General features: G+C 36.6%; 4 protein-coding genes across 10 annotated transcripts; 1 reads left to right on the top strand and 3 right to left on the bottom strand.

Moving 5' to 3' along the window:
• Nucleotides 1-5747: 5747 nt before the first annotated feature.
• Nucleotides 5748-12007, bottom strand: LOC114455044 (toll-like receptor 8). The gene is made up of 3 exons (XM_028436048.1): nt 11806-12007; nt 11630-11711; nt 5748-9430 (listed from the first exon to the last, which is right to left on the bottom strand). Exons 2-3 carry the CDS (start codon nt 11630-11632, stop codon nt 6347-6349), a joined length of 3087 nt encoding a protein of 1028 aa, XP_028291849.1. The 5' UTR covers nt 11633-11711; nt 11806-12007; the 3' UTR covers nt 5748-6346.
• A 2717-nt stretch (nt 12008-14724) lies between these two features.
• LOC114455043 (toll-like receptor 7) lies at nt 14725-18987 on the bottom strand. Its single transcript, XM_028436047.1, has 2 exons — nt 18280-18987; nt 14725-18051 (listed from the first exon to the last, which is right to left on the bottom strand). Exons 1-2 carry the CDS (start codon nt 18295-18297, stop codon nt 14911-14913), a joined length of 3159 nt encoding a protein of 1052 aa, XP_028291848.1. The 5' UTR covers nt 18298-18987; the 3' UTR covers nt 14725-14910.
• Nucleotides 18988-19075: 88 nt separating this feature from the next.
• Nucleotides 19076-71241, bottom strand: LOC114455182 (FERM and PDZ domain-containing protein 4-like). Of its 6 annotated transcripts, none has more exons than XM_028436235.1 (17): nt 71062-71241; nt 45215-45331; nt 39444-39604; nt 39057-39177; nt 36670-36715; nt 34194-34298; nt 30666-30773; nt 30181-30312; nt 28702-28821; nt 28452-28588; nt 27780-27906; nt 27539-27628; nt 27277-27459; nt 26027-26159; nt 24973-25938; nt 22318-23508; nt 19076-20769 (listed from the first exon to the last, which is right to left on the bottom strand). In XM_028436235.1, exons 1-17 carry the CDS (start codon nt 71130-71132, stop codon nt 19517-19519), a joined length of 5061 nt encoding a protein of 1686 aa, XP_028292036.1. In that variant the 5' UTR covers nt 71133-71241; the 3' UTR covers nt 19076-19516. The 6 variants fall into 6 exon arrangements, with proteins under 6 accessions (XP_028292036.1, XP_028292037.1, XP_028292038.1 ...); XM_028436236.1 differs by having other exon boundaries at nt 39075-39177; XM_028436237.1 differs by lacking the exon at nt 71062-71241 and adding an exon at nt 65770-65848.
• A 4079-nt stretch (nt 71242-75320) lies between these two features.
• On the top strand, nt 75321-99287 carry LOC114455585 (rho GTPase-activating protein 6). Of its 2 annotated transcripts, none has more exons than XM_028436915.1 (13): nt 75321-75902; nt 89434-89593; nt 90042-90113; nt 91018-91280; nt 91518-91713; nt 91791-91846; nt 92622-92775; nt 92864-93012; nt 95444-95623; nt 96057-96154; nt 96328-96557; nt 98209-98301; nt 98386-99287. In XM_028436915.1, exons 1-13 carry the CDS (start codon nt 75756-75758, stop codon nt 98934-98936), a joined length of 2349 nt encoding a protein of 782 aa, XP_028292716.1. In that variant the 5' UTR covers nt 75321-75755; the 3' UTR covers nt 98937-99287. The 2 variants fall into 2 exon arrangements, with proteins under 2 accessions (XP_028292716.1, XP_028292717.1); XM_028436916.1 differs by having other exon boundaries at nt 75756-75902; nt 98227-98301; nt 98386-98936.
• The last annotated feature ends 8208 nt before the right edge of the window (nt 99288-107495 follow it).

Genomic DNA, 107495 nt, shown 5'->3' with positions numbered 1-107495 from the left:
AACGAGGTTGGATGTAAAATTATCTGTGTTCAAATTAGGGGACGGATCTAGATAAGCATAATGCTTTTTTCCGTCGCCCTTTCCGGCATGAAAAAGGACAAAAAAAAAAAAAACAATGATGTGATTTTGCTCTGAATGTCAAATGAATTTCTGTGAATGCAACCATGTCGGAAATGAACTGAATAAATAAAATAAAATAAATAAAATGATAATAATAGTAATTAAATAAAGTGGTACCACACCAGTTTAAGTGATAGGGAGAAAAATCTATAATTTATCCCTACATGACTAGACAAAGGTCAATGACCTTTGTGACTTCAAAAGACTAAAGGCATTTTCCAGTCTTTTTGAACTATCGGGAGCCACAGAAAAGAGATTTGCCATGAATTCAGACTCAAAATCAAATGTAGGCAATATGCAAAAACATTGTGCAGAGTGATACTGTACAATAAAACAAAAAGCTTCAGTCAATACCATTTAGAATTTTTAAATCCTTTAATGATGTTGACAAAACGTATGCAATGGTGCATTGTGCAAAGTATCCATAAAATTAGGTGACATTAGCAAACGAAAGAGTTGTGTTAATGGGGTTTCCCCCACCACATTTTGTTTTGTTCAGTGATTTGTCTCAAGTCATATATATATATATAATTTACTAACAAGTTATGAATACAGTTGTATGAATCTAAAAGGTAAACTTTATACTATATTCATTAGATCTTTAAAATAATCCATATATTATAATAAGTTTATAGGTTCAGGAAGTTGGTCTTTTGTTTTTTTAATAGACATTTTATTATAATCTTTTTAAAAGTGTATTTATTCTTATTTTTTTATACATATTAAAATATTGTATACACAAGGCAAGTTTTTTCTTCTTCTAACAACCACGTCTCCTTCATATGGCTTCGAAATTAACAATTAGGACAAAATAAGTGATTTTTTGTCGAGCAGTGAATTCAGTGAGTCAATTAGTGTATTTATATTAGCAGACATGATGGTTGAGTGATGTGTTAAAGTAATCACACTTTGGTCACACGGGGAGCCTCCTGAAGCTGCCTCTGCAGTTTTCAACAGACACGCGTAGTTCATAATGACCTCGTCCACTCTGGTGACCACCCCTTGCCGTTCTTTCTCAGTGCTCAGGCCTTCCAACAGAGACAGGCAGGCTTGCATTAGGCAGCAGAGGGTGTGGAAACTGTGTGTCAGAGTGAGTAGCAACTCTTCTGGGCTGCTATACTCTGTGGCCATCTGACTACAGGCGCTGTTCAGCACTTTGGCTTGCAGTATCAGCAGCTGGGCGAACGTCTCCATGTCAGCCTTATTGGCCTCTGGCCTGTCACTTTTAGACAAGTGGCTCCCAGTGGACCGCAACATGCTAATAATCTCTAAGGCATCGTTCCTTGCAACTGCAAACCCTGTGTGAAGGCTGTATGTTTTTCCCTTCATTGAGTTTATAAAAGCTAGTCTTGCTTTTAAGCTCATGTCACTTAGCACTGGAACTATGTGGCTCTGCGTAGCTTTAGCGCTGGCTTTTGAGATAGTGTTTTTCTTGCTTCTGAAAGAAACTGAGCCGTCAGAGACCATAGTATGCAAGGGATGCTGCCCATGTTCATCATCATCTGAAGTGTTTACCCTTCTACGACTGAAGCTTTGACTGAGCGAACCGTGGCACCTCCACATGCCTTCATCCAGCCTAGGTCTTGTTGACTCTGGCAGCAACATCGATGTTCCTCTCACCAGCTGTCTCCTTGACACATTGGAGACAAGTGAACTTTGCAAAAAGCTCTTCGGCAATGATTGAGCCGAGAAAATTTTTTGGACTTTTGGGAAATCTTGAGACTGCAAAGCTTGAGCATTTGTCTTCCTCGTGAGCGTGGCTTTGGTCTTCTCTAGCAGTGCTTCTAAACTCCTGGATCCTGGCATTAACGTGCTCCATCTCCTCTGGGGCATCCGAACCCTGCGTCGCTTCCTGAGGCTGCCAGTTGTAGAGTCAGGTAAAGATCTGCTTGAGGGGAAAGTCTGGGCATGTGGGTTGGGCTCTGGCTTAGCTGGTATTACCCCGCTGTGCTCTGTGCTACTTTGTAATGATGACGGTAACAGGGTTGTGGTGGTGTTCTCATTACAGAGAGCTAAAGGTGACTCTTTCCATGTCTTCTTCAGTTGTGTGCAAGCTACACTAGGGGTAGTAGGAAAAAAAAGAACTGTTAAGCATGACAACACTATCTATGCTAATAGTTTAAAAAGTAACTAAACCCCGAGGTTTTGGCTGACGTGTGTCTAGGCTGAAAATTTGAAATACCGGTATATATTTTTGTTATGATATTAATTTTTAATATATCGCCATACTGGTGTATTTGATAACACAACTTTCGGAACACTACGCTGCGCCGCGTTTCAGGCTGGACCCTTTTCAACGTTGCACTTCTAAATAGGAAGGTAAACAGTAGCGCTCTTGTGTTAGTTACGGAGTAAATCATACGTGTAAATGGATAAGAAAGACACAATTGAAAATTGATTTATTTCAATGGTCCAATTTGTTGCTGGATCATAAGTTGTTTAGCCCATTCGTTTTGTTTTTTTTGTTTTTTCAAGCAAAAAAAAAAAAAAATAAAATAAAAAAAAAGGCTTGAAAGATCCTACACATGCTAGTACTTCCTGAACGTACTAATTGTTTTTAAAAGGAGATTCTAACTAACCTCAGAGTGATTTCACCACCAATCATTAAAAAGAAAAACGTGCACTGATGGCAGAGGATTGCAAACCACTCACCTGTGCTGCTGGACCAATGAGCAGATGCTGGTTTCAGTAGAGCAAGAGCAAAGTAGTGCAACGTTGGTCAATCACACTATAAATACGGCCCACTATGCAAATTTTTATGACGTCACATCCTGGCTGCTCTCGTGCAGGGTTTTAGATTTAACAAAGAAAATGTAATCCTCTATTTTTTTTTAAATACATTGCAATAACGAACCAGAATCCCTTACACATTTATTTTTATTACTGTATTGTTTCCTGGCTCAAATGGAAAATTACTTAAAATGCAGGATTAAGAATATTAAATATCATTGTAAATGTATCACTTTGAACATAAGATAAAAGAAGTTGATTTTTTGAACTGGAATGATGACGGATTTACCCCAATTATTATTATTATTATTATTATTATTATTATTATTATTATTATTATGTAATGTATGATTCTTGCTTGCTTATCCCCTTTCTGTATTTTTGTATAGTGTACACTTGCTGTATTATTTGTATTTTTCCAAATAAAAAAATAAACATTGGTGGATAAAATCCTACATAATAATAATAATAATAATAATAATAATAATAATAATAATAATAATAAAACAACTTTTAGATTTAACAAAATTAAAGTGATAGCCCACGCCTTATCCATAGCAAGTTCAATAAAACACGTCTGAAAAAATGTTTTTGGGACGCAAATAACAAAAAATAAATAAATTAAAAAAATACACAAATGTATAAAAAACTAACCCTAACCGTTGTATTAACTTCCATATCCTTCCTCTTTTCAATAAAATCCGACTTGTTAATAGCTCCACTGCTACACCTAGCGGATAGATGTGGTAGGGCAAGAATTGAATTCAGAAATATTATTATTTTTCTCATTTCTAGCTAAATTGCACCCACAAATTCAAAGTTTTAAAAACAAACCCAATTTTCTTACCTTCCATAAAGATTTTAATCTTTTTTTATGATACTTTGACCACCTCCTAAATATAGCTTAACCTGTTAAAACTGAGCTCTAAATTTGGTTTCTACCCCAGCGCTGTATTAATTCTAAAAAATAAAAAAAGACTATATTTTGTAAAAAATAATATTTGCATATCATAATGTGCGGTTCTGTAAATAATCCGTACATTTAATTTATTTGTAATCCCAATCTTTTTTTTTTTTTTTCTTTTTCAATTTACAATTATATTTTGCTTTCTCGAAGACTACTGGCTGAAATGTAATCCTTTGAATAAATAATTAAATAATGACATTTAATATATATACAATAACACATACTAATATAACGAACAATAAATCGTGATAATATTAGTATGTTTAAATAATAAAAACAAAAAAGCGTTTAGTAGGCCAATGCCTAACTCGTGCATTACCGCCACCTGGTGGTGGGAGGTAAATAAAGCGTTTCGACGACGTCAGTATCTGCGGTGTTTTGAGTTGACAACCTACAATTTAAACTAAGTGTAAGTACTTTTTCGTCCTTTAAGGTTGTGGGATATTGTTTGAAGTGTACTTTAGTTTTCTATATTTACGGTTTGAACCAACACAATACGCTGTCAACGTATTCAGCATATTCAGCTGTCGACCACGAAGGATCCACTAAATAGTCACAGAATCTGATGGTCACGGATTTATGTGCAACACCGGCTTCAAAATGCTCCGGTCTTTTTTTCTTTATTTTAATTTTTTAAGAAACAAGCAAAAATGCTTATATGCATAAATAACATTTAAGCTACCTAATAATACACACAAAAGAAATGCAAGTACATTTCAGTAAAAAAAAAAATAAATTAAAAAAAATTAAAAATAAAATAAATAAATATATATATATAACATGTACTTAATTTTTATATACAACATTTAACAAAAAAAACATAAACACGAATCTACTGCTTCACATAACTCTAAAATTTAATGTGAGATTTTCTTTTTGAAATTAAATAGTGTCATTCATTTTATTTCTTTATCAACATTATTCCACAAATTAATACATCTTTGTTTAACTACTAATCTTGCTTTTGGTAAAATTAACATAAATTGATCTCCTAGGCTGTATGTGCTGGTCTGTCGTGAGAAGTATTTTTGAACACCTTCCGAAAGAGTATTTATTTATTTTTGCGTTGAACATTATCTGTGCAATTTTATAATAATAAACAATATATTTAAATTTCATGAGTTTTGATTGAACAAATACTGGATGTGTGTGGTCATAATATCTTGCTAATGTTTTTTGCAGTAAAGCAACATCATTTCTTATTGTTTTAAAAGTGGTTCCCCAGAGTTCTAGACAGTAGGTCATACAGTATATGGCAGTATCAAAGTACAATACATTGTAAATAAAGAATTGTAATGAAGTAAATCTTTTGTTTTATACAACACACCAATATTTTTGTCTTTGTATCATTTATGTGTTGCCTCCAAGATAATTTCTAGTCAATTATGACTCCCAAGAAACGCTCAATTTGATCTCCATTTCATTCAAGTTTTATTTATTTAAATACCTAATTTTTTGTTCCAAAAACCATAATTTTGTTTTTGCAATCCTAATTGATAATTTGTTCATATCAAATAATGTCATAATGCTTCGGTTGATGACTGTACAACAAATTGATTAATTACATTATATTCAGCTGATTGGTTTGATAACCTAGTAGTTTTTAGAAATTTTTCTTCTTTGCCTATGAAATAGTTTTGGTTTTGGCTATACTAATAATAATAATAATAATAATACTTAAAACTGTACTTTAAAGGTTAGGTATACCACCTCACCTTTATTCTCTCTTGGAGATAAATTACTCAGGCATGTTTTCTGGGTTCTATGTAGTTGACCTGTTACATCTGGACAGCTTTTATTTCATTCATATTTCAGTCCAGACTTCAATCATCACGTATACAAAGTAAATGCAACTTGAATTGGTAGTAGTAATTCAAATGAAAAGAAATGATTCAACATGGCACAAAACATATTTATTTTCGATAGATTAAAAACTGTAATCCAGTAGAGCTTTCGTCATCATTTTTGTCAGCAAAATCCCATATAGACTGAGGAATGTTTGATATATTTGTAAAGCACACTTTAGACCAATAAAAGAACAACAACTGAAAAAACAAAAGCATGCGTGTATCAATGAAACACTGAAGAAAAAAAAATAACAAGATCTAGAATATAATACTATATTCTAACAATATTATTATTCTAATAATATTCTAACATACAAACACTAAAATGATTTTGATCCACTTTGTTCTCATATACAACCCTGGCGAAGCCACACCCACTTCCTTATGTGTTGTAAAAAATTGCGCTGTATTAAACATTGAAGGATTCCAGGCTACTAATATACTATATACAAGTTAAATAAGAAAAAAAAAACTGTTGCTATCACCACATACACTTAGTTACACACCTAAAGATAATTCATTTTTTATTCATAAGCCCTTTAAAAAAAAAAATAATTAAATATATATTCCGTGTTATTCAGTCAGTGTGTATAAAGCAAAAATTCTTACACAATTTCCAAAACACAAAGAACCATTGCAATCATTTTCAGCTTGTTGTGAAAAAGTCAGGGTTTTTGTTACATTACTTGCTGGTGAAGTACCTTTTATAGGTCTTGCTGTACATCACCTGGTTATCTATTTTGACCACATTCTTTAGTTTTTGCCAAAACCACGGCTCTGCAGCTGCCGTTTTTGGCCACTCTATGACGCTTTCCCCGCACAGCCTCCTCCTCAGACGCAGGAAGTGAGAATGCTGCAGGACGGGTTCCAGCATCAGCAGCACAATCACATCCACGTTTTCATCCAGCAGTCTTTGGTGAGCCAGGTACATCGCAAGCTTAAAAATACCAGTCTTAATGTAACCCTCTGTTAACACAAACAAGGTTTTGCGACTGTACTGGATGCTCTGAGCAAGGTTGTCCACAAGCGCGACTCCTGGAGGCCAATCCCTCTCCTCAAGACACAGAGGAAGATGCTTCTCTCCTGCTTCTTCTTCAAGTCTCACTCGCAGATTCCTCAATACCCACTCAGAGACATGTGGATCTCTGGTGTCGTATGTCACAAACAAACTATAGCAACAGTCTTGTGACTTCAGGGATTTGTACCCTTTCAGTCTTGCTTTAACATAATGTATGATGTAGGAAGCATCCCAGTAAAATAAATGGGAAAGTATAGCTGCTAACATGAAAATAATGGTTACAGAAGTTGTGAATAGATATATGAGAAAAGCTTGGCTGTCGTCTACACACTGCTGAATCTCAAAGTATATCAGGGCATTGCCCTTCTGATTTTCTGGTGTGTCACATGTGACCTTGGTGGTCAGCCTAGGTATCTTTATATTACTGCTTTCAAGCCATAAAATAAACTCTAAAGAATCACAAGTGCACTGGAATGGGTTGTTCCACAAAAACAGAGTCTGTAGCTGATTGTCAGATTTTGTCTTAAAAGAGGATTGATTGACGAGTGACAATCTGTTGTAGTTCAGACGAAGAGTTGTAAGACTTTTTGCACCTTCTAGGAATCCATCTTCTAAGTGAAAAATTTTGTTTACACTAAGATCAAGGTAAGTCAGTGTCCTGGGGATGTTTGAGCTAATACCTGCTATATGAGACAGAAAGTTGTAGCTCAGGTCTAAAGTTTGAAGTTGATGGAAGTTGAGCTTTTCCCATTCAAAGCTCTGAAGTAAGTTATGTGCTATACACAGCACAGAGAGGTTTCGAGGCAAATGTTGATATACATTTGCTGGAATTTTTCTTATTGAGTTGTACGATATGTCTAATACAGTCAAATTGACCAGATTGACAAAAAGTTTTTCGTATGTGTGATCATTCTCTTTCCAAAGAGTCCCAAGATAATTATGTGTAAACTGAAGCTCTGCTAAAGAGTTGCTGTACATCTGTTTGGTTGTTAATCGTGAAATGGAGTTGTGACTCATATTAAGCACTCTTAGGACGGGGAGGTTTCTTATAAAATTTAAGTTGTGTGTAATTCCAAAAGCCTTAAAGTAATGTTCATTGTTACTGATGTCCAGTACCTCAAGTTTTTTAAGTTCTTGGAAGGCATGGTCAAAGGCAAAATCAACTCTATTAAACGAAAGGTCCAGATATGTCAGATTAGGCAGTAAGGAAAACTCAGTTCCATTAAGAGCTGCTGAAAATCCATTTCCGGAGAGGTTAAGGCATGCAATATTTCCATAGCCTTCAAACTGTGCAGGAGAAATAAAGAAAATGTTATTTGAGCTGAGAATAAGAACTTTCCCAGAGTCAAAGCACTGTTGTTTTATAAGCCCATGAGTTAAGTAATATGCTTCGTCATGGGATTCCCTAATTGATGGAATAGAAACAGAAAGGTCTGAACTTTGATCGTATCCACTATGTAAATTATTGGTTTTGTTTTGTGGAGTAGGATACAGCCTGTTTTCTGCCAGATATAACATCCTTAAGTGTTTAAATGGCTTGAATACATTTTTATCGGAATGGATAATGAAGTTTGTGCCAAGGTTTATTGAAGAGAAATTTGTTAGCTTGTATAGGGGTGCAAAAGTGTGTCGTCCAATTTTCTGGAAGACCAAAGCCTCCATATGTAGAGTTTCTAAAGATGTAAGATTTGAAAAGTAACTTGATAGATTTACTGTCTCTGGGTATTTCTTAAGCCCATAGTTAAATGATAGATCAATAACTCTTAGATGTTTTAAGAATTGTAGGAACGTAGCCTCTCCAGTAATCACATCCATTAGGAAGTTAAAAGATAACAACAGTTTTTTTAAGTTTTTTAGAGGCTCAAACCAGGACTGGTTTATAAACGTCAGAGAGTTTCCACCAAGGTTCAGTACCTCAAGCTGTGTTAGAAATCGGAATGCATCAGGATGAATGGCCAGAGTCTGGTTTTGACAGCGCACACAGGGAAATGGAGCATTCAGACATCTTGGACAATTACCCTGAATTTCAAGCTTTTTCAAGTTGCACAATTGTGAGAAATCCTCTTTAGATATGTATGGTATCTGATTGGATTCAAGCGATAAATACAAAAGTGATTTGGGAAAAAATTTGGGAACCTCAGTTAAGTTGTTGTAACCTATTTTCAGAGTTTGTAGTTTGTTCATGTTTATGAAACTGTTTTGCTGTACAATAATAGCTTTCCCACATGGATTCCATGAGTAGCAGTTTCTTGCAAAAAAAAGTTCTGTTATATTCCATAACCCAGCAAAGGTACTAATATTTACAGATGTAATCTTGTTACTATATAGCTCAAGAAGGTTTACATTTGCAGGGATATTGGCTGGAATTTTACTCAGGTTATTGCTGCTGAGTCTCAGCACACGCAGACCTTTTAGATTCTCAAAGGCATGCTCGCCAATTTTCAGTTGACTCCTGTTAGTTGCGTGATTGAGATTAAGCTCAACCAGACTGTGGAGGTTTAAAAAGGACTTTCTTGAAATACTCTGAAGATCGTTTCGAGATAAGTCGAGTTTGGTTGCATTTTCAGTTATTTCGCTCGGGACTTTGGACAGATGTCGGCCTTTACAGTCGAAAAAGACCTGAGAAGTGTTGTTTGTGACATCACAAGGGAATCTTCGTGACATCCAGGTAATTTTGCTTGCCGCCACTGGAGCCTCATAGTGGCAGTGCAGACAGAGTAGCAGCATGTGCAGCCAACCAATGACAGTCTGAAACCACAATAGAAAATTAGTTGCTACAGTATATGTTTATGTTATACTTTTTGAAGAGGCGTAATTAATCCATGTACCCTTCGTTCTTGGTTATTCTGTTTTAAAACCAAATCAAAATAACAAATAAACGATTTGGTTATTTTGTTTTACTGACTTAAAACCAAAACAGAAATACAGAAAAATAAAAAAACCAGACAAGCAGCATTTTTCTTTTTAAAATTACATTTTCTGTTTGTGTGATATATTTGGATATTTAAGGTAAAACTATGGACTAGAGCTTCATCTCACCACACAGAAGGGACCCACAGACAGATGGACTTTTACTCTGCTGCGTTTGATAAAAATGATCTTGTAGCATGTTGTCCACCTCACGCTGATGGCAAAAAGGCGTAATTTGTGTGTCAATGACATTTCATTCAAGAGTTATTGATGCTGGAAGTCTGAATCTGTGAGTATCGTACCAACTTCACCAAACAGTGTTACGGTCCAATTAGTATCCAAATAAACTGGTGACTGACTATCAACTGTGAGGCTGGTGTGAGGAGCAATAGATGTTAGAACTTCTACCATTTGACACTTTTGCAAAAACAATTAGATTTTTTTTTAAAACATATGATTTGCATGTTATAATACCACTAGCCACTAACAGCAGCATTCAACACACACACACACACACACACAAGTTGATGACAAGAAACAGGGAGCACCAGTACATTCATTACACCACCTCTGGTTTTTTTTAAATCACATTTCATGTGCATGTTTTATGTAACATCGATTTTTTTTCTTTTGATTTATTTATGGATTAATAACGTTTCAATTAACCAGTTCATCAGTAATGTGGCTTATGCGTTGCTCCATTTTTTGTCTGGGAGCAAATGTCCCACCATTCACCAGTTGATTTGGATACTATTTGGACTGTAACATTGTAACACGCTCTGACAGAATGTGACGTGCCTAAGCTCTCGCTCTAATTTCCCCGTAATTTGTGGATGACCCCACAAAATAATGTATACATAATCAAATCTTAATCAAAAGTTTGCCTTACCCCTACCAATTTTTATCATTCCAGATTTCTAGACATTGTGGAAGTTTTTGTAACAAATGAGTTCATTCTTTGTGAAAAACATTTTATTGCATGCAAATGTCATGTTTGTTGTATCAATTTTCCAAATATTTTAAAGCTATCTCACTTATCAAATAAGACTGTACATGTATTTGATGACACATTTAAGGCAATTTAAACTAAAAAAAAAAAAAAAAAGAATAAAGATGCTGTTGATGTCCCTTCATTCCAGAGCTAGAATGATTTTAGATTACATTTTTATTTAAATAGCTTGTATGGTGTTTTGCACACTTACTTTTCTTTCTCATCATTAGTTATAATAGAGGCAATTTACCATTGATCTGTAGTTGCTCTTGGTTTTTATAACAGTTAGAAAACAAAAAAGTAACACATAGTGTAAAAATGTTTGGTTTAGGTATCACATCTATCCCACGGGTGGCAGTAAGAAACAGCTGACTCATACGGTAGTTCCTTTTTCATAGAATAAAGAAAGTTGGTTAACTGTTTAATAATTTTAAGAGTATAAAAATGTGGTTTTAGGTAAAAACACATCCTTAGTTTTTCTTTTTTCTTTTATTGAACCATTCATCAAAAATGAGGCTATGCTCCACCTCCATTCTTTCTGTGTTGGTTCATTCTACATAAGATACTTTTTCTAGTAAGAGTAGCAAATTCAGGATTGTTCAAATATTTTTAAAAGTCTTGCTTGAAATGTTCCAGTTACCAAAAATTCCCTGGTTAAAGCTGCACATTATTTGCACTACTTCTGTTTCGGTTTATTTCTGTATACGGAACCATTAAACAATATGTCCTGAAAGAAGCTCTGTGCTAAATAGAATCAAAAACGCAGTTGCGTTGAAAGGAAACATTTTGAAGCACATTTTAAATCTGTACAGAGAAGTGTCCTTAAAAAACAATTACATCCATAATAACAGCACTTTAACAAAAGAAAGAAAAACAACATTTGTTCAGGTTGTAATGTAAATAATCTTTTGCCTTTTTGCACAATTGTAAGAGGAAAGCTATAATTACATCATTGGACAACCCAAAGATCATCTTATATTAGATAAATAAACCACAAAACAAAATAAAAATTGAAAAATAAAGGGTAATTAAAAAAAACTACTCACCATAGTTATTTTATTGTACTACTCTCTAGCAGTCCCTGGAGGCCAGCCTTGAAACCTGATGGTTCTTTAGCACTTTGAACAGCTTCAGGTACACATTTTAATAAAGAGAATATCTGTTAACAAAACAAGTTCTCTGTCCATCCTGTAAAATTGAAGATAAGATCAAAACATCTTACATTTTAATCTCGTCCGTAGTTTTCAAACGCTAACATGAAATCTCATGTGACTAAAGGGAAACAAACTGGAATCAGACTGTCTGCGTGTTAGTTGAGTCGATATATGTAGAAATAAAAGAAGAGCACCCTTTTCACTTCTCCTTTTCATGAAACGTTGGTTTGTGGATAACAAAGCGTGATCAGGAAGCAGGGTGCAGAGAGCACCAGATGAAGCGGGAAGGTAGGCAATAAAAAAAAGAAAATAGCACTAAGTAAAAAAAAAAAAGAGAGAGATGACAAAATCAACAAACAAAAAACTCACACAATACCAAAAATAAAGCTATGCAAATGCAACTTTTTGTACTTTATTATTCATTCCTAGTGTTGCTATTGCCCCTCATGGTGACACATATATCAGTAGGATAGATGCAATTATGAAAACACAAAGTCAATGTAAATTATAAGCAACTATCCTCCATTTTTGTTTTACAATATCATAACCATAACAGTGCAAAAGCATGAAGAGGAAGCGCCACTCTGGCTGTGGTAATAAAATAGTGAAACGCCACCCAGTATTTTTAACGTTTTTAATTAAAGGGGACATATCATGCTAAATCCACTTTTTTAGCCCTTAAATGCATTTTGATGTATATTTAGATTGTTTAGAAGCACAGAAAAGTTCAAATTAGTCTCTTCAGGTGCTCCGTTGATATCGTTATATTCTGTTTTGGCCATATTTTTCAATCTGTTTCGATTTTTTGATTCTCTATTACGTTTTTTGAACAATAACGTCAGCGGAACTGCCAAATTAGGACATCGACTCCAGGCCCAACACTTCGAGCAATCCGCCATTTTTATTTCTCGCTTTTATTTTGTAGTCCAAGCTCCAGGATGCAGAAGTTACGAGAGGAGAAATCAAAATGTTTGGTTGTTGGATGTAGTAACCCACACGCTTCATTACAAAGTCTCCCAGCATCAGAACCTTTTCAAAGTGCCTGGTTGAGTTTTATTTTTCACAGAAATGTACCCACATCTATGGGTAAGGTCATTTTTGTGTGCGCGAAGCACTTCAAGGATGACTGCTTCAGCAACCTCCGCCAGTATAAAGAAGGATTTGCCGAAAGACTTTGTCTGATTGAGGGTTCAATTCCTTCTGTCTTTGGAGACGACGAACAGAGCACTTCGGTAAGCTGTAAATAACGCTAAAAAGTGTGATGATAAGACGTCCCTGTCATTGTTTTGTTAGCATTAGAAGTTGGGCGACCGTGGCTCAGGTGGTAGTGGGTCGTCTTCTGATCGAGAGGTTGGGGGTTCGATCCCAGTACCTGACTATGTGTCGAAGTGTCCTTGGGCAAGACACTGAACCCTAAGTTGCTCCCAGTGGTCGACTAGCGCCTTGCATGGCAGTCCTGTCCCACTGGTGTGTGAATGTGAGAGTGATTGGGTGAATGAGCTGATATGTAAAGCGCTTTGAGACTGCTTCAGTGTGGGGATAAAGCGCTATATAAATCTAGTCCATTTACCATTTACCAAGTTGCACCGTCTTCATATGTTAGCGCTGTGTGCTCGTTTTAGATCCTTGATGATATGGCCTACGTGGTTTAATTTAAGTCTAAAGTTTTCATTTGTCATTTCATTTTGCCGTTTTTGTCTCCGAAAAGACTGTATTAAAATGCATTTCGTGACGTTAGCTTGGCGCTAGCGTTAGCTCGGTGCTTGTGTTAGCTCACTTGTTAGGGTTCTGCAGGTTCATCATCTTCATTTTCATCTCCCTCCGCTGGGTCCGACTCTGGCTCAAACATGTAAAGCTGGATGGACAAGTCTTCCGTTGTTGACATTGTGTAAATAACGGGTGAATAAACTTTTTCTGCGCCGCTACATAATCGTATCCCTTCTATCAAACTACAAAAATGGCCGAGCAGGGTGGAGTTGAACCTGGAGAGGGGGCGGGGTTTGAAGTGTCTCATTTGCATTTAAAGAGACCGCACCAAAACGAGTTGCTCTTAGAAGCACATCAGAAAAGGGGTAGAAAAGGGGTCTGGGGAGCTATAATAATGAGGAATTCAGACCCAAGCAGTGCAGTTCCGCTTTATATAGACCACAACTGTATGATTTATATCTAAAAAGGAAGGATTTAAAACCATGATTTGTCCCCTTTAAAGGAAGTTGTTAAAATCACATTTTAGTAAATTATAATCTATTTGCTAATGTCGTCAATACACCGGGAAGTATTTTTCACAGTGTATTAGTTCAGGTGGTGATAATTTTAACTGGAAGTGTGTCTGTTGTGACATAATATTAACTGTTTTTCACTCATAAAAACATTTAATCTTTGCATTTTCAAAAAAAATGTCATGGACTGATCACCAGTTTACACAACCATTTGGCCTCTTTATGCAAACGTCTGCATTTTCGATGGCCAACAGATGTAGGGGATAGATGATGGGACCTATTTAATCTAAAAAAAAGTATTCAGTTCTTTTGAAATATATAAAAGTCTTTTAAAACACTCATGAGCCCAGACCTACAGAGAAACCCAGACATAAACTGACTGAAGAGAGGATTGCTGAAACTAACACTGACCAAGTATACCTCAATTGGAAACCATATAAGAACTAGTTAGGTTTCATTGGATGGATTTCCATATCTATACTTGAAAATATATATTAGGTCCCTATCAAAGACTTGACTGCCGAAAGATAAGTGATTAATCATGTAAGATTTAAGCTGAAGACATGTGAGTGGAGGGAAAGTTATGCTGTTTTTTTAACTGAAAGAACTGAAAGCACAATCAGAACCAACTAAAACTAAACATTCAAGTTCCTCAATTTTCTAACAGATCCTCACCAAAATACATAAATAATAAACAGAACAAGACTATATCTTCAAAGATAAATTAAAAATAAACCCACATATCACCAAGTTGTAACCATTGGCAGCTTTATTTCATATTACACTGGTTGACAATAAAAACATCTAATTGATATGCATAGTAAAATAATTACAAAAATATTTTGTACTCACTATCAATAAAAAAGTCCACACTGTACTTTCCAATATGCAGTCTTTGATAATATTGCAGAAGTTGCAAAAAAGGGAACAAACTTCATCATTGTAATGTTTATGCTACAGTGTCTCTTTGAAAAGGTTGTTGTATTGTTTCTGACCTTCAGTTGCCAACATGCTTCGCAGACTGAACCAAAAGTAAGGCTGAGCCTGAGGGTTTGATGGCCACTCCATCACAGATCGACTATACAGCCTCTTTCGTAGTCTCAGATATTTTGAATTGCAACATGTTTTTTCTAAAAAAATCAGGACAATAACATCATCTTTTTCATCCATTAATCTTTGGTGGGCCATGTAGAAAGCTGTCTTGAACTTTCCTCCTTTAATATATTTGTTGGTGAGAATAAACACTGTCCTCTTGCTCCGATAGATGCTCTGGGAGAGGTTGTCAATCAGGGGACATCCAGGAATCCAGTCTCTTTCCTCAACACAGAGTGTCAGAGGGTGGTCTCCGTGTTTCTCAAGATGAAAGCACATCTCCTTCATCACCCACTCTGACACCGCTTGGTCCTCCTTGTCATAGATGACAAAGGCATCGTAGATAGTACTCTTGGAGGTGAGGTGCCGATAGCCTTTGAGCTTTGCCCTGAAGAAGTAGAAGATGTACCAGATATCCCACAAGAAAAGATGGCTTGAGATGGACATTGTGAGAAAGCTGAGGATGAGGGAAGTCAAAAGGATGTAGAGAATGATTGACAGACCATTGTGCTGACATGCTAGCAAGTCAACTGAGATAACAAGATGACCTCTTTGTGCCCCTGGATTGGCACAGGTAACATCTGTGCCCAGTTTAGGAATAGTCACTGTGGTCTTGTTGAGCCATTTGACAAACCAAGTGGCATTGCATGAACAGTGGAATCTGTTATTGTGCAGAAGCAACATATCCATCTGGTTGACAACGTTGTCAGGAAAGCTGGATTCTTCAACATTCTGAATGTGATTGTAACTAAGATCCAAATATTTCAAATTGAATGCATTCTTTAGGAAATCTGATGTGAGTTTGACAATTTGGTTTTTGTGCAAAATTAGCTTCTTGAGAGATGTGGTGCAGTCCGACAGCATGGGTGGGACAGTGGTTAAGCTGTTGCCACTGAGATCTAGAACTAGTAGTGAATGCAGATAACATAGATTTTTCCATATAAAGGAGTTCAGTTTATTGTTTTTAAGGTAGAGCTCAGACAGCTTGTCTGGCAGACCACTGAACACTTGAGGTTGAATCTCATGAAGGTTGTTACTGGAAATATCGAGGACTGTCAGATTATAAAGTTTTTTGAAATAATTTACATATTTAGTGTTTCCATCTTTCCACAAAATATCCAAACGATTGCCTTTGAACTCCAACTTCTCGAGGGACTGACTCTCTATCTCTGTGTTTGTTGATGCAGAGATTTGGTTGTGGTTGATTAGCAGTACCTTGAGATTTTTTAAATTCCTGGTAAAGTTTAACATATGTGTCAAACCTTCTGATTCAAAGTAATGGTTATTATTACTTATATCTAATATGACCAGATTTTTTAATTCTTCAAAAGCAGTGGAGTAGAGCAGGTCGAGGCGATTTGATGAGAAGTCCAAATACTTTAACTGAGTCAGGTGTGTGAATTCAGAGCCATTCAGACTTTGGCTCATTGCATTTCCAGACAGATTGAGACATCTCAGCTCTTTAAGATTTAAAAATGTTGGATGCAAAAAGAAAATGTTGTTTCTGCTCACATCCAAAGTTTTTCCAAATTGACTGCATTCCTTTTTGACAAGGGATGCAATATCGCCAAGTTCCTTATCTTTATACTTACAACTGCGTGCATATTCATCATATCTAAAATAGTGCATCTCTCTCACTTCATTGTATTGGTACTTATTGGAAGCCGAAAGGGGTGACCAGTTCAAGGGCTCTCTTATAGAATAACCAATTGTACTGTGCCCATCAGAGGGTGAAGATATTTTGTTGTCTGAAAGACTTATTATTTTGAAGCTCTTCAACTCCATCAGCATGCTTAGATTTGCTATTTTAATAAAGTTTGTTCCCAGATCTAGAACTTCCAAGTTAGGAAGGGCTTTTAAGGGATCAATATTGTTGTGTCGTAGCTGCTGAAATACAAACCCCTTCAGTCTGAGAATTTTCAAAGACTTTAGAGAGGAGAAACTCTGGCTCAGTCTCAGTGATTCGGGATACCTTTGAAGTTCATAGTTGAATGAAAGGTCCAATTCTTTTAGTTTTAAAAGAAATTTGGGAAAGTGAGTGAGTCCTAAATCTTTGGCTAAGAAATTTGATGACAGATCAAGAACTCTGAGCTGTTTAGTGTTAGCGAACCATTCTGGTTGGACATGACTTAATGAATTACTATGCAAGCGTAAAGTTTTTAGTTTTTTCAACATGTGAAAAGCTGTCTCATTGATACTAAGTGGTGAGTTGTCTGGGCATGGGGTGCACGGAAAGGGTGCATTGTAACACCGAGGACAATTTCCACTAATGTCTAGAATTTCAAGGTTAGTGAGGTAGTTAAAATCTTTATCATTGACTTTTTGTATGTTGTTATTGTAGAGGTATAGCTCCTTTAAAGATGTTGGTAGCCTGGGTGGAATGAATGACAAATTATTTGACTTGAGTGACAACAACGTTAAATTGTGCAATTGAGAAAAAGCACTCTCTTCTATTGCATAGGACTCGTTGCAAGGGTTGCGATAATAGCAGTTTTGACCAAGATAAAGTATCTCTATATTTCTGATTTCTGAGAGGTTTGCCTCGAATATTTGAAAAATGTGATTCACTTCCAAACTCAGCAGGATCAGATTTTCTGGCAGGCCTTTGGGGATACTCTCCAGTTGATTTCCATCAAGATACAATGCTTGTAGATTTTCAAGTTTGGTGAATGTCTTTTCCTCGATCTTCACACTGTGGGTGCACATGTGGTCCTTGGGACCTATCTTGATGGGCACACAGTTGCACCGCATGTCAATCTCAACCAGGTTTTCCAGACCTTGAAAGGAGCTCGAGTTTAACAATGGAATGTGGTTGATGGTGAGCGTCAGATTGGTTGTTTCTCCTGGGATGCCGGGAGGGATTTTCTTTAGGCCTCTCTCTGTGCAATCCACTATCACCTCGCTGCTATTGGTGATGTTGCTGATGTCACATGGCAGTGTTTTGGGGTAGCTGATGCCAGTTATTGAAAGGCAGAGCCAGCTCACCAGGAGACTGATAGACAACTAGACAAAATCATACATTTGTCTTTTAGTAATATGTGCAGGTGAACAACTAGTAAATCAAATAAATTACATATAAAAATACAATATAATCTTAACTTTAATCACTATGGAAGCACTTAATATTAAGCTTCATTATAGCAATTATGGCATCATCCTCTAAAATCTAAACATGTAATATTACCAAAAACACTTTTATTATTATACCATAAAGTAGAAAATCGTACTCACCAATTGGAAAAACATCATGAAAAAAGAGACGTTTAGTGTCGGCTGTTAACTTCAGCAGAGCACTGAACAAACTGAAGCAGATCAGTCTAAGACATTAAGGGATGAAAGTAACAGGTGCAAGACAAAGTCAACTCTGTATATTTAACCTGTATCACTTCCTCATTGTGAATATTCATACATATGTAACTCTTCAAGCTTGTGTCTGTAATCCCAAAGTAGGTCCAGTATTAAAGGGTATCTCAAATGGTGGCCCAATGACTGCAGGCAGTCCAACATTCACCTGCGATTGGCCCAAAACTTTGACCTATCCGGATTGATGAGAACCATGCTCTTCATGATCATTTAAAGATTAAAAAAGAAGAAAGTTATTATTATTATTATTATTATTATTATTATTATTATTATTATTATTATTATTATTATTATTACCACTACTACTACTACTACTAAAACATATGTCATATGTAAATTGTATAAAGCATCCAGCAATATAATGCGCTTTACTGATTATAATTCCATGTAAATCGTATTTTTAGCTTGAAATTGCGATAGATCATAGTAATGATAATAATAGTAATTAAATAAAGTGGTACCACACCAGTTTAAGTGATAGGGAGAAAAATCCATAATTTATCCCTACATGACTAGACAAAGGTCAATGAACTTTGTGACTTCAAAAGACTAAAGGCATTTTCCAGTCTTTTTGAACTATCGGGAGCCACAAATGTAGGCAATATGCAAAAACATTGTGCAGAGTGATACTGTACAATAAAACAAAAAGCTTCAGTCAAGACCATTTAGAATTTTTAAATCCTTTAATGATGTTGACAAAACGTATGCAATGGTGCATTGTGCAAAGTATCCATAAAATTAGGTGACATTAGCAAACGAAAGAGTTGTGTTATTGGGGTTTCCCCCACCACATTTTGTTTTGTGCAGTGATTTGTCTCAAGTCATATATATATAATTTACTAACAAGTTATGAATACAGTTGTATGAATCTAAAAGGTAAACCTTATACTATATTCATTAGATCTTTAAAATAATCCACATATTATAATAAGTTTATAAGTTCAGGAAGTTGGTCTTTTGTTTTTTTTATAGACATTTTATTATAATCTTTTTAAAAGTGTATTTATTCTTATTTTTTTATACATATTAAAATATTGTATACACAAGGCAAGTTTTTTCTTCTTCTAACAACCACGTCTCCTTCATATGGCTTCGAAATTAACAATTAGGACAAAATAAGTGATTTTTTGTCGAGCAGTGAATTCAGTGAGTCAATTAGTGTATTTATATTAGCAGACATGATGGTAGAGTGATGTGTTAAAGTAATCACACTTTGGTCACACGGGGAGCCTCCTGAAGCTGCCTCTGCAGTTTTCAACAGACACGCGTAGTTCATAATGACCTCGTCCACTCTGGTGACCACCCCTTGCCGTTCTTTCTCAGTGCTCAGGCCTTCCAACAGAGACAGGCAGGCTTGCATTAGGCAGCAGAGGGTGTGGAAACTGTGTGTCAGAGTGAGTAGCAACTCTTCTGGGCTGCTATACTCTGTGGCCATCTGACTACAGGCGCTGTTCAGCACTTTGGCTTGCAGCATCAGCAGCTGGGTGAACGTCTCCATGTCAGCCTTATTGGCCTCTGGCCTGTCACTTTTAGACAAGTGGCTCGCAGTGGACCGCAACATGCTAATAATCTCTAAGGCATCGTTCCTTGCAACTGCAAACCCTGTGTGAAGGCTGTATGTTTTTCCCTTCATTGAGTTTATAAAAGCTAGTCTTGCTTTTAAGCTCATGTCACTTAGCACTGGAACTATGTGGCTCTGCGTAGCTTTAGCGCTGGCTTTTGAGATAGTGTTTTTCTTGCTTCTGAAAGAAACTGAGCCGTCAGAGACCATAGTATGCAAGGGATGCTGCCCATGTTCATCATCATCTGAAGTGTTTACCCTTCTACGACTGAAGCAGTGACTGAGCGATCCGTGGCACCTCCACATGCCTTCATCCAGCCTAGGTCTTGTTGACTCTGGCAGCAACATCGATGTTCCTCTCACCAGCTGTCTCCTTGACACATTGGAGACAAGTGAACTTTGCAAAAAGCTCTTCGGCAATGATTGAGCCGAGAAAATTTTTTGGACTTTTGGGAAATCTTGAGACTGCAAAGCTTGAGCATTTGTCTTCCTCGTGAGCGTGGCTTTGGTCTTCTCTAGCAGTGCTTCTAAACTCCTGGATCCTGGCATTAACGTGCTCCATCTCCTCTGGGGCATCCGAACCCTGCGTCGCTTCCTGAGGCTGCCAGTTGTAGAGTCAGGTAAAGATCTGCTTGAGGGGAAAGTCTGGGCATGTGGGTTGGGCTCTGGCTTAGCTGGTATTACCCCGCTGTGCTCTGTGCTACTTTGTAATGATGACGGTAACAGGGTTGTGGTGGTGTTCTCATTACAGAGAGCTAAAGGTGACTCTTTCCATGTCTTCTTCAGTTGTGTGCAAGCTACACTAGGGGTAGTAGGAAAAAAAAGAACTGTTAAGCATGACAACACTATCTATGCTAATAGTTTAAAAAGTAACTAAACCCCGAGGTTTTGGCTGACGTGTGTCTAGGCTGAAAATTTGAAATACCGGTATATATTTTTGTTATGATATTAATTTTTAATATACCACCATACTGGTGTATTTGATAACACAACTTTCGGAACACTACGCTGCGCCGCGTTTCAGGCTGGACCCTTTTCAACGTTGCACTTCTAAATAGGAAGGTAAACAGTAGCGCTCTTGTGTTAGTTACGGAGTAAATCATACGTGTAAATGGATAAGAAAGACACAATTGAAAGCTCTGAAGCTGCATGTGAGCATGTGCCTGCATGCACATGCCTCTGCTACAGGAGAACAACACTCAAGGACACGAAGGCACGGTTAGCTTAGCATGTCAGCAGCAATACACAAAAAAAGTGAGCAAAGGATCGTTGTTTGTAATTCCTATAAGGCGGAAATAAGTCCTGGTGTATCTGCAAACAAAACGCTACCTTATTCACCATAAGAAACCACCACATCACTGAGTATGCAGCATTTAAAGATAGAAATAAAGCTAATGCTAAAGCTAAGCTAGCGGCAAAGAGCCATTGTGCTGTTTTTTTTTTTTTTTTTTAAACTGTACTCGTCAAAATAAACTTTTCTGATTCTGATTATGATTCTCAACCAATAGAAAATTCTGTGAACACCTGATTATGCATGAAAAAAAAATACCGTCACATACTGTGAAACCGTTAGAATTTAGAAAAATACTGTGATATGCGTTTTTCGTCATACCGCCCAGCCCTAGTCTATACTATAAAATCTCCAACAAACTCTCTATGCTATGTTAACTACCTACTCAATACTCACTATACTTCTTTATTTGCAATTCTCCCAATCCAACCTACTTGCCACCAATTGCAGTCAATAGATGCTAGTCTTCTTAGAAGGGGCGGGGGTACCAAAATGTCACAAACCACCATTCTCCGCCAGTAGCGAAAATTTATTGTAATCACCGGATTTCCACCCATAGAAGGCAGTTCCTCTTCCATTTTTACAACAAAATACGCCAAATTGATATACTTTGACCAAAATGTTAACACTACTCCATACATTTGTTTTCAGTGGAAAAAAAAATGGGTTTGAGGTTTAGTTACCCTTTAAGAAAAAAAAAAGTATATAATAATTAGGATAAACAAATAAATAACCCTGATTTGATTGTAGAAAAAAGTTAAGACCACAACCTCTCTCAGACATAAGCATATACAGTATCTGACTGTAACAACAGTACAATCGTGGAACTAGCATTATCTAAGGGTAGCAAAATATACCACCTCGTATCCATTTGCTTTAAGTGAACCCCAGAGAAACAATTGCTTTTAGTGAACAATTGCTTTAAGTGAACCCCTGGGAATCAAATAGATACCATCTATAGGCCTGGAAGCCATTATGAATAGGTGATAAAACATTTGATATTGATATTTTAATGGAACAATATACAAATTGCTGCAATTTTCTTTAGCGTTACCTGTCGTTTCTTTCATCTTGGGTGTTCGGTGAGGGCCATCCCGACCAATCCCAAAGCCTGGCTCTGCACTCGTGGCTGCATGAATCTTCCTCAACAGAGTGGGGTCTATGGGGTGTCCAGCCTTCCCAGGCCCCTGGGACCCAATAGCTTTCTCTTCTGCCGTTACATAACTCAGCCCTTTGAGTGAAGACTCAGAGAGTACATGCATATTGTCTGCAGCACAATGTGGAGAATCCATTGGCGTGGCACAGCTGCTGCTGCCACTGCCACAGCCGGCATCGATAGAGGAACACTGTGAGCTTTGAAGGGAATGAATGCCTTCACTTTGTATTGATGACATGCGCTTATTCACATGGTATTCATACAAGCATGTGACATCTTGCTCTGTTGATGGAAGCTTCACTGGTTGTAGCTCATGAACCTGCGAAGCAGCGTCACCCTCTGTGTTGACAGGGCCTTTGGATTGCGAAATGAGTTGGCTTTTTTCATCCAAGTCCTGTTTTTCTCCCTTCACTGTCAACCTGTCTGCGTGGGAAGCCTGTGAGTCATTCACACATTCTGGAGTGAGAGTCTCTGCCATTTTGTTGGCAGGCAGTCTTTGCTGCCATTTCTGATGTCTGTCATTGAAGTGAGTGCGCCCAAGATCAAGTTGGTTCATGTAATAGGAGTCTCTCACAGTGAAAGCATTGTACTTTCCAACAAGATGAGGAGGATTGTCCTTAGTGTCCTGAGAAGGTGTGTGCGACCTGATGGAGGACTCACAGGTTTCTTCTTGGCTTCTGCTCTCGGTCTCTCTTTGTTTTCTTCTCTGTTTGCTCATGACAGGACCCATATGCAGCTTAGTGAAATATTCACTAACTGATTTAATTTCCATAGTCTCTGGCTCCATTTCAACACCATCTGGGTGAAATATCTGAGGGGAGTTAACAGCAGGCGATTGCGCATCCTCCTCCTGACTCTCTGCTGGGTTGTAGTGCATTGCCGTGGCTCCACCATCACAAGCTGCACTCACCTCGGACTTGTCCTCATTTGCAACGTGATATCCTTCTGCCATTACTACATGCAGCCTCAGGTGATTTTCTGAATGCCTCTGAGCCGTGGCCAGCTCGGAGCTCTCTGTCATCTCGGAGGAGTTTGTCTCATTGCCAGAATCCGAGGACTCGGGGCTAAATGCTCGTGAAATTTCTACACCTGTGTATCACAGAGAGACAAACGCATCAACAACTTAATCTGATGCACATGAATATATTGCAGAGTTAAACAAGTCGTCTGAGTGAAATGAATTCTTAATTGCAATATAAAATACAGAACAATCAAAGGGTGTAATTATAATAAATAACTACATCAAATCTCATCTAAATGCATTTTAGCATAAATACAAAATTATGCTGTTGGCAAACATTTACAGCTACAAGGGAAAAAAACTAAAGCATAATTTGCTATGTTATTTTTTTTTAATATGTATATTTCCAGTTCATTGTTTTGGTATATAGAGTTCGTAATACTCAGTTTGGCTGTCTTTTATATGCTGTTGAGCTACTGTATTGGCCAAATGTTGCCCACGGGGAATGAATAAAAATATGTATTTGACTACTACTACTCATATAAATCAATCAGGATGAATTCAATTGTTATATACTGTAAATTAGTTAAAAAAAAATCTCTAGAGGAAAATGTTTTTTTTTTTTTTTTTAAAGCATGATGTTGATAAATGCTTAAACATGAGCAGCTTTCTGATATAGCCAATATTCAAAAGTGTAATATCCATAGACCATAAAATTATGTCCCTGAAGGAAAAACCAATTGCATTGAATTGCTCTGGCAGGGAATATTGGCTCTTGGCAGCCACTATTCATATAGTGCTGTGGCTTTTTGATCCTGAGATAGTAAATGTGAGCTTCAATCAAGTAGTTGTAAGTTAATTTTACCCTACTGATGATACAGTATGTTTTACAGTAGTAATCCTGGGATTGCTGGAACTATAACCTTTCCAAAGTGTCTCTGAGATGTTTTCTATCCTTTCTGACGACAGTTGTAAATCCCATAGCAACATATATAATTCAGGACTTCTGATTCTAATCCAAGTGAAAATATGCGTCACCCTAATCCACAGATCAAAAGTCCAAAGAATCAGGTGCGGTATTTCAATGTTTAGTAGTTATCAAATTGATCTCAGTACAAGTGGGAGGGATAAGAAATATAATTTCCTTTAAAAAAAAAAGAAGATAAGTGTGATTTTATTAAACTAAATGCAAGGATATCACATTCACATTACCAGTCTGTAAGTAACAGATAATGCAGTCACTGATATTTGGCACTTCAGTATTTTGACGTACAGTATAATAAATAATAATATTAATAATTTTCAAAATGTTGAACAATCTACATTGTGTTTGACACATCTGCCAAATGATTGACAAAAATTTACTTCTATAAGGTATTTTACAAACAGATGATTAGACAAACAGAAGGATGTAAAATGAATGAAAGTCGTATTCGATAACACAATGTCTTGTATGAATGAAACAATACTCTCAAATGGAAACATAAAACAAAATGGGCTTTATTAGAAAAAAAATACACAACAAATCATAAGTGAATGGCTGAAACATATGTGGTGTTAATGGATGAATGTTACAATAGTATATGGAGGACCTGCACTGCTCTCCGACTGTGCTGGACTTGGTTCCTCAGAAGCAGCGAGAGCTTCAAGAGCCTGTAAGGTGGACACCACTGCATCGTCCAGTGGTTCTCCGGGGTTCTCTGCTCCGTGGGTGGGCACTGAGTCTATGAGGGATACAGGGATATCATTACGAGCCTTCTGGGCCCGAACCCCGGCTCTTTGATTTTCGTCCTCGTCCGAGCTGTCCCTGAAACCTGGAGGAGGAGCAGCGATGGCCATGTTGAGGGAGTGCAACAGTACGTCGTTGTCCTCCTCATCATTACCCTCTGGTGGAGGAGGGAGGGAGGTCAAGTCAATAATATCATCACTGGACCCTGAGAGCGCGAGCAGTGCAGGCTTGTCAATGTTGCTTATTACTAAATCTTCATCACAGCTGACGTCATCCTCATCCTCTGCGTCATCAGTTGTCTCCGCGTAGCAAATATCATGTAAGAGTGGCTCTTCGATGCACTCAGGGGAACCAAAGATTTTGGTTGCGTATGGGTACCCATCTTCCATAACGTCCATCATCTTATAGTCATCCTCGAGATGCCTGTATAATGGACTGTGATTGTCTAGAATCTCTGTGCCTTCGTCCATCAGCCTGTGATATCCCAGATTTTGGGGGTTTACTGAGTCTAGAGGAGGATCCCCAAAAATAAAAGAGACTTTGGCATTCCTGGAGGAGTCCTGAGGCTTGGGCCGAGGGACGTTCAGATAAGTCTGCGTACATGGGATCCGACAGCACTCCGCTCTCTCTGACATGTGAACAGAGTGCTTGGGTTGGTGGAGCTCTGTAATGTATACTGGTTCACAACTACCATAGTCCATGTATTCACACTCCTGGTCTGAATATTCTTGGCTACACCTCTGGTTGTTTCTCTCATCACATCCTTTATGTGGCGTACTGTATGTGCACTCGATTGCCTGGTAGTTCTGCTTTGCTTTTGTGGCAAGGCCTGAAAAAAGAGGATCCCATTATTGAAACCAGTTATTAAAAAACACTCGATTTTGATGAGTCATCTCATGATAACCGCAGACTCCAACCTGTTTCCTTGCTGTTTGTGTTTTTGGCCATATTGAAGATAGACCGTCGAGAGTCCACCAGTAATCTGTAGTAGCCAGCAGTCAAACAGGCCAGATTCATTGCATCTATGGACTCCATCAATAGAGTGATGGGCTAAAAAAAAAGTAGCACAATCAGATGGCAATTAGCACACAATAACAGGGGCAAGAGTTTCTTACAATGTAATTGTAATGAGTTGTTGTTGAAGGTGTAAAACTCTAACCAAAACAATTCAATGCATACAGTACACTGACTGTAGGAAGATCATGTCAGCACATTTAAGGTCATGCTAAGTTTTGTTGTTATAATATTAAGATATATGTTATATTCACATATTATATGAATCTAAGGTGACCAAGACCAAGTCTGTTTTCATTCTATAAATCCATGAAAATCTCTGAGATTTCTGTACATAATGCAATTTTAGGTACTTTAGAAACTTTATTAAATGTCACCTTGTCCATAAGAGCTTACTATGGCTTTACTTGTCTACAACAGCTGCTGACATTATTTGTTTTGTCGTTTTTTGCGTGGATTTGTTGGCAGGTATTAAAGCAACAGTGAGTTTACTTTCAATTCCAAAATAAAAGCATGTTGGAAGCACAAGCACAACCACTTGAGATACTTAATATTATTAGTAAGGATTAAGAATATCCTCAATATTGTTTTCTATGTACTTTATTATTGGCATAGAACATATTTTTGTCTGATAACTCATCTTCTATATCCACTGTAAGCTGTAGGGGGGTGGGAGTCTTACTATCACTAACAGCTGCAAAAACTGCATTAATGATGGTAATATTTTTCTCTTTAAAGTAGGCTTACCATTAAACCCCAGTATTAATGATAAATATGTATGTATTTCTGTCCAGTAGCACCTGAAATTAGGTTTATTATCTTGTTAAAGGGTTAGAATTCATATTTAATTTGGACTTTTCTTGGCTGAAATTAAGCATGTTGAGCAATGATTGTGTCGTTAATGTTAACTACACATTACTTTTAAATTTCTATTCAACAGAGGACGCACTCTTCAAAGTTAATGAAATGATATTATACTATAGTTGATTTTGAGTATTCTCTTTCACTTTCTCATGGCCAAGCCACTGTCGCCACCCTAATAATAATACTAGATGATAATCCAAATTAAAATGGCTTCATGCAGGCTTTCTGTTTGGTGAGGGTTCATCAATATAGTGGAAATGAGTGTTTAAAACATACAAAGGTTATTAACCTTCACATCCAGCACATGTAGTTCCACTCTAACCCTGTTCTCGTCTTCAGTGTACATCTCAATGCGGTTGACATGGCTGAAATCAGCCAGAAGTGCCACTAGGTTTGTTTTAGTGTTAATCACATGACTGATTCCGTATCTGGGGCCCACAAGTAAAGTCACTTCCGTGTGTTTCTCGCCTTGCTGTAAAAAGGAAGAGAGAAACATGACAGTCAGTAAACAGCACGTCACACTACAGTATATGCGACATGTTTCAACTCACCATTAGGATTGATTTGAACACACGTCCTCCATAAAGCCTCAAGTCACTGAGGTACTTCAGATAATGGACTTTTGCCTGGAGTGCAGTTAGCTGCAGAGAGAAAGACACATGAGCTACAATTATTAGGTTTTACTGATACTGCTCACTCCACTATGTCGCAGCCAAAAGCAACATGTGCAACATTGTGGAGAAAAGAGGAAGCCAATGTGATACAAAGGAAGAAAGAGGCAGTCGCTGCTACCTTTTTTCCAGGAGGCACTAGGTTCTGGTTGGTTTTGAGAATGTGAGTGAGAGCCTTTTTGATGTTCTTCTCTTTCATGCTAGACAGCACTGCAGGGGGCAAGAACAACGCCAGACCCCATTCCTTCCTGCGAATAAAGTATTCATTTAGGTTAAAACTGAAAAACCGCAAAGTCATCATTCCTGACCAGTGATTGATTTGCTTCACCCAAAGGAGGCTCTTTGGCCACGTTTACATGGGAGCTTTAATTCCTCTTTAAAGTTAATTCCTTTAAACTGACCTTTTAAACACTTAATTACAAATTTGAATTAAATTTTTCCTCTGTCTTGTAGTTGTTTAATTCTGCTTCAAGTCAATTCCAGTCGTTCTACGCATGCTCGGCTAGTCTCGATGACGCGCGTTGTCGACATTTAGAAATATCGCTTTTATTTTGCAAAAATCTGTAATGGTAACGCAGCTACTGTCTAACCATGAATGTACACAGTAGCCTCTGTTGTGCAGCAGCAGCAGAATGCTAATGAAATGCCATAATTTTTCCACTATTAGCGGTCTTCAGTTATCAGTAGTCATCACTGCGATACTTAGCATTTCAGAAAAAACTAAATGGCTCTGAATTAGGAGGCCTGCAGTTGATTTTATTGAGCAATGTGCTGTGGAATGTAATCTACTTACTCAATGTACTTCAGGGAAACTTTCTGGGACTGCTTGGTATTGATGGTTAGAATATACATTTGCAGGGCAGCCAGGCGAAGAGCGGTGTCATATTTCAGCTCTGACCCAAATCTCTCCAGCACAACATCATTACAGCTCTGAAAGAAGGAGAGAGGAGGAGGAAAGGGTGGGGTTAGACTTCTTTAACTTATCTCATCACAATAGGAAAGTCACTCTGAACTGTTGAATTCCTTTTTCTGTTGATAACCACCTGAACATAGAGATACTCGAAGGCTACTGCATCTCTCCGAAGCAGCTCCACGGGGTCCTTTGGGACAAACGTGATCCGGAAGAAACACTTCATCTTATGTGCTCCTGGCCTCTGTGTCACCTGGGTCCAAACCAGTTTTCCATTAATATGGTTTATTTGCATTGCAAAATGAGGTTTTATTTTTTAAAGTCAGATAAACAGAAAACAATGTAATTACTTAGTGTTTTCAGTGGTTTCACTTCAATACAGAAAAAAAAATTGTGGCATTTAACAGTTTAAAAGGTTTTCTAACTTGTTTATTAATATTGCTTTATGAATACTTTAAAATGGCATCCATCCATAAATCATGTCGCGAGAGGCCTTAGCATAAATCACTTCACTTTAATATCCTATAAATACAATATACTGTATTAAACTTCAGTGATGTAGCTTCTGTATTCCTGGGTATTTAATATCGAATCAGTCCACTCGTTACAGCTGTAATAGCTTGAGCTCAGTGTTCATTTTGTCGAATAAAGGTTTTCGTCATAATTTTCATTGACTAGCAATAGCTAGACTATGTATGACGAAAAACGATATCAGAATATATATTTCTATTTTTGTTGACTAATAAAAAACTAAACCAGAATTTCACAACCCATGTTAACATGTGGTCTTACACGTTGATCACGTGTGTATTTATAAACAATAATAACATCTAATATCAGGTTGATAGCTGGTCATTGAATCTTTAAAAAAAATGTTCTGCTTTCTAGTTGACTACATCTGTAAGCCATTTAGTTTACTAAAATGTCATAAAATTGTTTTTTTTTTAAAAGCTGTCAAGATTAACACTGCTTTAGCTATCATGAGAAAGCTTTTTAAAAAGTTCAGATATGTTTATGACTTTTTTTTAATTACTTAAAATAAAATAAAATAAATACTCTGGTACCCATTTGCAAAGGGTAGCTTAAATGAGCAAAATGTGGCAAACAGTCGTGAAAAAGGGGGAAAATGTGGAACAAAATGAAGGGAAAAAGGAAACAAGTGTTAGTTAATGGGCTAAAGGTAGCTTATTTAGATGAAAAGTGACAAAAAGAATGTGCAAAAATGAGGAAAACAGGATATTTATTGGCAAAAGGAAGCTATAAGCTGAAAAAGCAAAAAATAGTCCATTTTTTTGTTAAAGAGGCAAAAATGGGCCAAAGGAAAAGTTAAAAAGTGGTTGAAAATAGTTTATTTAAGGCATAAAAAGCCACATGTTAAGTTTCACTGACTAAATAACAGCTGTATCACGGTTTTAGTAAATTAATTTAATAAACTAAATTGGCAGTCGACGGTTGCTCTATAGCCTTAGAACACCCTGACTTGTAAAATCGCTGCTCCACCCCTGATGTTTCCTATTAACACTTTAGTTAATGTGTTATTACTGCACTCATTTTAAAAGCTTCAAACTGTGACATGCCACTCTTTAAGAGGCTTGTCGTAAAACTGTCCCACCTGAGTTAGCATCTCCTGCTCGTGTAGGAGCATGAGTTTGCTGGCAGAGCCCTCTGCTCGTTGCTCCAGCATCAGAGAGAAGTGCTCGATGCTCTTAATAGAAAGCTTTTCTTGCAGGGTCAGGATCACGTCCTTTCACAAAGACACAATCTCATCATTTTTACAAAGTGAAAAACATAAAAACAGCAGATTCAGTGAAACATTTGCGTCCCTCGTCTTACTCGTACAGTATATCCTTGCTCATTATGGTCAAATCTGTATTTCTATCTCGATAAATGCAGTTGTGAAACATGTAAAAAAAAAGCTCTCAGGCAGCAGTTAAGTGTATTTCAACTGTTCAGCGTTCTATAATATTCCTAGTTGAAGGCCAATGTGAAGAGAATTGTCTCTTCATAACACACAGGGTGACTGTGACCAGCATTCAACATTTACACAAAACACCACTTTAGATTATGTAACACAGCTTGTTATGATGAAGTGCCTACCTTAATGGACGTGTTGCTGTCAAATTTAAATGATTTAGTTTGCCCGTTCTCCAGATATACCTTCAGAACATTTGGCATGAAAAGGAGAGAGTTGTCCTTCACAGTTTCCTATAAAACAGAGTAAGAATTTTGTGAAATTCATTTGGTTTTCCTATGACTCTCTGGCTGCTGTTGTGTGTGAATGTATGCGCTTTTATTGTGGCGGGTGTATGAATTACACACTGTTGTCTGTGACAGATTTCTTAAATGAAACAAACCATGTTTATTTCCGTTCAAAATAATTGATTTATTGTTGTATATTAATAATAGTTGGGTGGAACCCAAAAAAAAAAAAAAGTAATTTCACGACGAGCCACACTTAAAAATGGTATTTTAGGGAAATAATTCAATCCACTGACAATCTGAGAGAACATACAAACTCCACACAGTGACAGCAGGGTTAAAATGTACTGTACCCTTGATCTATAACAGAGGTGGGCACCTTTCATACAGTGGGGGCCATAAAAATGTGTGTGTTTCATCAGAGGGCCACGTTATCAACATACATGTCAGCATTCATGTGAGCATTAACACAGGAAACAACAAAAAGTTTTCATAGTTATTTTGTGTGCTTCTTGTGCATTTCTGTTGTCCTTTAGTTTATTTTTCCTGTGAAATATATGTTTTTTGGAGTCATATTGTATAATTGTGTTGTTTTGGAGTACTGTTTGTGTATTTCTGTTGTTGTTTGTTAGTACTGAGTCATTTTTTTGTTTTTCTTTTTTTTTCTACTTTTGTTTTCATTTTCTGTAATTTTGTATGTTTAATTTTGAGTAATTTTGCGTATTTTTGTTGTTGTTTTGTGTTAGTTGGCATAATTCTGTGTAATACTGTTGCCGCTTTGTTCATTTTTGTTGTAGTTTTGGAGTATTTTCTGTGTTTTTCTTGTCTTTTACTGTAATGTTGTAATTCTTTGTATTTTTTATAATGTATTCTTGCTTTTGTTTTATATATTTTCTTGTACGTTTACTTTGGGGGCTGCATAAAATTAGACCGAGGGCCGTATGCGGCCCCCGGGCCGCCTGTTGCCTATGTATAATCTTTAATGATGTGTCATTATCATTGTGTTGTTGTTAGCCTCCCTTTTGATTTTACAGGTTACATAATAATAATAATAATAAAAAGTTGCATTACATGACAGTTGTTTCACTAAAAGTCTGAGATACCAAATCTGTGGTACCCACACTTTTCAGAACTTTCACATAAAGCTGGAAATACTCATTAAAATAAAACTCTTAGAGCGTGATTTACCAAAGGTTTACTAATAATGTGTGTTAATTTGACAGCAAGTGCATCTGCAGACACATGTTGTAGTTTATTAGTCCTATGTGGGTGTTTTTCTTCACGCACATATTGGTCTTATAATATGCATTATTATAATAACCTTGCTTGTGTCGTACAAAAGGCAATGGAAGGAACAGATCTTTTCCACTCAAATCAACATTTTCATAATAAATGAATCATAATACTATGATTCATCATCTATCTTTTCCTTATTGCATCTGCTGTTTTCCCCGCAGCATTGACTTTCTCACAGATAGCCTTTCATATTGTGTTTCCCCTGTTTATATTACGATTTGTTTGCTATATTTAAACAATATCTGTATCAATTTTCTTTTTGTACCGATGGCCACTCTGCTCCGAGGAACATTCTCCCTGTTGAGCACTATGATGTTTGCAAAACGCTAATTTATGTCCTTTTATTACATTTCTGCGTGTTGTCATCAGCATGGCCAACCTTAATAAATCGCCTGCATCAGGTCAAGCAAAGAGTGCACACAATCGATTTGCGTGGACTCCTTAATTAGGATCTTAGTAAATCAGGCCATTAGAGTAACAGTAGTAGTAGTAGTAGTAGTAGTAGTAGTTTAGAAATAAATGTGTATTGAAACAAATTGAGTTGTTGAACTATCCATCCATCCATTTTCTGACCCGGGTGAGTTGTTGAACTAAACAGATACAGTATGTAATAAACTGAACTAATTTCATAAAGTGTTAACTATAAAGATACATACTTTGTTGCTAATTCAACTATGACATGTTAAAAAAAAAAAAAAAAATCTGATTATTTTTGCTTTGAAAATGAACTATTTCCCACAGATTAGAAACACCCTAAAAGGGGGTCACCAACATGGTGCCCGTGGGCACCAGATAGCCCGCATGGACCATGTGAGGTGCCCTCAGGAGCACCAGATACCAATGAGCTCCATCTCACAAAGATAAATACAGATGAGAGATATAGTTAGTACTTAGTCGAGTTAAATACTGCTGCACGTGATAAAGTTACCATCTTATGTTTGTTTATTTTCACTGAAACATTGTGGCCAGTGTTTTTAAGTGTTGGTGTCTGGATTATGGTAGGTACAGTATATATATATATATATATATATATATATATATATATATATATATATATGCAAGGTGGATTTTCATAAAATATGACATAATTGTTACATTTTACAAATCTTACATGTTATACGATTAGTTGAAAGTTGTTTGTTAGTAGCTAGTAAAATAGGAAGATGATCATTTTTGATGAAATGTATTGAACATGAAAATGAAACAATTGTATACATTTGGAGAAATAAAGTGCTGCATGTTGAAACTTGAGCATTTCCTACCTTATTAAAGCAGAACTAAGTAACTTGCGTTTAACCGATTACTGAAAAATCCTAATGCAACAGTGACACTAAGGGTGCTTTCACACATATAGTCCCATGTGACCTTGTGAACAATATGAGGAAGAGAGACAAGTAAAATAAATGAATGACGTTGCAGTAATACGGAAGGGAGTGTGGAAATGTGTGTGATGTGTGTTTGTTTGTGTGCTGACAAAGTGGCTCTGAAAATGGATGGATGGATGGATAGATAGATGGATGGATATTTGTGTGTGTGCTGCATGATGGAGCACTGGGTTGTGAGTGTGTGTGCGTGCTTGTTGCCACGACAGCAGTGTGTGTGATTGCTGTGTGTTGCTGCTGAGCTGTCACTGCATGGAGTTGCTTCGTTCCTCAGACAAAGGTCTTCTCTGCCTTTCTTTTTCTGGCTCCGCCATGATATAAGATTGAGAAAAGTGAATTTGTAGACAACCGTGTGCTGGTCATAATCTAGCATTAGTTTGTATTGGGCTGCTGTAAAGCAGTACGTCTTGCCACCAGGTCGGAGGCAGGAAAGTTGCTGTTTTCTGGCCAGAGACTGTAGGTGGAGATGAAAGACCCCCCAATCACCCCATAAACACTTAAAAGTTACTTAGGTCTGCTTTAAGTTACTGCTAACCTTCCTTATAATCTTACTATTTAATTAAAGTAAAACTGTGAACATTTAGTATTTAAGAAGTGCTTTTTAAACTGGTAGCGCTTTGAACTATACAGTACCTTTGAAGTTGCTCACAATTTCAGAATGGTTGATGACCCTTGCCCTAAACTTTGACATATCCAGTTCAGTCATTAGATTATAACATTGATGTTTGGAGAATCCAAGGTTACTTACAGGAACCTGTCCGTTGATGATGACCTCTTCAGCAAAGCGAACTTTAACTGGATTAGTCTTTAACTTGGCCTTTTTGGCTGCGCTGATGAATGCCGATTTGGGAGACTGAGATGAAAAAACAAAACAAAATAAAAATTAGTTTTCAAAAAATTAAAGGACAGTCGATTTTCTCCATAGGAATGAGTCAGGACTTGTTTCTTCTTGCATAAATCAAGGACATGGTTCTGTCTTGAATCATGACCAACCTCCCATTACTTCACTCTGTGCTGATGCAATTAATCTGGTGCTGTGCAAGGGCATAAGAGGGAGGACAGCCTCGCTGCCGTTTTGTCATTGAACCAGCAACGAGACTCTGGGTAAGCAGAAGTAATTACCGTACAGGCTGAACCGTAAGTGCTTGTTCGTTAAAGATTTGTTGCCACATATTCTTCTCCTACTACAATCCATGTTTAAGTTCAGCCACTTGTTAAATAAAGAGCTCTTAAATACTTAACATGCAATTGAGTGTAGCCCCATACTGAATCATTTATAAACTTTCATTATGATAAGATGAAAACTGATACATGATCCTCAGAGTGAAGGAAGACGTTTTTGCCACTCAACAAATAGCAGCCAGCGTTTTGTTTTGTGCGCCGATGAAGACTGATGCGGTCTATTTCTGGAGAGAATTCAAGCATATCGCATTTTTTCTGACTTATTATATGAGCTGTAAACAAAGGTCGAGTGTATGCTCCTGGCACTGAGTGTTCTTCACCATCTGCTGCTCTGTGATTTGAGTAAATGTTGATGATGTGGCAAGTTCAAGTGAGGTCCTATCATTGATGGTTTGGTAGGATCAGACTTGTTATGGGTTAGCTTGGTGCTAAACTTCAAAATAACGAATGACTCATGACTCATGAGCCGGTACGTAAGTAACGCAGCACAAAAGTAACACAGCCAGTTACTCAGACCCAGCTGAACGTTCAAATTACTAATGACATCAACACGTACAACATGCAATACTCTCCCTACCCAGGAAAAATATCGAGGTCACGTAGCAATCCCGCAAAGTTACATCCGGAAGAATGCTTTTGCTGCTCGTGAGAAAAAAACTATTTTTTTGATTAAAAGGTTGTGCTCATTGTTTCAGGTGTCATATTAATGCTAATTTGACTTGTCATTTAGTCTTGTAACACATTTGGAAGTTTGGAATAACAGAGTTTGTTTTGGAAACAATCCTGTCATCATTGTCATGAGTGACAAAAGTAACAATTGTTTCATTTTGTTTTCCTCTCTCTGCTAATGCGGCATTTTTCATCAAATGTTTACAGATGTTGAAAATAATTTCCTCTTGAGAAGCATGTTAAAATAATAAACTATCTAAAAAATAATAATGATAAAAAACAATTGAAGTTTATATTTTATTGTTACCTTTGAAGCAATGAAGAATGAGTGTTTAGTTTTATTGTGATAGTATTAGCAATAGGGATTGACTGATATGGTTTTTTTTTCCATCAGCCATTAGCCGATGACCGATACTACTTTTGTTTCCTCACTTTACATCGTAAGAATTACACAATGATGATAACAAATGGTACGAGTCTCAATTTTTTAAAAAAGGAACATTTCATGAAATTAACAAAGGTGAGGTAGAACGACAACAAGTAAAACATATTTAACAAATATTAAAAACAGGTGATGTAGAACAAGAACAAATACAAAATATTTAACAAATATTGAATAATGCGAATCGGTGAACACAGCAGCCCGCATCGGCCGATGCCGATACATGTAAAAACCGCAAAAATCGGCAGATGTATTGGTCTATCACTAATTAGCAGGATCTTTTTGTTGTTATTTTCCACTAAACTACTAAACAACAACATATTTCATTGTGTTTCTTTCATACCAACTATACTGTGCAATATTTTAATTTTATATTCCTGCAATAGCTTTAGATTTCATTCTGAGCAATACTTATATTTTCATCAATTCAATACTTCACATTTCATACTGTGCAAATATTTATTTTTATTTTCTGCAATATTTATTCATAATTTACTACGTTGCTACCTGCAAATAACTCCTACCATACTTAGTCCATCGTACCTTAATTAGAGTTACTTTATTATGGTATATTCTTCTGTTTTTCTTTTTAGCTGTGTGTACTTTAAAGTGAAGCCAAATAATCTTGTTGTATAATTGTATAATGACAATAAAGGCATTCTAATTCTATGAAGGACAAAAAAAAAAAACAATGCGAAACGTCAAATTACACCACGGCCATTACACATTTGATCGATTTAGCACCTGTTATTACAGTATCAGACCACACTTGTAAGTATTTTATCACAATAAAAATTACTATGTGATGTTATCTTTTAAAATGTATGCTTGTAAGCTGTTACTATTGTACTGGCTCTCCAAAGTGGTCTAAATAATCAACTCAAAACAGCCTTGAAACGTGCTAATATCCATTGAGGAGGAAGATGCTTACTGGGTACGGCTGAATGACGGTCAGCAGTATAGACTCTTTGCAGCTCCTGTAGGACACAAGCAACAATTTATCACATGTTGTTTTTGATCAACTCATATTATGAACAGTGAAAACAATGTGCAAAGGTAGCTCTGTTGTGGTGAAGAGTCTTGAAGAGTCATCCCAGACCTGAAACTATAGTTACCCTGCAGGCACAGCGACCACGCTAAGTGTGAAGCAGTGGCCACATGGACACTTTACCTCGCACTAATGTACTGTTTACTTGCTGCTGCACGGGTCGTACAAGGACCAAATGCTCACCGATAGCTACTCAGCTGTTTCCGTGAAATGAATCTAATGAGACGGCTAAAAAAAACACCCGCTTACAGCTGGCTCTTTGCTAACAAAGCAGGTGGCTAGAGTAAGGTGTCATATTTATTCAATCCTGAGTAAAATGTGTTTCTAGGAAGCAGAGTGGTATAATCAATCCAACCATAGAGCATTGTTCACCGTAATTATACGTTTTTAGTGTTTTACTTGTTACGTAAAACAGGAATGTTACGTGTTTTAATTTTGCAATAATAAAACATCACAAGATGAATTACCATCACAAGTGGTATAAAAACGCTCTTTTTAATATTCGAATTGAGTTGAAGAGATCATACCCAGTTAAGTGTGTAGGGCCATATAAAATCAATTTTATTTTATTTTCCAAATTCCATGTTTTCCACTGAAATGTTTTAAAATTCCATTTTTTTAAGAAAAATTTCATCATTTCTTTCAGAAAATATTAGTTTTGAACTCCTGTGAGGAAGCTTGATAAATACTAATAAAAAAGAAACAAAAACGTATGCCAAAAATGTAAATAAAAATGAAGAGTAAGCTACAATTAAAAGGTAGACAGTATATAAGTTGTTCTGACATGGATTATTCTGAATGCTCCTTTTTAATTATTTATATGTCATATAAAGATGTATGAGAACAGCATTGATGTCACCCAATTTCCCCTCAGGGATCAATGGTTTACTGATTCTGAGCAGGTTTATTGATTAACTTTTTTGATCAACTTGATTTGAATTATCAAGATGACATCATTGCAGACCATAATTATTAAACAAAAACAAATGAACGCAAGGATGCAAAGCTATTTCACCACTAGGGGGCAGAATATTTGACAGTATTAGAAGCTATCAATAACCTGCAATGTTACTGACTCTACAATCCCTGGAAACATTTCCCCTTAAAATAATTGTTCTTTGCCTCACGGTGTCGGCGTTTCATCCACATTCTGTCAATTTGCATTGGTCAATTCCTTGATTCCATCCGTGATTCTGTTAACATGGAATTTATAGGGCCCTAAGTATATAAGTATGTCCAGAGTTAAAGTAAATAAAAGCATGGTTAGTTTTCCAACCACAATTATTTGAGTCTTTTGTCCTTTACAAATATATTGAATCGTGATCATTGTTGTGTCGGTTTTGGATGAATTAGACAGAGTCAAGCTTTAGGGTTGCTGGTCAGATGCGGGCACAGGGTTTATTTGGTCAAAGGGTTTTGGGGAACAGACCGGTTTGGGATTTGGAGGTAAACATGCTTTCAGCGTGCATGCCTCAGTGAATCTGCTGTTGTTCAGTGCTCTCAGTGTTATGTATGATAGCGGTAGTCAAAACATAGTGGAACCTCCTCAGGCAGAGACCTTGGAGATCAATGTACAGTGGTATCTGGTCATAAAAAGCCTGGTGTGGCACCAAGACTGACCGTTGTGTTTTCATTTCATGTTATAATCATGATCATTTCCATTATTATTATTATTATTATTATTATTATTATTATTATTATTATTATTATTAACTAAAAATAAACATTATAAATATTTTTAATTTTTCCTCTCTCTCTCTCTCTTGCTCACTCTCTCTCTCAGCTTGATTGTTGTAAATATCTGTATCATATTTTTATATAATTTGTATGTATTATTATTATTAGTAGTATGATTGATCCTACTTTATTTACTACTGTAATCTGTGTGTATCTGATCCCTATTTTGAACAGTCTTTTACTTAATTATACACTTATTTAACATTTATTCTTTATTTCGTCTTTGTTAAAAGTTTGTTTTCTTTTATTTGTGATTTTTTTCTTAAGTGGCTGTAAAAGCAATTTCCCCCTGGGATCAATAAAGGAATTCTGATTCTCTCTCTCTTTCTCTCAAGTACCCCCGTAGTGCCATCACATGCCCCTAGATGTACACGTACCCCCATTTGAGAACCACTGGTCTATCGTATCGTATCATGAACTCAGCGTATGGCCCCGCCCATCATAATGAGTGATCTATATTTCCTGTGCAACTTTAAACGTTTTCTATTTTAAGAGTCTGATAGACACTCCTATACATAATAACGGTTTCTCACCTTTGTGTGATGTCATACCTGACAAGGTCAATGACCCTCTCCCTAGGGGCTGAACTGACTGGCTCGTCGTTAATCATGATTATTTCGTCTCCTGGGAACAGTTTGCCTTCAGACGGACCTCCTGCCAGAAAACAGGAAACATACATGCTCAATGCTACAAACAACACAGTTTCACATTCTATCTTGGCTTTTTATGTCCCACAGCTGCTTAGCCACATTGGGATGTTGAAATGAGTGAATCACCCACATGCGCTGACACCAGCAGTGAGTTTTCCCCTAAAGCTGTATTTGAGAAGATTTTCAAACAGTGTTGGTGCAGTTGTGCCCCTGGGTTTGAATGAGTCATTGTTGTAGTGCAGCACACATTAGCTGCATGGGCCACTTTACCTGGTGTGACTGAACGCACCACCACAGGTTTTTCACTGCCCGCCACAAATCCAAAGCCCAGAACCGGGTCTCGCCTCATCTCCACCTTCCGAGGAGCTGGTGGCACAAATTTGTCCCCATCCAGACGGACTTCCTCCAGGGAGTTGCTCTGGGAGACGTGGCTGTTGTGATGAGGTAAAAGATACGTCCAGATTTAGCACAGCTGGTGAAAATTACCATTTAAAACAAAGAAAAAAAAAAAAATTTAATAATTTGAATAGTGAATTACATTTAAAGCGTAAAAGCGTTACTAAATGGCGTAAAATGTGAGGTAATACAGGTAATAGGAGTCTATTAAAAAGAGCCACGCCTTATATCATTAGTATCCATCAAAACATTATGGGTCTTTGTTTTAAAATAAGAAAATCCATCCTGGTTATTATGAATAACTTTGAAATCTGACTTAATTTGTATGAGTGACTTTCACATGTTCGTGATTTGTGAGTTTTCCACAGCATTCACTCTCTCTCTCTCTCTCTCTCTCTCTCTCCCTCGGTGCAAAAGCAGCAGCTCCGTATGGTGCCAACAATGTTGGTTAATTAAAGCCGTGGGCAGACAGTGTGTAATTCACAGTTATTCTTGACACATGTACTATTCACCACTAAATACTAACAATTATTCTTTCTTGGCACAAAGACACTGAGAGATTTGACATTGGCATTTGTGTAGGGAGGAAAGAATCATCCTTTTAACAACCATTGTCAATGAAGATTGTAAGAATGGTTTATGGATTTAATGTTGTCCTAAAAACGTGTACGTGCAATAATTAACCTCCCTGCATTATGCACTCACCTATGGAGTGAATATGTTGAATGGAGATTAGATATTAAAAAAATAATGTGACACTGGTTAAAATTATATTATTGTCTTTCAGGTTTAAATTTAAATTTCAACATTTTAATTAGTGCTTAATTCTTCTTTTTTTTTTTTAAATTATTAACATTAACATGCTAAAAACACTGCAAGTCCAATAATTTTCCTCTGTGTTAGGATTTACTTAATTATGTACATTTTTCTTTCTTTCTTTCTTTCTTTCTTTCTTTCTTTCTTTCTTTCTTTCTTTCTTTCTTTCTTTCTTTCTTTTTTTCTTTCTTTCTTTTTTTTTTTTTTTCTTTTTTTTTTTCTTTCTTTCTTTCTTTTTTTCTTTAGCCTTTGTAACACAAGTAATTTCCCCCGCGATAAATAAAGTATTTCTGATTCTGATTTCCAATACCTGAAGGGAAAACATTTTATTTTTTCTGTCAATATTTCTTCTTAGTAAAAATGCTATTTTCTTCAATTTATGCACTTGCAAAAATAATGACAAATGCTACACTGCTACCCTGTTTTTTTGTGGGTTTTTTTTTTGCTGGCTGTTTAATCTCTTAAAAGCTAGTGCTCACTCGCAAAAAGTGGGATAAAAGCTTTCATACAATGCAAGGTAACATTATGCATGCAAAACAACACAGTTGTGTTCATAAGTATGATACCAGCAGGAAAGAAGGAATTGGCTAGCGGGAGAATAAAGGCAGTGCTTCTTATTCCCTCAAATGTATCCAAGTGAAAGAAATGCAAAAAAAAAAAGTAGGACACGAAACAAAACAAAACGAAAAAAAAAAAAAAGATACAGTAAAGAACTCTGATAGTGTGAAAAACACTGAGCAAAGACATCCTTCATAATATAGTAATTTTAATATACATTTAATCTCCTTCTCCTGATGGAGGAATGTAGTGGTTTATTAATTTGTTGTGAATAGCAGTGACTGCGTTATTCTGCTTTGTAGCAAAAGAAAAAAGAAGCTAAAAAGCACTGTTTAGAAACATTATCTTGTAAATTGGATGGAAGACACAAGTGGCCAAAATAAGATTACTTTGAATACCAGGATGCCAAAATACAGAAGTAGTCTTCGTGACATTGCAACCAATCATCCATCCATTTTCAGACCCGCTTTGTCCTGTTTTCAGGGTCACAGGGGTCTGCTGGTGCTTATCTCTGGCTCACATTGTTCGTTAAGCGGGGGTACACCCTGGACAGGGCGTCAATCCATCACAGGGCAACACACAGATGGACAAACCACTCACACACACATTCGCTCCTATGGACAACCTAACAGTCATGTTTTTAGATTGTGGGAGGAAGCCGGAGTACCCGGAGGAAACCCACGCAGCACGGGGAGAACATGCAAACTCCACACAGAAAGGACCCAAGTGTCCACCCCAGGGCTTGAACCCAGGGCCTTCATGCTGTGAGGCGGACGTGCTAACCACTAAAGGTGGGCATAAACTGTGTGATTTTTGGCCCATTTTGAGGCGATTTTTCACTCGTGCGTCTATTTTTGGGATCGTGCGAGTCTCGGCTAAATCGTGTGTCGTGCATCGTGTAGTATACATGGGGTCACGAGAAGCAATTAACACCTCACGACCGGCTCCCGATCAGCAATCGTATGGTCGTAAGAAAATCAAATATGCTAATTGCTAATTCTTTTAACTGTATTTGGTTTATTTTTTGTCAATAAATCCTTTCTTTTCCTTTATCAGCAAAAGACGTTCACTTGATCAAATTGCAGTTTTGTAACAATTCCTTTAGGTATTTTCTTTATTTTTTCCAAAAATGTGTGTTGACTTCTGTCAGTTCCGTCTCTCTAACGCAACAGATTGTGCAAGAAGTCAAACCATATGGACCTGTGCATTCAGGAAGAATACTGTCTCCTCCCCTTCACCACCACCTGCTAAACATGGCTAGTTTCCCATTGTGCAGACAGCCATGCATCTGATTGTCCCTAATCATAGCCATTAGCTGCTACTGCAGCTCCACTTCACTGGGTATAGACCTCACAAGATGCACTCTGGACTATAGAGCCAACTAGATGTACCTTAAACAAACATCATCCTGGCTTAACAAGGCTTATTTTGAGTGTTTTATTGCCCTATATTTGACATATATTTCACAAATTGCTTTGATATTGGTTGAATTATTGATGCAGAAGGGGCTGTACCGGTAATTACTTTATTTTTTGTACCACACGCAAGTTAGTATTTGTCATTTCCCTCTTATATGTAGTATTGGAAAAGGGGGATTTGATATGTTCTTTTGCTGATTCTCTCAGCTTGCATTGATTTCTTCCCAAAAACATACACAAATATTTAATTTCTCCTTAAACTATTGAAGTGATATAATAATCTGTGTACCCTTTGTTCTTTGGTTTTTCCGTTTTAAAACCAAATTGAAATAACAAATAAACAATGTGGTTATTTTGTTTTATTGACTTAAAACCAAAATAGAAATACAGAAAAATCAAAAACCAGACCAACAGAATTTTTCTGTTATAAAATAGTATCCAAATAAACTTGTGACTGACTGTCGACTGTGAGGCTGGTGTGAGGAACAATAGATGTTTGAACTTCTACAATTTGACACTTGTGCAAAAACAATTACAGCTTGATTGAGGGCAGTAAAAATATTGATTTGCATGTTAAAATACTGCTAGCCACTAATGGTAGCCATCAACACAGACGGAAGTTGATTGCAAGAAACGAGAAACACCAGTAGGTTCATTACACCACCTCTGGTTCCTTTAATCACATATCATGTGCATGTTTTACGTAGCATCCATTTTTTGTATTTTGCTTTATTTATGTATTCATAATGTTTCTCTCCACCAATTCATTATTCATGCAACTTATGTGTTGCTCCTTTTTTGTCCGGGGGTAAGTCCGCCCCAGCCTGTGGGTCCCATCTGTGTGGTGAGCTTGAAACACGAAGCTCTTGTCCATAGTTTTCCCACCTGGTTATTGCTTTTTCTGGTTTTACATCAGTAAACAAAAAGACTTTGTCAAACTCTGCGAACCATACATGAATATTATGACTAATAATCAGAATCCCAGGGGGAAATTACTTGATAAATGATGAATCTGCAAGATACAGTGGGACATATCTTTATATTAGGGCTGTTCAATTATTCAAATTTTAATGTTCTCGATTTTGGTTTCCACAATAAAATAAATCTGATCATTTAAAAATACAGACTCTGCACTTTGTATTAATGTATTTATTTTGTTAGCCTTTGGTACATTTTAAATTATTTGATTATTTTTTTCAAATGTTTTTATTAGTATACAGTAGTTCTTATTTAAAACTTCATTTTGCACTGCAAACTGTACACATATTGTTTGTTTAAAAGTTTAATAAAACAGATTTTTTTTTCCGACTAATATGATAAATAATTGTGATTATAATCGTGATGAATATATTGATCAAAATAATTGTGATGCTCATTTTGGCCGTAATTGTGCAGCCCGACTTTATATCTTATTTTGTTTAACAATTTTGGAATTTTTGATTTTACGTTTTATTCTGAATTGTTTGGTAGTTAATTTAATTATTTTATCTGATTGGAAAAGTTTAGGTGATTTGTGTGTTTGTCTGTATGCATAAATGTTGGATAAAAACCTATACTGTGAAAAAAAAAATCCGATACAAAAATATGGATTAATGGATAATTCAAGGTCATGTCTAATATTTTAATCTAATTGATGTACTTAAATCGAAAACACTAATCCAATCAAATCCCAGTAATCAGTGTAGCCACCCCCCCCCCCACTCCTCAGAACCCTTACGTCAAACACAATAAACATGCACAACAACAAAAAACAACATTTATTGAATAACTGTGTCCAACGTCTCACTTTCCAACTAAATATTCAAAGCGTAGTTCTTTATTCATGTGCTGCTGTCACGCAGAGTACGCATGTGTTCTTTGGAGAAGTCGTACAATTTATTCGCACCACCCCGCCGGAGGCTTGACAAACTCACATGGCCAGTGACATTCCCAGAAACAGACATTTCATTATTCATGAGTCCCTCTCAAATTTAGAAGAGAGAGAAAAAAAAAACAGCCTTAGTCAGAGCAGCATCATGAAAGCAGACTCTGCATCTTGCACTTTCACCACTCCTTACTTCTTATGTAACTCCTCTCCCTGACATCACGCTTGTCGTGCTATAACCCGTGTGTGACAAATACTTACCCTCAATGCCATATAAGAAACAGATATATGTGATTTATTTAACTTTGTGCACATTACATTCTAAAATATGGTTAAAGACATACTATAGAAAAAAAAAAAAAAAGACATGCAAAAATAGGGTCTCCATGATATATCCAACTGGTGGGTACCATTTGATCATTTTAGTAACTGCAGAATACACTTTAAATCATCACTTGTTACACTGCAGCACACACACATAACAGGAAAAGAAAAAAAAAAATCACAAATGAGTTTTACCTGCATTTTCCCGAAAGAGCTACCGCTAGGAAAGATAATGATCCTAACGACGATTTAACTCAGCATCCTCAGAGGAGTGCGTAAAGATCAAAACAAACCCAGAGTGGAGATGGATTTCATCATCACCGGCAGCAGCGGTACAAACAGCAGCGTACACATGCCTACTCTCAAAAGCCTTCCACTGCATTTGGGAGACTGCATGATTATTGTGAGTGTGTGTGTGTGAGTGTGTGTGTGTGTGTGTGTGTGTTTGTGAGAGAGAGCGAGTAGGAAGGGCAGAGTGTGCGCAGAAGCAGCAGCATGAGAGGGAGTAGAAATATCAGTATTCTGAATGCACAGCTGGAGACAGTGAGGAGGCTTCGGAGTAACGGGAATAATCACAAGTTGGCAGAGCATCCAAAACATCTGGAACAGGAAGAGAGCATCCCCCCGCCTCCCCCTTTCAGTTTATCTAAACACAGGGGACTTACTTGAAGAAGCAGTCACGCCGCTCTCGATTGGTGCCCATGTCCCATCCATTTGGAGGTCCCTGTGATCCACTCCAGGTTCCGGAAGGCGGCGGCCAGCCTGAGGACTTGGTCCTGTGGCTGCAGTGGCAAAAGTGGAGAGAAATTCAACATTTTTAACCATTATTTGTTGTAGTTTGTGAGTATGGGTAATGTTACAGTGGTCTAAATCAAATTTAGTATATCATCAATCCAACAGGGTTCTCGCTAGCGCTGTTGAGTGTATAGGGTCCCCTGACGTTGTAATATTGCTCCCCTACGGTGCGATGGCTGATCCCCCTACGTTGATGAAAACAGAGCGTAGGCGTGCACGGATTGTTTTAACCGCATCGTCTATTTAATACAGACGATTTGATTTCCCGTCTTTACCTGAGGACCCCGAGGACCTCTGCCGCCACTTAGCTGCCCACGATGCTGCCTGTGTGCATCCCCTGCTTGGTATCCGTAATCGGCGTCCAACATAGACGGTGTGCTTCATCAGGGACGTAGCGACAGATGAAGCTGCTCTTCATGTTTACAACACAACGGATCGTTCTACATGCGCACACGGCTGTTTGTTTGTTTTATTTATTTATTTGAGCAACATAAAAACACCCTGTTAGCATCTCTTATGATAATGGGTCAGTTTTAACCCATGTATTAAATCAACTGTAAAATACACTAAAAAATATGATCCGTTATCTAATGTGTTTCTCATCTCTTGGTTACCTTGTTAGACTTCCTTTGCAATGAAAATATTGGTATTAATATTTTTGGTAAGTTCTCTTACTACATTTAAGAGAACATACATGTAGTGGGAAAAATTGATATGAAACATATTTTTATAATTGTTAACTTTGTACATGGAAGACATAGATCTGTAACACAGTTTTGGATTTAATTAAATTGTAATTTGATAGAATTCCCATGCCAATTACAATTACAAAGTCAATTACCTGAATTCAATTACAGTTCAATTATGATTACACAAGTAACAGATTTTTACAATTACATTTATAGTTATGTCACAATTGTAATTAATTATCATTTAGCGATTACGACATTTGAACATTCTGTCCAGGGACTACAGATGAAAAATAATAAATCTGGTACATTTTCTGTATGGATATTGAAGTACACTGTCCCTATTAAATAAACCAATAAATACAAATAATAAATTATAATTGACCCCTACCCTGAATCAAATAGAATTGAGGCATTCAGTATAGACAAAGATATCACACAATATTCAGTCAGTTTTATATGAGTGATAAGAGATTTCCTGATTCCATTGTTCTAAATAATGTTTCCTAGCCATGAGTTCACTCAGTGAATACAAATCAAATTAATTACATAAGCTGGAGTCAAAGGCTGCGTTGTCATGCCTCACTCTTGTGCTTTGGGAGGCATGAAATTGGTTTTCTTTTTGTCAGCACATTCTTTATAAAAGGCGCCCCAAGGAAAAACTTTGATGAATCATTTTTCTTTTTTTTTCCTCTTTCTCTTTTGCCGATTTGCTCATTGTCAGGATGGATAGATAAACGTCATCTGAAGTTATATTATTCATTTTGCATTTCATTTTAACACGCAAAATCTTGTGTCATAATTTGTGGAGCCACAGGTTGCGCAGGAAGGACCGTAAGTGCTTAAAATGCCCCTGTGTGTGTCTGCCATTATCTGTGCCTTTTGTGTCTGAACACTAGTGGTGCTATGAAAGCAGTGGCAGTGAGTTATGTCACTTCAAAGGCTCGTCTGCCGTGTAACAGGGCTCGGTGCATTCATTATTCAAAGCCCCTCTTCCCTTCCCTCTAAATGTCCTCCCAGTTACTGTACCGCTGATAATAAAGTGTGGGCGGCGAACTTGTTTTTGTACGACGGGGAATCTTGCTGTGTTTAGCTTTGTACGCATGTGTTCAGATCCAGACGTGTGATTAAGACGTTACCACTTTATTATCAGCCCAATGCAGGGGTGCTGAAAGTCATTTTGAACAGAGGATGCTGTGAATTTAATTTAATTAATTTTTTTTTTACAAAAAACCTATAGGCCTATTTAAAATACACTTTAAAAATAAATGAATTGTACACTTCAGTGCACACGGCCAGGGTAACGCACAGACATCATCATTCGTGGTGGGGATGGAGCGTCTGTCTGCAGAAACTTCCTGGTGATAGATGAGATGGTTTTGGATAGCTGGCTTTGGGAGCCAAAAGAACATAAGCAATGTGTTTTCGATTCAGGCTAGGTCAATGTCAATAGTCTTGTGTCCCGGTTCTCTCCGCATTAATCCAATAAAGTGTCCTTAACTTACAAGCCGGGCACTCAACTTCTCCAAGTTGGTTTCAATTCCACATAAACGATCCAAAAGCAGCTCCTGCTTGCTTTTGAGTTCATTCATCACACGAGTCTGAGTGTTGAGAGCCCTGCTTCATCCTTCAGAAATGACTGGCAGCCTTCCCAAAACAGCTGCCAATACGGACATTGCGATTGGTCAGAAAGCTCCCAGCTCCAATCAGCAGCACGTCTGCTACCATAATTCCAATCGTGTAGATGTCTTCCACGGAAAGTCTTTTTGTCAATAAAATTTGATCGATTGCATTGAGAGACCAACTGATCAGTTCCGTAATTCCAGTTTTGGATTTGATGCAAAAAGAGGTTCCTATTAGATTCACAAGACCAGACAAAACAAAAGCAGCAGCAAGAACATAGATATGAGTGGGATGAGAAGGAGCAAAGAAAAATGCCACCGCCTTCGTTGAGTAGCAGAAGAGAATTAAGTTAAATATTCGTGTAATAGTGTGTCACAATCTATAACATATATATATATATATATATATATATATATATATATATATATATATATATATATATATATATATATATATATAATGTATAAGATTTGTAAATATTGTGTAAGGTTTATGGCCTTTTTTCTGTAATTGTCTCTAGAAAGGAAAGAAGTGGAAATAAAAACCAAATATTGATTAATCAGCAGTGCACAAAATATAATTTATGTGCTGTAGTTCATGTTGTATAATAAAACATGCCAGTTAAAAAATACCTTTTTTTTAATCTCCCTCTCGCCACTAGAGGGTGCTGCAGCACCCCTAGCACCCCCACTTCCCGCGGCGATGACTTTTTCCAATTCCATTTATAATTTAAATTATTATTTTCCCCCGAAAGTCAAATATAATTACATCCTCAATTGCTAAAGTTCAAATCAATGAACTACAATTACTGAGCCTGAAATAAGTAACCTCATAAAACTTAACCTTCCAGTTGTGTTCGCTTTCTGTTCGCATCTCTTGTGATAACGGGTTGGTTTTAACCATGTCTTGATTCAACTGTAAAATACACTGTATCATCCAATTTGTTTTTAATCTCTTGGTTACCTTGTTAGGCTTCCTTATCCATGAAAATATTGGTATTCATTTATTTGGTGTGGGAGTCTGAGCCTTTTTTTCTGTCAGTATACCCATAGATATATTATATTTTAATCATTAGCTACGTATGTGTAAACCATAGAACTGTAACATGGTTCGCCAGTTTTGCGTTTGATTAAATTGTACAGTTTTAATGGATTTTTCATGCCGATGACAATTACAAAGTCAATTATCTGAATTCGATTACAATTAAATTATGATTACAAAAGCAAATTAAAAAAAAAAAAATTACAATTATAATTATGTCATACTTCCGATTAATTATAATTTACTACAGTGCCTGTCGGAGGTATGTATACATATTGATATTATTAGGAGTTCCACAGTGTGGATGGGGAAATGAATGGGATATATATATATATATATATATATATATATATATATATATATATATATATTCTTTTGGTAGCCAGAACATCACCAAAATTTAATCAGCTGTTCCTTGACCCATTATCAGCATTTCCTGAAAATTTCATCAAAATCCATTCATAACTTTTCAAGTTATCGTGTACGGACAAACAGCGTTGCACTGCATTAGCTTAGCGTTAGCATAGAATAGAACACTGATGATGAAGTCACTGTTGATTACATCATCAGTTTTAACATTCTTGAAACAACAATGACATCATTGTTGATGACATCATCAGTGTTGTAAAACAATGTTTGCCAGGAGTTCCACAGTGTGGATTGGTCATTTGAAATTGATTTTAAATTGGTTTTGGAAAAACCAAATTACTCCAAAATTACGGATGCCCACACTCGGGGTATTTGGAAGCCGTTGACAAAGTTTCAGGTCGATCAGATACCGCGCCGGGGAGATATTTGCTCCACAAACACACACAGGCACGCACGCACGCACACAGACATTCCTTGTTTTTATAGATAGATGCAATTACAAATATAATTCACCCCGACCCTGCTATAGGCCTCAGTGCTTTGCAAAGCTGTTTTAAACAACTATATAATGCAACCTAAGCTGAGTTTTCTCCTGAAGTCAACTAAAGTCATTATGAGTTTGTTAAGCACAAGTTATTCATAACAAATTTATCATTCACCACGCAATTAGTTTTCTCCTTTGTGTTGAAAGCCTTAGTAGAGGAAACAATCGGATTTCTTTCCTACACTACGTTTGGGGGATATCAGTGTTTCCACATGGATATGGATTTATTTGACCTACAGTACATTAGCTGGGGCCATGCCATGTTGGTGTATATTTAGAACATTTCCTGCAGCTCAAATGATTTGTGTGGACACGATGAGACACTGTAACATTCGCTGGAGCCACATTCAGCCTAATAATGGACCCTCTACCAACAGTCGTGTTAACACAAAGTGCGTCTGATGTTGTACATTTACACAATTCAGCCTAAAGGTCAAACAGCAACCGGCTATGCAAATATTTGACGACAGCATTGTTAGAAAATTACACTTCCAGTGGCAATACAAGTTCTACTCAAACTGTGTTATACTTACAGTGTCAGATGCGCCTTTAAAAATATGTCACAGAACGCACAAAATTCTTTTTTTTTTTTTTTTTCTGCCGCGCAGCCTCAGTTTCTCAGCACTCAAAAAGCTAACGTGATCTTTGATTTCTTTTGTCTGCAGAGAGGAGCTTCATCATCACAACCGAGCTAGAGCTTCAGCGGCTTATTGCCGAGGCTGAAAAAGTTCTCCCACTGGTGGACAAGTGAAACTGATCTTTCTCAGCTTGCTTTAATAAGTAATGCGTGCACACTCATATCGGACTAAGTAATCAAACGCCAAAGTAGGCAAGCCATGCTGCACAATTCATGAACAGGTTACACAAGTGTCAGATAGAGGACGACAGGAGAAAATGTGGGTTTTCCAAGCTTTGTAAAAAACGTCAAAACATGGGCAAGGCCCTCATTTTTTAGTGCTTTGGACAAGTATTTGGATTTTTGATAATTATTGCAACTATGAGGTCAAATTAGCAAGAGATTGACACTAAAATAATCAGTAAAATAAATTATGTTTTTTTGTTTTTTTTTTTTAATCCCAGGTAAAGTATGGGCAATTATCTGTATATAAATTGAACGGTAATTATTTACTAACAGTGGAACGTGAAATAAAGGGTTAATGATTAACTAATTACACTATTCATGAATCTATTCAACATATACACGTTCCTTTGAAATGATGAAGACACTCTGCAGTTCAGGGTTCCACTTTTTGTCTAAAAATGTGGGGAAAAATATCTCTTTACAGTTCCTTTATTAAAATTTCATGAACAATGTGATCCTGGCGTTATCACAGTCCCTCACTTTCACTTGCATCTCTGTGGGAAAAAAATAAAATAAAAATCTCTCATTGCTTTTTAATAAAAAGGCTGAAGTCGTGCAGATGTTGAGGATGATATTGTATTCCAGAGCAGCCTCGTCTCAGATGAGCACATTCTTTTATGGATAAAATGAGTTTGCATAATTAAATGTTCATAATTTCTTTTTTTTTTTTTTTGCATTTGTATTTTATTCTTTACCAGGAATTTAATGCATTGTTTTCTTCTAACAGCTTTGTTTTACATCATGAACACAGGTGATGTTACTAATGATTTGGGTTTGCATTCAAATTCGAAAATCGAATATCCTTTTTTGTTTTTATTTTTTTTATTCAGTATATCCATTAAGGTTGCCATGCTTTCCTTATATACAGTATACTAGGTAGAAAACGGGGGTAGGTCTCCAACATTAGTAATTAAAATGGTTCTTTTACTCTTCTATTTAGATTTTATCTGGTTTAACGTGAGTTGGTTCCTATGTAGAGTCTGAGATGAAGCTTAATGGTCATAAATCATTTGGAAAGCTATAAGCTAATACTGCAAGACAGACCTAAAGTCATACTTTGGGCAGATAAACCATTAAATTGGATTGTGAATTGTGCGAACCCAAAGAAAGCACATAGAGCCACAGGAATACGGCTGTCAGAACTATTCAATCTACCAATTTAGCAAGCACAACATCTTGAAACTAAAGAATAGTAGAATGTAAAGAACAGCTAAAACCTCCACCAAGGACCAAATATCCTCTTTGCCAGATTTTGTCAGTTATCTGGATCAGTGATCCTGATCGTGGCACACTAATCATGCAGACTAATAAAAGAGACAATGTAGAACATGAGAAATGTGTTCATGATTAATATTATGTTTTCAAAAATAAATGTTTCTCTGATGCAATGTTTTTTTTTTTTTTTTTACATTACTTGTGAAAACAAATAACTCAAATATGACTCGATACTAGGGATGTCCTGATCTGATATTGATATCGAATATCGGTCCGATATCACCCAGAAAACAAATATTGGATTTTATCAGACTGCATCTAAAATCTTTAATAATAATAATAATAATAATAATAATAATAATAATACATTTTATTTGTATAGCGCTTTTACAGTACTCAAAGATGCTTTACAGGGATAAACAATAAGTAAAAATACAGAGGCATAGACTTAAGTAAAAACACAATGTAATAAACAATAGGTAGACTACAAGATAAAATGGCTATACATTAAAATGCCTATACATTAAAAGCAGTCCAAGATAAGTGGGTTTTGAGGTGTTTTTTTAAGGTTTTATATATATATTATATTAATTTATTCAATTGAAGAATACTATAGATATTATGTTGAAGGTTCAAATATCTGTAACCAATTGATTAATAATAAATGGGTCAGCTTTTCTTATACCTACTGTTGCTAACTTTTGTTCTCTGTTTGAGTGACATCACTTGATCAAGCCTTTTCTAACATTCCACACTACAAAATAAGTAATAGAAGTATGTATGATCCGTGCTGATATGGTATCGGTTCGATATCGGTATCATATTGGAAGTGAAAAAGTTGTATTGGGACATCCCTACTCGATACCCCGACAAACTTTTTTCAAGATTTGAGGAGCTAGAATGTCCACCTGATAGGAGGTACAGCAGATCTTTTTGTATATTCTGAGAGAGTAGATGGAGCCAAATTTCAGTTTCCTATGTGGTGTAGTTTTTGAAATATTGGAAGCTGAAAATGGAAGAAAAATAAGGAGCCATATCTCAGAAAGTATGCATCCGATCAAATTAAAATTACAGTGTGCCTGTTGAATAATTACGGAATAATTGATAAAATTTTTTTTGAATTTTTTAAACCAAAGTGCGTAGACCATTTATTGAAATGTCATGGAATTTGTAAAAAAATTTTTTTTTTCTGCTAATCAGACATTGGTTAGGATATCATCTAAACAGATACACACTAATACACTGTATATCCTCCTTTAGTTCTGACACAAATGAAAAAGTCATGTGTTACTTGAACTACATGAAACCATGACACTGACACATCTTTATTCTAGAAGGGGAGTTTATGCAGAGATGGCGCTGTTAATGGAATTCATTTTGAATATGAAGTGTTTAGGAAAGGCTGATTGAATGACTGTCTCCTGAGGGGAGTTTGTGTAGTGGAGTGAGAGAGGTGGAGGCAGAAAGACATCAGCGTCTCTGTAAAAGACCACCACCATCAGGCTCACGGCTCACACGCTCATTTTGCCTTTTGTTGGAGAAAACATCTGCCCTCTGCTTGACTTCTTTAATTTCCTTCATGGCTCTAAATCTGCGATCACAATGAAAGATGGCTTCAAATCAGCTGACCATGGTAGTTACACTCAATTGCTCAATGCAATGCTGCTGCCCCTGTGCATTATGGGACATTCACATCATTGCATGCTCATTCCTCCTGATGGCAAAACACAAAGCAAATAAAACACTTGGATATCCAGTGTTTTTCAAAATGAATACCATAGGTCTCTGTTTGTCTTCGTAAGCACTGATATTGTTGCTATGGGCAACCAGACTATCCTTAGCAGCCCTCGTGCGCCTCTATATAGAAGGTAGGTTCTGGTTAGTTAATCTACTGGTGGGAATGAAACAGCATCTGGAAACAGCCCACTCACCATGAACCTGTTGTTTTTTTCTGCTCGTATTGAGCTAAACAGCAAAATAACTGCAAACCTAGTAAAGTGAAGCTGTTTTAAAGTTAAAGATGTATCTGTTGCATAAAGTACAAAGGTGATGGATTAATTGAAAGGGAATCAGCTTTACATTCATACAACTTCCTTCATTGCATTAATGCCAAAGAGTTTTATACACAGCTTGAAAATCAACATGAAGTTTGAACAAATATGACTCCTGAGGCAAGCTTTACCCCATGCTCTGTGTGAAACATTAACCAAACAACTCACCATCCTGTGTGCAACTCGCTGCTTTTGAGCTAAAAGCTGGACAGGACAAACCAAGACCTCGTCCACTTGCCATCTGTCACTAATTTCTCACCTAAAGTCTTTTAATCTCTACTCTTTACTTGGAACCTCTGATTTAAACAACTGCTATCTCACTCTGGTTGTACTCTAATGAACAATTAGGTTAATCAATCTTTGTCCAGACCAGTGATTTCCTGTAAAAAAAACTTTTCCGTCAAAACACGGATCTTTAATAGATTTTGCTTGGCCTGAATTACATACAGCAGCGGAATGTCACAGAGTTCAGCTGAATCAAATAAAGCCACAATTCAATATTCACCCTACTGGAGTGTAAAAGCATTGAAATAATACCAAACATTTAAAATAAACTAGAACTCCATTTGCATATAGATGTCTAAAAGCCACAATGTACAATACTACTTTAATGTACAGTAAGCAACGCAAGCCTGTTCTGTTATTACCTACAATGGAGACTTTAAACTACTGTGTGAGCTACCGCAAGCTTAGAATTACCAAAGCACTACTGCTCAAACCACTTTAAACTATACCAGTACCATGTTGTACATCCTCTAGAGCAGTGGTTCCCAAGCTTTTCACAGTCATGTACCCCTTCAGACATTTAACCTGAAGCCTTGTACCCCCTACTCCTGCACATTTAAAAAACATAATAATGTGATGTCACATACAATTTAGCCCTACAGTGATTTTTACCTATCATTGAGGAATAATAATAATAATAATAATAACAACAATAATAATAATAATAATCATAATAATATGTGCATTTCCTGAAGAAAATGTAAGTGAGGATGCAGATGCTGGACCGCATCGCACTGCGTTAGCTTATCAATGCCATTAGCTAGCATAAGCATTAACCAAGCATCATCATTAACATTAGCATCGCAATAGCATAAGCCTAGCATTAGCATTAACCTAACATTAATATTGACCTAGTATTAGCTTTAACCTAGCGTTATAATTAACCTAGCAATAGCATTAGCCCAGCATTAGGATTAACCTAGCAATAACCAAGCATTAGTATTAACCTAGCATTAGCATCAATTGCTCTATTTATATTCTAGTTTCCAATGTTGTCATTGTTTTTCATTTTTATTCATGTACCCCCTATGGCAATCTGCATGCCCCTGGGAGTACACATACCCCACTTTGGGAACCTAGGTTCTAGAACACATTGAGTTGTCTTGGATCTGAATTACACTATACATTTGCTTCCCCATGCCCTGTACTACTTACTGCCACCTACTTACTTACAGAAGTATTTATTTACTGTTGCTACAAATGCACATCAGTGACACTTAGTTATGTTGTGTTAGTTCTTCAACTATCCACTGAGTTTCATCTGGATCGGATCCATATTGTGCATTTCGTTGACATTTTTGGGGGTGTCCGTACATTTTGAACCTACGGTATAGTGATTAATGGGGATATACAGTTCTGACAAGCCTTTAAAGTGTAAATTATCATGGTTCCATGATCAGAATCACTGATCCAAATAACTGCCAATGCCAATATATGGCAAAGAGGATATTTGGTGTTTGGCGGGGGTTTTGTGCTCTCTCAGTGCTCTTGTTCATAAATACTTTTAAAACATTTATTAATGTTTTAACACATTCTTGGTCAAAACCAAAATGACTGATTTCTACCAACAATTCCCAAGTTGGGTTCAGTAAGCATACTATGGTTTCATAAACTATTACATTATAAAATAACTTCCCCAGTCACAGTATAAGTGAAGTGTCTTTACTGTCACATATACACAGGTAGATATGTGAAATTGTTTTTTTTAATCCATCCCTGAAGAGCAGTAGTACCCAGCCAGTAGTTGGGGGTTAAGTACCCACAGTTATGGCTCACAACAGACTGAAACTTGCAGCTCATTCCCTTCAGCATTAGACCACTACTGTCCAAATACTTACTTAAACCTGTCTGACAAAATAATTGTGTGACTGTTCAAAAACCCAATTGAAATTAAATCCAAATCCTTAAAATCACCCAAACTTGTTGGATACATTGAGACATGAGAGTCCAAGGAAAATTCACAGAATACAAAAGGTTTGATACCCACCAACCAACATGTTAACAAATCTCAGCAAATAGTGCTTAGACAAAATTATGATTTACACTTTCTGCATAATTACACCAGTGCTGCTGCTGACAAAACATTAATATCAGCCACAGTGGTCATCAATAATGCAGTTGTACTTGTGGGCATGAAGTTAAGTTTAAAGTTCTGAATATAAAGACATAAAAGGAGCCTCAACAACCTGAATGGAGATTGTTTTCCATCCTTCAAGGATCTTCTAATAATATGTGAAACATTGGTGAGAGTTTCACAGATGAAAACTAGAGCAAAGTGATTTCTGTGGAGTTGACAGCCCACGAATCGGGGCGGGCAGGTGGGAAACAAAATGAGGGGGAAACATGTCTCTCTCCTGTGTCTTTCGAGATAGACAAATTGGTCTATCCCTCTGGTGAGAATCCTTGCTGGCACATGAAACAACAAAAATAATAATACAATTCTAGCAGTGGAGACCAAAAATCAGGAGACGTATTGGTTGGCATTATGAAGAGTGACAGGTTGCAGTGACGTTGGTGGTCCACTTGGAGATGGATTAATGGACCCACCAGAAAGATGCCAAACATCCGTTTGATCCTTTGCTCTATCTGCAGATACACTACAAATGATTGATCCATGTATACTTTCAAACAACACAAGAGAACAAGGTGCAACAATTAGCTGTTATTTGGTCTCCTTGCAGATGGTTGATGACTCATGGTGAAACTAAATGCTCTGAATGTGTGTATCTGTGACACATATCCAGAGATAATAACTTCTATATTTAATCGTATGCTCTCTCCACTATTGCTCTTTGATTCGGATGGAGCCAAATCTCCTGGAAGGATTAATGTCCACTGGGTCAGATCAACTCAGTCAACAGACCAATGGGTGCATGAGGAACTCAGGGTGTCATCAAAAGACAAAGGAAGCCATCATGAATTAATTTAGACCAACTGTTTTTACTCAATATTATTTGTTTTGATTCAGTATTTACTCAAACTATAATCCAATTATGGATTAAGCAGTGCAGAAATAATGCGTCTATCACATTGTGACTTGAAAGTGTGAATGCGTTGGTTTTGGTGTGTAAACTTGATTTGTCGGCTTAGGAAACTTCTTGTGTCTACGAACAACTGGAAAGAAAAAGAAAATGTACTGTATTGATTTTCACCATTGTTTTTAACAATGCATCGTTTAATGTAACTGCCATTTTAAAGAAACGCTTGAAGGATGCGTATACCTTTGCACCCGCTCCCATTTCTATCCGACTTTCTCATGCATTTCACGTCATACATGACTGCACAACTGTCTCTCTTGAACAATCCATAACTCAGCGTTTCTAACCCAACATGTGATCCCCCCCCCCCCCCCCCCCCCCCCCCCCCCCCCGTCAATCCCTGAAACATGTCTGAACACACGTTGCGTCAAACGAACAGGCAGAGCCACAGACCAGGCATACAGCAGCATTCATCGGACTCACCCTGGCAGCTTTGGCATCTTCACAAAGTTGAACACATCCATGTGAGCTGCAGATTTGACATCTACCTCACTCCTGCTCCATTGGTTCACGTTGTCTTAGATAATGCGGGAATGAATAATTCAGAATAAAAAATAAATAAATAAAAAAAAGTGGAGCTCCCACAAGTCAGGTGGAGAGATTAGTCCTGTTGTCTGCGCCTGTGCATGGCTGAGTGATTGCTGTGTTTTCGCCTCAGCAGCACAAATCCACAGCCCTGGTACGGGATCTGGCAGCACAGCTTCCCCCCTGGTTACATCCTTCAAAGCATGCCTCTGTTAGCTGCGTTAAGCCATCTTCATTTAATTTCCATTGCGGTGGAATGATGTGTGGGAGCCGTGCAGTAACAACAGCTTTGGCGAGAGGCAGAGAGATTCAGAGCAAAGGCTGAGGGAGGGTGGAAGGGGTGGTGGCTGTGGTGGTGGTGGTGCTGAGCAGATGAGAGTGAATATGGATGGATGATGTCTTTATGGATGTGTACAGTACAACGAGAGCTTAAATGGCCAGTGAGTGACGCCGCCAGTTTTCAATAGGGAAAGCCATAGAAAAACAAATCCTAAGCCACGTTAAGCTTTCGTAGAGAGTGAGGTCAGGTGAAAATAAAGACAGATAGAAGATATCATCGTGGGTGCATAACATATGTATATGAGCAGCACAAGCAGCTGCAGAGTAAAGTGTTTCCTCTGAAGCTGAGCTTTCTACATAATGACTCTCTGCTGCTGACTTTCAAAAACAGGCTTGCAAAGGGTCACCCTTAGTGACACCAATCAGATAGCATCCATACATTTTGGCAATCCTGCTAAAGTAATCATCTAAAGAGAAGGAGGGCTGCTGGATCAATGCGTTTTAACCCTTGTGCAATGACGCACCACTGTACAATTATTAATAGTCACCCACAAGAGGAACATTTCAAATTATTACTAGAATAATTGGTAACACTTTATTTTAAGTTTTATACATTAGGCTGACGTTATGCTGTCATTAGCATGAATAAGGTGTCATGAAGGCTGCTATTAAGTGTCATTCACTAAATTATGACACCTTTGGAGCTATGTTGGCATTTTTTGGGTTAGGTGGAGGGATCTAGTGTAATTGAGCTCAGATGATTGACTTTCTAGTTGTAATTGCCATGAAAATTCTATAAAAATTGTCAATTATAATTGAGGGCAAAACTTTTGAACCATGTTACAGTTCTATGTACAGTTCTACACATATGTAGTTCATAATTATTAAAATATGTTTCATATCAAGCTTTCCAACATTTTACCATTTAAAAAATATATAAATCTAGGGGTACGCTGACACAAAAAAGGCTCAGCTGCCCACACACCATAAATATTAAAACCTATATTTTCATTGATGAAGCTTAGCAAGGTAATCAATAGATAAAAAAAGAAATTAGATGATAGATATGAATTTTTAGTGTATTTTACAGCTGATTTAGGACCCGTTAGCATTAGAGATGCTAACAGAAAGTTAACACAAGAGGAAGGTTCAATTTCATTAGGTTAATTATTTCAGGCTCAGTAATTGTGATTAAGTGTAATTGAGCTTTAGCGATTGAAATCGTATTTGTAATTGACTTTCTGAGGATAAAAAAAAATTCTAATTGTAATTGGAAAAAAATGCTGGTCACTGTAATCGTAATCAAATTGTAATTGAACGTGGGTAATTGAAAACATAATTGTAACTGAAAAATGTAATTGACCCCAACCCTGGCTAGGGTTCGGGGTTAGGGTAATGAAGGGTTAGGGTTAGGGTAACAAATAACACTTAATGACAGCCTTCATGACACCTTATTCATGCTAATGACAGGCGTCATGTCACAATAATGACAGCGTAATGTCAGCCTTTATGAATAAAACTTCAAGTGAATTATTAATTGACCTATTTGTCATTTTTCTAATAAAGATCTCTTTGCACAATAGTTAGTCTGTAGGAATCAGTTTGTGACAAAGGCTGCTATAGGATGCAGGACTTCTTTAATACAGAAAGTATCCCTTGGTTAAAAGAAAAAAAAAAAAATCTACAAAGCACTATTTTCTCTTGTGACTTCACATATTTGCTAAGTCATGCATTAAAATTGTAAGAGTCCAGTGTGTCGCAGGTGTCATGCCTACATCAATTGCTGTTGAATGTTTGTTGCATGACTTGAAATCGTGACAGTTTTGCATTGGAGTTACATAAATTTAACAATAAAAAGTATCTGTAAATTAGTTAACGTTAATATGACTATTGGTTCAGAACGCTGCAGCTCAGGTCTTAACCAGAACAAAGAGGTCAGAGCACATTACTCCAGTTTTAAAGTCTTTACACTGGCTCCCAGTCAGCCTCAGAATAGACTTTAAAGTTCTGCTGCTGGTGTATAAATCTGTGAATGGGTTTGGTCCAGAATACATCAGTGACATGTTAGTCAGGTATGAACCCAGCAGGTCTCTCAGATCTATGGACACAGGTCAGATAGTGGAGCCCAGAGCTCACAGTAAACATGGTGATGCTGCTTTTAGTTGTTATGCTGCAAAGAAGTGGAACAAACTGCCAGCAGAGCTGAAGTCAGCATCCAATGTGAACATTTTTAAATCAAAGTTAAAGGCACTTTTTTTCTCTACTGCATATGATTGAGGGAGATTTTTGGTCATGTTGTTGATGTCATGATGATTTTACTGATGATTTTAATTGATTTTGCTGATGATTTTAAATGTTCTTATTGATTTTAAACAATTGAATGTTTTATCATGTAAAGCACATTGAGTTACCTTGTATATGAAATGCGCTATACAAATAAATTTGCCTTGCCTTGCCTATTAAGATCGCATTTCTCATTTAAAATATAGGACCATGTATGCTTAAAAATATCCAATTGGTTAGTTTTCCACTTTAATGGGAATCTGTAGAATCCTAAGGCAATGCAGCACTCCAGCCCTGTCTCCAGATGAAGAATCACCACAGGTCTGACCACCTAAAGAGAAAAGCTTCTTTCATAAATCACAACAGCTCAGAAAAAAAAAAAAAAAAAACCCATCAAAGCCAATTATCTTTGGCTGTGATTCAGGGAGGTGTGATGTTCCTTCACGTGTCTGAGAAAATTTAAATCGAAGGAATTTGTCACTGTAACGCGGACACTTTCAGATCTGTGAAAAACAGACTAAAAAGGCTAACCATTAATGAGATTTCTACACCCGTCAACTGACGTCTTTGATTGCAGCTAGAGCTTCAGTGAAACACATAAATATATAGGAATCAGATAAATGCATTACCGGTAAATATTTGCTACATTTCTGCAAATATTATCCTCTGAAGATATCTCATAAAAAGGTTATACTAAATGAACAGTTTGACTCAGGTTTGAATCTCTCCGAGGTCACTTGACAGAATGATAAACAGTCCAATCAATTAGGATGCCAGGCTCCAATAAATGACGAAATTTAGCTTCATGGAATACAAATAGTGGTTGCTTCTCCTTGAAGCTTTTCAAGCCCATATTTGTAACGTTTCTATGGGTCAGATAACAACCACTTTATATTGAAATGCCACAACTTGTGAACCTCTGCAGAGTGAGTCAATGTGCCTTTGCTGAGAGTGATACATGGAATAAAGAATGTTGTCACTTCCACTTAGAGTCAGGTATAGAGTTGGTTGCAGTCGCAGAAAGAGAAACAGGTTTAGATAAAGAAAAGAAAAGAAAAGCGAGTTCCTTAAAATAGTATTAGGGAGTACTAAGGCCAGCCAGGAAACGAGTTCATTTTTTGACAGTTATTGTGATAATGGGTATGATAACAATCCGTATACAGTTCCTTCTTTGGTTATTCTGTATTAAAACCAAATCAAAACAACAAATAAATGGTGTGGTTATTTTGAATAATCTGTGTACCCTTCGTTCTTTGGTTATTACATTTTAAAAACCAAATCAGAATAACAAATAAATAGTGTGATTATTTGGTTAAAACCAAAAGAGAAATGCAGAAAAATCAAAAACCAGACAAGCACAATCTTCTGTTTGTGTAATGTGTTGATATTTACAAGGAAACTATGGATGAGAGCTTCATGTTTTAAGCACAGATGGCACCCACAGACTGGGGCGGACTTTTAATCCCTTACTTTTACTCATACTTTTTACTCTGCGTTTGATAGAAATGATCTTGTAGTATGTTGTCCACATCCCAATGATGACGAAGAGGCGTAATTTGTGTGTCGATGACATTTCGTTAAAGAGTTATTGATGCTAGAAGTACGAATCTGTGAATATTTTACCAACCTTACCGAACATGTTACGGTCCAAATACTATCCATATAAACTATTATTATTATTGTTATTGTTATTGTTATTATCTTATCTTGTTATTGTTATATTGTTTTATTTAGTTTTGCACATATTAGTCTAACTACTGTTTATATATATCTTTATATTTTTTTCTAGTTAATTGTTATTATTTAATGTTTACACTATTGGAGAGAGCACAGTTCACCAAGTCAAATTTCTCGTGTGTATAACTTACATAACTTGGCCAATAAAGTTGATTCTATTCTATTCTGGTGACTGACTATCGACTGTGAGGCTGGTGTGAGGAACAATAGATGACCATTTGACACTTTTACGAAAAAATTACAGCTTTTTTTTGAGAGCAGTAAAAAATATAGTTTTTGCACATTATAATACCGCTAGCTACTAATAGCAGTCGTCAACACAGACGGAAGTTGATCACAAGAAACGAGGAGCACCAGTAGAGTCATTACACCACCTCTGGGTTCTTTAATCACATATCATGTTTTACGTAACATCCATTTTTTAATTTTTTTGTTTTTTCATTTATGTGTTAATTGTATTTCAATTCACCAGATCATCAATTGTGTGACTTATGCATTGTTCTTTTTTTTTTTTTTTTTGTCAGGGAACAAAAGTCCGTTGGTGGGTCTCCTCTGTGTGGTGAGCTTAAAACATGAAGCTCTCATCCATCGTTTCCCTTAAATATCCAAATATCATACAAACGAAACAAGATTTTCTCTATTCCTGTTTTTGTTTTAAGTCAGAAAACAAAATAATAACACAGTTTATTTGTTATTTTGATTTGGTTTTAAAAAGGAACATCCAAAGAATGAAGGGTACTCGGACAATGGCTGTTGAAGGTTTGTGTGTGTTTTTTTTAAAATGTAGACAAAGGTTATTATGCAACATGTCAGAGAAATATCCAGAATGTCAAGAAGGATATTCTCAAGATCAATAAAACATGTGTTAGCGTGACATGTAGCCTCAGTGTCCTGTGGAAGCTGCAGGAATGGGAGACTCATCGTATTGTGGACAGTTATATTTGTCTATTTGAGTTTGTGGCCCACAGGCCAACATGAGTGGCAACAAATATTAGGGTCAGACAGGATCGTAATCTAAGGCGAAGCTTTGACCGATAAAGCCCTGCTGTCCTGCTGATCCCTGACTCTCCCGTGGCTTAGTCCCTTTTAAAACAGCTGGATTCAGTCATACTGGCACACTTGGAATTTATAACATCACAGTGCTTTAATGTTTAAAGGCTGGGTTTGGCTCTGGTTCCCACTATTTCACTGAGTGAATGCAATACAATGCGTGCGTCAATATGATGCAGATGCATTGATATGGATGGACGGTTAATTTTGAAATTCTTTGGCCAATATAATACTTTTTCCAATGAATCCTAAAAGTTCTTTCATAACGAGTGCGACGTTCTATCTATTGTTATTTTATTGCTTTTGTTTGGTTCTTTTTTTAATTTTCTAACAATACTTAAAAAGTCATTAATAATATATACTGAAGTAAAACAAGATATAGATCAAAGCAAATGTATTAATACATAGGAGTCTCTCTTACAACATTTTTTCTTCTATACTTTGTTAAATGACACAATAATAATAATAAACAAGCACATGCAGCATTGCAATGAATATTTTTTTCTGAAACTGTGTAATCTTCATATGCTTACCTTAACACACATTTTCATGGTGTCTTTTTAACCGACACTAAACTCAATGATAGGGTTATGATGTAAAAGGGCGGGGCTACTATTGGGGCAATCAATTCAAATTATATCATTGGGTAGATATAAGAAATATGATTCATTTGAGAAAGATGATAATCGTGAAGATTTTGTCAATACTAGTTCATTTAATGAGAATTTACTAAAACTAAAAGTCACCATTATTGTTGGACTTGAACCAGATGTGTGTGTGAGCTGTGAGGATACATATTTATCTGTTTCACTCTCATTTGTCAACGTGTCACAACTGTGAGCCTCATCACTGGCTTAACTTCATCTGTCTCCTGTAGCTTGACACTAAATATGGGCTGTGTGGGTGATTTATTCAGTGAATAAACCAATTTTAGCAGAGAGTTTGAGCATTTCAATGTGATTTCCTTATGAATAATCAGTTGCGTGACTAATTGGGACAAGAACTGAAGCGTCACCTGGCAGAGTTTGGCTATGCTTTAAATAGATTAAAAAAGAATTGGTCTCTCATTTTTATAACGTCAGTGGATAAAGCTCAAAGTATCACAGAGGGCCATTGGCATGGTGTTTAACGCCACAGTTACTCGTGCTTACCTGCACCACACTAAACATCCCGACCTTGTTCGTTGTGCTGTCATTTATTGCATTACTATTACTCAGAGCTGTTTCTAGCTTTAGGGGCAAGATACCATTTAGGGGGGCCCCGTGTTTGTGTAACTACATGGAGAGATTGATGAACTTTTTTTGTAACTATAAATGGTTTCCATAACACCTGTCCACTGACTGATTTCCCATCAAAAAATACTAGCCACAGCTTATGATAGCAGTTTATCTTATTTCATTATCCAAATTTGGTTTTTAAGCATATTAGGGATCAAGAAATGTCAATATCATTCTTCTTAGATAAAGACAAAGACAGCTTTTGGAAGCCCCCAGTCCTAATGGCTCATTGGACCCAATGTAAATGCATAGTCCTTCCAGAAAGTTCATTTTGTAATAATATGTTATGGTTTCATTTATTCAGACAAGGGAACATTTTTACTCTCCCACACCTGGGACTCTGTTCTCCGGTGACCATCGAGCAAGAGGAGGCGTGGCCATCTGAGAGAGAACTCTCAAGTTGGCCACGCCCATAAAGAACTTATAATTACGCATGGAAGCGATCAGTAGATGCCTCTGAGGAAGACTGACAGTTGACAGTCTAAACATATCTGGAGATCAAAGTACACATCAAAGTAAATTTCCCTGAAAAAAAATGTCTGAATGAATGAAACCTTAACATATTAAATGCATGGTGAAGACTTTAACATTGATATGTGTGCATTGCAGGTCTTTTTATGATTTTATTAAGGCAATATTTTCATTTGCCTATGGTCTGGATTTTAAATAGTTGTTTGAATAATTATGCCTTACTAAATGCAAACAGCTAAAAACTAAACATTCATTGCGTTTAACTGGTGTCTTTTGAAATATCACAATTTCCTTTTTTTTTTTTTTTTTTAAATACACAGTATCTGTTACATTATTATAATACCACATGAGCTACAAACACGCTCAGTGTCTGACAGAAGAGCTCTTCCACCCCCAGTGGTATATTTTAGAGCTCTTTAAACTGCGGACAAACACTCAAGCTTGATTGAAGTGACCACTACAGTTTCTCTGTTTCATATATTTACTGTGCATGCTTATGTAGGAGCCGAATGTGTAGCTTTTAGGTTATAATACTGTATATAATATTATATCAGTGTTTGAAATAAGTGTTGAACACTTCAGGTTAGGTATTTGTAAACAAAACAAAAAAAAACACAGCATGTGACTATTCAGCCTCAACTGAATCCTCTAATTCACACTGTTTTTTTTTCCTGTTCTTCATTGTGTCAAAAGTGACGCTGTAGAAAAAAAAAAAAAAAAAAGAGCTGTTAAGCTAAGTGGGTTGTAAAACGCTTTGACTAGCACCATTAGAGGGTACTTTGCAAGTAGCAGCAGAGTGATATTGGACTTGCAAACACCAAATTTTTACAAACTTTGCAGCAATATTCATATTTACTCAGTAATTTCCCTCAACAAGAACAGTCTTTTTCTCTTATTTATTTATTTATTTTCACAAGCCTTGTGTCTGGGGAAAGCGACTCGATGGGCAATCAAAAAGAGAAATCACCCAGCGAGCACAGCGAACGCAATTAAAAAACACCCATTGCTTACAAATTCAACAAAACATATGAGAAGAATATCAAAGGTAAGCATAAAAACAATACTAGTCAATGGTATGTCACTTACTGAATGACTGTGAAGACTCCAACTTCATTGTCATCTGGCTCCATTGTTTACAACGCACGTGTTTCTAAGCTTCCTGTTTTAGCATTTCAATGTTGTCTTTGATGCTGTTCCAGGCCTTCCTACGGACTCCAAACCTTCTGCCTCCTTGTTTTAAACCTGTACTGGTCAACTCTGCTGGTCTGACTGAGCTCATCTGGTATTATTAAATACAGTGCACCCCTACCCCACTGCCCAGTCTAAAGCGAGTGCCCTGAGGGAGAAGCCCGGGCTTGTCACTTCTGCCTCTGTAATGAAATAACATCACATTCCAGGCCAGTGCTTCAGAAAACACAGAGAGATCAATGCTGAACAGCTGGAAGCTGGTGGGTTGTAGCGTTGGTTTAAAGCTGCTTCAGTGAGCAGGACTCCCATAAAAAAAAAAAAAACAGGTTAAGTCTAGGTGAAATGCTCCTAAGGTTAACTTTTTTAATATTCTTCTGGTTTTGGGTGGTTTAGCTTTGAAATGCATGATCTTTCCAGCTGCTGAGCATAATAATCTCAAAGAATATCAATAGTTGTACACAATTAAATCACTTTATCTGTCATTTAGAAATGCCATGTTTTTTTTGTTTTTTTTTTATTATGAGAGCTTAAAATTAAGCCCTTTTCATAATCCAAACTCTTTTACCATTCGCCTGCCAACTGTCACCATTACAGAGCCAAACCCAAATCCCATATAAACCACTGAATTAGAGCTTATGTATTTGTTTCATATTTTTCATATTGATCTTCTCTCTTTCTTTTCGGTAAAGAAAAAATCATATACAGTATTTTGATGCTAATTGGAAGTCTAAGTCTGAGTGCACGGCATTTTAATGTCACTCCAGTTCACTCTGCATTACAGCATGCAGATTTTTTTAATGCACGAGTGGCATACACAGTCTTCCATTAGTTATGAACCAAAGGCACGTGTCTTTGCCACTGCAAGCAAAGAGAGCCTCTTGCATAACACATCTCATGCCACGTACACTCAGCAGTCTACGACAACTGAAAGTTCAGTTGTCCAACAAGACAGAACTGAATCTGTAAAACACATTACAAGCTGTTCAAGCTAATAGCCGTAGCATGGCTACAAGCCCACGGTAGAGCGCAGTGAGTGGATAAAACTGACAAAAGCAGGCTCTTTTTTTTTTTTCTTTTTTCTTCCCTGCAAGATAAATACCACACACGAGTCCATCCAATCATGTGGTCGGCCATTCGCCCCTGGGCCACAGCGCTCAGCATCCGTGGCCTGTTTTTCCGTGACACACAGGCCATAGCACTCACACAGTGGACGGACGGAGCATTGACCCTACGCTACATGCATGGCAAAAAATAAATAGATAATTCCAATTCAGCATGTTCTCTTGGGGTCACTCACAACAGTGATGGTAGTAGACAGACACTGTGTTCTGAGACTCATCTCGTGGAATATGCTGCTTGCTATGTGTGGGTGGATTGCCCATTTGTTCCTTTGGAACAATGAGTGTGTCATGTTCCTCTGCAAATCACTTACTGTATACTGCCTCATTATTAGCAGCATTGTGGACCTAATAATCTAGTCGAAGACATTTTGTGACTTGTGAGAGAAATACAAGTCCTTGTGCACTAATATAACTCCCAAAAAAAAGAGGTCTGAAACAAAGGATGAAAAGCAGATTCAGAATATTGAGATAAAAGCGAATTTTCGTCTATTGAAACACATTTATGCTTCACATAATAAAAGAGGAAGAGAGTTTTTCATTGCTTTGTGGAGCTGAAAATCTAATAGATGCAAGTATTTGCATAAAATGATGAGAGTTGTTCCATGTGGAACAGGAAAACACATATTAATATAAATTAGAACCATAGCCGCTGTCGATCGCACAACAAAGGATAGGCTACATCAGTTGGTTGCATTTATTTTCAGGGTGTGATTTACTGTAGCTGTTTATCCATCAAAATAAGGTTCATTATCTTCCTTGCTATCACTCAGGGTAATCATTCATGATCAATAAAGCAAGAGGGTCTTAACACGTATTTATTTTTATCGCAGAAACCATTTAAGACAGGTGTTCAGCTCAATTTTTTTCAGGTTCATTTTAACTTTATTGTACCCTAGTTTAAAGTTTTATTTTAAAGTTTAAAATAAAAATAAAAAACTCTAGGCACAGTGTACACCAAATACAACCTATTTTTAAAATTAAAATAATAGACTCTAATACAATACAACACCTGCAGGTATAGTATAGTGCAAATGTCCTGAGGAAACAACAACAACAATGGTGCAAAGTCCAAAAGCAATGCAAAACAGTGCAATCAAAAATGAAAATAAAATAGGAAAGTTTCAGTGCAAGAAAATTTCTGCTTTGGTTTTACTAGTCAGTAACAAAAACAAAAGAACATAATGTACAAACAACACAACAGAAATATATAGCATAGAACAATAATTACTACATATGCTCCCATCTTTTCTCTCTCTCTTTCTAAATATTAATATTTAATTAAGAGAAGACATGTACAGTGATTTTAAAGGGTGTGTTTCACGTTATTATTATTATTTGCTTTTTGGGGGGTGCAATTTGGCACCCCTCCAGCAGATCGCGCCCTAGGCGGCCGCCTGTGTTGCCTACCGGCAAGACGGGCCCTGACTGATGTATACGAGGGGTTGAAGGACTTCATCATTTTAAAGGTCGACTTTATGTGCATACTAGTCGAGTCGACGTCGACTTGTCGATGACGTCACCAAGAGCCACAGTCGAGTGCTAGTGTTGTGCCAAAATCTGTGACCCGAAAAAATCTGTGACCGCAGGTGGTGACAGTTCCAACCCCTGCGGACATTTACTCCCCCTTAAACACGTTTGTAATTCTTCTCCGGTCTGCATTTACTTCACCCACCGGAGCGTCATGTTTAAGGGGAGTAAATAGCTCCTGAATAGCTACAAAGACTTTGGCACAACACCACCAGCCCCTGGGACATGTGACATGCTATAGAAAGCTAAGTAAACCCAGGAACACTGCTGCTTCACCTACCGTGAGTCTATGGTAACTGTTAAGCACCGAGGCTTCCTCAGAGCCGGGCGTTTAGACTTTGTTTGGGCTGTTTTTACGGTTGCTTCGGTTTCCTTCACCGAAGCCGGTGTTGTGCCAAAGTCTGTGACCCGAAAAAATCTGTGACTGCTGCAGCTTCTCGGCGGTAGAGAAGAAGAGTGCTACGTCAACTACGTAAACCTCTTTGTAGCTGATAAGGAGCCATTAACTCCCCCTTAAACATGACGCTCCGGTGGGTGAAGTAAATGCAAACTGGAGAAAAATTACAAACGTGTTTAAGGGGGAGTAAATGAGAAGCCGCAGGGGTTGGAACTGTCGCCACCTACGGTCACAGATTTTTTTGGGTCACAGATTTTGGCACAACAGTGGTCTTCCCTCGCTAACGGAGCATGTTTTCCAGATCTACTTAGTACACAGGCATGTTACCACTACAGCTAACGTTAAGCATGTATTTTAGCCGTAGTATCTGCCTACCAGCTGCAGTTTGAGCACAAACCAGGGAGGAGCGAGAAACGCTTGATGTTGTGCTGCCTTGCCATGCAGGGGTACTAGGACCCTCGTTTGCTGTGTTGCGCCGCCATCTTGGGCAAAAGTCAGGTACTGCGACTAGTCGCGAGACAACACTAAAGTCGACCAGTCCACTAGTCTGTTCAACCCCTCATGTATACCGCATGTAAGCTACTGATAAGATTAAAAGCAATAGGACAAATATCAGCACCTGCAGGATCTTCACTTCAAAATTCGATTGATTTTGTGACCACTTTTTGTGATTAAAGGAAATGTTGTGTGATTGTTTGTGTGAAAAGACAGAAATGTAGAAAAAGTGAGAGTTCTTTCAAAGATTTGTGGCTAGAGATGACTGCCGTTTTGTGATATAGGCACAGGAAATGATATGGGGTATTACTGAATTAGTGAAGGGACTGAGATATCTACGACTGATTTATTTAATAATTTACACAATGATTCATCATGTTTTCTGTAATTTTCACTTTCCCCCTGCGGGCCACACTGGATGCTCTCAAGGGCCGGAGTTGTGTTTGACACATGCTTTAAGGCATTCCTTCTAATTACAGGAAGCCCTACTATAACTATAATTATGAAACTGCTTGTTAAATGTGATATGTAACAAACACTCAAAGAAAAATGTAACTCGTGAGTCACTATTCTCATAAAACACAACGATCAGATCGATCTGATCAATCTGAATTAAGGATATCACATTCCTCAGATCAGATAGGCGCTCTGTTTACATGCTGCAGAGGCCCCGCCCTGCTGCCCTGAGAGGATTGGATTCACAGCATCCAGCAATTGTCTGTAATTTGGGAGAAAAATCAATGTGCCCATGGAAAGCTGCTAAGGTCACTAAGTCGTCGCTGTCACGTGCATTAGGAGCCCAGAGTGTCTGCAGGCGAGGCTCCAAGCCTCCTGGCGAGAGACTGCCATGTATTATGGTAATTAGTGGAGGACAATATGTGGAAGATATTGGCTTTTGTGAGTGATCATGCATGGTCAAATGAGAAATTAGCCCAGAGTTCAGTCCTCTTTTATCACAGATTAGAGTATCACTTATAATGAAATCATCTCACGCTGAACAGTGTTCATTTATCGGTGGGAAATTAGGAATCAACCAATTATTTTATGTTCTGGCAAGGGAAAAAAAATCTAATAACATTTAGCTCAAAATATGCTTATAATTAGCTGTGGCCTTCATTTATCTGCTGTTAATGTTCAACTGAAACTTGAATCAACTTCCTTTGATTAACGTGGTAATGAATAATGAGACTATACACCAAATATAGATTTTTATTATTATTTTTTTTTTAAATAACGTTAATTTATTGTTGTATATTTGACTTTGGGCTGCACAATTACAATCACATTTTAATCGTTATGACGATTTTGGTTGAAACGATTAAATGAATCTGATCGTCAGCGATATTTACATTTAAAATACAGGCTTTGCACTCTGAAATAATGTATTTATTTTGTTATCCTTTGTATTTTACATTTTGAATTCTTGAGTTGATAAAAAAAATTGTGTAATTGTATAATTCTTATTTAAAGCTTAATTTTGCACCGCAAACTGTACACATATTGTTTGTTTAAAAGTAGTGTAATAAAAACTGATATTTTTTCCCTAACATGATAAATAATTGTGATTATAATAATCATGATTACAATATTGATCAAAAATAATAGTGATTATTATTTTGGCCATAAGCGTGCAGGCCTAATTTGACTTACCACTGCCGCTCTTCCTTTCTCTCCAAACTTCCAGATAAAATATCCTTTTGTCCTCTTTGGTCAATTTCCATGTTTTCCTTTTCAGGTGCAGATTCCCAACTGCATCTAATAGAAGGCTAAGCATGGATCCTGTGTGTGTCCTGTTAGTAAGCGAGATCCTGGCAGCACTGGTTGGAGAGGGGAGGGTGGACCTCCTTAAAACATTCCTAGTCTGGTGTAAATTCTATTACAGGGAAGGGGATACTGAAAAGAAAGAAAAATCAATACTTTGTGGTCAGTAATGTTTGAAGGATTGAGCTATAGGTGGGAATGTGAGACGGCTTGGCCCGGCTCTGACGCACAGACTTCTCCTGTAAGTGGTTAATCAAGTGCTGGCCTGACATCGAGATTGCATTTTCGTATCAGCATTACCCACACTTTCCCCTTATAGCTTTGAGAGAAAATATGCGATCAAATGTGAGAAATGGTAATCAGAGATATAACAGCAGCAGCATCCACCCAACGCGATGCAGAGTCACTCTACAAGCGATGGAAAATTGGGTTTTGTTTTAACGTCAAAAGACAGATGCATTGGGGTTCTATCCTTTGCCAAAGGCATCAACACTATGGCAGCGTGAGACACGTGTAGACGCCTCACTGCACAGTCTATTCAGCAGTTTGGCTTCTTCTCTCCTGTGCTAAAGTGAACCAATTTTGGTCTATTAGTTCTAACTAAAATACAGATAAATACATTGTAATTAAATAATTGAACCTCTTCTTTAATACGTAATCATGAGAAAAGCTGAGAACTTTTAGGAGAAAAGCTGAACTTGTTTGGGATGCTATCGTTATTATTAGCTCAGTGTTTAAACGTTGGGGAATAAAGCTATAAGAGAAACACCTTCAGGCAGGTTTTTCTACATCAATGTTTTGTGTTGGTCCTTTAGGACAGATTCTGACTTCAGTGGGTGTGAATCAGTCATGTGTTATATTCCAAGCTGAGTAGTACTACATCTGTGTTCCACAGAGCACCAGCACAGACAAGTGACAGAAGGAGGGCACTGCATTGTTGGCTGAACTTTTTCTCAGTCAAACCCCTTTAGCCTTCAGGTTCATATAGTGGCAACCAGGGGTGAAGCAGCGATTTTAAAAGTGAGGGTGTTCTAAGGCTAGGGCGACTCACAATTTAGTTTATTAAATTGATTTTCTTAAACCATGATAAAGCTGTTCTTAAGTCAGTGACACTCAACATGTGGCTCTTTATGTCTTCATTTTAATTATTATTCCCCTAGAAAACCTTAAAAGGGGAACACTTTTTACCTATTTCTTTGGCCACTTTGCAACTTCCTTTCATCCCATTTTTGTCAATTTTTCCAAAAAAATGTACATGTTTTTGTTTTTTCAGATTTGACCTTCCTTTTACCAATAAATATTACTTTTTTCCAAATGTTTGTCTATTTTTGCAATTATTATTAGACATTTGTGTCCAATTCTTGTCGATTCTTTTAACCTTTTTGTTTTGCCACTTTTCATCCAAATAAGCTACCTTTTGCTCATTAAATAACACTTGTTTCCTTTTTCCCTACATTTAGCCTATTTTTGTTTCACAATTTTGCCCTTTTTCCTTATTGTACCCCACATTTTGTACATTTAGGCTACCTTTTGCCATTACATACCACCTGTTTCCTCTTCTTTTCAACTTTTTTGCCAGTCTTTGATGCTTTTGGCCCATTTTAGTCACTTTTCACTCTTTTCTTGCCACATTTCGGCCACTTTTGGACCATTTCTTGGCACCTGTTACTCATTTTTGTCACTTTTCTTACACTTTACTCATCGTTGTTAACTCTTTGTTTACCGTCTCGGAATGACAGCTTCATCAAACGGCTGGCTGTGATTGGCTTGATCACCATTCAGTCAATCTAACTGGACCAATATGTTTTCAACAATGACTCCCTCTGTAAAAAATGAAGGGGACGAATTTTTGTTTTTATGGAAGTGCAGGTGTTGTATCCCCCGCATCCAACTTAGGGTGTCCCACGCTAATATTGGTCAAATATCAGCAAAAAAACAATTTATGGATTATATTAGCCTGTATCTAAAGTCTCCAATATAACATTCTGTTTTTAATGGATTTATTAAAGTCATTTTTCAGGGTCTTCTCATTTGTATTTATTTATTTTTTTAAATTCTATTCAATTGTAAATGATTCTTATGTTTAAGGTAAGAGTGTTGCAATCTTAAAAGCTACAGTGCCTCAACAGCTTCAAGTTATTGAAGTAATTGTATAATGAACTGATCTAATGACTCATTTACTAAAATAAAAATAGAACTGGAACTGGCTAAGCTCCCTGACAGACCTCGATGGTCAAATGCATTGTTTACAAGGTTAATTGGTGGTTAACTGAACCTATTCCTATGAGAAATAACAGAACAGGAAGTCCGATGATATCTGCCGGGAGCTTTGCTCGAAACTGCAACACCAAATGGATCAAACGTAATAGCCGCCATTTCTTGTCTGTTTGGTGGGTCTTGGTATCTGATGAACACTTATCATGGCCATACAATACTGGTTCACATGTCATGTTATCTCACGAGTCCCTTCCTCCAGGGCTCCCACAGGAAGAGTCTGTCCTGAGGGCACTACATGCAATGTATCTATGGTAAAGTGGTGAGCAGTTAAGCAGTGCATCGCTGACTATTATGTCCACACATTATAGTAGAAACCATTCTTTTTTAAGTATCAAAAAGAGTTAGAATGAGCCGGAAGGATTGATCAAACTAATTGTATACACGTTTGGTGACTAGGAACCAATGTTGCGATGGTGTATCCAGTGGTCATTCTGCGTTCTAAAGTCCATCCAACTTGCTGTTCAACTGGTTTATTTTGCCTTTTTGTCACTCAAAGTTCATCTGATCCTTGGAATTAACAAAGCACTTTCCCCGGAATGTGACCCCTCAGGCATATTTCATTACCATTCAAGCACTAGATGTGTTTAAATCAGTGGTTCTCAAACTTTTTTGGCTCAAGTACCCCCTTTGTCCATCTACAGTACGACATTTTGTGCAGAATACTATGAAAAAACAACTATAGAGCGTAATGATGGAATAAATGAATGAGTGATACTCATTTTAAAGATCTCATTTTGTAAATAAGTGGAATGAAACAGTATTTAGTGCCTCCTGAATACATTTATTTCTATAGTTTTTTTTTAATCATTTCCAGTCATCTCCTGCTTGTGTTTTCCGTTCATTTTTTAAACAAGATCATTTCCGTCATCATTCATTTCAGTTATTAGTGAAAAATTATATTTTTTCATTGATATTCATATTTAATTTAAACAGCTTTGTTGGCATGGAAAACAAGTTGGCATTGCCAAAACAAGTGTGACAGTCACAGAGCAATGTGCAGACAAAAATAATAAATAGTCAAAATAGTCAAATTTGTGTTGTGCAAAACAATAAAATAGAATAAAAATAGAGTTTCTTTATATATGTAGAACAACATTTACTGTTATGTTATCGTTGTAAAAGGGGAAAAGGTTATATACAGGGTTTTCCATATTTCCATATACACAGATGTTCCACCAATGTGAAAGTGCCCCTTAGAAAAAAAGCCCTTTGGACAGTCAGTCTTTACTGTCCATGGCGCTAAACTCTGGAACTCATTGTCTCCTGAGCTGAAACAGGACTTAGATCTGGGGGTTTTCAAAAATGAACTAAAGCGTGTTTTAAAAAGAAAGAGACCAAGTGTGTAATCATTTTTAGATTGCACTCAAATGCACTTCCTTTGTGTAATGTCAGAATTAATATTACTGTAAATGCATTTTCTGTTTTCTGTATTTTCTATGTGCATTTGAAAAGCCCTTATAGGGACGGACATTGCAAATTAGCCTTGGCTATAAATGTCGTATAGCGGTACATGTTGATTGTTCACAATTGTCCCTATCAAATAAATGAATAAATAAATGAAAAGCAGTCTGTCATCTCATCCGAAAGCTCATCATTCACATTTTTTTTCACAACTCTGATGTACGGGGTCATCTTGATCTTGTTTTCTGTCATTTTAGATGTCATCTGTGTTGTCCATTTGTGTGTTTTTCTATGTTTGTGTTATTTTGCAGTCATTTTGTGCCTTTACTCTGGGGCCACACAGCATCAAACCTGGAGCCGCATGTGGACCCCGGGCCACCAGTTGCCTACGCTTGGCCTAGTTTGGTCTGCGTGCATGCGGTGCGCGCGCGTGTGCGTCATCTGATTGTGTTTCTGTTTCCAGCTTGGGGAAAACAAAAGCTTCCACTCCTAGCAACTCATCATTAAAGGCTTTTATTTGATTGTTTTAGTTGTTTTGTTAGTTTGTGGGGCGGAAGCACACTGACTTCAAAGCTCTGGTGAAGTTTAGTGTGAGTAGGAAGTTGTGAGTCACAGAGTTTGGAGAAGAAGAAGAAGGAGAAGAAGAGAAAAACTAGTAGAAGAAGAAGAGAAAAACTACAAGAAGAAGAAGGAGAAGAAGAGAAAAACTAGTAGAAGAAGAAGAAGAGAAAAACTAGTAGAAGAAGAAGAAGAGGAAAAACTAGTAGAAGAAGAAGAAGAAGAGAAAAACTAGACGAAGAAGAAGAAGGAGGAGACAACACACTCCAAGCGCAACACCGAAGACGGGATGCACTAGTTCACCCTTCCACGCCTTCTTTACCTGGACTTGGAAAGCTAAAGGAAAAATGTCCGCCCAAGGGTTGTTAAGCAGTGTGTTTTCGTGCTCATTGAGCCCCAAAAGTTTGTCCAAACGGAAGCTGAGACAGACCAGGAGCCTGGACTCAGCTCTGATGAGACACTGTGGAACAGTGACAGAGGAGACGTCCTATCAGGTCAGTGCAATAACTTCTTTAAAAAGCTACAATTCACATTTTGGAGGCTTACTAATATTATACATGTATCAGGTATTGTGGCAAACTAAAGTAAAGTTGCTCCCTAAACCACTTCAAGTTGCTGCAGCGTCTGTAATTTACATTTTAATAGAATGAAGCAAATATTTAAGTACTGTACATTCAGCTGAACTTTAACAACGTGAAACATTTTAAACGTAAAACATGTGGGGTTTTCCCTCACATTGCAAAATTGCAATTTTTACGAGCTTTTTGGGGTCGCGTGATGAATTACAATGTTGCGTCACACATGCGTTTGACAATATATGACGTCAGAGGATTCCTTTGCTGTGACTAAGAAAAAAAATCAACCGAAGGGGAAAAAACCCCACACATTTCATTCTATTTTCAATCACAATAGAATAGAATACTTTATTATCATATATTAGGGATGTAACGATTCACTCAACTCCCGATACGATTCGATTCACGATACTGGGTTCACGATACGATTCCCTCACAATTTATTTTACAAAATGGGACTGTAGTCAAATGATGACTGAAAAATATTCCTTTATTTTTTTTTTGGGAAAAAAACTAGAAAATACTGTATTATTTTTTATTATTATTAATTGTCTAAAGAATCCCTTGATAAACTATTCAAAACAATGCAATTTCACTAAAAATAAATCTTGAATGAATTAAATAAAGGAATAATACAAATGAAGAAGAAGCTTATTAATTTAAATTCTGGTTCTATAGTAAACAATGCAAAACTGAATATTAGTACTTTTTCTTTTTAAAAGTGCAACTGAAAATGTATTTTGTGCCTTAACAATTGGACTTAAAAAAAACAAAAAAAAAACATCATTGCACTGATTTACGTCAGATATTAGTTTGGACCAGCAGAGGGCGCTGGTAACCCAGTGGTCGGTTGGCATGCAGATATTCCACCAGTGAAGAAGAGATGCTACGCTAGCAGACAGATCTAATAGAAAAACGTGATTTTTACAGATATTCACGTAATATTACAGATATTCTTTCGGTGCTAAAGGGGTAAGGAATCATTTATGAGCATGTTTAACAGTAAATGGCGGCCAGAAAGAAAGTAGTAGCAGATTCCGCCTGCCACGTCCGCTTCTGGAAGGATTAATATATAAAAAAAGTACTGCGATTCAATTTTCAGAGCATCGATGTGAACCATGGTACCTATGAATCGATTTTTAACTGCCTTACGATTAATCGTTACATCCCTACCATATATGCAAGTTAAAAAATTACAACTACAATGGAATTCTTGTGCATGTCCCACAGTCAGATTGAAGTAAAAAAAACAGCCAAGACAGTGTAAGTAAAGGTGCAAAACAAGGAAAGAACAGAAGTATACTCAACAAAAATATAAATAAATATAGTCTCAGTTGAATTCACATAACAGTCTGTCTAAACATCATTAAGGTGATTTTCATGCAGGAAAAACCTACAGGTGAAAAATGTGTCACAATAAGCAGCAGCAAATCATCTTAGGGCTGGACGATATGGACCACAAATCAGTCTCAGTATATTTTCTTAAAGGCAATGGCTAGCCGTACGGTTGCCGTATCATTATACCAACATTCTATCCGTACGCAGCGCCCATATTTGGCCAGTTTAGGTCACGTGACTAAGACTAAACCATACCCTAACGCTAACCCTAACTCTAAAACGCTACGTACATGTACTTCCGTAACCGTACCAATAGCACCGGGGGTTGTCCGTTCGGCAACCGTACAGATAAATACTTTCTTTCTGAAAATGGCGATATACGATATGAATCTAAATATTTTTTTATTTCAAACAAAGTCTGACCAGAAAGACAATCCAAATGTGCTGATGCAAAATGCCCCACAGGCACATTTATTAACAAACAGTTGCACATATGTGCCACTTTTTTTTCCTTTAAGGGACAGCACGTATGAGTGAGTTCTGTAGTGTGGCTTCTTTAGGGGAAGGTCTGGGTCAGGATGCACTCAGCATTCCATCTAAATGTGCTTTTCTTGTTTTGAGATGTAGCGAATGCAGCAACTCCTAAAACAAGTATTCTAAAACAAAACACATTATATATATAGGCAATATTTTAATTTTCTATATCACCAAAATAGAAAACACAATATATTTTGAATCTCAATGTATCTCCCAGCCCTAATTAATCTAATATTCAGTTTATCCAGCATTTTTCTTAGATTAGCTAAAATAATAAACTATATCAAGAGCATAAAGAGGCAACTGTAAGTTCTCATCCCCATACTGGCCATGTCAGAAGATCTGTTCATCTTTTCCAAAAGTCAGAAGCACCTTAAAAGGATCAACTGTCTTGGACTGAGCTCCTCGCCCTGTCACAAAATCAAGTTAGCTTGGTCTTTTTTTTTTAATTTATTTATTTTTACCTTGTCTGCACATGCTGTCAAAGGTCAACACTACCTGTAGTGCAACCTTTCCTATGCTATGCATGTTTTATTATTGTAATTAAATGAATACATTCATTTTATTGCATAATTGTGATCATCACCAGCCCTTCCTAAGGAAGGGTAAAAAATATTTATTAAAGGGAGAATATAAAAAGAGAGGGAAGTGTTACACCTTAGTGAGGCAGAAAGGAACAAGGAAGAGGGAGTCAGGGTAGGACAATAGAAGGTGTACATTGTGTTGATGTTACAGTTGTTACAGTGCATATGGTGTTGTGGGCTAGGTCACATTTTTTGTGGATTGTACACATGATGTTGTATTTCCTCAGTCCTCTTCCCCTCTTATTATTACAGTACTTGGCTTAACCACACCAAAAAGCAGCAAAGGCAGTGCAGTGAGAGCTGACATTTGACTTTCATTTATGAAACCATTAAGGAGGTATTAGGTGATTAAACCATGACTTTCTGTTGTGTTTGAACTGGTCTTCATGGTAACACCACATGTTCATTTTAATGAAATGTATTACAGATGATAAATTACAGACAATATATTACATCTGGTTCCTCAGGCATCCTCAAGGATCCAAATTCAACAGCGAGAGCTCTAAAAAATGTTTTATAATCCTCCTTTGTCAGTTTACAATAACACTATGACAAGTTTCATCTGAGTTGTTGATCTGAGTCACATTTTTATTTCTGTTATTATCAAGCCTAAAGTTCACTCAGGGACAGAAGTATCAAAGAGATAGATGTTGCAATAACATGACTAATGTTCCCCTTTCCACACAACAGTGCTGCTCCACTGACCAACAATAATGCTCCAAACTATAGACGACTCTCCTTTAAAAAGCTACAGAATATACTTGGCCCCCCTTTTATAAACTTAATGCATTGAGTTTCTTATAAGTTATAACATTCAAGATGACAATTCTTTTTTTTTTAAAGTAGATTTCACTGCATCTTTTAAAATGCTAATCAGGTTTTCCCATTCAATCATCCTCAGTACCTTATTATCATGTTCAGGGTCAGGAGGGACTAGTCTTGCTCAATAATGAGTCAACGTGCAGGACAGGGCGAAAACGTTCTTTTTTTTTTTTCATTGCATTCAAATAACGTTATTATTGTTCTAAAATATGTGATTGCATATTTTAGTTTTTTTTTTTTTTTTTTTAAAGAGTTTTTTTTCAATAAAGGTTACACTTTTCACCAATTTTATTGAAAATGTGTTGCGATAGGGTATGGGGTGCCGAATGTGAAAACGTTGTCACTTTTTCATAGCCGACATATTTTGAATATTTCGCTACTTTTTCTTTCGAGACAGAAATTCACGTAAAACAGCATGTTCTATATCATTGTTAAAAATGTGTACATATGAACAATAAATCTAAATGTTGAATCTAAATCTAAATGTCGAATCTAAATCTAAATGTAGAATCTAAATCTAAATGTTGAATCTAAATCTAAATGTTAAATTGGTTGCCAAGTGTAAAGCTAAATGTTTTGAAATTATGCCATGGTAGAAGATCAGCGCCTGTCGATCACGAGGCCCCGCCCACCCCACTGACTCTGGCTCAGTGAGGGGCCTTTTCCACCGAGCAGGAGCTGTAGCTAACTTGGAGCTTGCGCGTGTTTTGGCTCCAATTCATTCTGTTTCCACAAATAGGGCTCCAGCTCTCGGAGCCAAAAACAAGAGCTACACCAGAACCCAAATAGCTGCTGGGTTACAGCCAGCTTTAAAGTGGGCGGGGTTATCGACAGTACTCCAAAAACGAAAAGCAGCCAATTTTTTTAAGCTTGGCTGTTAGCGTGCATCCGACAAAAAACGTTTCAAAGTGAGTCCAAGAAGGCAGAGCAGTGGTCAGAGGAGGATAACATTGTTTCCAGGTATGTGGGTGTCTAAAGAGATTCAGGGGAAAGAGGACGGAGCCCCACGGACCAAACAGAACTACAGCCACGGAGGAGCTTGTCCTATTGAACTGTTACTAATCCTGGTAACTTTTATTTCACCCTGTTGTTAGCCTACTACCAATACTCTTGCTACAATAGTCCTTCATCAGTATTACATCTAACGTGGTGCAGGCTAGCAGTTAGCTGCTGGTAAGCTTGGAAACCATAACAATGCTTTAATATTCCTGAAAACAGCAGCAATATTTCATTGACCTGTATGCAGAACTTCCCTTATTGTTACACAATGGCCAAGGAGTAGGACATTTACTGTAAAAAAAAAGAATGCAATTGAAATTTCCTCAAATCAAAAAAATTATCGAAACAAATCATGATATACAAACAACGGCATCTGCTAACAGCGTGTCTACTAATGTGTCCACTTTATTGACATATTTCACCACTCTCGATGCAATAATTTATTCAACAGCAAACAGTACTAAATAATGCCCTCAGACGGTTTAACAGATGTAGATTCACTGAGAGTTTGCTGGATGTCAACTCACTTATGCTAGTGCTAAAGGGTCGGGAGTGTGAAGTGTGGGAGGGGCCGCGTGATCGACAGGCGCTGATCTGCCAATTTTGTATAATTTCTAAACACTTAGCTTTACACTTGGCGACTGACTTAATATTTAGATTTAACATTTAGATTAAACATTTAGATTAAACATTTAGATTAAACATTTAGATTTAACATTTAGATTTAGATTTAACATTCAGATTTAGATTTAACATTTAGATTTAACATTTAGATGACCTACATGTGAGGAAAATGAGCTAAATGTTCAAAATATGTCGGCTATGAACAGTGACCGAGTTTTTACATTCAGCACCCCATAATAGGAGGCCTTGAAAATGTTTCATTCACAAAGGGGGGCACAACAGAAACCTGACCTAGTTTATTTATTTAGCTTACATAACTTGAATGGTTAATACACTTGCATGCGTAGTAAGTCCTGTCAATGAACTAATCATCTCTTCAACATTAATCTAAAAGAACCTTGTGGTATTAGTGGGTGCATATGTGTAAACAGCTCTGTTAGTTGTATAGGATGATTTAGCTGGTAAATACCGCAGCTGTTAGCATTGCAGTAATTCAGGATCTCATGAGTCTAAAGCTGACAGAAAGCAGAGACATCTGGTTTACATGAAGAGAGCCTTGGCTCTTACACTATTTCTCACTGCACAGAACAGCAGCAGCATGACCTGATGGTTGGCTAAAGTTCCTCAGGCACATACTTCCTCACACCAGAAAACTGTTCCAACTTGACGTAAAGCTAAATCTACTGGCTTGCAGCTGCTGCACAATAGCAAATCAAATCTGTTTCTGATAAATGGAGAAGCACATGGTTGATTGGTTATAAACACAAAAGTTAATGTTGTAGTGTTATAACAGAAGTCTGGATATTACTTCTAAATATAATGTGTTGCTTTCTTGTCCGAGGTGAGGTGTCATCATACACCTTTATTTGATCTCAGGTGGGCACGATCAAAAAAAATATTTGACATAATACCATATGAAAATGATGATTTCATTTTTTCCCATAAACTGTATAAGTACATTCTGAAAATGTTTACATTGAACTATCTTTTTGGAAATAATAAACAACGTGATTTTTTAAAAAAGCTAAATTTACAGCTCACAGTAGATATACTACAAAAAAATACAAATACTCTGGCTATCAAACTATTTTACAACTCCTCACTTTAATTAACAGCTTCTTCATTTTACAGTGAAGTTAGTCGATGGCTCACTATACTATACTTGTATTTATCTGTATCATATTTGTGCATATTTTACAATACGTGTGCACTTGTATTTAAGTATTTTACTTAAATACGGACATTTTCTTTTTCTTTTCTTTGTTTAATGTTTCTTATTTTCTTGAGCCTCTGTAAGAAATACATTTTCCCCTGGGATCATTAAAGTGTTTCTGATTCTAGATATGCAAAACATTTAGAACTAAACTATATAAGATTTTACTTCAGGACTAAAACAACCAGTCAAAGTCTACTCAGTATATTACATTTACAAACATTTCACCATCTAAAGTAAAGCAAGGCTAAAGGTGTTATTGCTTTTCTAAATGAAATGCTGACATAAAAGCATATATACTACATTATGAAACTAGATTGGGTAGGCTTGGCACATCAAAGGCATTTAGTCTGTTGTTCAGTTCTGGGCTTTGCTTTTTTGGGATGACTCATAGTTGTTCTAAAATGGTGTAACCCCCAGATCACAGATTATTGAACAATTGTGAGTTAATTTATTAATTTAATGCTAATATATATAGGAATGAGATGATAAACTAAGTTTGCAATACAATAAATGACAACGGAATCGCTCTAACGATACAATACACTATTGTGGAAAAGGAAAAAGTTGGAAAATTAAACAGTGTTTTAATTTGACTTTAACCTTGAGCATACTTACATATGGCACTTTCTCTGAGTATGACTTTTTCAACTCAATAGAAATATTAAAAAAACAAAAACAATCTGGTGTGTATTAGATGGTGAGGATTTATTTATTTTTTTGTCTGTTCTCCTCCAACCATACCAGGCAGTCGTACCCTACAATACATCTTGTGACATTTTAAATATCACAATATCTTGTCGCAGGATGTATTGCCCTACTTTGACTAATAAATTAAATAATGTTAAATTAATGTTTGGAGACTATAACTATGATCACTTTAATTTGCATTTGTATTTTGCACCCTTAATTTCTGCACAGACTGTGTATCTATCTATCTATCTATCTATCTATCTATCTATCTATCTATCTATCTATCTATCTATCTATCTATCTATCTATCTATCTGATGCAATACAATACTTTAGTGTTGCCTATTCTTCCCTGTACCCAATCAGTAACCTGTTTAATTGTGGATTAAACTGCAGTACCTCATTTTTAATTTATAATACAGTATTGTAATAATTGTGTCATCTTGAATCATTCGCAGATTTAAAAAAACTAAAGCTAAAAAATGATTTAAATCCTTTCAATTTTCAAATTGCAGCAGTGACTACAACATAAATACATTAACCTGCCTTTTGATTATTTATGTGTTATCTAGATGATATGGAAACATCATAAAAATAGGTATTAGTACCTTCCTTCAGTGGATTAATATTTAGGCTATTCAAACTTCCACTGACCCACATTTGCTTCCAAGTTCACATAAATTTAGAAAGATTTAGTTTTTCATTTCAGACTTTTCGAGCACTCACCTCTGGGTATGATTTAGAGGAATATTGGAAAATATTTCTCCCTTTCTTTTTTTATTACATCTTTGACGTTAAAACCTAGTTTATTAAAGTCATTAAGCACCTTTTCATTTATCTTTCCCTCAATATTCTCCATATAAAGTTCCGAGGAAATAGAGATAGTAATTTAGAACAGACCTCAGGCAGCGTGTGATGGAATCCTGATTCCTTGATATGAATTCTAACCTTTTCATCAAAAAGAAATCACTCCTCTGCGCTTCTAAAACAGGACATTTTTTAACCTCTTCGTTCAGTTACGTTTCTGTGTGGAACCTGGTAGAGGCAGGAACTTGTGACACCTGCACAGTGAGGCATTTATCACTCTGTTGTGCTAAAGTTTGAAATCATCAATCACTGGAACCAAGAATAAAGCTGATCATGTGTTTAAACTTGAGTATATAAAGTGAAATACACATTTGCTTGGTTTATAACTGAATTATCATTAGATATTTTTGCTAAAAAATATATATTTTTAATGCTTTTTTCCTTTATCACTTTGAATACTAAAGGAAGTTTTTTTTTTTTTACCCTAGAACAATAAGAATTGACTATATTGTTGGCTATAAATTACTGATTACTTTTTACACCTCACACCCTGGTGTAGAAACAGGTATCGGGTATTATTCCTTGTGCAAATAAGCAGGGTTTCAAATGTGAAAATGTAATATTTCATACATTCCTATTCATTTTGAGTAATATTTTTTTCTTTTAAATTGTAGATTTATTGATTAATTCTGCTTAGCGATCAGTCAGTTGTCTCACCTCACCTTGAAAGATGAATGACGTGAAGAAGCAAAACAAAACCATCATGGGCTCAGTAAAAGTAATTTGGATTATTGAAATGGAAAAACTGCACAAACTTGACGTTCAATGAAGTAGTAAATGACTTCAACTATTCTTTCCAACAGCAATCGTATACTGTACATCAAGTGAGCTCTGGGAAATGTAGATCATTAGTTATTTATACGGCTTATGTAAAACAAAAGGTTTCGGGGCAACATTCCGAGAGTAATTGCATACGAGAAGAAATTTCATGGTCTAATTAATGTTGGCAGAATGGATGTTGTTCAGTCTTTGTAGCAGGCTGTTTGATCTACACAATATCATACTTATCATCCCAGGTCATTATTTATGTTTTTATTCTGTACATTTTTATTATTATTATTATTTTTGTTCTTTTAAATTATTTTTTTTATTGAGTAACAATTTTGTTAAGAAATAATATTGGAAAGTATTCAATAAACAATACATTGCAAAACAGTGTTGACACAGTAGGTAGGTTGTTTTATTTTGAAAAGCACTTACCTTTCCCTCTTGTCACTGATAATGTGATTTATGTGTATTATGTGCTTACTCAGGTAATAAATCACTCAGTTGTGCTTTCTAGTATAAATAGCGACAAGTCTGAGTTTGTGGCTGAGTCCATGAGCTTTGTCGATGTTGATGCTTTCATTGAAATAGTCCTTGCACACATTAACTAGGGATGGGAATCGAAAACCGGTTCTTTCTGAGAACCGGTTCCCAGTAATCCAATTCCTAGAAATCCTTTGTTTGCTTGTATTTCAATTCCGCTTATCAGTTCATCTTACGTCGCAAATACGTAACGATAAACTCCTCCAGGTCCTGTATATTGTGTTTATGCGAGCACCAAGTGAAGCTCCTTCCACCATATAGTTGTTTGCTGTCCATTGCGGAGAATCCACTGTTTGTAGCGTCTCTGTTGCTACGCTAGTCACTTCCGTGTTTTGTACACTCGCGAAAAAGTTGCTTTTTGCACTGACTTTTCTTCTGAAAACAAACTTCAGCAAGAACACACACCTCGTAGCCAGTTTATGTCCTTATAACAAGTAATCAGACACAGAAGATGGACTGGTACTGATCGTTGTCTTTAGTTTGCTCTTTCACACGTTCACACACACACACACACACACACACACACACACACACACACACACACACACACACACACATGCACACACGCACAGGCGGCTGATGACGTCACATGTAACAATGGGGACGGCGTCTCTGAAGGTCCATTTATAGAAATGTAAAAAAAAAAGGCTAAACTAAAGCTTTACCATTTAAATACATAACAAGTGCAGCTGTATTTTTGGTTAATATGTTCTTTTTTACAGAAGAATTATTTGTTTTATGTCTGAAGTAGTTTTGGATCAAATTGTTCAAGTTCAAAAGGAGCACTGTAAATATTCTCAAATGTTTGCAGCCAAAATGTGTCACATGTTGTAATAATAATAATAATAATTTATCAATTTTATATAACGCTTCTGTATTTGGGAATTGGTAAGGAATTGAATCAATAAGCAGTCTCAACAATGCAATCGGGTTCGCTAAATTCTTATCAATTCCCATCCCTAACATTAACACACATAAACCTTGTTCTTTTTAATAGTGGGAGATACGTTTCTGGAACAAAGAGTTAGTCATTTCGTAAGTATGATATCATTTTTTTTGTCTCGGTGCCGTACAGTTTTCCAAAAGTTCACCGAAAAAAAGAAAAAACACGATTCTGAAAAACACAATTTGTTTGTTTCTCTGCTTTTGTAATAGTTTTTTGCTGATAAAAAATGTGAACAATCAAAACAATTATGATGTTTAAATGACAAATGAAGTGAAATAGTGAAAAGTGTTCTATTGAATCTAGAAGCTTAAGAGTGTACCACTCAAATAAACATGGGGAACAGGGTGAGGGCTCCTGTGGAAAGACGTTCCATGGCTTGGCTTTTTGAGCGCTGAAGTGTATTTATATTTATTGCTGTACTGGTTGTTGTTCAAGTGTGGTAAATTGAATTCATGTAAGCTTTCAATCTCACCATATTGTTGGAGCTCCCGTGCACGGTTCCTCTCATTGTAATTCAGGAAGTGCTGTTGTGTTTCAGCTCATGCTTAGAATTGGAATGCAGCCTCTGAAACTCCAACGTTTTTCTTAACGTGGCAAACGTCTGTGATTTTAGTCTTAGTTTAGATCTAGTTAAGAAAAACAATAGTTTGTAGACAAAACTAACTCTGTACAGCAAGTGCATTTATTTGATTATAAAGTTGTTAGCAATGATTGTACCTTCTGAATCATTTTTTCTTTAGTATTTCATCTTCTCCATCAATATGACTCACGTAAACTGTGGGAATTTTGCTCCCACTCCCATCAGATAAGGTTTCCGCTCCCTGAAGTTACTCTAAAGGAATGCCTAAACAAAAATGAGCTGTTCGCAGAAATAGTTCATGCGGAAATGATGTTTTTATTCTATTTGTGCCACGAGATCTCGCGAGATTAAACTGGACTAGATTTTTCGTCACATTCAAAATTTTCAAGATTTTTTTTTTAAATTTTAAATTTAAATTTAAATTTTTGTATTTTTTTGGTGAGTTTTCCAAACATCTAGCCTGCCAGAACCTAAAGCAGGAAAAGGAAAAGAAGAGGAGGAGGAGTAAATTTTAGTTCTAATTTTAATTAGTGGAAGAAGAAGTTTATTAATAGTTAAAAGAACATGGCTGTAATACTGGATATTATTTTATTTGAACTTTTATAGATTTTAATTTTAGTTTCAATTTGTGGAAGAAGTAGTTTATTAACAGTTAAAATAACATGGCTTTAATACTGTATATAATTTTAAAAGCACATGCTTACATCATGCATTAAAGAGTTATAAGAAAACATTTCAAAATGCATGTGCAATAACAGTCTGTTGGTCCAGTCATGTATTTTGTTATTGTAGTTTTTTAAAAATCTTGTCTCATCTCGTGAACCCAACATCGTGTCTCGTCTCGTTTCGTGAGCTGAGTGTATCGTCACACCCCTATTTTGTTTCTCTAAGCATTCCTTTCATAATTTTGAAATGCACATCCATTCATGAAGATGAAGAGTTGGTGAATGTTTGTGTGGCTTTTTGTTTTTTAGAATAATATAACAGCAGAGAAATATCAGCTCAAAATTGTAGAATTTGGATCACAAACAAAGGTTCTATATTTTAACATGCTTAATTATTTATCTATGTTTTTTTTCTTCTTTCCTTCATGTATTTAGGTTCACCTGTTTCACTGAGTTGTTATGATTGAATTGCAAAGTATATTCATTTACTAGGGAAAGGCTGGAGCTTCCTATTGGGTTTTCTACAGAATAAAACTGTAGATTACAGGACCAGTTTTCTTTTAGTTTCAGTCCTCATTTAGTCATTATAACAGGAGAACATGGGAAAAGATGCCTATAAAAATAACCAGCCCACCAAAAGAATTACCCAGATATGAGAAAGTAATAACATTTACTGCAATGTGTTTACTTGACCATAAGGGGGTGCCCAGTAAGCATTATTTTACAACATATGTTTCATATTTGACACTGTTTCAGAGGGGTACAACACAATGTTTTTGTAGTACATAATATTCTGTTGTTGTTTTTATTTATTTTTTTGTCTGGTTAAATACATGAAGTGAAAATCCTCTGTTGTCTGTCAGTTTTAATGCAGCAAGTGTAAATGAACTGAGGCATAATATTGTTAAAATTGCCGTTATATTATTTATAAAAAAAAAAATGGAATTGTGTAAAAGGATATTTTAATTAATGTCAGTATCTTGATAATGTACCAGTACTTTGTTGCACTAAAACAAACATAGATTTAGAGTTCTATGTAGGTATATATCATTATTTTAAAGGTCATGCTCACTTAAAATCAGATTTGCACTTTAGGTAAAACGAACACAACGTCCAATCATGTTTAAATCTCGGGATTTCAAGGATTATATACTGTATGACGGGACACCTAAATATTTATATGCATTTATTTGCATTTCTTTTAGTAAAAAGCAGGTTTAAATGCATAAAAAATACAAAATATGTAGTAACTTAGTATATGAAATTACTCCTGTAATTTATTCTCAAAATATCAAATATGTGGTGCAACTGTCTGGCCATGACTGCTTTTTTGAAAAAAATCTTTAAATTGACTTTAAATCTATTAAAAAAAGATAAGTCTGTCCTATTTTAGATTTATCATAGTCCTGTATAACATTTCAATGTATTTCTATTTTTATTTCCATCATAATATTCATGCAAACCTCGCCTGATTATGCCCATTTTATAAAATATCATGCGGTGAAATCCTTATCCGTCATTGACCCATGTAAAGCTGTCAAACGTGCATGATTAAGGTATACAGGTTTAAAAAAAATATGAAGGTGAAAGAAAGATTATTGAGACATCGTCGAAGGACTTTAACATTCACCCTGAAACATGAGATGCAGGTTTTCTTTCTCTGCATCTTTGAACGGTACCCGTGTGGTCCTGGGGTGTCGGAGCAGTTTTCTCATAAACCTCAAACACTTGTACTTTCTGCTCTTTTTTTTTTCTTAAACAGTAGCTACACGTGCACAAATGCATTATGTGCTACTGTGCAGTAGCTTTAGTTCTCCTTTATGGGTACAAGCTACTTTGCTGCGAGTCTTATTCTGATAATAAGTAACTAAGCCTCTTTGGGACATGGCTCATACGATTGGCTTGACTGTACTGGATCAAAGCTCTGTAATCTGCATGGGAAAGCTCAGAGGTTGAAGATTTCAAATCAGATTATTTAACCTGTCATTATTACAGAAATAAATCTTTTATATGACTCGAGGAATGTTTAATAATAATGTTACTGTGGATCAACTGTGAGTGATACACGAAAATGTGTTTGTAGCAGCAGTGGAGTAAAAAAACAAAAAAAAAATATTCTTCCGGAAGCTGCCAGAACAGTATAAACTGTCATTGTGCTTAGAGAAAAACAGTTACTGTCATTGTGATGCTGCCAAAAAAAGCAGAAGTGTCAGTTGTAATGCATACTAAAGTCACGAGTATTTGCGTGTGTGTGTGCGTGTGCGTGTGTCTCTAGGGTGACTTCACCTGGTGCAGCGTGTCAGGACACAGTGTGGGCCTCACGCCTGTACCTTTGCAAAGCCTTTCAGAGCTGGAGCGTGTTCGACTTCAGGACGTGGCCCTCAGGCGACTGCAGCGGGGTCAGGACCTCGGCTGTCACATCGCCATCCCTAAATGTACCTCTACCCTCGCACTGACACTGCATGCCACTCTCTTTCCATTTGTTCTGAATGTACATTTAGAAAACAGCCCTGCAGGCTCCCTTTCTGCATTACAGCAGATTACACTAATGTCTGCCTCTTCTTGCATATATATATATATATATATATTGCATATCTGTTTTAAGTCATTACTCATCCCTGAAAAAAGAAAACCCTTTGAGAGAAGGTACTTTTATGCAGAACCTTTGTGTTCTGGTCTTATCTATAAAAATATATTGTTGTATTAATAAAGAAAGGTAGGGTTTTAAACTTTAAACATCAATATTTAAGACTTTACAGACAATATACTTTACACAGAGTTTATAACTTTACCGCACAAGTTTACCGCACAAATGAGATTTTTGCCTCAGATGCTTAAGTTGAGTAAAATGATCTCCTAATTCACCTGTTACTCTTTTTTTAGACGGCCCCAAACACAAGAAGTCACTCAGGAGGAAGCTGGACTCCTTATCAAAAGAGAGAAGTAAAGACAGAGGTAATAACATAGCTCAGTCAACATGTGTCAGTGGGTAAATGTTTAAGGTGTATAACTGTAATTTCAGTGATTTTGGATTATCTTTCTGTGCAGCAAATCAATGCCTGCAATGACTGATTTAGTAATGCTATTAAAACTAACATTCATGTTTTTGGATGATGGTAAAAACCAGAAAACCTGCAGCAAATGAGAACATGCACAGGAATTTGCAAGCTTTGTCTTCAATAATTCAATAGTTTTTTTCCCTTTAAAATGTAAGTACACACGCGGTTTTTGCTGAGCTGCCACCTGGGGGAAATTTTAAAAAATGCCTTGATTATGGGTGTTGCTACTAGAGTAGTTAAGACACGCCCAGTCACAGCAGCCCCGCCCCCACAGTGCCTAATTAATGCTCACTGAGAGCTGTTTGAGGATGAAACGTAATAACTCCTCTCATCTTTTATAGGAAGGGCGTGTGAGTGATGTCACTAATGTCAGCCAATAGCAAAATTCAATTGCAAAAGCCGGCCAACCCATAGAGAATATTCACTGTGACATTTTACAACTAAAAATGCAAAACTTAAATACTTGTACTAAAATGTAAAGAGTGGGACTGCGTTCAATGAACTACATTACTTCATACCTAATCATATACTGTATGTGTTCAGCAGAAACAAGTGGTTTTAGGGTATACTTACACTTTAAGTGCATATTTGTGTCTTTTTTTAAATTTTATCTATATATATATATATGATATCTCTACAGGAAAATGACAATGAAGACATTTCTCAACTCCAAACTAGATAAAAGGCAGCTTCTACATTATATATGACTAGTACATCTAGAATGATTCAGTTTAGTGACTGTGAGCTAACTATGTGAACTTTAATCCTGTCTCTCTTGCTGTTTTGTTTTTCTCATACAGAAGTAGCACCGCAGGCGTTTGGCATACCGCTGTCGCGTGTCATATCCAACGACCGCATGCATAAACTGCGTAATGATGGCGTGCGGGAGGAGCACGATGAAGCCTCTGATTTGATGCTATCCTTCCTGCACCTGACCTCCAGCCTCAAAAGGGCACACAAAGAGCTATCCAGCAGCAACTCATCCCTGAGCTCCAATTGTGAAACCCCAAATGAATCACCTCTGCCTAGCACGCCGGACGCAGCTCCACGGATACAGAGAAGGGTAGGCATTTCTGTCAATAACCCTGACATACTGACACCGGGCAACAGGAAATCTGTCTGATTATTCCAGCACAATGGATTGCTCTGAGAATTTCTGACCTTTTCAGACATTTGCTTTGTTGTCTGGTGATGTGAAGGTTTAATGACCGCAGTGCTTTCTGTTTGGTTGTGGATGCGCATGTGCACAATGAGATGTTTGAGGGTCACCGTTTTGTGTTCACCTATACCTGCTTCACAGGGTGGCGTGTCTGTGGACTGCATCACTGACCTGGATGATAACCAGTTTCGGCTTTTGGAGGCCCTCCAGCTGTCGCTCCCCGAAGAGGCCGCAGACAAAAAGAAGAGCTGCCGTGACAAAAAGCTCAGCCTAAATCCCATCTACAAACAAGTGCCCAGAGTAGTGGATCTTTGCTGTCAGCATCTGGAAAAATATGGTACAAAGCTCAGAAAAGGATGCGTTTATAGTTGGATATGTGAAACAACTTGTGACTGAGTTAATGTTTCCGTTTAGGTCTACACACAGTGGGTATTTTCCGCGTTGGGAGCGCCAAGAAAAGAGTACGACAAGTAAGACCACAAACTGTTAGCACTATACAGGGTTGGGGATCAATTATAATTATAATCGCATAATTGATAATAAATTACAATTATGGCGTGATTATAAGTTTAATTGTAATTTAAAAAAATCTGTTGCTGTAGTAATCGTAATTGAGTTTAGATAATTGACTTTGTAATTTCCATGAAGATTCTATAAAAATTATCAATTAGAATTTAACGCATAAACTTGGGAACCATGTTACTGTTCTATGCACAGTTCTACACATATGTAGATAACAATTATTAAAATATGTTTCATATCAAGCTTTTCCACATTTTACCATTTAAAAAATAAAAATAAAAAAATTAAATCAAGGGGTATACTGACACAAAGAAAGGCTTAGATGTCCACACTAAAAATATTAAAACCTGTATTTTCATTGATTACGAAGCCTAATAAGGTAACCAATAGATAGCAAAAAAATTGGATGATAGATATGTGTTTTTAGTGTATTTTACAGCTGATTTTGGAACAGTTATCATTGAAAGCTAACACAAGAGGAAGGTTTACTTTTTTTAGGTTATTTATTTCAGAGTCAGTAATTGTGATTAATTGCAATTGAAATGTAGTAATTGAGAATGTATTTGTAAATTACTTTCTGACGATTAAATAAAATAGTCATTTATGGTAATTAATTTAATTGGAAAAAATGCTGGTCACTGTAATCGTAATTGAATTGTAACTGAAGCATGTAATTGACCTCAACCCTGGCACTATATTCATCTTGGTTTGTTATTTTCACAGCTACGAGAGGATTTTGACCAGGGTTTGGATGTGCTCGTGGATGACGACGAACACAGCATTCATGATGTTGCCGCACTCCTTAAAGAATTCCTCAGAGACATGCCCGACCCCCTACTGACAAGAGAGCTCTACACGGCTTTTATTAACACAATGTGTGAGGAATAAAACATTGAATAGTTGACGCTGAATAGACACTATAGTTTGTCTTTGGATATGGGTGACACGTGTTTCTGTCAATGCAGTGCTGGATTCTCCCGATCAGGAGAACGCGATCCAGCTCCTGCTGTTTCTGCTTCCCCCGTGTAACAGTGACACCCTTCAGCGCCTCCTCTGCTTGTTGTCCACTGTGTCTGCATATGCTGAGGACAGCCTGGACAATGAGGGAATGGAGGTAATGCAGTTATATAAGAAACCGTTTGAGTTTTTGAGCCCTATTATCTTCAAAAAATCCTCAAATTTTATTTATTTATTTATTTTTTAATTTATTTATTTATTTTGTCTGCACACGCTGTCAAAAGTCAACACTACAAGAAGTGCAATCTTTTTTTAGACAGCAATGCATCAAATTTTAATTATTGCCTCCAGCACATGATTTTCTTTTGCTTCACCATCAGGCCAAACTTTCAGTTTTAGAGTTAGTGTATCTTGAAAATCTTTCATGACTCTCACAGAAGGAGCCATATTGATTGATGTTGGTGATCCCCTCCTTTCCTCTCATGAACATATTTATTTACTCATTTTTATCTCCGTTTTTGTAACATATTTGGGTTATTCACTATAAAGTCCTCTTTCTCAGACAAATCCTCTTCTACGTCACTTTCACTGTGAAAGAGCTGTTTCAAAACCACATTGACAGTAAACCTTCCTTTCCCCATGTCATGTATCAACTCAGCACCTGCAGGTGTGGGGATTTAAGGTCACACACACACAGACAGACAAGTTTTATACAGCTAAAACAGCTTGAGGTCAGATTGACCTTTGATGAACACCAATTTGCATTCAACACAATGAAAAAAAATGATCATGATATTTTTATAAATTCTACCCATCAAATAAAAGTCAACTATAATTTTTTTAATTGAATGGGGTCAAATTGACCCTTAAGATAATAAGAGGGTTAAAAGGGTTAAGTTTACACTGATCAAACTTATAAAATCTGTCTTATACTGTGTACATCCATTTGATAAAATGAATCATACATATTATTAGATAAATGTTGTGTAAATATTGTGTGTAGGTTAGATGTATGTCCATAAAATCTAAATACTAAGTTCAACTCTGTTGTTTTGTTATAGTCAAATCTGGCCGATTTAAAAAAAAAAAAAAAATATATATATATATATATATATATATATATATATATATATATATATATATATTGAGTTTTTAGACAATACAAGGAATCTCACTTGTTGGATGGTGCAGTAAACAAAAAGAAACCAAAAAATGTATTATATATTGTATATATTATATATTAAATTATATATAAATACATTTTGTTAGACTGATAAAGGAGATTTTAACTCACAAAACACATTTCATTCATTTTCTTAATTTTTAGTGGGTTATGTTTAACATTTGTACACTATTCATGTCCCCAGTCAAAAATGACCGGTCATTAGAAATGAATGAGGGACATTACAATTTCTCACAAAGAAATCTGGATACATCCTAAGTAATCAGATGTACACAAACACACACTCGCACAATAATAACTTTATTTTCAGAGCATCCATTCTTACAACTTCTGCACAGTCGTCTCTCTCCCACGGGAACAACACCCGTTAGCAGTTTATTTTAAAATATGGAAACCTTTCTCATAGCTCTGGTTCAAATGGCTTTATCGAGGCTTTGCTCAAAGTTCATCATTTGACATCACCATGGTAGATCAATATACTGTGGATCAGGCATTTGGTCACATATTTGACACTGGTGAGGAGGACAGAGGCCTGCAGGAAACTTTCAGTCAGAATAGGTTGGAGGAGGAGGAGGTATCAGAAGCTGAGAATGACACAGAATATAACCCAGAACATGAATAACAGATGAGGAGTGATCTCGTAATGCAGAGCTGCTGTGCATGTTCAAATCCAAGAATGAGAACAGCCTCTCGGCCTAAAAATATCAGGTTGAATCCAGATTGACATCAAATCAAATGTTTCAGAATCAGAAATACTTTGTTTATTCCAGGGGGAAATTACTTATTTCTCCATTGAAGCCATTGTTGTGAACTTTGAGGAGAAACGGATTTACGACAACAATTGGAAGGAGATATCCTATAAAGAACTGGAAGCTTGTATTGGTCTTTTTATTTTGGTTGGTGTGTGTTTACTGTAGATCAAGAAATGAATCCACCAACAGTTTTTTGGGGTTGCAGTTTGGTGGAGCAATACTATTTATTTTGTATAATTTCTGTGAAAGCTTTCCAATCACCTTTGACCGTGAACACAAAAGGTGTTACTTTTTGTGATTGTGTAAAATGTTGTAATAGTTGAGACAAAGAAGACAATGATAACCAGCACATGTTATTTCATTTGTTCATTTGTTTCTCATAGTCAAAATAATCCAGAAATTAAATGTTTTTTGACACTGGATTTAAAGCTGTGTAGGCCCAGATCAGTGTAAAGCCATAAATAACAAATAGAGGTTCAAAATGTGAATATGAAGGTAATAATACAATATAGCACTAAAAGTAGCAGTAATAATAAATGTTTAAATAAAGAGTTTTATTGGACCTGTCGTTTTTCACCAGAAACGCAAGGTTTAACATGAAATGATCCCAACTCGAGGGTTATTAATGTGTAAATCTTATTTCTTTTGTTTAGCTGACAGGAAACAAGATGACCTCCCTTAATTTAGCCACTATCTTTGGACCAAACCTTTTACACAAGCAGAAAAATTCAGACAAAGAGTTTGTTGTGGAAAGTATCGCTCGTGCTGAGGAGAGTACGGCTGTCATCAGCGTCGTCCAAACAATGATCGATATGTGTGATACCTTGTTTATGGTAAGTCGTATTTCTACACATTATTATTTGGAGTGGAGCTGATTCATATCGTTTCAAAATGTATTTGGCAAAACACTTGGTATTGATAGCAATAAAGCTTATGATAAATAAAGTATGTTAAACAGAATAGGTGGAATAAAAGTGAAATGAATCAAGCCATTTATGAGGGTTTTTTCTTTGTCAAATTGAATTGCATACATTCCTTTTACTTTGCTTTTGACTACATGTGGTAAACATAAGTAATCAAGCAGTATTATCTCTCTATAAAAGCAAGAAAGTTCTGCATATTCGCTGCAGAAACAAAAACTGAATAAATGAAATGTGCTATTCAAGTCGATTTTACCATGATTGATCTATGAATAATACATTATTTCAGATAGCGTTATGATCCGTTTTATGAATTTCAGTTAAACAGACATTTTTATTGCTCTAGGTTCCTGCAGACCTGCAGAATGAGGTGTTGATGAGTTTGCTGGAAACCGATCCTGACGTCGTTGATTATTTGCTACGGAGAAAAGCCGCTCAGTGCACGTGAGTCCCTTTACATTTCATAGATATATACGTTTGCTATTCTAATACACGTTAGTTGTGACAGTTGTGACTTTTATTCATTTTCTGGTTGTAAATTCATGCATAAGTTTGCGGTAAAGTATGTTTGCAGATGCCTGTAAAAGCTGTTCTGTGTCGTCTTTTGTTTTCTACAGAGATAAAAGTCTTCATAAACCCCAGGAGGTTGATTCTCTTTCTGAACGATGCTCATCTACGGACTCCCTCAAAGCCTCCAGTGGAGAAGTGTCTCCATACGACAATAACTCTCCCATCCTATCAAATCGGCTGCATTTGAATATTTCACAAAAAAGTCCTCAACATACAGACGAGCAGCGTCTGAAAGACATTAGTGGCAGAACGCCCCCCACTTTCTCTCCTGATGAAGGTAAATTCAAACTGTTAACATAAATGACTATTATAGAGCTTAGCTTTCGTGCATGTGCATGTTGAATGGGGCTCCACATCCATATTTTTACATTTGTAGCTGAAGCTGGTTTAATTTGTAACTTTAGCCTTAAAACAGAGGCTGCATGCTAATACTAGCACCAGTCATGCATTAATTGTAGTAATAGTCTACTAGATGCCACCCACACACTTCCTATGTCAGACCCTGCAATGTTAACTACTCTAAACCTTTTTTAATAGAAACGTGTTGTTAGACAGTAAAATCAGCTTGGTTGCAACCTTTAGATGGTGGCCGTCATTGATTTTTTACAGATTTACATCTGATAGAGAGGAAAATTAACAAATAAAAGCATTAAAAAATATGGGGCGTTTAGTTTTTGGTTAAAAACGATAATATTAAATATTACCAGCAACTCACAAAAACACACAGAAATTAACTGAATAATAAGAAGAACAGACAGACAACAACAAAACACACAAAATGACAACAAAAACACACGTACTAAGAGAGAAAAATACTTACTATTACTAGCAGCACACAAAACAACAACAAAGACGCACTAAAATGAGAAAGAAAAATATACAAGATCACTACAAGATACACACAAAAAAAAAACAGAAACATACAAAACAACATAAGAAATGACACCAAAAACACACACACCGAGAGAGAATGATTCAAATTATATCAACAACCGACAAAGACCACAACAAAAACACCCAAAGTAAGAGACAGATATACTGAATAATAAAAAGAACAGACAGACAACAACAAAATAGACAAAAGGACACAAAAAAAACACAAAATGATGATAGAAATTATTTTGATTAGAACATGTACTAAAAATACAAGTCAATCTTGGTCCGACATCATGTGGGAGATGACCGGAATTCATAAAAACTATAGAAATAAATCTATTAAAGAATTAAGTATTTCTTTCATTTCTCAAGTTTTTTTGTTGATGCAGGGTCAAATTGAAATGCATTGGTCAAGTTTCACCTAAAATCTGGAAACAATTCATCCTTTTTGACCAGTTGTGTGTAGCCAGGTTTTATTAGTTTGGACAGGTGGGTACATTTGTAGGGTTGCAAAACACTTTAATTAAGGTTTTATACATAAAGACTGACATTACGCTGTCAATTAGCATGAATAAAGTGTCATTCATTCCCCTAATCCTTAACCCACCATTAGATTCCACCACCAAACCCAAAAAATGCCAACATAGCTCCAAAGGTGCCATAATTTAGCAAACAACACCCATTGACAGCCTTCATGACACCTTACTCGTGTTAATGACAGATAATGACAGTGTAATGTCAGCCATATATTACCCATAATCCTTGAATTTTCAAAGTTGTAAACTTTCCCTGAGAATTACCAATAATAAACAAACCACTGTCCAAACATCAGAATGCTGTCAGACTATTAGATTTAAACAAAGATCTTACAAATGTAAAACGTGTTGTCATTGCAGTGCTTGAATATAGTCTAGAAAAGACACATTTCTGAATACTTTTGTCATTGTATCCTGGCATGTGCTCAAAACCAAGAGCCATGACTTCTGTTCTGTCAAACTTTGCATTACCCTCATCTAATGATATTTGAAACCAACTGTGGATAATCCTCTTAGCTGCTTTGTTTCTATTAGACTCCTCAGCTGCCTGCATCTGGGATACCTGGGATGAACTGTTCAGGAAGGATTTTACTGCCCACCACCTCACTGGTAACCAAATCACATTCTACGTTGATCCAGATGGCCTTGAGATGCAAAATAAATTGCAAGATGTTATTGCATCCTTTCTCCCAGGCTCCCTAGAAGACACGTCTGAGTGCGACTCATGTGGCTCATCAGAGAGGCTGAGCAATCACCAAGGCAACAACAAGCTGCCCGTCAGCCCCACACAAATGTCATTGGGCATTTTGGAGTCCAGGCCACACCTCCCAGTGACTCGTAGCAACAGCAGTCCTCATGACAGAAGAGAGCGGGGACAGCTCCAATCATCTCCACATCAGGCACTGAGTGGCCAATCGGCATCAATGAGCTCAGACAACCTCGCAAAAAGGACAGGACGCCCGACATGTCCATTACTGCAGGTCAGGACGGACACGTCGTCTCCTCTTAACTGCTCCAGACGTCTGAGAGAGACTCATATTTCTTACTCCACACCCTCCCTACTGACCAATCAGCCTGAGTCCCTGAGACCAGCGCTGCCCCAGCAGAGCCCTGCCCTCCAGACAGGAGAGGGGGCTGATGTTCAAAAGACTCCAAACACCTTGAACTGGCAGACAGAGAGGTGGCATCTTTGGAAAAAGCTTTCAAAAGACAATCCAGAAGCTGTTTCTGAAACTTTGGTGTGAAACACCTAAACTGTTTAAACCTAGAGAGAAGATGCTTTTAATATATTTAAACTTGAAAACCTCCATGAACTTGATTTTTGTTTTATTTTTTTACTTAATGTAGATATGTTACAATAACACAGTGTTTTGTTTTGTTTAATTTTTCTCCAGGCAGCCTTTTTTATCCTTTAAAAGAAACATTAATCTGCCAAAGTTCTGCTCTTCACCAGTGTTTATATAATTACCAGCGTGCTTGTTTGAACTGCCAAATAACAATAATATTCAGATGTGTGAAAATATATTCGGTACAAAACTTGTATTAATGTGTTTATAATATGTATATATTTTTGTAGGTTGCATATTTTAAAGATGATTTTCTTCTAATTTGCGTTAACTGTTTATTCAGTAAATCACTTTTACTGTCTATAGGTCTGATCATTCTACGGTAATAGCAGTTCTGTTCAATAAATACATAAAGAATAATGCTGTTGGCACAATTTTGTGACAAATACGAGCATGGAATTTAATTAAAAAAAAAGCACATTCGGCTAAAAGGTTCATAGTCTGATTTTTGAAAACTCTAATTATCTGTTTGTGTCTTTGTAAAAAAATATTAATAATCTGGACCCATTATTAAAGGTCACAGAAGATAGCAGGGATGGTTATTACACCTCTGAGGTTTACAGGTAACATGCAGTCACATAGGAATATTTTTAGTTTTTTTACTGAGTGGCGAATACAATGCATACAACTAACTGCTTTGCACTCGTGGCCTAATAATAAAGCATTATTAGGAACCACACTGACCACTAGGGGGAAGCATGAGACCAATGAACAATGTTGAGGTTGTTATATTGAACACTTGGATTGATTCTTTTCTTAAGGCTTTTATCAGTGCATTATGTGTGATCAATGGGTGTCTATTCAATCTATTGCAGTCACACTTGTTTATTGAGACATTTGCCAAAAACAAAAGTTTTATTATTGCTTTTCATGGCATAGAATTAAAAAATAATTTCTAAATTAGACTTTGCGACCACGTTTTGATTTAAATCTAGGTTAATGAGCAACGTGGAGTCCACATTCTGGTAACAGCAGGATTCTTATTGCAACGATACATCATCGATGAAAACTGCTGTTCGCTTGATTTATAGTATTTCCAACCTTTGCCGCAAATACAAGTATTTCGTTGTAAAAATCAAACCCACCAACAGATGCAGGGGAAAGGAGGGAAGATGTTATTTACTTTCCTCCAGAACACAAAGGAAGAGATCCAATATTTGATTTCACATCTTATCCTCCCAGCCCTGATGGGTGTAAATTGATCTTTCTTGGCAGAGTGTTGCTGCTGTTCCCAGCAGGAGGTCCATCCTCTGTCTGGGCATCAGCAGCAGCTGCAGGGAGGACGATGGAAGGTCACGTTGGTAATGAGTGCTCAGAAACAAGAGAGCTCTATCCCTGTGGTTTCAAGGTCAAGACTGATGCACAAAGCTTTGTAGAGGAAACAATGGAGCTCCGTAGAGCTCATTAAGATGTTAGTCATGCCTTTTAATTGAAATGCCACATCTCACTGCCTATTATGCCGGTGCATACCTACTTATTTACTTCAATAACTTAAGTGCTCGCTGATATGTTTGCCCCATGTTTTGTAAAAGCAGTGAATCTTAAAACCAAACTACTCAAAGAAGTCTGTTTTTCAGAAATTTGGTCTTTTTTTCAGCCTCAAGATAAACTTTTGAGTTACAAAAGTTCATGTGCATTAGTTAGGCAATGGAAAATACATTAACAAGATATAGATGTCATCAACTGCAGCTGATGAGATTGTGCAACAGCCTTAATTTCAGGGTTGGGGTCAATTACATTTTTCAGTTACAATTACACCTTCAATTATCCATGTTTTATCCTCTGAAAGTAAATTACAATTATATTCTCAAGGTTCAATTACAATTAATCACAATTACTGAGCCTGAAATACATAACCGAATAAAAGTGAGCCTTTCTCGTGTGTTAGCTTCCTTTTAGCATCTCTTATGATAATGCATCCTAAATCAGCTGTAAAATACACTAAAAACCAAAATATATTATCTAGTTTCTTTCCTATCTATTGGCTTCCTAATCAATGAAAATATAGGTATTAATATTTTTGGTGTGGGTGTCTGACCCTTTTTTATTTCAGCATACCCCTAGATTTCAATATTTTTTTAAATGGTCAAATGTGGGAAAGCTTGATGTGAAACATGTTTTAATAATCGTTAATAGAACTGTAACATGGTTCCTCAGTTTTGCGTTAAAATATAATTGACAAATTTCATATACTTTTCATGTCAATTACAATTACAAAGTCAATTATCTGAACTCAATTACAATTTCATTAGGATTACGAATGCAACAGATTTTTAAAATTACAATTACAATTATAGTTACATCACAATTATAATGAATTATAAATTATGTCATTACATATATAATGGACCCCAACCCTGGTCTACGCCATTGAATAAAAGCAACTTTTATTTTTATGCTTTTACTCCTAATATGTTTCTGTTTAAAATAATAAGTCACTACTAAAGGTGTACATTTAATGTCTACTATAGGATCATCTGTAATTGCTTTCAGCTTTCTCAGGGAGCCAAACTATAATGACACTTCTTTATTGTAGATCTCCCAGTGCTTATCTTATCAAAGGCATTGCTGGTGAAGCATGCAACCACTCTCTTGATTTCAATATTTATTAAATGGTAAAATGTGGGAAAGCTTGATATGAAACATATTCTAATAACTGATAACTACAAATGTGTAGAACTGTACATAGAACTGTAACATAGTTCCCCAGTTTTGCGTTAAATTATAATTGGTCATTTTTATAGAATTTTCATGGCAATTTACAAAGTCAATTTTTTTTTTAAAGATTTATTTGTCATTTATTAACCTGATATAGGGTCATATTAATGTTTGTATATATACATAGACAGATTTGAAGTGATCATTGCACATAAGACCATATGATCACATTTGGTTCTGATTTAAATTTGTCTCGTGCGACGTAGTTACAGTATAGTTTTAGTTTTTATTAGATGACAGAAATATCAATCACATGTTTTTGTATTTCGTCATTGTCTCCCCAGATAGCGCGCATACGTCTCGCCGATGTCGGCCTCAGATCATTCTACTCCTAATGTGTCATTTTGTGTGTTTTTTTCCCCCTAAATCGGTGATACTACAAATTGTAGAACTGTAAAATGTCACTTCCATGAAGCTGTTTTGGTGCTGGGGCTCTTTTGGCTATGCTGCTGAAAATACATTTATGGTCATGAACTGTGTCTCTCTTTATTTTGTCCACACATAATAAGCTATTTAGTGGTAGTATATTGTTTTTGTTGTTGTTGTTGTTGTGATATTGCCATGTTCCTATCAGATTTAAGTAAATACTCGACTATGGATATGGAGATATTTATACTAATGGAATGATCCGAGCTAAATAAAGGTTAATATAAGCTGTAGAGAGGCCGCGCTGAGCATCTTTAATCCATCGTCCAAACATCAGCCAAACCCCAATGTCTCAGCGACGTCTGCCCAATGAGCAAACGCTCTCCATAATACGTCTCGCCGATCCAACTTCATTCATCGTGCCAACTTCGGCGAGATGTATGTGTGCTATCAGGGTTGTTGTTGCGAAACGTGTTGTCGACAAGTTAACATTGTTGTGCATTTTCACATGCGTCCTTGTCCACAAAAATATCAAAAATAATATAGGAAGTGTCTATTTGTACGATTGCCATACGGACAACCCCTGGTGCTAGTGGTACGGTTACCGAAGTACACGCACGTAGCATCTCAGGGTTAGGTTATAACCCAATAACGCAACAATTTTTATGGTTAGGGTTAGAGTTAGGTTTAGGGTTAGGTTTTGTCTTAGTCACGGACCAATGACTGACCTATCACGTGACCTAAACTGGCCAAATAGGGGCACTGTGTACGGATAGAATGTCAGTATATTGATACGGCAACAATACGAATAGCTACTGCCTAAAATATAATATATATGATGTAAATGTTTCACTTTAGTTTAGTTTGGATGGTTGGAGGATGCCAAGTGTGTTGCCGTCTGAACAACATCTGCATTTCTTCTTTAAGTGTTTGAAGTTTTAACACTTTCTAGTCTTGTTTTTATTTTTATTTATTTATTTATTTTTTAGTTTCATGTCAAACCCTTTCCAAATGGGATCGCGCCAGAATCCAGAAAACAAGACTTCTGTTCATAAAGCCTCCAAAAAAACTTCACTTCCCTCCCACCATCTGTTTGAATAATACTGATAATTTCACTTAACCATACATGTTTGATTTATTGAGTTCATTGTCCTGAGGTCCCACATGAAATGAATTAGTTTTGTTGCCAGCTGTGTTTTCTGCTTTTCTTCTTAGCTTCAGATGAGTCAGGTTTAAGCATAAGCGGACAATGAGTCAGCTCCAGTGTGTTAGTTCTTTGGCTTTGCTGGGCAGTGACTGATCCAAAGTTTGTATTGCATCAACAGGACCCTTTAGCACTGAGACACAACAGCAGATTTCTCTATTCACGCAATACGCTTGCACAACCACCCCTTCCCCCCCCCCCACCCCCAAGAAAAAAACAAACAAAAAAAAAACCCAATCCTAATGAAACAAAAAGAATGTGAAAAACCAGATGTTTTCTCTCACCGACTGTTGTTATGAGACTCAAATGAGCATATGTTAGTTGCCACTGATTCTTGCTTATTATTATAATTGTTTCATTTTTCATATGAACTATTTGGGGCTTGTTTGCATGTCATTTTAGCAGTTGCTTATCATAAAGTCAGGGCTTTTATTACTGGCTGAAAAACATGCTTGTGGTAGACGGCTTAGATAAAATGAATCCTTTTTTTTTTTTTTTTTTTTTCCCCCCAAATCTAAGTAAACAAACAATAAAAAGAATTTAATAAATCAGGAATATTTTTTTTTCCCCCAGACTTATCTTTTTAGAATTTAAATAAAGCAATAAGCCTGAAAAGAAAATCAGGAGCTTTTTAATAAAAAGTGATTGAATGAGAAGCGCCTGCTCACGAGCAAATAATTACGTAGATTCAATTCAGATGCACAATCACATTATGATGACAAAAAACAAGCAAACAAAACATCTTCAAGATGCTCTAAATCAGTTTTTCTCAAATGGGGATTTGCGATGGTATTACAGGGGGAACTTGAGAGAGTGGAAAATTAACAAACTGTGTTGTACAAAAAAAAAAGTAGCAATAAATTTATTCACGAGACACTAAAATCAGTGTTTTTCGATCTTGTGGTCAGGAATTTTTTCAAGTACTATCTATCTATAAAAGACAGAAAGGTCTGTGTGCGTGCATGTGGAGCGAATATCTCCCAGACTCAGTGTCTGATCGACCAGAAACTTTGTCAACGTCTTGCGCATATCGCGAGTGCACATTTGGCAGTTATTTGGTCATTCCAAAACCAATTTAAAACCAATTTGAAATTTAACTCCTGTCAAACATTGTTTTAGAACACTGATGATGTCATCATCAGTGATGTCATCAGAGTTGCAATCAGAATGTTCTAACTGATGACGTCATCAGCGGTGATGTGGATAATGGGTCAAGGAACAGCTGATTACATTTTGGTGATGTTCTAGCAACCAAAAGAAAATATATAGATATACAGTATACATCCCATTCATTTTCCCATCCACACTGTGGAACTCTAAAACAACACACAGCTGTATTTATATACTTTCACTTTGTGAAATATAAATCTAGTTTAACTAAAATGCAGTAAAAATAAAAATATTATCTGAGCTCAAACATGGTCAAAAACTAATTCGAGAAAAAAAAATGACATTGGGGTCACCAGAAATTCCTGATATCAAAATGTGGTCACGATCCAAAAAATGTTGGGAACCTCTGCACTAAATACTGCTTCTTTCCACTTATTTACAAAATTAGATTCTTTAAAATCTATGTTATCTCTCATTCATTCCATCATTATGCTCTATTGTTTTTTTGTTTTTTTTTTAAATCTTTTAGTTTTTGTTTGATTGTTTGTTTTTTGTTTTTGTTTTTTACAAAATATTGTAGTAAGAGAAAAGGGAGAACCACTGCTCTAAATGTTTATTTACTTCCTGAGTGGTAACATTAAAATACACACTCCTGACTGGCTGTATTTGGAAAAAAAAAAAAAAAAAAAGATCAGTCTGTTGGATTCTGTTTCATCTAACATCAACAATACTAAACAACTACAACTAAAATCAAAGACATTTTGTTGTCATGACATCTGGCAAATAAATGAGGGCCCAAACTGTGAAGAATTCCAGTTGCCTTTATCATTTCATTCTGCTACTATTTGCTTTTTATACTAAACTGTTGAGCTTGTGCGTCATATGGTGTTTGTGTTGTTTATTTTGTTGTCTTTTTGCTGCTGGCTGTAAAACAGGTTAGCTCCAGGGCACTATAAAAAAAAAAAACACAACTTTTGTTCTCTGAAAAGAATCCACATGTAGAAGCACAGAAACTCAGCTTGTTTTTATTGTTAGCCCACATGACACAGTGAGTATGGCACCACTGCCTCAGAGCTAAGGTCACAGGTTTGTGTCCCCCTGAGCATCCGTGCCTTTTTTTTTTCTTTCTTGGCGCCACCGTTTTTTTTTCCCCTACAGTTGAAAAACGTACGTGTCAGAGTAACCGAAGACTGATTGACTCTATGAACATGTTTGTGCGTGTGATTGTCTGGCCTTTATGCAAAGGATTTGGGGGCTTGTCCAGGATGTATCCTTCCTTCCACTAATAGTAACCTGTAAAGCCCCACCCCCCACACCAACCTCAAACAGAACATGCCAGTAGAGAAAATAGATGGATATAATGAGTATTTGTTTGATTGTGATACTCCACATCTGCAGTAAATCTTTGCACGCCCACATGCGTTGGCATCATAGCTTCTGTTTGTTGGAAAGTCACTGACTTCATCATCTCAAAGGAAGCATAAAGGTGTAATTACTCCATCTCAACAGGTGTGTAAAAAGTCCCTCCTAATCACCATTTTTCCGGTTACCTCCTGCACCGATGACATGTAAGATTTAGGACTCGACAGAAATGTAAAACACATAAGCTACATGGGAACTTCATGGTTTCTTATGACTTAAAAGATGAAAAGATGCAGGAAAGGCAAAGAGGCAGCTTCAATCTGTCACTTTCACATGCTCCATTAGAAGAACTAAAGTAAAAGGTCTCACCATCCTCTCAAGGTTCACTTTACCAGTGAGTAGTCAGCAAATATTTCAGAGCTTTATTGCATCCAACATCAAGGTTAGCAGACAGCTGCAAGTAGACACTTGTTTATTTTCCTTTTTCCCAATATTACACCCAAGAAAAGTGACATGCTCAATGGTTTAGGTCAGGGTTAGGCAACTTTATCACAATGGGGGCCACAAAACATTCATTGTATCTGATTTGAGGGTCACGTGATCAACATCCATGTCAGCATTAACACTTTTTTGTCTTGTTTTTGATGTTGAAAGTGTCTATTCGTACAGTTGCCGTACGGACACCCCCGGTGCTATTGGTACGTTTACCGAAGTACACGTACGTATCGTCTTAGGTTTAGGGTTTAGGTTAGGTTATAACCCTATATCGCAACAATTTTTAGGGTTAGGGTAAGGTTTAGTCTTAGTCACGTGACCTAAACTGGCCAAAAAGGGGCTCTGCGTACAGATAGAATGTCGGTATATTGATACGGCAACTGTACGGATAGCCACTGCCTTTGATGTTTTGTCAGTTTTAAGCCATTTTGTGTTTCCATTAACCTTGGAAATGCACAAAATCTGTATAGCGCAATAAAAATATATAATGGAAACACCAGAATTTTGAAAAAAACACTAAAATATTGCTAAAAAGGTTTCACACTTCCATGAGGAGGTAATAAACATTGAAATGTGTTGCAAAAGCCTGAACTACGTTACGAACTAACTAACCCTAACCCTAGAAACCATAAACCTAACCTTAACCCTGAACCCTAGATCATTGCAATATAGAGTTATAGCCTAGTCCTACACCTAACCCTAACCCTAAGACGCTACGTAAGTGTACTTTGGTAAATGTACCAATAGCACCGGGGGTTGTCCGTACGGCAATCGTACAAATAGACACTTTCTTCATTTAAAACCCAGCTAAGAAAATGGCTTTTGAGTAATCAGAACTACAATTATCAGCCATTGTATTTAATGTTTATATTCAAAATATGTATTTAACTATTTATTGAAACCAAATTATACATTTTAGTAATGTTTTTATACTGTTTTAGAACGTGACTTTTTTTAATGTACTAACGAGGATATGTTTAGTTTTTAGGGTGACAGCAGATGAAAAATAGCCGTCAGGCTAACTCTGGTACATTTACTGTAATGTTTATGAACGTACATTGTCCCTGTCAAATAAACCAACAAATAAAAAATAAAAAGTGTCATATATCTTCTGAACTGAGAGGCTAAGAAATGTTGAACTCTCCACTTGGGTCATGTACAACGATTTCTCCAAAAAAAAACAAAAAAAAAAGATCTAATAA

This window comes from Gouania willdenowi, chromosome 21 (genome assembly GCF_900634775.1).
Source record: "Gouania willdenowi chromosome 21, fGouWil2.1, whole genome shotgun sequence".
NCBI lineage: Eukaryota > Metazoa > Chordata > Actinopteri > Blenniiformes > Gobiesocidae > Gouania > Gouania willdenowi.
Note: the sequence above shows the minus strand (reverse complement) of the source record. Positions and strands in the feature narration are given on the sequence as shown.

Bases quoted from the DNA above. Each gene is read 5' to 3' on its own strand.
- LOC114455182 (XM_028436235.1), bottom strand. From the start codon at position 71,132: ATGGAAATTGACCAAAGAGGACAAAAGGATATTTTATCTGGAAGTTTG. The intron at 30,774-34,193 runs GTAAGTAACCTT...TCTGTTTTATAG, and splicing joins TCATCAACGGACAGGTTCCT to GAAACTGTGAAGGACAACTC. The intron at 27,460-27,538 runs GTGAGTTGAAAC...TCCTTTTTACAG, and splicing joins TGTTCAAATCAATCCTAATG to CAAGGCGAGAAACACACGGA.
- LOC114455585 (XM_028436915.1), top strand. From the start codon at position 75,756: ATGTCCGCCCAAGGGTTGTTAAGCAGTGTGTTTTCGTGCTCATTGAGC. The intron at 91,281-91,517 runs GTAGGCATTTCT...CCTGCTTCACAG, and splicing joins CTCCACGGATACAGAGAAGG to GGTGGCGTGTCTGTGGACTG. The intron at 95,624-96,056 runs GTAAGTCGTATT...TTATTGCTCTAG, and splicing joins TGTGTGATACCTTGTTTATG to GTTCCTGCAGACCTGCAGAA.